The sequence below is a fragment of the Oncorhynchus masou genome, chromosome 24 (genome assembly GCF_036934945.1).
Source record: "Oncorhynchus masou masou isolate Uvic2021 chromosome 24, UVic_Omas_1.1, whole genome shotgun sequence".
Taxonomy (NCBI): domain Eukaryota; kingdom Metazoa; phylum Chordata; class Actinopteri; order Salmoniformes; family Salmonidae; genus Oncorhynchus; species Oncorhynchus masou.
Window position 1 is genome coordinate 1664642 of NC_088235.1, and position 144179 is coordinate 1808820.

Here is a 144179-nt window from a genome sequence, read left to right on the forward strand (position 1 = left end):
TTCATCCACCTCTGGCCTGCTCGCCTGCCTACCACTGAGGAAGTACAGTTCCCGCTCAGCCCAGTCAAAACTGTTCGCTGCTCTAGCCCCCCAATGGTGGAACAAACTCCCTCACGACGCCAGGACAGCGGAGTCAATCACCACCTTCCAGAGACACCTGAAACCCCACCTCTTTAAGGAATACCTAGGATAGGATAAAGTAATCCTTCTCACCCCCCCTTAAATGATTTAGATGCACTATTGTAAAGTGGCTGTTCCACTGGATGTCATAAGGTGAATTCACCAATTTGTAAGTCGCTCTGGATAAGAGCGTCTGCCAAATGACTTAAATGTAAATGTAAATGAGTCATCATGCCAGGTAGTCCTGTGGCATGGTCCTAGGGCTCAGGTCCTCCAAGAGAGAAAGAGAGAAAGAGAATTAGAGAGAGCATACTATAATTCACACAGGACACCGGATAAGACAGGAGAAATACTCCAGATATAACAAACTGACCCTAGCCCCCCGACACATGAAATACTACAGCATAAATACTGGAGGCTGAGACAGGAGGGGTCAGGCGACACTGTGGCCCCATCCGAGGACACCCCCGGACAGGGCCAAACAGGCAGGATATAACCCCACCCACTTTGCCAAAGCACAGCCCCCACACCACTAGAGGGATATCTTCAACCACCAACTTACCATCCTGAGACAAGGCCGAGTATAGCCCACAAAGATCTCCGCCACGGCACAACCCAAGGGGGGGGCGCCAACCCAGACAGGAAGATCACGTCAGTGACTCAACCCACTCAAGTGATGCACCCCTCCTAGGGATGGCATGGAAGAGCACCAGCAAGCCAGTGACTCAGCCCCTGTAATAGGATTAGAGGCAGACAATCCCAGTGGATGAAGTTCAGATGAGATTTGATGATCAATTTATGCAGAAATCCAGGTATTACCGAAAGGTTCACATACTTTTTCTTGCCACTGTGTGGATGGATTCCACAGTTCAATCCACAGATTCTATCAGATGCCAGATGCATTATACATGATATGACATGAGGATATAGTGAATATACTGTGATGAACACCATGCCACTGAGTTTAGTCTGTTTCGTCTCCTGTCCTGCTAATGTTGCTATATCATTGTGGGCCGTTAGACTGCCTACATTCTTGGACATTACCATTTACTAAATCAAAATACATCTATATTTTCCGACATCGGGCTATCACCATACAAGTTAGCAGGCCACTACTGTGTATTAGTAGTAGAGCATTGTGAGCTAATGTATAGCTCACTAAAGACCTTGGAAGAAAGCCATTTGGGTTAATACAATGGTCTCCTGTTACATTAGTCCTCTGCAGTGCATTTGGAGAACGTCTCCTGTAGCTGGGGTTGATTGGATTAGACCATGTGCAACGTGATGGTGTGCTGGGGTTTACTTCACTGTGGAGTGGAGTGGACATTTGCATGTTTAGTTGAAATACACTGTAGGGCTTTCCCCTGTTCACAGACTAAATCCACTGCATGGAACGGGAGGCTCCCAGTGCTTCTTCTCTGATCTCCCATCTGTAGGTTACTGACCAGAACACAATAGTACGATTCATCAGAAACCAGACACTTTGTTTTTGTGATTGTAGTAATCACCATGTTAACCAGTTATTCGTGATCTACTCTACTGCGTACAGTATATCATAATCATTTCTAAACCCTACGATACGGATCAATATCTCAGATGGTTTTGTTGTTGGACTTTGCACGGTGTGTATAAGAGATATTACTCTACAGCACAGGGCATGAAATGAATCAATATATAACTAGGCAAGTCAGTTAAGAACAAATTCTTATTTACAATGACAGCCTACCCCGGCCAAACCCTAACACGGAAGATGCTGGGCCAATTGTGCACCGCCCTATGAGATTCCCAATCACGTCCGGTTGTGATACAGCCTGGATTTGAACTGTGTGTGTAGTGAAGCCTGTAGCACTGAGATGCAGTGCCTTAGACCGCTGCGCCACTCTGGAGCAGATAATTATACACATATATTTATCCATGATAACAGATACAGGTTTCTCTCTGTGTTGTGACTCTTTATCTCTCTGAAAATGAAAACTATGTGATGTGCTCCAGAGTAATTAATCAGATTACCGACCATTTCGAATCCCACCGTACCTTCTCCGCTATGCAATCTGGTTTCAGAGCTGGTCACGGGTGTACCTCTGCCACGCTCAAGGACCTAAACGACATCATAACCGCCATCGATAAGACACATTACTGTGCAGCCGTATTCATCTTCCTGGCCAAGGCGTTCGACTCTGTCAATCAAACCACATTCTTATCAGCAGACTCGACAGCCTTGGTTTCTCAAATGACTGCCTCGCCTGGTTCACCAACTACTTCTCTGATAGAGTTCAGTGTGTCAAATCAGAGGGCCTGTTGTCCGGACCTCTGGCAGTGTCTATGGGGGTGCCACAGGATTCAATTCTCAGGCCGACTCTTCTCTGTATACATCAATGATGTCGCTCTTGCTGCTGGTGATTCTCTGATCCACCTCTACGCAAACGACACCATTCTGTATACTTCTGGCCCCTCTTTGGACACTGTGTTAACTAACCTCCAGACGAGCTTCAATGCCATACAACTCTCCTTCCGTGGCCTCCAACTGCTCTTAAATGCAAGTAAAACTAAATGCATGCTCTTCAATCGATCACTGCACGCACACGCCCGCCCGTCCAGCATCACTACTCTGGACGGCTCTGACTTAGAATACGTGGACAACTACAAATACCTAGGTGTCTGGTTAGACTGTAAACTCTCCTTCCAGACTCACATTAAGCCAATCCAAAATTAAATCTAGAATCGGCTTCCTATATCGCAACAAAGCATCCTTCACTCATGCTGCCAAACATACCCTCGTAAAACTGACCATCCTACCGATCCTCGACTTCGGCGATGTCATCTATAAAATAGCCTCCAACATTCTACTCAACAAATTGGATGCAGTTTATCACAGTGCCATCCGTTTTGTCACCAAAGCCCCATGCACTACCACCACTGCAACCTGTATGCTCTCATTGGCTGGCCCTCGCTTCATACTTGTCGCCAAACCCACTGGCTGCAGGTTATCTACAAGTCTAGCTAGGTAAAGCCCTGCCTTATCTCAGCTCACTGGTCACCATAGCAGCACCCACTCATAGCACGCGCTCCAGCAGGTATATCTCACTGGTCACCCCCAAAGCCAATTCCTCGTTTGGTCGCCTTTCCTTCCAGTTTGCACAGTTCTCTGCTGCCAATGACTGGAATGGAACGAACTGCAAAAATCACTGAAGCTGGAGACTCATATCTTCCTCACTCACCTCACTTGCTATCTGAGCAGCTAACCGATCGCTACAGCTGTACATAGTCTTATCTGTAAATAGCCCACCCAATTATACCTACCTCATCTCCATACTGTTTTTATTTATTTACTTTTCTGCTCTTTTGCACATCAATATCTCTACCTGTATATGACCATCTGATCATTTATCACTCCAGTGTTAATCTGCAAAATTGTAATTATTTGCCTACCTCCTCATGCCTTTTGCACACAATGTATATAGACCCTTTTTTTCTACTGTGTTATTGACTTGTTTATTGTTAACTCAATGTGTAACTCTGTGTTGTCTGTTCACACTGCTATGCTTTATCTTGGCCAGGTCGCAGTTGCAAATGAGAACTTGTTCTCAACTAGCCTACCTGGTTAAATAAAAGGTGAAATAAAAAAAATAAAAAAAATAAACTAGCTTTAAGCACCAGCTGTCAGATCACTGCACCTGTGCATAGCCCATCTGTAAACAGCCCATCTATCTACCTCATCCCCATACTGTATTTATTTATTTATCTTGCTCTTTTGCACCCCAGTATCTCACATTCATCTTCTGCACATCTACCATTCCAGTGTTTAATTGCTATATTGTAATTACTTTGTCACCATGGCCTATTTATTGCCTTACCTCCCTTATCTTACCTCATTTGCACTGTCCTGTATATAAACTTTTTGTTTTATTTTTTTTCTACTGTATTATTGACTGTATGTTTTGTTTATTCCATGTGTAACTCTGTGTTGTTCTATGTGTCGAATTGCTATGCTTTATCTTGGCCAGGTCGCAGTTGCAAATGAGAACTTGTTCTCAACTAGCCTACCTGGTTAAATAAAGGTGTTGTCTATTTTTAAATAAATCACTGCCAACCGTTGAGGTTATTATTTTACAGTGGCTCCTTGCAACAACAGCGTATTTGTAAAGCAACAATACTATTCTCAACGCTTTTTACCGTGATTGGTTCATACTCGCCACGCATCGAATCTACACCAATCAGAGTTGAGTATGATATTTCATCGTTATTTCACATGGACCATCTTCAATAGCCAATAGTTATGCGGCATTGGTGTAAACAGGCACTTCTGTCCAATGAGATAAAGCAGGAGGAAGGTCTATCTGATCTCAGGTCGCCTGGTGTGGAGCTCCTTCCTGCCTGCGGAGCACAGACAGAAGAGAGGTGAAGAGGTTGGACCCGAAGGAGAGTTGGACCCGAAGGAGAGTTGGACCCGAAGGGGAGTTGAACCCAAAGAGGAGTTGGACAAGCTTTAATAAAACATAATTTAAACATAGCTGGCTAAATCGTAACCTCTCGCTTTGAACTTAGATTTGTGAAACAACGCGTTTTTTTTCTCCAAAGTTCACGGACATGTTTGAGAAGATCGCTCGTAGTTATTAACTTGTTACCGGTGTTTACGGTGTCTACCACCACCACCCCGGTGTACCCGTTACCCCTCCAGCCCCTGGGCCCTGTCTCTCTCTCTTCTGCCTCTCAGCTAACCTCGATCTGGGAAAGATGGTGTCGTGGATGATCTCCAGAAGCGTTGTGTAAGTTACAGACGAGAATTGTATATTGTATTTTGCTGAAATGATTATTATCAGACGAGTTCTTTTAAAGCTGTTTTCTGTAGCTAGCTGGAGAGCTAACCAAGTAGCTAGCTAACGCTAATTTTAGCATGGCACTTCAACTAACTTTTAATTAAGCAAAGCAATTTCGCTTATTGTAATGGTATTAATTTCGAAGTTATATTTGTAAAAGTTATGTAGAAGTTATGTAAAAACTTCAAAAAAACAACCACAACATCATTGTCAACATTGAGAAGTATTACCTAATAGTTACCTTGCTAGCTAACGTTAGCTTGTTGTTGTTGTTTACGTTTTTGTCCCTGTAACTAAGGATGTTTAACCACGTCTTAACTAACTAGAGGCAGCTCAGTGAGCTATGCTCTCTGGAAACTAGTTAGTTAGTTAGTTAGTTTAAATTAGGTTAGTTAGTTAGTTAGCTTTGGAACCGCAATACTTCCCATCTGTGTGGACTGTGGTAGATACAGTGGGATGTTTAGGCCTGAAGTTTGTGGTTGAAAGGAAACACGGAATGTGGTGCGGTTCGGACTAAAGTTGGTTTCAGATGTTTATTTGATAGCGAAGGACACTTTTCACTTTACATCAAGTAGAGTTAATCGAGAGAATTCATATGCCTTTGCATTTTGGTAAAGCCGGCTTTAATGTGGTAGGGTTATTTTCCGTCGCCGTCCTCCAGAATAATGTACACCTCCAGTAGCCCAACTAATACAGACTCCCAATGTTGTGTCCCATGACTACTAGTTAGCTTGCTGACCACACAAGTATGTGCGATCAGATGATGGATGAGTTTGTACATTTTTAGAGAAAGAAAACACCCAGTTTTTACTCTGAGCTCCCCTCACAACTCATGGCCCAGTACAATTACATAACTGTACTGTAGGCTACAGTACATGGAAGGGGGAGACTGCTTCAGGTGTGATTGGGAGAAGAGACAGCACAGTATTTACAGTCTACTCTGTGTCCTGTTCTTCCACTGTAGCCTAGACTGGGCATGAGTCACTGGTCAAGGCATCCTGTCAATGCTTCAAAACAATCAGACAATTCATTTAAAAGTAATGCATAAGTGAAAGCATTAGACAACCTGTTCTGGTCTACAGGGCTCGTAGCCATATGCATTAGACAACCTGTTCTAGTCTACAGGGCTCGTAGCCATATGCATTAGACAACATGTTCTAGTCTACAGGGCTAGTAGCCATATGCATTAGACAACCTGTTCTGGTCTACAGGGCTAGTAGCCATATGCATTAGACAACATGTTCTAGTCTACAGGGCTCGTAGCCATATGCATTAGACAACCTGTTCTGGTCTACAGGGCTAGTAGCCATATGCATTAGACAACCTGTTCTGGTCTACAGGGCTCGTAGCCATATGCATTAGACAACCTGTTCTAGTCTACAAGGCTCGTAGCCATATGCATTAGACAACATGTTCTAGTCTACAGGGCTAGTAGCCATATGCATTAGACAACCTGTTCTAGTCTACAGGGCTCGTAGCCATATGCATTAGACAACATGTTCTAGTCTACAGGGCTAGTAGCCATATGCATTAGACAACCTGTTCTGGTCTACAGGGCTAGTAGCCATATGCATTAGACAACATGTTCTAGTCTACAGGGCTCGTAGCCATATGCATTAGACAACCTGTTCTGGTCTACAGGGCTAGTAGCCATATGCATTAGACAACACATGTTCTGGTCTACAGGGCTAGTAGCCATATGCATTAGACAACACATGTTCTGGTCTACAGGGCTAGTAGCCATATGCATTAGACAACATGTTCTGGTCTACAGGGCTAGTAGCCATATGCATTAGACAACATGTTCTAGTCTACAGGGCTAGTAGCCATATGCATTAGACAACATGTTCTAGTCTACAGGGCTAGTAGCCATATGCATTAGACAACATGTTCTCATCTACAGGGCTAGTAGCCATATGCATTAGACAACATGTTCTCGTCTACAGGGCTAGTAACCATATGCATTAGACAACATGTTCTAGTCTACAGGGCTAGTAGCCATATGCATTAGACAACATGTTCTCGTCTACAGGGCTAGTAGCCATATGCATTAGACAACATGTTCTCGTCTACAGGGCTAGTAGCCATATGCATTAGACAACACATGTTCTGGTCTACAGGGCTAGTAGCCATATGCATTAGACAACATGTTCTGGTCTACAGGGCTAGTAGCCATATGCATTAGACAACATGTTCTCGTCTACAGGGCTAGTAGCCATATGCATTAGACAACATGTTCTAGTCTACAGGGCTAGTAACCATATGCATTAGACAACATGTTCTGGTCTACAGGGCTAGTAGCCACGTTACGCTGCAGACAAGTTAACTTGGCAGTTATGGTCTGCCTGTATCCACGTTTAGCGTTTCAGGTTCTTAGTCTGAAGTCTTGAGGGCAGAACGAGGCTCCTGCACTGATTCTGACGTCGCTCTGGTTTCACCTAATCTAATTAACCTGATCGTCTGGCTGATCACATGATTTAATTCACCAATGACAAAAATCACTTTCCAATGTACTGGGGCATGTGTTGTACAGCCTTCTTTAGGTGGTTATTACAGTTATTTAAGCACGTTCTGGTTTAGTGGATTATCTTGTCTCCCGAGTCACGGTGAACCTTATAAGCATGTGTAAAACCAGTTTTTCCAGACTGCTGTGTTGGCTGGGTCCTTTCCATAGGTTCGTCATTATAAGGTGTGTTCATGATTGATTTGTTTTTGAGGCGTCGTGGAATAGGAATGTGAAATTAGTTGTGTAATATACAATGAACTCGCTGTTTATGTGATCACAAATATAAACGCAAAATGCAACAATTTCAAAGTGACAGTTTATATATGGAAATCAATTAATTGAAATGGATTTCACATAACTGGAAATACAGTCTGTTGGTCACAGATACACTACGTGACTGGGAATACGCTCTGTTGGTCACAGATACACTACGTGACTGGGAATACGCTCTGTTGGTCACAGATACACTACGTGACTGGGAATACGCTCTGTTGGTCACAGATACACTACGTGACTGGGAATACGCTCTGTTGGTCACAGATACACCACGTGACTGGGAATACGCTCTGTTGGTCACAGATACACCACGTGACTGGGAATACGCTCTGTTGGTCACAGATACACTACGTGACTGGGAATACGCTCTGTTGGTCACAGATACACTACGTGACTGGGAATACGCTCTGTTGGTCACAGATACACTACGTGACTGGGAATACGCTCTGTTGGTCACAGATACACTACGTGACTGGGAATACGCTCTGTTGGTCACAGATACACTACGTGACTGGGAATACGCTCTGTTGGTCACAGATACACCACGTGACTGGGAATACGCTCTGTTGGTCACAGATACACCACGTGACTGGGAATACGCTCTGTTGGTCACAGATGCACCACGTGACTGGGAATACGCGCTGTTGGTCACAGATACACTACGTGACTGGGAATACGCGCTGTTGGTCACAGATACACTACGTGACTGGGAATACGCTCTGTTGGTCACAGATGCACCACGTGACTGGGAATACGCTCTGTTGGTCACAGATACACCACGTGACTGGGAATACGCTCTGTTGGTCACAGATGCACTACGTGACTGGGAATACGCTCTGTTGGTCACAGATGCACTACGTGACTGGGAATACGCTCTGTTGGTCACAGATGCACTACGTGACTGGGAATACGCTCTGTTGGTCACAGATACACTACGTGACTGGGAATACGCTCTGTTGGTCACAGATACAGGGCCTTCGGAAAGTATTCAGACTCCTTGACTTTTCCCACATTTTTATGTCACAGCTTTAACCTGTTGAAACTCTAGGGGCGCAATTTCATTTTTGGATGAAAAACGTTCCCGTTTTAAACAAGATATTTTGTCACAAAAAGATGCTCGACTATGCATATAATTGATAGCTTTCGAAAGAAAACACTCTGACGTGTCCAGAACTGCAAAGATATTTTCTGTGCGTGCCCTAGAACGTGAGCTTCAGGCAAAACCAAGATGAGACGGCAAATGAGCAGGATTTTTGAGGCTCTGTTTTCCATTGTCTCCTTATATGGCTGTGAATGCGAGAGGAGTAAGTCTGCCCTTTCTGTCGTTTCCCCAAGGTGTCTGCAGCATTGTGACGTATTTGTAGGCATATCATTGGAAGATTGACCATAAGAGACCACATTTACCAGGTGTCCGCCTGGTGTCCTGCGCCGAAATTGGTGCGCAAAAGTCAGCTGCAAGTATTTTTCCATGGAATTCAGAGGAGAATGCAGGCTTCCACGAACGATATATCAATGAAGAGATATGTGAAAAAACACCTTGAGGATTGATTCCAAACAACGTTTGCCATGTTTCGGTCGATATTATGGAGTTAATTCGGAAAAAGTTTGACGTTGTAGGTGACTGAATTTTCGGTTCGTTTCGGTAGCCAAATGTGATGTACAAAACGGAACGATTTCTCCTACACACAGATGCTTTCAGGAAAAACTGCGCATTTGGTATGTAACTGAGAGTCTCCTCATTGAAAACATCCGAAGCTCTTCAAAGGTAAATGATTTTATTTATTTGGTTATCTGGTTTTTGTGAAAATGTTGCGTGCTAAATGCTACTCAAAATGCTAATCTAGCTTAGCATACTCTTACACAAATTAGTCAATTTCTATGGTTCAAAAGCATATTTTGAAAATCTGAGATGACAGTGTTGTTAAGAAAAGGCTAAGCTTGAGAGCAGGCGCATTATTTTCATTTTATTTGCGATTTTCAGAAATCGTTAACGTTGCGTTATGCTAATGAGCCTAAGGCTTTAGTCACAATCCCGGATCCGGGATGGGGAGTTTCAACAGGTTAATCTAAAATTACTTTTTTCCCCACCCTCATCAATCTACACACAATACCACATAATGACAAAGTAAAAATGGGTTTTAAGAAATGGTTGTTAATTTCTATTTAAACTTATTTACTCAGTACTTTGTTGAAGCACCTTTGGCAGTGATTACAGCCTTGAGTCTTCTTGGGTATGACGCTACAAGCTTGGCAAACCTGTATTTGGGGAGTTTCTCCCATTCCTCTCTGCAGATCCTCTCAAGCTCTGTCAGGTTGGCTGGGGAGCGTCGTTGCGTAGCTATTTTTCCCTCGATCCTGACTATTCTCTTTGTTCTCACCACTGAAAAACATCCCCACAGCATGATGCTTCCACCACCATGCTTCACCGTAGGGATGGTGCCAGGTTTCCTCCAGACCTGATGCTTGGCCTTAAGGACAAAGAGTTCAATCTTGGTTTAATCAGACCAGAGAATCTTGTTTCTCATGGTTTGAGAGTCAATAGGGACCTTTTTGGCAAACTCCAAGCGGGCTGTCATCTGCCTTTTTACTGAGGAGTGGCTTCCGCCTGGCCCACTCTACTAGACATGTGGCTGGTCTCAGACGATCCCGCAGGTGGCGAAGCCGATCTAGAGGTCCTGGGCTGGCGTGGTTACATGTGGTCTGTGGTTGAGGCCGGTTGGATGTAATGACAAATGATCTAAATGGACTTTGGAGGCGGCTTCTCTGGCAGAAGCTCTGGTGGACATTCCTGCAGTCAGCATGCCAACTGCACGCTCTGTCATCTTACCTTGGCAAAGGAGAAATGCTCCCTAACAGGAAAAACATTGTGCACAAAAATAAGCTTTTTGTTCATATGGGAAATGTCTGGGAGCTTTTATTTTGGCTCATGGGACCAACACTTTGTTTTTCTATTGTTTCTACTGGAACGTTGTAATTTTAGTTCGGATAATGACCAGGACAGATTAGAAATGCCTGTAATTTTTAACGCATCTTTCTTTCTCCCAACTTGGTTAAATCCAAAACCAAGCCCCGTTTATTCAGAGGGCCGTTCTACAACGCTTTGAGCGCTCTCCAAGTCTCCACGTTCACGTAGCGTGAAATTTCAGTCACCGATTAATAACGTTTGTCCTTGTATTTCAAGATTGAAAAATATAACAACATAAATTGGTGGACCGAACTAACCATTAACATCCCTTAATGCTCAGACAGTCAATGGCTGTAGTCATAGCGTATTCTTAAATAAATATATATAGAAAGCCATCAGCCCTTTACCCCTGTAGCTGAAACCAGATGCGTATTTTCACAGGGGGGAGCCATCAGCCCTTTACCCCTGTAGCTGAAACCAGATGTGTATTTCCACAGGGGGAAGCCCTCAGCCCTTTACCCCTGTAGCTGAAACCAGATGTGTATTTCCACAGGGGGAAGCCCTCAGCCCTTTACCCCTGTAGCTGAAACCAGATGTGTATTTCCACAGGGGGAAGCCCTTTACCCCTGTAGCTGAAACCAGATGTGTATTTCCACAGGGGGAAGCCCTCAGCCCTTTACCCCTGTAGCTGAAACCAGATGTGTATTTCCACAGGGGGAAGCCCTCAGCCCTTTACCCCTGTAGCTGAAACCAGATGTGTATTTCCACAGGGGGAGCCATCAGCCCTTTACCCCTGTAGCTGAAACCAGATGTGTATTTCCACAGGGGGAAGCCATCAGCCCTTTACCCCTGTAGCTGAAACCAGATGTGTATTTCCACAGGGGGAAGCCCTCAGCCCTTTACCCCTGTAGCTGAAACCAGATGTGTATTTCCACAGGGGAAGCCATCAGCCCTTTACCCCTGTAGCTGAAACCAGATGTGTATTTCCACAGGGGGAGCCCTCAGCCCTTTACCCCTGTAGCTGAAACCAGATGTGTATTTTCACAGGGGGAAGCCCTCAGCCCTTTACCCCTGTAGCTGAAACCAGATGTGTATTTTCACAGGGGGAAGCCCTCAGCCCTTTACCCCTGTAGCTGAAACCAGATGTGTATTTCCACAGGGGGGAGCCCTCAGCCCTTTACCCCTGTAGCTGAAACCAGATGTGTATTTCCACAGGGGGAAGCCATCAGCCCTTTACCCCTGTAGCTGAAACCAGATGTGTATTTCCACAGGGGGAAGCCATCAGCCCTTTACCCCTGTAGCTGAAACCAGATGTGTATTTCCACAGGGGGAAGCCATCAGCCCTTTACCCCTGTAGCTGAAACCAGATGTGTATTTCCACAGGGGGAAGCCATCAGCCCTTTACCCCTGTAGCTGAAACCAGATGTGTATTTCCACAAGGGGAAGCCCTCAGCCCTTTACCCCTGTAGCTGAAACCAGATGTGTATTTCCACAGGGGGGAGCCCTCAGCCCTTTACCCCTGTAGCTGAAACCAGATGTGTATTTCCACAGGGGGGAGCCATCAGCCCTTTACCCCTGTAGCTGAAACCAGATGTTGGAGTTGAGATCTCTGCCTGGATCTTAAAGTCCTTCCTCCGTCTTTATCCCAGTAACTCTACATCTGACTCTCTCCCAGGCTTCATGCTAGGAGCCGTAAGCGAGCAGTGGGTGTACTGTCAGACATTACATGTATTATTTTTTTTACCAGAACTGGGAAAGTTGATCAAAAACAGAATGTCAAGGCTTGTGTATCGTGTTTTCCTGCTGCATACTGCTAGAGAGGCCCCATTTCACACAATGGTTTCAAGAAGCCTCTCTGCAGGCTCTGTCTCCTTCATGGTCAAGGTTTCTGGAGAAATATTCCTCCTTCCTGTGTGAAAATACTCCAGCCTGCCCTGAGCGGGACAGGGTCTATTTCTGCAGGCCAACAATGAGTTATGTTTTATTTGGATTGTCCATCTGTAGACTAACTACTAACACTAGCGCGAACCTTATCCTTCTCCTAACCCTTAACATGAACCCTGACCTCTTAACCCTTAACATGAACCCTGACCTCTTAACCCTTAACATGAACCCTGACCTCTTAACCCTTAACATGACCCCTTAACATGAACCCTGAGCTCTTAACCCTTATCCTAAGCCTAAACTTAACCCTGACCTCTTAACCCTAACCTCTTAACCCTTATCCTAAGCCTACACTTAACCCTGACCTCTTAACCCTTATCTTAACCCTAACCTCTTAACCCTTATCCTAAGCCTACACTTAACCCTGACCTCTTAACCCTTATCCTAAGCCTGAACTTAACCCTAGCCTTAACGTTAACCCTAACCTCTTAACCCTTATCCTAAGCCTAGACTTAACCCTGACCTCTTAACCCTTATGCTAAGCCTAAACTTAACCCTAGCCTTAACGTTAACCCTGACCTCTTAACCCTTATGCTAAGCCTAAACTTAACCCTAGCCTTAACGTTAACCCTAACCTCTTAACCCTTATGCTAAGCCTGAACTTAACCCTAGCCTTAACGTTAACCCTAACCTCTTAACCCTTATCCTAAGCCTGAACTTAACCCTAGCCTTAACGTTAACCCTGACCTCTTAACCCTTATGCTAAGCCTAAACTTAACCCTAGCCTTAACGTTAACCCTGACCTCTTAACCCTTATGCTAAGCCTAAACTTAACCCTAGCCTTAACGTTAACCCTAACCTCTTAACCCTTATCCTAAGCCTGAACTTAACCCTAGCCTTAACGTTAACCCTGACCTCTTAACCCTTATGCTAAGCCTAAACTTAACCCTAGCCTTAACGTTAACCCTGACCTCTTAACCCTTATCCTAAGCCTAAACTTAACCCTAGCCTTAACGTTAACCCTGACCTCTTAACCCTTATCCTAAGCCTAAACTTAACCCTAGCCTTAACGTTAACCCTGACCTCTTAACCCTTATCCTAAGCCTAAACTTAACCCTAGCCTTAACGTTAACCCTAACCTCTTAACCCTTATCCTAAGCCTAAACTTAACCCTAGCCTTAACGTTAACCCTAACCTCTTAACCCTTATCCTAAGCCTAAACTTAACCCTAGCCTTAACGTTAACCTGACCTCTTAACCCTTATCCTAAGCCTAAACTTAACCCTAGCCTTAACGTTAACCCTGACCTCTTAACCCTTATCCTAAGCCTAAACTTAACCCTAGCCTTAACGTTAACCCTAACCTCTTAACCCTTATCCTAAGCCTAAACTTAACCCTAGCCTTAACGTTAACCCTAACCTCTTAACCCTTATCCTAAGCCTAAACTTAACCCTAGCCTTAACGTTAACCCTAACCTCTTAACCCTTATCCTAAGCCTAAACTTAACCCTAGCCTTAACGTTAACCCTGACCTCTTAACCCTTATCCTAAGCCTAAACTTAACCCTAGCCTTAACGTTAACCCTAACCTTAGCAAGTAATTGCTAATCAACAGGTAGTTTGTTGATAGTATGACCATCCTGTAAAGCATCTACCGATGGACAATCCGGATTGTCCAAATAATGCGTGACCCAATGGTTGTGTCCCAGAGACCCGACGGTGGGGTACCAGGACAACAACCTCTCCTTCAACGTCAACAAAGGAGCTGACGGTGGGGTACCAGGACAACAACCTCTCCTTCAACGTCAACAAAGGAGCTGACGGTGGGGTACCAGGACAACAACCTCTCCTTCAACGTCAACAAAGGAGCTGACGGTGGGGTACCAGGACAACAACCTCTCCTTCAACGTCAACAAAGGAGCTGACGGTGGGGTACCAGGACAACAACCTCTCCTTCAACGTCAACAAAGGAGCTGACGGTGGGGTACCAGGACAACAACCTCTCCTTCAACGTCAACAAAGGAGCTGACGGTGGGGTACCAGGACAACAACCTCTCCTTCAATGCCAACAAGACAAAGGAGCTGACGGTGGGGTACCAGGATAACAACCTCTCCTTCAACGCCAACAAAGGAGCTGACGGTGGGGTACCAGGACAACAACCTCTCCTTCAACGCCAACAAAGGAGCTGACGGTGGGGTACCAGGACAACAACCTCTCCTTCAACGTCAACAAAGGAGCTGACGGTGGGGTACCAGGACAACAACCTCTCCTTCAACGTCAACAAAGGAGCTGACGGTGGGGTACCAGGACAACAACCTCTCCTTCAACGCCAACAAAGGAGCTGACGGTGGGGTACCAGGACAACAACCTCTCCTTCAACGCCAACAAAGGAGCTGACGGTGGGGTACCAGGACAACAACCTCTCCTTCAACGTCAGCAAAGGAGCTGACGGTGGACTACAGGAAACACAGGGCCGAGCCACGCCCCCCCCGTTCACATCGATGGGGCTGTAGTGGAGCGGGTCGAAAGTGTCAAGTTCCTCTGTGTTCACATCAATAACGATCTATTGTGGTCCAAACACACCTACGCAGTCGTGAAGATGGTACCTTCAGATCCTCAAAGTTCTTCACCATTGAGAGTCTTGACTGACTGCTTGACATCCGACCACAAGGCACCACAGAGGGTAGTACAGCCCAGTACATCAATGGGGCCAAGCTTCCTGCCATCCAGGACCTCTATACCAGGGAGTGTCAGAGGAAGGCCCTAAAGATTGTCAAAGACTCCAGCCACGCTTGTCAAAGACTGTTCTCTGTTTCCGCACGGCAAGTGGTACTGATACACCGAGTCTGGAACCAATAGTACCCTGAACAGCTTCTACCCCTGAGGGTGGCAGGTAGCCTAGGGGTTAAGTGTTGGCACGGTAACCGAAAGATCGCTGGTTCAAATCCCCGAGCTGGCAGTTAACTCACAACAACCGCTCCCCGGGCGCCGACAGCGTGGGTTTTTAAGGCCTTAACTCTGACTCAGAGGGGTTAAATGCAGAAGACTCATTTCGGTTGAATGCGTTGTTGTACAACTGACAAGGTTTTACCTTCCCATTAGACTAGTTCGTGCAGGAAGTTATTTGAACTATTCAACTAAGTGAAAATGCACAAACTTGTATGACTCATCACATACGCTGCTACTCTGGTCAGTCACTATATTCCTAGTTATATGTACAGATCTACCTCAATTACTTGACACTCCCTGTATGTAGCCCTGTTATTACCTGGCACTTCCTGTATGTAGCCCTGTTATTACCTGGTACTTCCTGTATGTAGCCCTGTTATTACCTGGTACTTCCTGTATATAGCCATGTTATTACCTGGTACTCCCTGTATATAGCCATGTTATTACCTGGTACTTCCTGTATATAGCCATGTTATTACCTGGTACTTCCTGTATGTAGCCTTGTTATTACCTGGTACTCCCTGTATATAGCCATGTTATTACCTGGTACTCCCTGTATGTAGCCATGTTATTACCTGGTACTCCCTGTATATAGCCATTTTATTACCTGGTACTCCCTGTATATAGCCATGTTATTACCTGGTACTCCCTCTATATAGCCATGTTATTACCTGGTACTTCCTGTGTGTAGCCATGTTATCGTTACTCATTGTGTATATATTCTTATTTATTATTTCTGTCTTTCTCTCTGCATTGTTGGGAACGGCCAGTCAGTCAGCATTTCACTGTTAGTCTACACCTGTTGTTTTACCAAATCGATTTAATCATCTCCAAACATGAAATTGCTTCCCGAGTATCCTTGAGAGCTCATCTACTGCTACCTGGGGGTGTGATGGTCTGGGAGTGCTGACTGAACTCGATGCTCTCTCAACAGCCGTTTCCTTACACAACCTAATACAGTTGAATATACTGTAGGTAGCCTATTGATATCCTACAGGGCAGCTCCTGTTCAAACGGAAGAACTAGATGAGCTGTGATAATATGGATATGCTTTATCATTATGTTTACTTTAAATGGTGGATGAAGTCGTTGCTGTCCAGTGGGAAGGGATGTTGGCGTTTTCTTCCCAGTGTAAATCTACTTCTGTGGTGTGTCTACTGCCTGCTGTCTGTGTTGTGGGTGGCGCTAGATTAAGCTGATTTAAGAACAGCAGACAAATCTAAGGAAAAATGGCACCTATTAACTAAGCAGACCACCGTTTTTAATTCAACAAGTAGCTGTTACATGGAAGGACTTTTACAAATTACACCCTTCCTTCCTTCCCTGTTGGAGGCTTAGAGAAAGGACTGTCTGACTGCAGCCAACCACGGCTATTCTTGGAGACCCTGTATAGTCCTCTGCTGTTTCTATGGCAACAGCACAATCAACTCTGTCATGGAGGCGAGTGAGGTGGATCCCTGGACAGAGGCCATGAAACATAAAACGAACAGGAAGAGAATTTCACTCTTATACGCTCGTTGGCCAGTTTATTAGGTACACCCATCTAGTGCTGGGTTGGATCCACCTTTGCCTCCAGAACACTGTGAATTCTTCAGGGAATCAATTTGCTACATTTTTATAAAGGGACCTTGAATAAAGAACCCTGGAATGAGTAGATTGAAGTGAGGGGGGGACATATATATTTTTAATGCGGATGTAACGTAACAAAATGTGGAAAAAGTCAAGGGGTCTGAATATTTTACACCTGCATTGTATGTACATACATACATAGTGACTCCTCACTGCAGCCCGGTCTCAGATCAGAGAGAATCCTATAGGGCCTATATATAACACACAGAGTACATCCCAGATGGCAGCATTCCCTATATAGTGGACTGCTTTTTGACGAGGGCTCATGGGGCAGTGCACTACTTTTTGACGAGGGCTCAGGGGGCAGTGCACTACTTTTTGACGAGGGCTCAGGGGGCAGTGGAATGCTTTTTGACGAGGGCTCATGGGGCAGTGGACTGCTTTTTGACGAGGGCTCAGGGGGCAGTGCACTACTTTTTGACGAGGGCTCAGGGGGCAGTGGAATGCTTTTTGACGAGGGCTCATGGGGCAGTGGACTGCTTTTTGACGAGGGCTCATGGGGCAGTGCACTACTTTTTGACGAGGGCTCAGGGGCAGTGCACTACTTTTTGACGAGGGCTCAGGGGCAGTGCACTACTTTTTGACGAGGGCTCAGGGGGCAGTGCACTACTTTTTGACGAGGGCTCAGGGGGCAGTGCACTACTTTTTGACGAGTGCTCAGGGGGCAGTGCACTACTTTTTGACGAGGGCTCAGGGGGCAGTGCACTACTTTTTGACGAGGGCTCAGGGGGCAGTGCACTACTTTTTGACGAGTGTTCAGGGGGCAGTGGACTACTTTTTGACGAGGGCTCAGGGGGCAGTGCACTACTTTTTGACGAGTGTTCAGGGGGCAGTGGACTACTTTTTGACGAGGGCTTATGTGTAGTGCATAGGATGCCATTTGGTATACAACCATGTGTAGGCTCTACATCTGGTGTGGGTCATCCACTCACTGGGGCATGCTGGGTTGTGTGTCCCCCCCCCCCCCACCCCCCAGACAAGCTTGGACACCAGGATGTAAATTAAGAGCACGTTGGATCAAATCTCTTGTGAAAGTCACAGCTCTGTAGGGAGTGGTAGTGCATCATAACACCAGGCTACATAGAGGACTACAGGAAACCCAGGGGGCTGTTGTGAAAGACACAGCTCCCCCCATGTGTAGGGAGTGGTAGTGCATCATAACACCAGGCTACATAGAGGACTACAGGAAACCCAGGAGGCTGTTGTGAAAGACACAGCTCCCCCCATGTGTAGGGAGTGGTAGTGCATCCTAACACCAGGCTACATAGAGGACTACAGGAAACTCAGGAGGCTGTTGTGGAAGACACAGCTCCCCCCATGTGTAGGGAGTGGTAGTGCATCATAACACCAGGCTACATAGAGGACTACAGGAAACCCAGGAGGCTGTTGTGAAAGACACAGCTCCCCCCATGTGTAGGGAGTGGTAGTGCATCCTAACACCAGGCTACATAGAGGACGACAGGTAACTCAGGAGGCTGTTGTGAAAGACACAGCTCCCCCCATGTGTAGGGAGTGGTAGTGCATCCTAACACCAGGCTACATAGAGGACTACAGGAAACCCAGGAGGCTGTTGTGAAAGACACAGCTCCCCCCATGTGTAGGGAGTGGTAGTGCATCCTAACACCAGGCTACATAGAGGACGACAGGTAACTCAGGAGGCTGTTGTGAAAGACACAGCTCCCCCCATGTGTAGGGAGTGGTAGTGCATCCTAACACCAGGCTACATAGAGGACTACAGGAAACTCAGGAGGCTGTTGTGGAAGACACAGCTCCCCCCATGTGTAGGGAGTGGTAGTGCATCATAACACCAGGCTACATAGAGGACTACAGGAAACCCAGGAGGCTGTTGTGAAAGACACAGCTCCCCCCATGTGTAGGGAGTGGTAGTGCATCCTAACACCAGGCTACATAGAGGACGGCAGGAAACTCAGGAGTCTGGTTCAGGACAGCAGCTCCCCCCATGTGTAGGGAGTGGTAGTGCATCCTAACACCAGGCTACATAGAGGACTACAGGAAACCCAGGAGGCTGTTGTGAAAGACACAGCTCCCCCCATGTGTAGGGAGTGGTAGTGCATCCTAACACCAGGCTACATAGAGGACCACAGGAAACTCAGGAGTCTGGTTCAGGACAGCAGCTCCCCCCATGTGTAGGGAGTGGTAGTGCATCCTAACACCAGGCTACATAGAGGACGGCAGGAAACTCAGGAGTCTGTTGTGAAAGACACAGCTCCCCCCATGTGTAGGGAGTGGTAGTGCATCCTAACACCAGGCTACATAGAGGACGGCAGGAAACTCAGGAGTCTGGTTCAGTACAGCAGCTCCCCCCATGTGTAGGGAGTGGTAGTGCATCCTAACACCAGGCTACATAGAGGACGGCAGGAAACTCAGGAGTCTGGTTCAGGACAGCAGCTCCCCCCATGTGTAGGGAGTGGTAGTGCATCCTAACACCAGGCTACATAGAGGACTACAGGAAACTCAGGAGTCTGGTTCAGGACAGCAGCTCTTAGCAGCCTGTGATTATGATGCTTTCGGTGTGTCTGGCTTGTTGCTGCTTTAGTTTAACTGAATGTGTCCTTTTATATGTTCTCTCTTGGTGGTAAATGATTTGACGCTGATAGTTTCATTTTTCTCTGGTCTCTACACAGGCTCGTCTTCGGGACCCTGTATCCTGCATACTATTCCTACAAAGCAGTGAAAACCAAAAATGTCAAGGAATATGTAAGTACACAAACCCTTATTTCAACATCATTGATTTCATCATACGTGTGTGTGTGTGTGGGGGGGGGGGGGTTCCCCCGAGGGTGTGTCTTTTATGAGTTTGAAAAGCAGCCCATGTCTGGTCTGAAGGTATCGAGGACAAGTCCAGGCATGTGAATGAGAGTTAACTGCCTATGACTGGAACAAACACATTGACATGCCGATCTGTGGAGACGTGCAGCAGGGCACTGTGAAGGATGGGCTCCAAGCAGGTGCTTTACAGGAATGCTATATTGAGTGTGTGGCCAACAGGTTTAGGAGAGGTTCTTTATGAGAATATCATCGGTCTCCTCTCCTCAGCCCTTTCTCCTCTCCTCTGTCTCCTCTTCTCTGTCTCCTCTCCTCAGCCCTTTCTCCTCTCCTCTGTCTCCTCTCCTCAGCCCTTTCTCCTCTCCTCTGTCTCCTCTTCTCTCTCTCCTCTCCTCAGCCCTTTCTCCTCTCCTCCGTCTCTCCCTCCTCTCCTCCGTCTCTCCCTCCTCTCCTCCGTCTCTCCCTCCTCTCCTCCGTCTCTCCCTCCTCTCCTCCGTCTCTTTCTCCTCTCCTCCGTCTCTTTCTCCTCTCCTCTCTCTCCCTCCTCTCCTCTGTCTCTCCCTCCTCTCCTCTGTCTCTCTCTCCTCTCCTCTGTCTCTCTCTCCTCTCCTCTGTCTCTCCCTCCTCTCCTCTGTCTCTCCCTCCTCTCCTCTGTCTCTCCCTCCTCTCCTCTGTCTCTCCCTCCTCTCCTCTGTCTCTCCCTCCTCTCCTCCGTCTCTTTCTCCTCTCCTCCGTCTCTCCCTCCTCTCTACAGCCCTTTCTCCTCTCCTCTGTCTCTCCCTCCTCTCCTCCGTCTCTTTCTCCTCTCCTCCGTCTCTCCCTCCTCTCTACAGCCCCTTTCTCCTCTCCTCTGTCTCTCCCTCCTCTCCTCAGCCCTTTCTCCTCTCCTCCGTCTCTCCCTCCTCTCCTCAGCCCTTTCTCCTCTCCTCTGTCTCTCCCTCCTCTCCTCAGCCCTTTCTCCTCTCCTCAGCCCTTTCTCCTCTCCTCTGTCTCTCCCTCCTCTCCTCAGCCCTTTCTCCTCTCCTCTGTCTCTCCCTCCTCTCCTCAGCCCTTTCTCCTCTCCTCTGTCTCTCCCTCCCTCTCCTCAGCCCTTTCTCCTCTCCTCTGTCTCTCCCTCCTCTCCTCAGCCCTTTCTCTCCTCTCCTCTGTCTCTCCCTCCTCTCCTCAGCCCTTTCTCCTCTCCTCTGTCTCTCCCTCCTCTCCTCAGCCCTTTCTCCTCTCCTCTGTCTCTCCCTCCTCTCCTCAGCCCTTTCTCCTCTCCTCCGTCTCTCCCTCCTCTCCTCTGTCTCTCCCTCCTCTCCTCAGCCCTTTCTCCTCTCCTCTGTCTCTCCCTCCTCTCCTCCAGCCCTTTCTCCTCTCCTCTGTCTCTCCCTCTCCTCAGCCCTTTCTCCTCTCCTCTGTCTCTCCCTCCTCTCCTCAGCCCTTTCTCCTCTCCTCTGTCTCTCCCTCCTCTCCTCAGCCCTTTCTCCTCTCCTCTGTCTCTCCCTCCTCTCCTCAGCCCTTTCTCCTCTCCTCTGTCTCTCCCTCCTCTCCTCAGCCCTTTCTCCTCTCCTCTCTCTCCCTCCTCTCCTCAGCCCTTTCTCCTCTCCTCTGTCTCTCCCTCCTCTCCTCAGCCCTTTCTCCTCTCCTCTGTCTCTCCCTCCTCTCCTCAGCCCTTTCTCCTCTCCTCTGTCTCTCCCTCCTCTCCTCAGCCCTTTCTCCTCTCCTCTGTCTCCTCTCCTCAGCCCTTTCTCCTCTCCTCTGTCTCCTCTTCTCTCTCTCCTCTCCTCAGCCCTTTCTCCTCTCCTCCGTCTCTCCCTCCTCTCCTCCGTCTCTCCCTCCTCTCCTCCGTCTCTCCCACCTCTCCTCCGTCTCTCCCTCCTCTCCTCCGTCTCTTTCTCCTCTCCTCCGTCTCTTTCTCCTCTCCTCCGTCTCTCCCTCCTCTCCTCCGTCTCTCCCTCCTCTCCTCCGTCTCTTTCTCCTCTCCTCCGTCTCTTTCTCCTCTCCTCCGTCTCTTTCTCCTCTCCTCCGTCTCTCTCTCCCTCTCCTCTGTCTCTCCCTCCTCTCCTCTGTCTCTCCCTCCCTCTCCTCTGTCTCTCCCTCCTCTCCTCTGTCTCTCCCTCCTCTCCTGTCTCTCCCTCCTCTCCTCTGTCTCTCCCTCCTCTCCTCTGTCTCTCCCTCCTCTCCTCTGTCTCTCTCTCCTCTCCTCTGTCTCTCTCTCCTCTCCTCTGTCTCTCCCTCCTCTCCTCTGTCTCTCCCTCCTCTCCTCTGTCTCTCCCTCCTCTCCTCTGTCTCTCCCTCCTCTCCTCCGTCTCTTTCTCCTCTCCTCCGTCTCTCCCTCCTCTCTACAGCCCTTTCTCCTCTCCTCTGTCTCTCCCTCCTCTCCTCCGTCTCTTTCTCCTCTCCTCTGTCTCTCCCTCCTCTCCTCAGCCCTTTCTCCTCTCCTCTGTCTCTCCCTCCTCTCTACAGCCCTTTCTCCTCTCCTCTGTCTCTCCCTCCTCTCCTCAGCCCTTTCTCCTCTCCTCTGTCTCTCCCTCCTCTCCTCAGCCCTTTCTCCTCTCCTCTGTCTCTCCCCTCTCCTCAGCCCTTTCTCCTCTCCTCTGTCTCTCCCTCCTCTCCTCAGCCCTTTCTCCTCTCCTCTGTCTCTCCCTCCTCTCCTCAGCCCTTTCTCCTCTCCTCTGTCTCTCCCTCCTCTCCTCAGCCCTTTCTCCTCTCCTCTGTCTCTCCCTCCTCTCCTCAGCCCTTTCTCCTCTCCTCTGTCTCTCCCTCCTCTCCTCAGCCCTTTCTCCTCTCCTCTGTCTCTCCCTCCTCTCCTCAGCCCTTTCTCCTCTCCTCTGTCTCTCCCTCCTCTCCTCAGCCCTTTCTCCTCTCCTCTGTCTCTCCCTCCTCTCCTCAGCCCTTTCTCCTCTCCTCCGTCTCTCCCTCCTCTCCTCCGTCTCTCCCTCCTCTCCTCCGTCTCTCCCACCTCTCCTCCGTCTCTCCCTCCTCTCCTCCGTCTCTTTCTCCTCTCCTCCGTCTCTCCCTCCTCTCCTCCGTCTCTCCCTCCTCTCCTCCGTCTCTTTCTCCTCTCCTCCGTCTCTTTCTCCTCTCCTCCGTCTCTTTCTCCTCTCCTCCGTCTCTCTCTCCTCTCCTCTGTCTCTCCCTCCTCTCCTCTGTCTCTCCCTCCTCTCCTCTGTCTCTCCCTCCTCTCCTGTCTCTCCCTCCTCTCCTCTGTCTCTCCCTCCTCTCCTCTGTCTCTCTCTCCTCTCCTCTGTCTCTCCTCTCCTCTGTCTCTCCCTCCTCTCCTCTGTCTCTCCCTCCTCTCCTCTGTCTCTCCCTCCTCTCCTCTGTCTCTCCCTCCTCTCCTCTGTCTCTCTCTCCTCTCCTCTGTCTCTCTCTCCTCTCCTCTGTCTCTCCCTCCTCTCCTCTGTCTCTCCCTCCTCTCCTCCGTCTCTTTCTCCTCTCCTCCGTCTCTCCCTCCTCTCTACAGCCCTTTCTCCTCTCCTCTGTCTCTCCCTCCTCTCCTCCGTCTCTTTCTCCTCTCCTCCGTCTCTCCCTCCTCTCTACAGCCCTTTCTCCTCTCCTCTGTCTCTCCCTCCTCTCCTCAGCCCTTTCTCCTCTCCTCTGTCTCTCCCTCCTCTCCTCAGCCCTTTCTCCTCTCCTCTGTCTCTCCCTCCTCTCCTCAGCCCTTTCTCCTCTCCTCTGTCTCTCCCTCCTCTCCTCAGCCCTTTCTCCTCTCCTCTCTCTCCCTCCTCTCTACAGCCCTTTCTCCTCTCCTCTGTCTCTCCCTCCTCTCCTCAGCCCTTTCTCCTCTCCTCTCTCTCCCTCCTCTCTACAGCCCTTTCTCCTCTCCTCTGTCTCTCCCTCCTCTCCTCCGTCTCTCCCTCCTCTCCTCTGTCTCTCCCTCCTCTCTACAGCCCTTTCTCCTCTCCTCTGTCTCTCCCTCCTCTCCTCAGCCCTTTCTCCTCTCCTCTGTCTCTCCCTCCTCTCCTCAGCCCTTTCTCCTCTCCTCTGTCTCTCCCTCCTCTCTACAGCCCTTTCTCCTCTCCTCTGTCTCTCCCTCCTCTCCTCAGCCCTTTCTCCTCTCCTCTGTCTCTCCCTCCTCTCTACAACCCTTTCTCCTCTCCTCTGTCTCTCCCTCCTCTCTACAGCCCTGTCTCCTCTCCTCTGTCTCTCCCTCCTCTCTACAGCCCTTTCTCCTCTCCTCTGTCTCTCCCTCCTCTCTACAGCCCTTTCTCCTCTCCTCCGTCTCTCCCTCCTCTCCTCTGTCTCTCCCTCCTCTCCTCAGCCCTTTCTCCTCTCCTCTGTCTCTCCCTCCTCTCCTCAGCCCTTTCTCCTCTCCTCTGTCTCTCCCTCCTCTCTCAGCCCTTTCTCCTCTCCTCTGTCTCTCCCTCCTCTCTACAGCCCTTTCTCCTCTCCTCCGTCTCTCCCTCCTCTCCTCCGTCTCTCCCTCCTCTCCTCTGCCCTTTCTCCTCTCCTCTGTCTCTCCCTCCTCTCTACAGCCCTTTCTCCTCTCCTCCGTCTCTCCCTCCTCTCTACAGCCCTTTCTCCTCTCCTCTGTCTCTCCCTCCTCTCTACAGCCCTTTCTCCTCTCCTCCGTCTCTCCCTCCTCTCCTCAGCCCTTTCTCCTCTCCTCTGTCTCTCCCTCCTCTCCTCAGCCCTTTCTCCTCTCCTCTGTCTCTCCCTCCTCTCCTCAGCCCTTTCTCCTCTCCTCTGTCTCTCCCTCCTCTCTACAGCCCTTTCTCCTCTCCTGTCTCTCTCCCCTCTCCTCAGCCCTTTCTCCTCTCCTCTGTCTCTCTCCCCTGTCTCTCTCCCCTGTCTCCTCAGCCCTTTCTCTTCTCCTCCGTCTCTCCTCTCCTCCGTTTCTCCCTCCTCTCCTCTGTCTCTCTCTCCTCTCCTCTGTCTCTCTCTCCTCTCCTCTGTCTCTCCCTCCTCTCCTCTGTCTCTCCCTCCTCTCCTCCGTCTCTTTCTCCTCTCCTCCGTCTCTCCCTCCTCTCTACAGCCCTTTCTCCTCTCCTCTGTCTCTCCCTCCTCTCCTCCGTCTCTTTCTCCTCTCCTCCGTCTCTCCCTCCTCTCTACAGCCCTTTCTCCTCTCCTCTGTCTCTCCCTCCTCTCCTCAGCCCTTTCTCCTCTCCTCTGTCTCTCCCTCCTCTCCTCAGCCCTTTCTCCTCTCCTCTGTCTCTCCCTCCTCTCCTCAGCCCTTTCTCCTCTCCTCTGTCTCTCCCTCCTCTCCTCAGCCCTTTCTCCTCTCCTCTCTCTCTCCCTCCTCTCCACAGCCCTTTCTCCTCTCCTCTGTCTCTCCCTCCTCTCCTCAGCCCTTTCTCCTCTCCTCTCTCTCCCTCCTCTCTACAGCCCTTTCTCCTCTCCTCTGTCTCTCCCTCCTCTCCTCCGTCTCTCCCTCCTCTCCTCTGTCTCTCCCTCCTCTCTACAGCCCTTTCTCCTCTCCTCTGTCTCTCCCTCCTCTCCTCAGCCCTTTCTCCTCTCCTCTGTCTCTCCCTCCTCTCCTCAGCCCTTTCTCCTCTCCTCTGTCTCTCCCTCCTCTCTACAGCCCTTTCTCCTCTCCTCTGTCTCTCCCTCCTCTCCTCAGCCCTTTCTCCTCTCCTCTGTCTCTCCCTCCTCTCTACAGCCCTTTCTCCTCTCCTCTGTCTCTCCCTCCCTCTCTACAGCCCTGTCTCCTCTCCTCTGTCTCTCCCTCCTCTCTACAGCCCTTTCTCCTCTCCTCTGTCTCTCCCTCCTCTCTACAGCCCTTTCTCCTCTCCTCCGTCTCTCCCTCCTCTCCTCTGTCTCTCCCTCCTCTCCTCAGCCCTTTCTCCTCTCCTCTGTCTCTCCCTCCTCTCCTCAGCCCTTTCTCCTCTCCTCTGTCTCTCCCTCCTCTCTACAGCCCTTTCTCCTCTCCTCTGTCTCTCCCTCCTCTCTACAGCCCTTTCTCCTCTCCTCCGTCTCTCCCTCCTCTCCTCTGTCTCTCCCTCCTCTCCTCAGCCCTTTCTCCTCTCCTCTGTCTCTCCCTCCTCTCTACAGCCCTGTCTCCTCTCCTCTGTCTCTCCCTCCTCTCTACAGCCCTTTCTCCTCTCCTCTGTCTCTCCCTCCTCTCTACAGCCCTTTCTCCTCTCCTCCGTCTCTCCCTCCTCTCCTCTGCCCTTTCTCCTCTCCTCTGTCTCTCCCTCCTCTCTACAGCCCTTTCTCCTCTCCTCCGTCTCTCCCTCCTCTCTACAGCCCTTTCTCCTCTCCTCTGTCTCTCCCTCCTCTCTACAGCCCTTTCTCCTCTCCTCCGTCTCTCCCTCCTCTCCTCAGCCCTTTCTCCTCTCCTCTGTCTCTCCCTCCTCTCCTCAGCCCTTTCTCCTCTCCTCTGTCTCTCCCTCCTCTCCTCAGCCCTTTCTCCTCTCCTCTGTCTCTCCCTCCTCTCTACAGCCCTTTCTCCTCTCCTCTGTCTCTCTCCCCTCTCCTCAGCCCTTTCTCCTCTCCTCTGTCTCTCTCCCCTGTCTCTCTCCCCTGTCTCCTCAGCCCTTTCTCTTCTCCTCCGTCTCTCCTCTCCTCCGTTTCTCCCTCCTCTCCTCTGTCTCTCTCTCCTCTCCTCTGTCTCTCTCTCCTCTCCTCTGTCTCTCCCTCCTCTCCTCTGTCTCTCCCTCCTCTCCTCCGTCTCTTTCTCCTCTCCTCCGTCTCTCCCTCCCTCCTCTCTACAGCCCTTTCTCCTCTCCTCTGTCTCTCCCTCCTCTCCTCCGTCTCTTTCTCCTCTCCTCCGTCTCTCCCTCCTCTCTACAGCCCTTTCTCCTCTCCTCTGTCTCTCCCTCCTCTCCTCAGCCCTTTCTCCCTCTCCTCTGTCTCTCCCTCCTCTCCTCAGCCCTTTCTCCTCTCCTCTGTCTCTCCCTCCTCTCCTCAGCCCTTTCTCCTCTCCTCTGTCTCTCCCTCCTCTCCTCAGCCCTTTCTCCTCTCCTCTCTCTCCCTCCTCTCTACAGCCCTTTCTCCTCTCCTCTGTCTCTCCCTCCTCTCCTCCAGCCCTTTCTCCTCTCCTCCTCTCCTCTCTCCCTCCTCTCTACAGCCCTTTCTCCTCTCCTCTGTCTCTCCCTCCTCTCCTCCGTCTCTCCCTCCTCTCCTCTGTCTCTCCCTCCTCTCTACAGCCCTTTCTCCTCTCCTCTGTCTCTCCCTCCTCTCCCTCAGCCCTTTCTCCTCTCCTCTGTCTCTCCCTCCTCTCCTCAGCCCTTTCTCCTCTCCTCTGTCTCTCCCTCCTCTCTACAGCCCTTTCTCCTCTCCTCTGTCTCTCCCTCCTCTCCTCAGCCCTTTCTCCTCTCCTCTGTCTCTCCCTCCTCTCTACAACCCTTTCTCCTCTCCTCTGTCTCTCCCTCCTCTCTACAGCCCTGTCTCCTCTCCTCTGTCTCTCCCTCCTCTCTACAGCCCTTTCTCCTCTCCTCTGTCTCTCCCTCCTCTCTACAGCCCTTTCTCCTCTCCTCCGTCTCTCCCTCCTCTCCTCTGTCTCTCCCTCCTCTCCTCAGCCCTTTCTCCTCTCCTCTGTCTCTCCCTCCTCTCCTCAGCCCTTTCTCCTCTCCTCTGTCTCTCCCTCCTCTCTACAGCCCTTTCTCCTCTGTCTCTCCCTCCTCTCTACAGCCCTTTCTCCTCTCCTCCGTCTCTCCCTCCTTTCCTCTGTCTCTCCCTCCTCTCCTCAGCCCTTTCTCCTCTCCTCTGTCTCTCCCTCCTCTCTACAGCCCTGTCTCCTCTCCTCTGTCTCTCCCTCCTCTCTACAGCCCTTTCTCCTCTCCTCTGTCTCTCCCTCCTCTCTACAGCCCTTTCTCCTCTCCTCCGTCTCTCCCTCCTCTCCTCTGTCTCTCCCTCCTCTCCTCAGCCCTTTCTCCTCTCCTCTGTCTCTCCCTCCTCTCTACAGCCCTTTCTCCTCTCCTCTGTCTCTCTCCCCTCTCCTCAGCCCTTTCTCCTCTCCTCTGTCTCTCTCCCCTGTCTCTCTCCCCTGTCTCCTCAGCCCTTTCTCTTCTCCTCCGTCTCTCCTCTCCTCCGTCTCTCCCTCCTCTCCTCTGTCTCTTTTTAAACATGTTTTCCTTCATTCCACGTAGATAGGGCTGGGCGGTATATGACTATAGACAGGTATTGATGCACAGAGCACTGAGTTTTTACGTTACCTTCTATACCGGTATTTGAATGTTTGGTTTGTTAAATGTGATACACCTTGTGTAACATCCGTCTTTATAGTTTACTACACTACTTGAGTCTTCTCTCTCGCTCTCCTAGCCCCGCCCCCTGTCACTCAAGGAGCGCATTTGTTGTCTCTTGACCACGAGACGCATGCGTTCAGTCTGCATGGTCAATGGAGCACAAGCAACAATGATGCTTATCTTCTTTTGCTTTGTGTGTTATAATAAAAATAACATTTTCAACAGCTGTATTTGAGAGAGAGACTGCCTACCAAACTGGTTTTAGCCTTAAGGCCTGCTGTGTGAACAAGGCTTTAGTTAGACATGAGGAATAATTTAGCTAGAACAAGTTGACATGTCATTTCTCAGAGCCCATGGCTTGTTGGCTAGATATCTCCTCTCTGAGTCGGTCTAAGAGGGAGGAATGCTTGCTTTGGATGGTAGCCTGTTGTCCTGTAGGTCTGTAGCCTGTTGGTCTGTAGGCCTGTAGGTCTGTGGCCCTGTTGGCCTGTAGGCCTGTAGGTCTGTGGCCCTGTTGGCCTGTAGGCCTGTAGGTCTGTGGCCTGTAGGTCTGTAGCCTGTTTGCCTGTGGCCGGTTGGCCTGTAGGTCTGTGGCCTGTAGGTCTGTGGCCTGTAGCCTGTTGGCCGGTTGGCCTGTGGCCGGTTGGCCTGTAGGTCTGTAGCCTGTAGGTCTGTAGCCTGTAGGTCTGTAGCCTGTAGGTCTGTAGCCTGTTGGCCTGTAGCCTGTTGGCCTGTAGCCTGTTGGCCTGTAGCCTGGCAGCCTGTTAGCCTGGAGCCTGTTAGTCTGTAGTCCTGTACTGAGCTTCTCACACCTTATTGCAGAGTTCCCTGGTGCTTCTTTTTGGACATAACACTGTAAAACACCAACCAATCAGCTCCAAGTGATTTTTAATTTAAGAAATCTGTTCCAAAGTATATCTATTTGTTGTTCCAACAGGTGTATGTCTATAGCATACTGTAACATGTAGGAGGTGTTGATTATCTCTCTCTTGCTCTGTTCCAACAGGTCCGTTGGATGATGTACTGGATTGTGTTTGCTCTCTACACCGTAGTGGAGACAATCACAGACCTCACTGTAGCCTGGTAAGACTGAATACAGACCTCACTGTAGCCTGAGTACAGACCTCACTGTAGCCTGGTAAGACTGAATACAGACCTCCCTGTAGCCTGGGTACAGACCTCGCTGTAGCCTGGGTACAGACCTCGCTGTAGCCTGGGTACAGACCTCGCTGTAGCCTGAGTACAGACCTCGCTGTAGCCTGGGGAGACTGAATACAGACCTCGCTGTAGCCTGGGTACAGACCTCGCTGTAGCCTGGGTACAGACCTCGCTGTAGCCTGGGTACAGACCTCGCTGTAGCCTGGGTACAGACCTCGCTGTAGCCTGGGTACAGACCTCGCTGTAGCCTGGGTACAGACCTCGCTGTAGCCTGGGTACAGACCTCGCTGTAGCCTGGGTACAGACCCCGCTGTAGCCTGAGTACAGACCTCGCTGTAGCCTGAGTACAGACCTCGCTGTAGCCTGGGTACAGACCTCGCTGTAGCCTGGGTACAGACCTCGCTGTAGCCTGGGTACAGACCTCGCTGTAGCCTGGGTACAGACCTCGCTGTAGCCTGGGTACAGACCTCGCTGTAGCCTGGGTACAGACCTCCCTGTAGCCTGAATACAGACCTCCCTGTAGCCTGAATACAGACCTCCCTGTAGCCTGAGTACAGACCTCCCTGTAGCCTGAGTACAGACCTCCCTGTGGCCTGGGTACAGACCTCGCTGTGGCCTGGGTACAGACCTCGCTGTGGCCTGGGTACAGACCTCGCTGTGGCCTGGGTACAGACCTCGCTGTGGCCTGGGTACAGACCTCGCTGTGGCCTGAGTACAGACCTCGCTGTAGCCTGAGTACAGACCTCGCTGTAGCCTGAGTACAGACCTCGCTGTAGCCTGAGTACAGACCTCGCTGTAGCCTGAGTACAGACCTCGCTGTAGCCTGAGTACAGACCTCGCTGTAGCCTGAGTACAGACCTCGCTGTAGCCTGAGTACAGACCTCGCTGTAGCCTGAGTACAGACCTCGCTGTAGCCTGAGTACAGACCTCGCTGTAGCCTGAGTACAGACCTCGCTGTAGCCTGAGTACAGACCTCGCTGTAGCCTGGGGAGACTGAATACAGACCTCGCTGTAGCCTGAATACAGACCTCGCTGTAGCCTGGGTACAGACCTCGCTGTAGCCTGGGTACAGACCTCGCTGTAGCCTGGGTACAGACCTCGCTGTAGCCTGGGTACAGACCTCGCTGTAGCCTGGGTACAGACCTCGCTAGCCTGAGTACAGACCTCGCTGTAGCCTGAGTACAGACCTCGCTGTAGCCTGAGTACAGACCTCGCTGTAGCCTGGGTACAGACCTCGCTGTAGCCTGGGTACAGACCTCGCTGTAGCCTGGGTACAGACCTCGCTGTAGCCTGGGTACAGACCTCGCTGTAGCCTGGGTACAGACCTCGCTGTAGCCTGGGTACAGACCTCGCTGTAGCCTGAGTACAGACCTCGCTGTGGCCTGGGTACAGACCTCGCTGTGGCCTGGGTACAGACCTCGCTGTGGCCTGGGTACAGACCTCGCTGTGGCCTGGGTACAGACCTCGCTGTGGCCTGGGTACAGACCTCGCTGTGGCCTGGGTACAGACCTCGCTGTGGCCTGGGTACAGACCTCGCTGTGGCCTGGGTACAGACCTCGCTGTGGCCTGGGTACAGACCTCGCTGTGGCCTGGGTACAGACCTCGCTGTGGCCTGGGTACAGACCTCGCTGTGGCCTGGGTACAGACCTCGCTGTGGCCTGGGTACAGACCTCGCTGTGGCCTGGGTACAGACCTCGCTGTGGCCTGGGTACAGACCTCGCTGTGGCCTGGGTACAGACCTCGCTGTGGCCTGGGTACAGACCTCGCTGTGGCCTGGGTACAGACCTCGCTGTGGCCTGGGTACAGACCTCGCTGTGGCCTGGGTACAGACCTCGCTGTGGCCTGGGTACAGACCTCGCTGTGGCCTGGGTACAGACCTCGCTGTGGCCTGGGTACAGACCTCGCTGTGGCCTGGGTACAGACCTCGCTGTGGCCTGGGTACAGACCTCGCTGTGGCCTGGGTACAGACCTCGCTGTGGCCTGGGTACAGATCTCGCTGTGGCCTGGGTACAGACCTCGCTGTGGCCTGGGGAGACTGAATACAGACCTCGCTGTAGCCTGGGTACAGACCTCGCTGTAGCCTGGGTACAGACCTCGCTGTAGCCTGAGTACAGACCTCGCTGTAGCCTGGGTACAGACCTCGCTGTAGCCTGGGTACAGACCTCGCTGTAGCCTGAATACAGACCTCGCTGTAGCCTGAGTACAGACTGAATACAGACCTCGCTGTAGCCTGAATACAGACCTCGCTGTAGCCTGAGTACAGACTGAATACAGACCTCACTGTAGCCTGGGTACAGACCTCGCTGTAGCCTGAGTACAGACCTCGCTGTGGCCTGAGTACAGACCTCGCTGTAGCCTGAGTACAGACCTCGCTGTGGCCTGAGTACAGACCTCGCTGTGGCCTGAGTACAGACCTCGCTGTGGCCTGAGTACAGACCTCGCTGTGGCCTGAGTACAGACCTCGCTGTGGCCTGAGTACAGACCTCGCTGTAGCCTGAGTACAGACCTCGCTGTGGCCTGAGTACAGACCTCGCTGTAGCCTGGGTACAGACCTCGCTGTAGCCTGGGTACAGACCTCGCTGTAGCCTGGGTACAGACCTCGCTGTGGCCTGAGTACAGACCTCGCTGTGGCCTGGGTACAGACCTCGCTGTGGCCTGGGTACAGACCTCGCTGTGGCCTGGGTACAGACCTCGCTGTGGCCTGAGTACAGACCTCGCTGTGGCCTGAGTACAGACCTCGCTGTGGCCTGAGTACAGACCTCGCTGTGGCCTGAGTACAGACCTCGCTGTGGCCTGAGTACAGACCTCGCTGTGGCCTGAGTACAGACCTCGCTGTGGCCTGAGTACAGACCTCGCTGTAGCCTGAGTACAGACTGAATACAGACCTCGCTGTGGCCTGAGTACAGACCTCGCTGTGGCCTGAGTACAGACCTCGCTGTGGCCTGAGTACAGACCTCGCTGTGGCCTGAGTACAGACCTCGCTGTGGCCTGAGTACAGACCTCGCTGTGGCCTGAGTACAGACCTCGCTGTGGCCTGAGTACAGACCTCGCTGTGGCCTGAGTACAGACCTCGCTGTGGCCTGAGTACAGACCTCGCTGTAGCCTGAGTACAGACCTCGCTGTAGACTGAATACAGACCTCGCTGTAGACTGAATACAGACCTCACTGTAGTTTTCCGTGTTGTCTTTGATCAACACACTATGCCGAAAATAATCCAGGCTGAATCTCAATTAAATCTCATTAAGATTTATAATTTGTTGTTCAGATTTAATGAGGAGTGTCATGTTGGCTTGTTAATAGGATTGTATATTTGTGTATATTTGAATGGCAGAAAATGAATAGCAGTGGACGACGGTACGCTAACACAAAGCCTTTCCCTAACGCTAACCCTTTCCCTAACCGTAACCCAATGCCTTTCCCTAACGCTAAGCCTTTCCCTAACGCTAAGCCTTTCCCTAACGCTAAGCCTTTCCGTAACGCTAAGCCTTTCCCTAACGCTAAGCCTTTCCCTAACGCTAAGCCTTTCCCTAACGCTAAGCCTTTCCCTAACGCTAAGCCTTTCCCTAACGCTAAGCCTTTCCCTAACGCTAAGCCTTTCCCTAACGCTAAGCTTTTCCCTAACCGTAACCCAATGCCTTTCCCTAACGCTAACCCTTTCCCTAACCGTAACCCAATGCCTTTTCTTAACGCTAAGCCTTTTCTTAACGCTAAGCCTTTAACGCTAAGCCTTTAACCCAATGCCTTTTCTTAACGCTAAGCCTTTTCTTAACGCTAAGCCTTTAACGCTAAGCCTTTAACGCTAAGCCTTTAACGCTAAGCCTTTAACGCTAAGCCTTTAACGCTAAGCCTTTAACGCTAAGCCTTTTCTTAACGCTAAGCCTTTTCTTAACGCTAAGCCTTTTCTTAACGCTAAGCCTTTTCTTAACGCTAAGCCTTTTCTTAACGCTAAGCCTTTTCTTAACGCTAAGCCTTTTCTTAACGCTAAGCCTTTTCTTAACGCTAAGCCTTTTCTTAACGCTAAGCCTTTTCTTAACGCTAAGCCTTTTCTTAACGCTAAGCCTTTTCTTAACGCTAAGCCTTTTCTTAACGCTAAGCCTTTTCTTAACGCTAAGCCTTTTCTTAACGCTAAGCCTTTTCTTAACGCTAAGCCTTTTCTTAACGCTAAGCCTTTCCCTAACGCTAAGCCTTTCCCTAACGCTTACCTGAATCTATGCCTAACCTTAATCTGACCCTTGTTCCTAACGCTCACCTGTACTATGAGATATCTGGTCTCGCTCTAGGTTCCTTCCCCCTGTACTATGAGATATCTGGTCTCTCTCTAGGTTCCTTCCCCCTGTACTATGAGATATCTGGTTTCTCTCTCTAGGTTCCTTCCCCCTGTACTATGAGATATCTGGTCTCTCTCTCTAGGTTCCTTCCCCCTGTACTATGAGATATCTGGTCTCTCTCTCTAGGTTCCTTCCCCCTGTACTATGAGATATCTGGTCTCTAGGTTAATACTGTAATGTGGTGTCTCTCTCTAGGTTCCCCCTGTACTATGAGATTAAGATCGCATTTGTTATCTGGTTGCTGTCTCCCTACACCAGAGGAGCTAGTCTCATCTACAGGAAGTGTCTCCATCCTCTACTGTCCTCAAGAGAGAGGGTAAGACCGACTGACTGAGCACTGTAACTGTGTATTGAATGTGTTTTGAATATGAAGCCTCGTCAAGCAACAGAAGAATACGTTTGAGTCTATCCTTGTTTGTATTCCTTCTACTAAGAAAGCAGCTGACGCGTAAAATGACCAGTTTATGACAGGATATTTAGCTTCTGTGTTGTCATGGGTTTTGACACGTTGTTGCATACTATAGTTGTTGTTCTGTGCACTGACTCTCTGTTTGTCTCTGTGACGGTTGTTGTCACCAGGAGATAGATGAGTACATTGTCCAGGCCAAGGAGCGCAGCTACGAGACCATGGTGACCTTCGGCAAGCAGGGCCTAAGTATAGCTGCTACTGCAGCTGTCTCCGCAGCTGTCAAGGTAAGTACTGCACGAGCCCCCCCCCACCCCCACCACCACCCCTTGTTACTGGCGCTGACTTTGCTAATATGATACTTTGAGGGAAAATGTACTTACTGTGATATGTGGTTGTCTCACCTAGCTATCTGAATATACTAACTACTGTGATATGTGGTTGTCCCACCTAGCTATCTGAATATACTAACTACTGTGATATGTGGTTGTCCCACCTAGCTATCTGAATATACTAACTACTGTGATATGTGGTTGTCTCACCTAGCTATCTGAATATACTAACTACTGTGATATGTGGTTGTCCCACCTAGCTATCTGAATATACTAACTACTGTGATATGTGGTTGTCCCTCCTAGCTATCTGAATATACTAACTACTGTGATATGTGGTTGTCTCACCTAGCTATCTGAATATACTAACTACTGTGATATGTGGTTGTCCCACCTAGCTATCTGAATATACTAACTACTGTGATATGTGGTTGTCCCACCTAGCTATCTGAATATACTAACTACTGTGATATGTGGTTGTCCCACCTAGCTATCTGAATATACTAACTACTGTGATATGGGGTTGTCTCACCTAGCTATCTGAATATACTAACTACTGTGATATGTGGTTGTCTCACCTAGCTATCTGAATATACTAACTACTGTGATATGTGGTTGTCCCACCTAGCTATCTGAATATACTAACTACTGTGATATGTGGTTGTCCCACCTAGCTATCTGAATATACTAACTACTGTGATATGTGGTTGTCTCACCTAGCTATCTGAATATACTAACTACTGTGATATGTGGTTGTCTCACCTAGCTATCTGAATATACTAACTACTGTGATATGTGGTTGTCCCACCTAGCTATCTGAATATACTAACTACTGTGATATGTGGTTGTCCCTCCTAGCTATCTGAATATACTAACTACTGTGATATGTGGTTGTCCCACCTAGCTATCTGAATATTCTAACTACTGTGATATGTGGTTGTCTCACCTAGCTATCTGAATATACTAACTACTGTGATATGTGGTTGTCCCACCTAGCTATCTGAATATACTAACTACTGTGATATGTGGTTGTCTCACCTAGCTATCTGAATATACTAACTACTGTGATATGTGGTTGTCCCACCTAGCTATCTGAATATACTAACTACTGTGATATGTGGTTGTCCCTCCTCGCTATCTGAATATACTAACTACTGTAATATGTGGTTGTCTCACCTAGCTATCTGAATATACTAACTACTGTGATATGTGGTTGTCCCACCTAGCTATCTGAATATACTAACTACTGTGATATGTGGTTGTCCCACCTAGCTATCTGAATATACTAACTACTGTGATATGTGGTTGTCCCTCCTAGCTATCTGAATATACTAACTACTGTGATATGTGGTTGTCTCACCTAGCTATCTGAATATACTAACTACTGTGATATGTGGTTGTCCCTCCTCGCTATCTGAATATACTAACTACTGTAATATGTGGTTGTCTCACCTAGCTATCTGAATATACTAACTACTGTGATATGTGGTTGTCCCACCTAGCTATCTGAATATACTAACTACTGTGATATGTGGTTGTCCACCTAGCTATCTGAATATACTAACTACTGTGATATGTGGTTGTCTCACCTAGCTATATGAATATACTAACTACTGTGATATGTGGTTGTCCCACCTAGCTATCTGAATATACTAACTACTGTGATATGTGGTTGTCCCACCTAGCTATCTGAATATACTAACTACTGTGATATGTGGTTGTCCCTCCTAGCTATCTGAATATACTAACTACTGTGATATGTGGTTGTCCCTCCTAGCTATCTGAATATACTAACTACTGTGATATGTGGTTGTCCCACCTAGCTATCTGAATATACTAACTACTGTGATATGTGGTTGTCCCACCTAGCTATCTGAATATACTAACTACTGTAATATGTGGTTGTACCACCTAGCTATCTGAATATACTAACTACTGTGATATGGGGTTGTCCCACCTAGCTATCTGAATATACTAACTACTGTGATATGTGGTTGTCTCACCTAGCTATCTGAATATACTAACTACTGTGATATGTGGTTGTCCCACCTAGCTATCTGAATATACTAACTACTGTGATATGTGGTTGTCTCACCTAGCTATCTGAATATACTAACTACTGTGATATGTGGTTGTCCCTCCTAGCTATCTGAATATACTAACTACTGTGATATGTGGTTGTCCCACCTAGCTATCTGAATATACTAACTCCCTGGGCTCACAGCCATGCACAGAGCAGCACGTGCCAGTCCCTGGGCTCACAGCCATGCACAGAGCAGCACGTGCCAGTCCCTGGGCTCACAGCCATGCACAGAGCAGCACGTGTCAGTCCCTGGGCTCACAGCCATGCACAGAGCAGCACGTGCCAGTCCCTGGGCTCACAGCCATGCACAGAGCAGCACGTGCCAGTCCCTGGGCTAACAGCCATGCACAGAGCAGCACGTGCCAGTCCCTGGGCTCACAGCCATGCACAGAGCAGCACGTGCCAGTCCCTGGGCTCACAGCCATGCACAGAGCAGCACGTGCCAGTCCCTGGGCTCACAGCCATGCACAGAGCAGCACGTGTCAGTCACTGGGCTCACAGCCATGCACAGAGCAGCACGTGTCAGTCCCTGGGCTCACAGCCATGCACAGTGCAGCACGTGCCAGTCCCTGGGCTCACAGCCATGCACAGAGCGGCACCTGCCAGTCCCTGGGCTCACAGCCATGCACAGAGCAGCACGTGCCAGTCCCTGGGCTCACAGCCATGCACAGAGCAGCACGTGTCAGTCACTGGGCTCACAGCCATGCACAGAGCAGCACGTGCCAGTCCCTGGGCTCACAGCCATGCACAGAGCAGCACGTGCCAGTCCCTGGGCTCACAGCCATGCACAGAGCAGCGCGTGCCAGTCCCTGGGCTCACAGCCATGCACAGAGCAGCACGTGCCAGTCCCTGGGCTCACAGCCATGCACAGAGCAGCACGTGCCAGTCCCTGGGCTCACAGCCATGCACAGAGCAGCACGTGCCAGTCCCTGGGCTCACAGCCATGCACAGAGCAGCACGTGCCAGTCCCTGGGCTCACAGCCATGCACAGAGCAGCACGTGTCAGTCACTGGGCTCACAACCATGCACAGAGCAGCACGTGCCAGTCCCTGGGCTGTGTCATCAGGATTCAACACAGAGGGACTAGTGTTTGTTCTCCTCTACTCTTAATAGGACTGTTGTTGCTTCAGAGACAGAGTTCCATGGAGGCATCGGTCTTGTCTGTTGAAGCCAGACGCATCTGATTGATGTGCTGGTATTGTGTCCGGGTGCTGACTGTTTGTGACTAACAATAGGAACATGCTAGTGTGCAGCCCTATAAAGTCTGCCATGAGGACGGAATCCAGGCATTTTAAAACGGAATTCAACAATATTCTAAAATGTGTTGACCTTAGTAGGAAATCAACAAATGTATTGAATTTATTAGAAAGCATATATTAGTTTGAACCCAGTTAATCAAAACATATGAACAAAATGTATCAGGGATTTGGTATTTTCCCTACAACTTTCTGAAAGGACACAGGAATGCCTGTGTGTGTTGGTCTACCAGTTAGCGATGATGCAATTCATGATAACCGTCTTCTGGTGGAAAGGCTTTCCAAAAAAAACTGTTTCTATTAAATGTTAACTACAAAGTAGCCTCTGCCTACCTGCCAGAATGAGATGATTATTTGCGTCGATCAAGTGGCCATTTTTTTTTTTTTTTTGCAAACACGGCCATCACGTGCTACAGGAACACCGCTAACCATACAAGTTTCTTGCACTTGAATTAAAGCGTATCAACACCCCAAAATTGACATATATCTTAGATTTTTTCCAGACCTCCAAAGTGGTCTCCACATTATGGACTAAGAACATCCAAAAGTTTTTTTTTTATCAGTGTGATTTTTGCGAGAAGAAAATAGGCAGAAATCTGAAACCTGGGGTGGGGAAACAGATTTGGGACAGAGCCTCGGTCCAGGCCTGGATAAACAACCTGAGCATGCTAGCTGGGACAGGCCTGGATAAACAACCTGAGCATGCTAGCTGAGACAGAGCCTCGGTCCAGGCCTGGATAAACAACCTGAGCATGCTAGCTGGGACAGAGTCTCGGTCCAGGTCTGGATAAACAACCTGAGCATGCTAGCTGAGACAGAGCCTCGGTCCAGGCCTGGATAAACAACCTGAGCATGCTAGCTGAGACAGAGTCTCGGTCCAGGCCTGGATAAACAACCTGAGCATGCTAGCTGAGACAGAGCCTCGGTCCAGGCCTGGATAAACAACCTGAGCATGCTAGCTGAGACAGAGCCTCGGTCCAGGCCTGGATAAACAACCTGAGCATGCTAGCTGAGACAGAGCCTCGGTCCAGGCCTGGATAAACAACCTGAGCATGCTAGCTGAGACAGAGCCTCGGTCCAGGCCTGGATAAACAACCTGAGCATGCTAGCTGGGACAGAGCCTCGGTCCAGGCCTGGATAAACAACCTGAGCATGCTAGCTGGGACAGAGCCTCGGTCCAGGCCTGGATAAACAACCTGAGCATGCTAGCTGGGACAGAGCCTCGGTCCAGGCCTGGATAAACAACCTGAACATGCTAGCTGGGACAGAGCCTCGGTCCAGGCCTGGATAAACAACCTGAGCATGCTAGCTGGGACAGAGCCTCGGTCCAGGCCTGGATAAAGCAACAATAGACTGCCTTCTTTCTATGTCCTATCTCTCAACACAAAGTCAGAAACCGCATATAACCTTGACTCTGCATCCAGCAGCCTCTCTCACTGTCTCTTCCTGGAGCTTGTAAAGACATGTGTTTTATGTCTCTACTCTGCCTCTATCAAACCAGCCAATTGATCAGGTCTTCTATGGCTCTACTTTCCCCCTCCTCCTAGTCTCTTCTTGTTGTTCTGTCCTCCTGACTGTGTTCTAACGTTGGTGTTGATCTGTCTTTCTACCAATCTTGTCTGACATGCAGTCTGTCTCTAGAGGCACAGCACTACTAGTGGCAGCTCTCTGAGGTAATAATGATAGAGATATATTTTACTGGAGCATGAAGAAATGCCTCAGATCTCGGGCTGGGCGATTATGGCCAAAATCTCACATATCCCGATAATGACACATATCACGATTAATAGCAATTTTTTTTGTAAATTCAATTTCTGCATATTGAGAATTTCCACACTGTCCCGTAGGCCTGCATTATATGGGCTAGTCATCTGGGCCTTATTTTGAACCAAATGTTGCAATTTGACTTGAGATTTAGAGCGAAACACTTGGGTTAACTGTTGGAATCATGGGAATAGAATGTATATTATAATTATATAGTAAAAATATAATTGGGCACTTTTAATACAGTGTTTGACTGAGACAACGAATGAAATTGCCAGGGAGGAGGAGTTGTGACGGGGTAGGAACTATGATCTTTGGCTCGATTGAACGTGTTGTCATACTTCATGTAGCTAACATATTCTTGCTTTGCGTTTACCTCTTTAATTTATAAGACACTGTTGCACAAACAACATGCTGATTCAGGCCTACACAATCACTGATATTATCAGGCTGTATTAGCTAGCTAAGTTACGTTTGCTCTTACGCAGTACATTTATTAGCTAGCTAGCGATTAGCATTAGTGGCTAACAATTAGCGGCTAACAAGATTTAGGAACAACTTACTAAGATAAGACAAACAAGCTAATAGTGTAATTATAGAACGCTAGTAGATGTATATATTAAGAAGCAAAGGGAAAGCAACGTTGCTGTAGTCAACAGTGTTACTTGTGCTGCATTGACCAGGCGGACTGAACACATGGGTCACGTGGTTGAGGAACATCCAATGCGCTCCTTGAGTGACAGGGGGCGGGGCTAGGTGTGTGCGGAAGGCGTCATAAAGAGAGAGGAACACATGGGACGTTACACACTGCCGTCACATTTAACAAGTCAAACATTCAAATACCTGGGATAGAAGGTAAAGTTAAAACCCCAACCAGTCCGTGCACCAGTACCGGTATATCGCTGAACACAGTATACCGCCCAGCCCGACTCAGATCATTCATAGATTCACCTATTCATCGGTTTTTATGGCGTTTGCTAGTCTGTTATCTTTTTGGTATTTTCTGTGATGTTGTCAAGCTGTGCTGCACACACGACCACTAATGTTCCCTTTATGATAGTACACATCCGGTCTGTTCCCCAGTTCTGTTATGGAAAAGGTTCTGCGTTGTCATAAGCTGTTTGAAAACACGATGATAAACACTGAATAGATTCTAGGAATTTAACTTATGTAGTAGTTTGTATCAGAACACAAACACTCCCTCAGCCTGTTACTGTCTGTCAGAACACAACAACACAAACACTCCCTCAGCATGTTACTGTCTGTCAGAACACAACAACACAAACACTCCCTCAGCATGTTACTGTATCACAACACAACAACACAAACACTCCCTCAGCATGTTACTGTCTGTCAGAACACAACAACACAAACACTCCCTCAGCATGTTACTGTCTGTCAGAACACAACAACACAAACACTCCCTCGGCATGTTACTGTCTGTCAGAACACAACAACACAAACACTCCCTCAGCATGTTACTGTCTGTCAGAACACAACAACACAAACACTCCCTCAGCATGTTACTGTCTGTCAGAACACAACAACACAAACACTCCCTCGGCATGTTACTGTCTGTCAGAACACAACAACACAAACACTCCCTCAGCATGTTACTGTCTGTCAGAACACAACAACACAAACACTCCCTCGGCATGTTACTGTCTGTCAGAACACAACAACACAAACACTCCCTCAGCCTGTTACTGTCTGTCAGAACACAACAACACAAACACTCCCTCAGCATGTTACTGTATCACAACACAACAACACAAACACTCCCTCAGCATGTTACTGTCTGTCAGAACACAACAACACAAACACTCCCTCAGCATGTTACTGTATTTTGTCGGAGATACTGGAGCCATGATGTCATGAGGAGAGGGGAGGCGTTTAGAGGACAGTGTTATCCCTGTGGTGACACTAACTGTGTGTGTGTGTGTGTGTGTGTATAGGGCCAGGGGGCGATCACAGAGAAGCTGAGGAGCTTCAGTATGCACGACCTGACTCAGATACCCCTCGACGACGCAGCAGCCAATCAGATCTATACGGCCCATGCCGGCAACCCTGCCGTGAGCAGGAGGGCGCTCGCCGCAAACTCGACCGACAGAACAGGTAGGACATGTTTTACACACACACACACACACACACACACACACACACACACACACACACACACACAGGTCCATACATGAACCCATCACCTCGTACCTTCCACTGGTCTGTTAATCATTGATCTGAAGAGGGAGCCAATTATACCACAGTAAGACTCTGGTCTCCACCTTCCTCAAACATCCTCTATAGCTGGGTCTGTGTTGAGTAACACGGGTTAACCCTCCCTGTGAGTAACACGGGTTAACCCTCCCTGTGAGTAACACGGGTTAACCCTCCCTGTGAGTAACACGGGTTAACCCTCCCTGTGAGTAACACGGGTTAACCCTCCCTGTGAGTAACACGGGTTAACCCTCCCTGTGAGTAACACGGGTTAACCCTCCCTGTGAGTAACACGGGTTAACCCTCCCTGTGAGTAACACGGGTTAACCCTCCCTGTGAGTAACACGGGTTAACCCTCCCTGTGAGTAACACGGGTTAACCCTCCCTATGAGCCCTGGTCTAAAGCAGTGTCCTCTATAGGATGTAGGGTGCCTATGAGCCAGTGATTCCAGCTGTTCGTCTCTAAGAGCTTTGCACACCTGGATTGTACAACATTTCTATTATTTTCAAACTTCTTCATGCTCTTTCGAATTGGTTGTTGATCACTGCAAGACAATCGTTCTGCACCCTATTCCCTATGTAGTGCACCCTATTCCCTATGTAGTGTGATCAGCTGCAAGGTCAGATGTGGTGGTTCCATTCTGCACCCTATTCCCTATGTAGTGTCTCCTCAGGTTGACAGATGATCAGTACAGGGAGGGGTTGGTTGGTTCTGTTCTCCTCAGGTTGACAGAGGATCAGTACAGGGAGGGGTTGGTTCTGTTCTCAGGTTGACAGAGGATCAGTTCAGGGAGGGGTTGGTTCTGTTCTCAGGTTGACAGAGGATCAGTACAGGGAGGGGTTGGTTGGTTCTGTTCTCAGGTTGACAGATGATCAGTACAGGGAGGGGTTGGTTCTGTCCTCAGGTTGACAGAGGATCAGTTCAGGGAGGGGTTGGTTGGTTCTGTTCTCCTCAGGTTGACAGAGGATCAGTACAGGGAGGGGTTGGTTCTGTTCTCAGGTTGACAGAGGATCAGTTCAGGGAGGGGTTGGTTCTGTTCTCAGGTTGACAGAGGATCAGTACAGGGAGGGGTTGGTTGGTTCTGTTCTCAGGTTGACAGATGATCAGTACAGGGAGGGGTTGGTTGGTTCTGTTCTCAGGTTGACAGAGGATCAGTACAGGGAGGGGTTGGTTCTGTTCTCCTCAGGTTGACAGATGATCAGTACAGGGAGGGGTTGGTTGGTTCTGTTCTCAGGTTGACAGAGGATCAGTACAGGGAGGGGTTGGTTCTGTTCTCAGGTTGACAGGATCAGTACAGGGAGTGGTTGGTTCTGTTCTCAGGTTGACAGATGATCAGTACAGGGAGGGGTTGGTTCTGTTCTCCTCAGGTTGACAGAGGATCAGTACAGGGAGGGGTTGGTTGGTTCTGTTCTCCTCAGGTTGACAGAGGATCAGTACAGGGAGGGGTTGGTTGGTTCTGTTCTCCTCAGGTTGACAGAGGATCAGTACAGGGAGGGGTTGGTTCTGTTCTCAGGTTGACAGAGGATCAGTTCAGGGAGGGGTTGGTTGGTTCTGTTCTCAGGTTGACAGATGATCAGTACAGGGAGGGGTTGGTTCTGTTCTCAGGTTGACAGAGGATCAGTACAGGGAGGGGTTGGTTCTGTTCTCCTCAGGTTGACAGATGATCAGTACAGGGAGGGGTTGGTTGGTTCTGTTCTCAGGTTGACAGAGGATCAGTAAAGGGAGGGGTTGGTTCTGTTCTCAGGTTGACAGAGGATCAGTACAGGGAGGGGTTGGTTCTGTTCTCAGGTTGACAGAGGATCAGTACAGGGAGTGGTTGGTTCTGTTCTCAGGTTGACAGATGATCAGTACAGGGAGGGGTTGGTTCTGTTCTCCTCAGGTTGACAGAGGATCAGTACAGAGAGGGGTTGGTTGGTTCTGTTCTCCTCAGGTTGACAGAGGATCAGTACAGGGAGGGGTTGGTTGGTTCTGTTCTCCTCAGGTTGACAGAGGATCAGTACAGGGAGGGGTTGGTTGGTTCTGTTCTCAGGTTGACAGAGGATCAGTACAGGGAGGGTTGGTTCTGTTCTCCTCAGGTTGACAGAGGATCAGTACAGGGAGGGGTTGGTTCTGTTCTCAGGTTGACAGAGGATCAGTTCAGGGAGGGGTTGGTTCTGTTCTCAGGTTGACAGAGGATCAGTACAGGGAGGGGTTGGTTCTGTTCTCAGGTTGACAGAGGATCAGTACAGGGAGGGGTTGGTTGGTTCTGTTCTCCTCAGGTTGACAGAGGATCAGTACAGGGAGGGGTTGGTTCTGTTCTCAGGTTGACAGAGGATCAGTTCAGGGAGGGGTTGGTTCTGTTCTCCTCAGGTTGACAGAGGATCAGTACAGGGAGGGGTTGGTTCTGTTCTCCTCAGGTTGACAGAGGATCAGTACAGGGAGGGGTTGGTTCTGTTCTCCTCAGGTTGACAGAGGATCAGTACAGGGAGGGGTTGGTTGGTTCTGTTCTCAGGTTGACAGAGGATCAGTACAGGGAGGGGTTGGTTCTGTTCTCAGGTTGACAGAGGATCAGTACAGGGAGGGGTTGGTTCTGTTCTCAGGTTGACAGAGGATCAGTACAGGGAGGGGTTGGTTCTGTTCTCAGGTTGACAGAGGATCAGTACAGGGAGGGGTTGGTTCTGTTCTACTCAGGTTGACAGAGGATCAGTACAGGGAGGGGTTGGTTCTGTTCTCAGGTTGATCAGTACAGGGAGGGGTTGGTTCTGTTCTCAGGTTGACAGAGGATCAGTACAGGGAGGGGTTGGTTCTGTTCTACTCAGGTTGACAGAGGATCAGTACAGGGAGGGGTTGGTTCTGTTCTCAGGTTGACAGAGGATCAGTACAGGGAGGGGTTGGTTGGTTCTGTTCTCAGGTTGACAGAGGATCAGTACAGGGAGGGGTTGGTTCTGTTCTCAGGTTGACAGAGGATCAGTACAGGGATGGGTTGGTTCTGTTCTACTCAGGTTGACAGAGGATCAGTACAGGGAGGGGTTGGTTGGTTCTGTTCTCAGGTTGACAGAGGATCAGTACAGGGAGGGGTTGGTTCTGTTCTCCTCAGGTTGACAGAGGATCAGTACAGGGAGAGGTTGGTTCTGTTCTCAGGTTGACAGAGGATCAGTACAGGGAGGGGTTGGTTCTGTTCTCAGGTTGACAGAGGATCAGTACAGGGAGGGGTTGGTTGGTTCTGTTCTCCTCAGGTTGACAGAGGATCAGTACAGGGAGGGGTTGGTTGGTTCTGTTCTCAGGTTGACAGAGGATCAGTACAGGGAGGGGTTGGTTCTGTTCTCAGGTTGACAGAGGATCAGTTCAGGGAGGGGTTGGTTCTGTTCTCAGGTTGACAGAGGATCAGTACAGGGAGGGGTTGGTTCTGTTCTACTCAGGTTGACAGAGGATCAGTACAGGGAGGGGTTGGTTCTGTTCTCAGGTTGACAGAGGATCAGTACAGGGAGGGGTTGGTTCTGTTCTACTCAGGTTGACAGAGGATCAGTACAGGGAGGGGTTGGTTCTGTTCTCCTCAGGTTGACAGAGGATCAGTACAGGGAGGGGTTGGTTCTGTTCTCAGGTTGACAGAGGATCAGTACAGGGAGGGGTTGGTTGGTTCTGTTCTCCTCAGGTTGACAGAGGATCAGTACAGGGAGGGGTTGGTTCTGTTCTCAGGTTGACAGAGGATCAGTACAGGGAGGGGTTGGTTCTGTTCTACTCAGGTTGACAGAGGATCAGTACAGGGAGGGGTTGGTTCTGTTCTCCTCAGGTTGACAGATGATCAGTACAGGGAGGGGTTGGTTCTGTTCTCCTCAGGTTGACAGAGGATCAGTACAGGGAGGGGTTGGTTCTGTTCTCAGGTTGACAGAGGATCAGTTCAGGGAGGGGTTGGTTGGTTCTGTTCTCCTCAGGTTGACAGAGGATCAGTACAGGGAGGGGTTGGTTCTGTTCTCAGGTTGACAGAGGATCAGTACAGGAAGGGGTTGGTTCTGTTCTCAGGTTGACAGAGGATCAGTACAGGGAGGGGTTGGTTCTGTTCTCAGGTTGACAGAGGATCAGTACAGGGAGGGGTTGGTTCTGTTCTCAGGTTGACAGAGGATCAGTACAGGGAGGGGTTGGTTCTGTTCTCAGGTTGACAGAGGATCAGTACAGGGAGGGGTTGGTTCTGTTCTCCTCAGGTTGACAGAGGATCAGTACAGGGAGGGGTTGGTTCTGTTCTCCTCAGGTTGACAGAGGATCAGTACAGGGAGGGGTTGGTTCTGTTCTCAGGTTGACAGAGGATCAGTACAGGGAGGGGTTGGTTCTGTTCTCAGGTTGACAGAGGATCAGTACAGGGAGGGGTTGGTTCTGTTCTCCTCAGGTTGACAGAGGATCAGTACAGGGAGGGGTTGGTTCTGTTCTCCTCAGGTTGACAGAGGATCAGTACAGGAAGGGGTTGGTTCTGTTCTCAGGTTGACAGAGGATCAGTACAGGGAGGGGTTGGTTCTGTTCTCCTCAGGTTGACAGAGGATCAGTACAGGGAGGGGTTGGTTCTGTTCTCCTCAGGTTGACAGAGGATCAGTACAGGGAGGGGTTGGTTCTGTTCTCCTCAGGTTGACAGAAGATCAGTACAGGGAGGGGTTGGTTCTGTTCTCAGGTTGACAGAGGATCAGTACAGGGAGGGGTTGGTTCTGTTCTCCTCAGGTTGACAGAAGATCAGTACAGGGAGGGGTTGGTTCTGTTCTCCTCAGGTTGACAGAGGATCAGTACAGGGAGGGGTTGGTTCTGTTCTCCTCAGGTTGACAGAGGATCAGTACAGGGAGGGGTTGGTTCTGTTCTCAGGTTGACAGAGGATCAGTACAGGGAGGGGTTGGTTCTGTTCTCCTCAGGTTGACAGAGGATCAGTACAGGGAGGGGTTGGTTCTGTTCTCCTCAGGTTGACAGAGGATCAGTACAGGGAGGGGTGTGGTTCTGTTCTCAGGGAGGGATAGTCACATTACTCGTCATCACGCCAGTATGCTCTGGGCTGGGCTGGGCTGGACTGGACTGGACTAGCTCAGCCCATGACCAGTCAGAGGTATGCCAGAAGACAGATAAATAGATCATTAGTGGGATGAATGGAATGGGCTCCTCACCTTTGTCATACTAGGAAAATGATATCTGATGTGGAGAATTAGACGTTTCTCCTAAAACAGCTGTCAACCAATAGGGCTCAATAGCTTCATCTGATACCAGTTTGCCTTGGACTGTGTGAAGGCTAGCATAAAAAAAAAACATTTCTTAGGTTGCAGAAAGTTAATAGTGGCTCCAGATCCCAAGGATCTTTCTAGAATGGAGAGCAGATGTGACTACAGGAACAAAGGAAAGGAGGACTGGAGGCAGTTACTATGTTACTGCTGCCCCCTGGTGGAGGCTGGTAGAATGGCAGCTGTTGTGACTCAACACATAACAGTCCCAGTCAGTTAGTAGGGGTCGTAGCCCAGTGATGGTATTACAGAACAGCCCCAGTCAGTTAGTAGGGGTCATAGCCCAGTGATGATATTACAGAACAGCCCCAGTCAGTTAGTAGGGGTCGTAGCCCAGTGATGGTATTACAGAACAGCCCCAGTCAGTTAGTAGGGGTCATAGCCCAGTGATGGTATTACAGAACAGCCCCAGTCAGTTAGTAGGGGTCATAGCCCAGTGATGATATTACAGAACAGCCCCAGTCAGTTAGTAGGGGTGATGTAGCCCAGTGATGATATTACAGAACAGCCCCAGTCAGTTAGTAGGGGTCGTAGCCCAGTGATGATATTACAGAACAGCCCCAGTCAGTTAGTAGGGGTCGTAGCCCAGTGATGATATTACAGAACAGCCCCAGTCAGTTAGTAGGGGTCGTAGCCCAGTGATGATATTACAGAACAGCCCCAGTCAGTTAGTAGGGGTCGTAGCCCAGTGATGATATTACAGAACAGCCCCAGTCAGTTAGTAGGGGTCGTAGCCCAGTGATGATATTACAGAACAGCCCCAGTCAGTTAGTAGGGGTCGTAGCCCAGTGATGATATTACAGAACAGCCCCAGTCAGTTAGTAGGGGTCGTAGCCCAGTGATGATATTACAGAACAGCCCCAGTCAGTTAGTAGGGGTCGTAGCCCAGTGATGATATTACAGAACAGCCCCAGTCAGTTAGTAGGGGTCGTAGCCCAGTGATGATATTACAGAACAGCCCCAGTCAGTTAGTAGGGGTCATAGCCCAGTGATGATATTACAGAACAGCCCCAGTCAGTTAGTAGGGGTCGTAGCCCAGTGATGATATTACAGAACAGCCCCAGTCAGTTAGTAGGGGTAGTTCCAGTGATGATATTACAGAACAGCCCCAGTCAGTTAGTGATGATGATGATACAGAACAGCCCCAGTCAGTTAGTAGGGGTCGTAGCCCAGTGATGATATTACAGAACAGCCCCAGTCAGTTAGTAGGGGTCGTAGCCCAGTGATGATATTACAGAACAGCCCCAGTCAGTTAGTAGGGGTCGTAGCCCAGTGATGATATTACAGAACAGCCCCAGTCAGTTAGTAGGGGTCATAGCCCAGTGATGATATTACAGAACAGCCCCAGTCAGTTAGTAGGGGTCGTAGCCCAGTGATGATATTACAGAACAGCCCCAGTCAGTTAGTAGGGGTCGTAGCCCAGTGATGATATTACAGAACAGCCCCAGTCAGTTAGTAGGGGTCGTAGCCCAGTGATGATATTACAGAACAGCCCCAGTCAGTTAGTAGGGGTCGTAGCCCAGTGATGATATTACAGAACAGCCCCAGTCAGTTAGTAGGGGTCGTAGCCCAGTGATGTACAGAACATAGCCCAGTGATGAGTGATTACAGAACAGCCCCAGTCAGTTAGTAGGGGTGTAGCCCAGTGATGATATTACAGAACAGCCCCAGTCAGTTAGTAGGGGTCGTAGCCCAGTGATGATATTACAGAACAGCCCCAGTCAGTTAGTAGGGGTCGTAGCCCAGTGATGATATTACAGAACAGCCCCAGTCAGTTAGTAGGGTCGTAGCCCAGTGATGATATTACAGAACAGCCCCAGTCAGTTAGTAGGGGTCGTAGCCCAGTGATGATATTACAGAACAGCCCCAGTCAGTTAGTAGGGGTCGTAGCCCAGTGATGATATTACAGAACAGCCCCAGTCAGTTAGTAGGGGTCGTAGCCCAGTGATGATATTACAGAACAGAACAGCCCCAGTCAGTTAGTAGGGGTCGTAGCCCAGTGATGATATTACAGAACAGAACAGCCCCAGTCAGTTAGTAGGGGTCGTAGCCCAGTGATGATATTACAGAACAGAACAGCCCCAGTCAGTTAGTAGGGGTCGTAGCCCAGTGATGATATTACAGAACAGAACAGCCCCAGTCAGTTAGTAGGGGTACAGCCCAGTGATGATATTACAGAACAGAACAGCCCCAGTCAGTTAGTAGGGGTCGTAGCCCAGTGATGATATTACAGAACAGCCCCAGTCAGTTAGTAGGGGTCGTAGCCCAGTGATGATATTACAGAACAGAACAGCCCCAGTCAGTTAGTAGGGTCGTAGCCCAGTGATGATATTACAGAACAGCCCCAGTCAGTTAGTAGGGGTCGTAGCCCAGTGATGATATTACAGAACAGCCCCAGTCAGTTAGTACGTAGCCCAGTGATGATATTACAGAACAGCCCCAGTCAGTTAGTAGGGGTCGTAGCCCAGTGATGATATTACAGAACAGCCCCAGTCAGTTAGTAGGGGTGGTAGCCCAGTGATGATATTACAGAACATCCCCAGTCAGTTAGTAGGGGTCGTAGCCCAGTGATGATATTACAGAACATCCCCAGTCAGTTAGTAGGGGTCGTAGCCCAGTGATGATATTACAGAACAGCCCCAGTCAGTTAGTAGGGGTCAGTGATGATATTACAGAACAGCCCCAGTCAGTTAGTAGTGATGATATTACAGAACAGCCCCAGTCAGTTAGTAGGGGTCGTAGCCCAGTGATGATATTACAGAACAGCCCCAGTCAGTTAGTAGGGGTCGTAGCCCAGTGATGATATTACAGAACAGCCCCAGTCAGTTAGTAGGGTCGTAGCCCAGTGATGATATTACAGAACAGCCCCAGTCAGTTAGTAGGGGTCGTAGCCCAGTGATGATATTACAGAACATCCCCAGTCAGTTAGTAGGGGTCGTAGCCCAGTGATGATATTACAGAACATCCCCAGTCAGTTAGTAGGGGTCGTAGCCCAGTGATGATATTACAGAACAGCCCCAGTCAGTTAGTAGGGGTCGTAGCCCAGTGATGATATTACAGAACAGCCCCAGTCAGTTAGTAGGGGTCGTAGCCCAGTGATGATATTACAGAACAGAACAGCCCCAGTCAGTTAGTAGGGGTCGTAGCCCAGTGATGATATTACAGAACAGAACAGCCCCAGTCAGTTAGTAGGGGTCGTAGCCCAGTGATGATATTACAGAACAGAACAGCCCCAGTCAGTTAGTAGGGTCGTAGCCCAGTGATGATATTACAGAACAGAACAGCCCCAGTCAGTTAGTAGGGGTCGTAGCCCAGTGATGATATTACAGAACAGAACAGCCCCAGTCAGTTAGTAGGGGTCGTAGCCCAGTGATGATATTACAGAACAGAACAGCCCCAGTCAGTTAGTAGGGGTCGTAGCCCAGTGATGATATTACAGAACAGAACAGCCCCAGTCAGTTAGTAGGGGTCGTAGCCCAGTGATGATATTACAGAACAGCCCCAGTCAGTTAGTAGGGGTCGTAGCCCAGTGATGATATTACAGAACAGCCCCAGTCAGTTAGTAGGGGTCGTAGCCCAGTGATGATATTACAGAACAGAACAGCCCCAGTCAGTTAGTAGGGGTCGTAGCCCAGTGATGATATTACAGAACAGAACAGCCCCAGTCAGTTAGTAGGGGTCGTAGCCCAGTGATGATATTACAGAACAGCCCCAGTCAGTTAGTAGGGGTCGTAGCCCAGTGATGATATTACAGAACAGAACAGCCCCAGTCAGTTAGTAGGGGTCGTAGCCCAGTGATGATATTACAGAACAGAACAGCCCCAGTCAGTTAGTAGGGGTAGCCAGTGATGTACAGAACAGCCCAGTGATGATCGTAGCCCAGTGATGATATACATTACAGAACAGCCCCAGTCAGTTAGTAGGGGTCGTAGCCCAGTGATGTGAGTCAGATATTACAGATAACAGAACAGCCCCAGTCAGTTAGTAGGGGTCGTAGCCCAGTGATGATATTACAGAACAGAACAGCCCCAGTCAGTTAGTAGGGTCGTAGCCCAGTGATGATATTACAGAACAGCCCCAGTCAGTTAGTAGATCGTAGCCCAGTGATGATATTACAGAACAGCCCCAGTCAGTTAGTAGGGGTCGTAGCCCAGTGATGATATTACAGAACAGAACAGCCCCAGTCAGTTAGTAGGGGTCGTAGCCCAGTGATGATATTACAGAACAGAACAGCCCCAGTCAGTTAGTAGGGGTCGTAGCCCAGTGATGATAATACAGAACAGCCCCAGTCAGTTAGTAGGGGTCTTAGCCCAGTGATGATATTACAGAACAGCCCCAGTCAGTTAGTAGGGGTCGTAGCCCAGTGATGATATTACAGAACAGCCCCAGTCAGTTAGTAGGGGTCGTAGCCCAGTGATGATATTACAGAACAGCCCCAGTCAGTCAGTAGGGGTCTTAGCCCAGTGATGATATTACAGAACAGAACAGCCCCAGTCAGTTAGTAGGGGTCATAGCCCAGTGATATTACAGAACAGCCCCAGTCAGTTAGTAGGGGTCATAGCCCAGTGATGATATTACAGAACAGCCCCAGTCAGTTAGTAGGGGTCATAGCCCAGTGATGATATTACAGAACAGCCCCAGTCAGTTAGTAGGGGTCATAGCCCAGTGATGATATTACAGAACAGCCCCAGTCAGTTAGTAGGGGTCATAGCCCAGTGATGATATTACAGAACAGAACATTCCCAGTCAGTCAGTAGGGGTCATAGCCCAGTGATGATATTACAGAACAGAACAGCCCCAGTCAGTTAGTAGGGGTCATAGCCCAGTGATGGTATTACAGAACAGTCCCAGTCAGTTAGGAGGGGTCATAGCCCAGTGATGATATTACAGAACAGCCCCAGTCAGTTAGTAGGGGTCTTAGCCCAGTGATGATATTACAGAACAGAACAGTCCCAGTCAGTTAGTAGGGGTCGTAGCCCAGTGATGATATTACAGAACAGAACAGCCCCAGTCAGTTAGTAGGGGTCGTAGCCCAGTGATGATATTACAGAACAGCCCCAGTCAGTTAGTAGGGGTCATAGCCCAGTGATGATATTACAGAACAGAACAGCCCCAGTCAGTTAGTAGGGGTCATAGCCCAGTGATGATATTACAGAACAGCCCCAGTCAGTTAGTAGGGGTCATAGCCCAGTGATGATATTGCAGAACAGAACAGCCCCAGTCAGTTAGTAGGGGTCGTAGCCCAGTGATGATATTACAGAACAGCCCCAGTCAGTTAGTAGGGGTCGTAGCCCAGTGATGATATTACAGAACAGAACAGCCCCAGTCAGTTAGTAGGGGTCATAGCCCAGTGATGATATTACAGAACAGCCCCAGTCAGTTAGTAGGGGTCATAGCCCAGTGATGATATTGCAGAACAGAACAGCCCCAGTCAGTTAGTAGGGGTCGTAGCCCAGTGATGATATTACAGAACAGAACAGCCCCAGTCAGTTAGTAGGGGTCGTAGCCCAGTGATGATATTACAGAACATCCCCAGTCAGTTAGTAGGGGTCATAGCCCAGTGATGATATTACAGAACAGCCCCAGTCAGTTAGTAGGGGTCGTAGCCCAGTGATGATATTACAGAACAGAACAGCCCCAGTCAGTTAGTAGGGGTCGTAGCCCAGTGATGATATTACAGAACAGCCCCAGTCAGTCAGTAGGGGTCATAGCCCAGTGATGATAATGCAGAACAGAACAGCCCCAGTCAGTTAGTAGGGGTTGTAGCCCAGTGATGATATTACAGAACAGCCCCAGTCAGTTAGTAGGGGTCATAGCCCAGTGATGATATTACAGAACAGCCCCAGTCAGTTAGTAGGGGTCATAGCCCAGTGATATTACAGAACAGCCCCAGTCAGTTAGTAGGGGTCATAGCCCAGTGATATTACAGAACAGCCCCAGTCAGTTAGGAGGGGTCATAGCCCAGTCGTGATATTACAGAACAGAACAGTCCCAGTCAGTTAGTAGGGGTCGTAGCCCAGTGATGATATTACAGAACAGCCCCAGTCAGTTAGTAGGGGTCGTAGCCCAGTGATGATATTACAGAACAGCCCCAGTCAGTTAGTAGGGGTCATAGCCCAGTGATGATATTACAGAACAGCCCCAGTCAGTTAGTAGGGGTCATAGCCCAGTGATGATATTACAGAACAGCCCCAGTCAGTTAGTAGGGGTCATAGCCCAGTGATGATATTACAGAAAAGAACAGTCCCAGTCAGTTAGTAGGGGTCATAGCCCAATGATGATATTACAGAACAGCCCCAGTCAGTTAGTAGGGGTCGTAGCCCAGTGATGATATTACAGAACAGTCCCAGTCAGTTAGTAGGGGTCATAGCCCAGTGATGATATTACAGAACAGTCCCAGTCAGTTAGTAGGGGTCGTAGCCCAGTGATGATATTACAGAACAGTCCCAGTCAGTTAGTAGGGGTCATAGCCCAGTGATGATATTACAGAACAGTCCCAGTCAGTTAGTAGGGGTCGTAGCCCAGTGATGATATTACAGAACAGTCCCAGTCAGTTAGTAGGGGTCATAGCCCAATGATGATATTACAGAACAGCCCCAGTCAGTTAGTAGGGGTCATAGCCCAGTGATGATATTACAGAACAGCCCCAGTCAGTTAGTAGGGGTCATAGCCCAGTGATGATATTACAGAACAGCCCCAGTCAGTTAGTAGGGGTCGTAGCCCAGTGATGATATTACAGAACAGCCCCAGTCAGTTAGTAGGGGTGTAGCCCAGTGATGATATTACAGAACAGCCCCAGTCAGTTAGTAGGGGTCGTAGCCCAGTGATGATATTACAGAACAGCCCCAGTCAGTTAGTAGGGGTCTTAGCCCAGTGATGATATTACAGAACAGCCCCAGTCAGTTAGTAGGGGTCGTAGCCCAGTGATGGTATTACAGAACAGAACAGCCCCAGTCAGTTAGTAAGGGGTCGTAGCCCAGTGATATTACAGAACAGCCCCAGTCAGTTAGTAGGGGTCGTAGCCCAGTGATATTACAGAACAGCCCCAGTCAGTTAGTAGGGGTCGTAGCCCAGTGATATAACAGAACAGCCCCAGTCAGTTAGTAGGGGTCATAGCCCAGTGATGATATTACAGAACAGCCCCAGTCAGTTAGTAGGGGTCATAGCCCAGTGATGATATTACAGAACAGCCCCAGTCAGTTAGTAGGGGTCGTAGCCCAGTGATGATATTATAGAACAGCCCCAGTCAGTTAGTAGGGGTCATAGCCCAGTGATGATATTACAGAACAGTCCCAGTCAGTTAGGAGGGGTCATAGCCCAGTGATGATATTACAGAACAGCCCCAGTCAGTTAGTAGGGGTCGTAGCCCAGTGATGATATTATAGAACAGCCCCAGTCAGTTAGTAGGGGTCATAGCCCAGTGATGATATTACAGAACAGTCCCAGTCAGTTAGGAGGGGTCGTAGCCCAGTGATGATATTACAGAACAGCCCCAGTCAGTTAGTAGGGGTCTTAGCCCAGTGATGATATTACAGAACAGCCCCAGTCAGTTAGTAGGGGTCGTAGCCCAGTGATATTACAGAACAGCCCCAGTCAGTTAGTAGGGGTCGTAGCCCAGTGATATTACAGAACAGCCCCAGTCAGTTAGTAGGGGTCGTAGCCCAGTGATATAACAGAACAGCCCCAGTCAGTTAGTAGGGGTCATAGCCCAGTGATGATATTACAGAACAGCCCCAGTCAGTTAGTAGGGGTCATAGCCCAGTGATGATATTACAGAACAGCCCCAGTCAGTTAGTAGGGGTCATAGCCCAGTGATGATATTACAGAACAGCCCCAGTCAGTTAGTAGGGGTCGTAGCCCAGTGATGATATTACAGAACAGCCCCAGTCAGTTAGTAGGGGTCGTAGCCCAGTGATGATATTACAGAACAGCCCCAGTCAGTTAGTAGGGGTCGTAGCCCAGTGATGATATTATAGAACAGCCCCAGTCAGTTAGTAGGGGTCATAGCCCAGTGATGATATTACAGAACAGCCCCAGTCAGTTAGTAGGGGTCGTAGCCCAGTGATGATATTATAGAACAGCCCCAGTCAGTTAGTAGGGGTCATAGCCCAGTGATGATATTACAGAACAGTCCCAGTCAGTTAGGAGGGGTCGTAGCCCAGTGATGATATTACAGAACAGCCCCAGTCAGTTAGTAGGGGTCATAGCCCAGTGATGATATTACAGAACAGCCCCAGTCAGTTAGTAGGGGTCGTAGCCCAGTGATGATATTACAGAACAGTCCCAGTCAGTTAGTAGGGGTCTTAGCCCAGTGATGATATTACAGAACAGCCCCAGTCAGTTAGTAGGGGTCGTAGCCCAGTGATGATATTACAGAACAGCCCCAGTCAGTTAGTAGGGGTCGTAGCCCAGTGATGATATTACAGAACAGAACAGCCCCAGTCAGTTAGTAGGGGTCGTAGCCCAGTGATGATATTACAGAACAGAACAGCCCCAGTCAGTTAGTAGGGGTCGTAGCCCAGTGATGATATTACAGAACAGCCCCAGTCAGTTAGTAGGGGTCGTAGCCCAGTGATATTACAGAACAGCCCCAGTCAGTTAGTAGGGGTCGTAGCCCAGTGATGATATTACAGAACAGCCCCAGTCAGTTAGTAGGGGTCGTAGCCCAGTGATGATATTACAGAACAGAACAGCCCCAGTCAGTTAGTAGGGGTCGTAGCCCAGTGATGATATTACAGAACAGCCCCAGTCAGTTAGTAGGGGTCGTAGCCCAGTGATGATATTACAGAACAGAACAGCCCCAGTCAGTTAGTAGGGGTCGTAGCCCAGTGATGATATTACAGAACAGCCCCAGTCAGTTAGTAGGGGTCGTAGCCCAGTGATGATATTACAGAACAGCCCCAGTCAGTTAGTAGGGTCGTAGCCCAGTGATGATATTACAGAACAGCCCCAGTCAGTTAGTAGGGTCGTAGCCCAGTGATGATATTACAGAACAGCCCCAGTCAGTTAGTAGGGGTCGTAGCCCAGTGATGATATTACAGAACAGCCCCAGTCAGTTAGTAGGGGTCATAGCCCAGTGATGATATTACAGAACAGCCCCAGTCAGTTAGTAGGGGTCGTAGCCCAATGATGATATTACAGAACAGCCCCAGTCAGTTAGTAGGGGTCATAGCCCAGTGATGATATTACAGAACAGAACAGTCCCAGTCAGTTAGTAGGGGTCGTAGCCCAGTGATGGTATTACAGAACAGCCCCAGTCAGTTAGTAGGGTCATAGCCCAGTGATGATATTACAGAACAGCCCCAGTCAGTTAGTAGGGGTCATAGCCCAGTGATGATATTACAGAACAGCCCCAGTCAGTTAGTAGGGTCATAGCCCAGTGATGATATTACAGAACAGAACAGCCCCAGTCAGTTAGTAGGGGTCATAGCCCAGTGATATTACAGAACAGCCCCAGTCAGTTAGTAGGGGTCGTAGCCCAGTGATGATATTACAGAACAGCCCCAGTCAGTTAGTAGTGGTGTAAATCTCGCCACCATTGGACTGTGGATCAGTGGAAACTTGTTCTCTGGAGTGATGAATCATGTTTCACCATCTGGCTGTCTGATGGACGGATCTGAGTTTGGCGGATGCCAGGAGAACGTTACCTTCCCCAATGCACAGTGCCAACTGTAAAGGAGGAATAATTGTCTGGGGCTGTTTCTCATGGTTCAAGGCCCCTTAGTTCCAGTGAAGGGAAATATTAACACTACAGTATACAATGACATTCTAGATGATTCTGTGCTTCCAACTTTGTGGCAACCGTTTGGGGGGAAGGCCATTTCCTGTTTCACCATGACAATGCCCCCATGGACCCAAGTGAGGTCCAATCAGAAATGGTTTGTGGAGATCAGTGTGGAAGAACTTGACTGTCCTGCACAGTTTACACATAATTTAGGTCATGTAGTGGATGTTATAGCAATCTGTTGGTTGTTGTGGCCTCAGCTGTGGAATCCGTCCCCAGTGATTGGCTCCGTCCCCAGGCAGCCTGTCTCTCTCTCTCTCTCTCCAACACACCAGTCAGAATGTCAGTCAGCCCCCCTCGGACTCAGCACTTCTACCATGAGGACACGACCTAGGAGTCTGGTCAGAAGACCAAGTTAACCTTCTTCTGGTTTAGTTGTACTATGTCTAACTGATGTGGACACGTCTCCCCAGAGTACCCTGTCTAACTGATGTGGACATGTCTCCCCAGAGTACCCTGTCTAACTGATGTGGACATGTCTCCCCAGAGTACCCTGTCTAACTGATGTGGACATGTCTCCCCAGAGTACCCTGTCTAACTGATGTGGACATGTCTCCCCAGAGTACCCTGTCTAACTGATGTGGACATGTCTCCCCAGAGTACCCTGTCTAACTGATGTGGACATGTCTCCCCAGAGTACCCTGTCTAACTGATGTGGACATGTCTCCCCAGAGTACCCCGTCTAACTGATGTGGACATGTCTCCCCAGAGTACCCCGTCTAACTGATGTGGACATGTCTCCCCAGAGTACCCCGTCTAACTGATGTGGACATGTCTCCCCAGAGTACCCCGTCTAACTGATGTGGACATGTCTCCCCAGAGTACCCCGTCTAACTGATGTGGACATGTCTCCCCAGAGTACCCATGTCTAACTGATGTGGACATGTCTCCCAGAGTACCCGTCTAACTGATGTGGACATGTCTCCCCAGAGTACCCCGTCTAACTGATGTGGACATGTCTCCCCAGAGTACCCCGTCTAACTGATGTGGACATGTCTCCCCAGAGTACCCCGTCTAACTGATGTGGACATGTCTCCCCAGAGTACCCCGTCTAACTGATGTGGACATGTCTCCCCAGAGTACCCCGTCTAACTGATGTGGACATGTCTCCCCAGAGTACCCCGTCTAACTGATGTGGACATGTCTCCCCAGAGTACCCCGTCTAACTGATGTGGACATGTCTCCCCAGAGTACCCCGTCTAACTGATGTGGACATGTCTCCCCAGAGTACCCCGTCTAACTGATGTGGACATGTCTCCCCAGAGAACCCCGTCTAACTGATGTGGACATGTCTCCCCAGAGTACCCCGTCTAACTGATGTGGACATGTCTCCCCAGAGTACCCCGTCTAACTGATGTGGACATGTCTCCCCAGAGTACCCCGTCTAACTGATGTGGACATGTCTCCCCAGAGTACCCCGTCTAACTGATGTGGACATGTCTCCCCAGAGTACCCCGTCTAACTGATGTGGACATGTCTCCCCAGAGTACCCCGTCTAACTGATGTGGACATGTCTCCCCAGAGTACCCCGTCTAACTGATGTGGACATGTCTCCCCAGAGTACCCCGTCTAACTGATGTGGACATGTCTCCCCAGAGTACCCCGTCTAACTGATGTGGACATGTCTCCCCAGAGTACCCCGTCTAACTGATGTGGACATGTCTCCCCAGAGTACCCTGTCTAACTGATGTGGACATGTCTCCCCAGAGTACCCTGTCTAACTGATGTGGACATGTCTCCCCAGAGTACCCTGTCTATGATCAGGAGGACAGGACAGACGAGGAGGGGGAACAACTTTTCTCAGAGGACGAGGCCGTCACCCAGAGAGGTCTGAGGAGGTCCCAGAGTGTCAAGATCGTGCGCTCTAAAGCCCGCAAAGATGTAAGTCTGAATATAACACGCTGTAGAGATGTCTGTCTGAATATAACACGCTGTAGAGATGTCTGTCTGGCTATAACACACTGTAGAGATGTCTGTCTGAATAACTACATTGACAGGCCAGGCATACAGCCACTATGCTGTGATGATGTATTAGGCCAGGCATATAGCCACTATGCTGTGATGATGTATTAGGCCAGGCATATAGCCACTATGCTGTGATGATGTATTAGACCAGGCATATAGCCACTATGCTGTGATAATGTATTAGACCAGACACTATGCTGTGATAATGTATTAGACCAGGCATATAGCCACTATGCTGTGATCATGTATTAGACCAGGCATATAGCCACTATGCTGTGATCATGTATTAGACCAGGCATATAGCCACTATGCTGTGATAATGTATTAGACCAGGCATACAGCCACTATGCTGTGATAATGTATTAGACCAGGCATATAGCCACTATGCTGTGATGATGTATTAGGCCAGGCATATAGCCACTATGCTGTGATGATGTATTAGACCAGGCATATAGCCACTATGCTGTGATAATGTTTTAGGCCAGGCATATAGCCACTATGCTGTGATGATGTATTAGACCAGGCATATAGCCACTATGCTGTGATGATGTATTAGGCCAGGCATATAGCCACTATGCTGTGATAATGTATTAGACCAGGCATATAGCCACTATGCTGTGATAATGTATTAGACCAGGCATATAGCCACTATGCTGTGATAATGTATTCGACCAGGCATATAGCCACTATGCTGTGATGATGTATTAGACCAGACACTATGCTGTGATAATGTATTAGACCAGGCATACAGCCACTATGCTGTGATAATGTATTCGACCAGGCATATAGCCACTATGCTGTGATAATGTATTCGACCAGGCATATAGCCACTATGCTGTGATGATGTATTAGGCCAGGCATATAGCCACTATGCTGTGATAATGTATTAGACCAGGCATATAGCCACTATGCTGTGATAATGTATTAGACCAGGCATATAGCCACTATGCTGTGATAATGTATTAGACCAGGCATATAGCCACTATGCTGTGATAATGTATTAGACCAGGCATATAGCCACTATGCTGTGATAATGTATTAGACCAGGCATATAGCCACTATGCTGTGATCATGTATTAGACCAGGAATATAGCCACTATGCTGTGATCATGTATTAGACCAGGCATATAGCCACTATGCTGTGATAATGTTTTAGGCCAGGCATATAGCCACTATGCTGTGATGATGTATTAGACCAGGCATATAGCCACTATGCTGTGATGATGTATTAGACCAGGCATATAGCCACTATGCTGTGATAATGTATTAGACCAGGCATATAGCCACTATGCTGTGATAATGTATTAGACCAGGCATATAGCCACTATGCTGTGATAATGTATTCGACCAGGCATATAGCCACTATGCTGTGATGATGTATTAGACCAGACACTATGCTGTGATAATGTATTAGACCAGGCATACAGCCACTATGCTGTGATAATGTATTCGACCAGGCATATAGCCACTATGCTGTGATAATGTATTCGACCAGGCATATAGCCACTATGCTGTGATGATGTATTAGGCCAGGCATATAGCCACTATGCTGTGATAATGTATTAGACCAGGCATATAGCCACTATGCTGTGATAATGTATTAGACCAGGCATATAGCCACTATGCTGTGATAATGTATTAGACCAGGCATATAGCCACTATGCTGTGATAATGTATTAGACCAGGCATATAGCCACTATGCTGTGATGATGTATTAGACCAGGCATATAGCCACTATGATGTGATGATGTATTAGACCAGGCATATAGCCACTATGATGTGATAATGTATTAGGCCAGGCATATAGCCACTATGCTGTGATAATGTATTAGACCAGGCATATAGCCACTATGTGATAATGTATTAGGCCAGACATATAGCCACTATGCTGTGATAATGTATTCGACCAGGCATATAGCCACTAAATCAAATCAAATCAAATTTATTTATATAGCCCTTCGTACATCAGCTGATATCTCAAAGTGCTGTACAGAAACCCAGCCTAAAACCCCAAACAGCAAGCAATGCAGGTGTAGAAGCACTATGCTGTGATAATGTATTAGACCAGACACTATGCTGTGATAATGTATTAGACCAGGCATACAGCCACTGTGCTGTGATAATGTATTAGACCAGACAATATGCTGTGATGTTGTATTAGACCAGGCATATAGCCACCATGTTGTGATAATGTATGAGACCAGACAATATGCTGTGATAATGTATTAGACCAGGCATATAGCCACTATGCTGTGATGATGTATTAGACCAGGCATATAGCCACTATGCTGTGATAATGTATTAGATCAGACACTATGCTGTGATAATGTATTCAACCAGGCATATAGACACTATGCTGTGATAATGTATGAGACCAGACACTATGCTGTGATGATGTATGAGACCAGACACTATGCTGTGATAATATATTAGACCAGACACTATGCTGTGATAATGTATTAGACCAGGCATATAGCCACTATGCTGTGATGATGTATTAGACCAGGCATATAGACACTATAGTGTGATAATGTATTAGACCAGACAATATGCTGTGATAATGTATTAGACCAGACACTATGCTGCGATAATGTATTAGTGTCTATATGCCTGGTCTATGCTGTGATAATGTATTAGACCAGGCACTATGCTGTGATAATGTATTCGACCAGGCATATAGCCACTATGCTGTGATAATGTATTAGACCAGACACTATGCTGTGATAATGTATTAGACCAGGCACTATGCGGTGATCATGTATTCAACCAGGCATATAGCCACTATGCTGTGATAATGTATTAGATCAGACACTATGCTGTGATAATGTATTCGACCAGGCACTATGCTGTGATAATGTATTCGACCAGGCATATAGCCACTATGCTGTGATAATGTATTAGACCAGGCACTATGCTGTGATGATGTATTAGACCAGGCATATAGCCACTATGCTGTGATAATGTATTAGACCAGACACTATGCTGTGATAATGTATTAGACCAGACACTATGCTGTGATAATGTATTAGACCAGACAATATGCTGTGATAATGTATTAGACCAGGCATATAGCCACTATGCTGTGATAATGTATTCGACCAGGCATATAGCCACTATGCTGTGATGATGTATTAGACCAGACAATATGCTGTGATAATGTATTAGACCAGGCATATAGCCACTATGCTGTGATGATGTATTCGACCAGGCATACAGCCACTATGCTGTGATAATGTATTAGACCAGACACTATGCTGTGATGATGTATTCGACCAGGCATATAGCCACTATGCTGTGATAATGTATTAGACCAGGCATATAGCCACTATGCTGTGATAATGTATTCGACCAGGCATATAGCCACTATGCTGTGATGATGTATTAGACCAGACACTATGCTGTGATAATGTATTCGACCAGGCATATAGCCACTATACTGTGATAATGTATTCGACCAGGCATATAGCCACTATGCTGTGATAATGTATTAGACCAGGCATATAGCCACTATACTGTGATAATGTATTCGACCAGGCATATAGCCACTATGCTGTGATAATGTATTAGACCAGGCATATAGCCACTATGCTGTGATGATGTATTAGACCAGACACTATGCTGTGATGATGTATTAGACCAGGCATATAGCCACTATGCTGTGATGATGTATTAGACCAGACACTATTCTGTGATAATGTATTAGACCAGACACTATGCTGTGATAATGTATTAGGGCTACTGCCCAAACCACATTCCTCCAGAACTGTTTTTATTGGGTTAAAGTTACATTGAATGTTTAAATAAATCTGCGTTTTGCCACTGAAAGTGATCTGGACTGAGGAGAGACTGGTGACCACCTCTACAGTCTCTATACAAGGGTCTTATTCTTCAGCCTTTTCAAAGGGTCTGTTTCAGGGGGCTGTAATGCTTGTTATAGTATATTAACTAGGTCAGAGTTACACCAGTCTGTAATGCTTGTTATAGTATATTAACTAGGTCAGAGTTACACCAGTCTGGTCTGTTTCAGGAGGCTGTAATGCTTGTTATAGTATATTAACTAGGTCAGAGTTACACCAGTCTGGTCTGGTTCAGGAGGCTGTAATGCTTGTTATAGTATATTAACTAGGTCAGAGTTACACCAGTCTGTAATGCTTGTTATAGTATATTAACTAGGTCAGAGTTACACCAGTCTGGTCTGTTTCAGGAGGCTGTAATGCTTGTTATAGTATATTAACTAGGTCAGAGTTACACCAGTCTGTAATGCTTGTTATAGTATATTAACTAGGTCAGAGTTACACCAGTCTGGTCTGTTTCAGGAGGCTGTAATGCTTGTTATAGTATATTAACTAGGTCAGAGTTACACCAGTCTGATGGTCTGGTTCAGGGGGCTGTAATGCTTGTTATAGTATATTAACTAGGTCAGAGTTACACCAGTCTGATGGTCTGGTTCAGGGGGCTGTAATGCTTGTTATAGTATATTAACTAGGTCAGTTACACCAGTCTGTAATGCTTGTTATAGTATATTAACTAGGTCAGAGTTACACCAGTCTGGTCTGTTTCAGGGGGCTGTAATGCTTGTTATAGTATATTAACTAGGTCAGAGTTACACCAGTCTGTAATGCTTGTTATAGTATATTAACTAGGTCAGAGTTACACCAGTCTGATGGTCTGGTTCAGGGGGCTGTAATGCTTGTTATAGTATATTAACTAGGTCAGAGTTACACCAGTCTGATGGTCTGGTTCAGGGGGCTGTAATGCTTGTTATAGTATATTAACTAGGTCAGAGTTACACCAGTCTGTAATGCTTGTTATAGTATATTAACTAGGTCAGAGTTACACCAGTCTGTAATGCTTGTTATAGTATATTAACTAGGTCAGTTACACCAGTCTGATGGTCTGGTTCAGGGGGCTGTAATGCTTGTTATAATATATTAACTAGGTCAGAGTTACACCAGTCTGATGGTCTGGTTCAGGGGGCTGTAATGCTTGTTATAGTATATTAACTAGGTCAGAGTTACACCAGTCTGGTCTGTTTCAGGAGGCTGTAATGCTTGTTATAGTATATTAACTAGGTCAGAGTTACACCAGTCTGTAATGCTTGTTATAGTTTATTAACTAGGTCAGAGTTACACCAGTCTGATGGTCTGGTTCAGGAGGCTGTAATGCTTGTTATAGTATATTAACTAGGTCAGAGTTACACCAGTCTGTAATGCTTGTTATAGTATATTAACTAGGTCAGAGTTACACCAGTCTGGTCTGTTTCAGGGGGCTGTAATGCTTGTTATAGTATATTAACTAGGTCAGAGTTACACCAGTCTGGTCTGGTTCAGGAGGCTGTAATGCTTGTTATAGTATATTAACTAGGTCAGAGTTACACCAGTCTGATGGTCTGTTTCAGGGGGCTGTAATGCTTGTTATAGTATATTAACTAGGTCAGAGTTACACCAGTCTGGTCTGGTTCAGGAGGCTGTAATGCTTGTTATAGTATATTAACTAGGTCAGAGTTACACCAGTCTGTAATGCTTGTTATAGTATATTAACTAGGTCAGAGTTACACCAGTCTGTAATGCTTGTTATAGTATATTAACTAGGTCAGTTACACCAGTCTGTAATGCTTGTTATAGTATATTAACTAGGTCAGAGTTACACCAGTCTGTAATGCTTGTTATAGTATATTAACTAGGTCAGTTACACCAGTCTGTAATGCTTGTTATAGTATATTAACTAGGTCAGAGTTACACCAGTCTGATGGTCTGGTTCAGGGGGCTGTAATGCTTGTTATAGTATATTAACTAGGTCAGAGTTACACCAGTCTGGTCTGTTTCAGGGGGCTGTAATGCTTGTTATAGTATATTAACTAGGTCAGAGTTACACCAGTCTGGTCTGGTTCAGGAGGCTGTAATGCTTGTTATAGTATATTAACTAGGTCAGAGTTACACCAGTCTGGTCTGGTTCAGGAGGCTGTAATGCTTGTTATAGTATATTAACTAGGTCAGAGTTACACCAGTCTGTAATGCTTGTTATAGTATATTAACTAGGTCAGAGTTACACCAGTCTGGTCTGGTTCAGGAGGCTGTAATGCTTGTTATAGTATATTAACTAGGTCAGAGTTACACCAGTCTGTAATGCTTGTTATAGTATATTAACTAGGTCAGAGTTACACCAGTCTGGTCTGGTTCAGGAGGCTGTAATGCTTGTTATAGTATATTAACTAGGTCAGAGTTACACCAGTCTGTAATGCTTGTTATAGTATAGTAACTAGGTCAGAGTTACACCAGTCTGATGATGATGATAAATACATCGTTGTCTCATCCGTTCTGTCCAACAGGCCCGTTATGGATCTCTGAAGATCAAAGGGAAGCGGAGGCCGGTTCTGACTGCTGCGACCTACAGTGCCATGTAATGTCCAGGAGACGTGACTGCTGGCTGGTGCCATGGATGGGTTTCCTTCTGTAGTGCTCTACTGTTGACCAGAGCACGGTGGGTCCTGGCTAAAAGTAGCCAACAGTAGTGCATTATGGCCAACAGTAGTGCATTATGGGCCCTGGCCAACAGTAGTGCACTAGAATGGGAATAGGCTTTTTGGGACGGACCAGGAAATCAGTCAACAATTCAGGAAGGACGACTGACGGCTCCAACATCCATATCAGTGACTCGCTACGGACATGTTTGGCCGTCCATTCTGTGGAGAACGATGCTGTGGAACTGTTCTCCTGGGCCTTTAAAACTGTCCTGGGGTCTAATGCTATTCACGCTGGGAGCGTCTGTCTTTTTAAAACTGTCCTGGGGTCTAATGCTATTCACGCTGGGAGCGTCTGTCTTTTAAAACTGTCCTGGGGTCTAATTCTATTCACACTGGGAGCGTCTGTCTTTTTAAAACTGTCCTGGGGTCTAATTCTATTCACGCTGGGAGCGTCTGTCTTTTTAAACTGTCCTGGGGTCTAATTCTATTCACGCTGGGAGCGTCTGTCTTTTTAAACTGTCCTGGGGTCTAATTCTATTCACGCTGGGAGCATCTGTCTTTTTAAAACTGTCCTGGGGTCTAATGCTATTCACGCTGGGAGCGTCTGTCTTTTAAAACTGTCCTGGGGTCTAATTCTATTCACACTGGGAGCGTCTGTCTTTTTAAAACTGTCCTGGGGTCTAATTCTATTCACGCTGGGAGCGTCTGTCTTTTTAAACTGTCCTGGGGTCTAATTCTATTCACGCTGGGAGCGTCTGTCTTTTTAAACTGTCCTGGGGTCTAATGCTATTCACGCTGGGAGCGTCTGTCTTTTTAAACTGTCCTGGGGTCTAATGCTATTCACGCTGGGAGCGTCTGTCTTTTTAAAACTGTCCTGGGGTCTAATTCTATTCACACTGGGAGCGTCTGTCTTTTTAAACTGTCCTGGGGTCTAATTCTATTCACGCTGGGAGCGTCTGTCTTTTTAAACTGTCCTGGGGTCTAATTCTATTCACGCTGGGAGCGTCTGTCTTTTTAAAACTGTCCTGGGGTCTAATTCTATTCACGCTGGGAGCATCTGTCTTTTTTTTAAATGAACCATCAACTCACTATATTTATTCCGTTATTGTGACTGTGTGTGTCTGTAAAACATCGTACAGCGGTAGCTGTACAGAAAGAATCTTAAAGGTTTCCTGTCTTTTAGTCACAAGTCTTTTTGTTGCATGGGTCTTATTTTCTGGGGTGGTCGTTTTAATGTTCGGATGTGGACTTTTTAGGATCTTGGCTTTATTTTGTTGAGGGGTTATATAATTCATTTATCTTCAATTTGTCATATATGCTGCCCTGTATTTTGAGTTTAGCCTATTTAAATAGTAGAATACATTTATAATAGTGATCATTCTGGCACACTTAAAAAGATTGTTACCAAGTAACAGCTGACCAAAAGTGTCCCTTAATCCTTCCGGAGGAATAAACCAATGATGAGAGAAAGGGAACAGAGAAGCCTGTTAGATGTGTCCCAAATGGCATCATTCCCTATACAGGGCACTACCCAATGGGCCCTGCTCTAAAGTAGTGCACTACGTAGGGAATAGGGTGCCATTAGGGATGCAAACCCAATGTTGATGTATGTTTGAATGACTGTATTTCCTGTTTTAGATTTTGGAACAAAGCTTTTTTTTTTCTCATAACCAATGTTTTTTGCACCCTCTCTTCCAAAACGATGTCCTTTTGTAAGGCTTTGATGTCATCTGTTTCAGAATGTGTCCTGCTGCATTCTGGGATGCTTTTAACCATGTGATGAAATCTATTTAATACCAAAGCTTTATCTACTAAACCAGTGACCTCGGTCTGATTCGTGTGGGAATGTATCATAGAGGTGTTGTAAATAAATTTATACATTCAAAAATGTCTGCATGATCATGTGGTTTTCAACAAAATAATGGCAACAAGTGGAATATAATACATTACTACCAATCAACAGCTGATAGGGATTCCTCTGATGGTACTTCTAGTCGTCACATTTCATTTGTCACCTGCAGATTATAACCGATGTAGACCTTAGTGACATTCTGACTGACAAGCTCTTTCCCAACGACACAGAGTCATGACCCTGAATGATGACGGCCATTCTAAGGTCAGACCACAATCACAGAAAACCCTCCCGGCCTCATCTGTCGGGAGAGACGGTCGGTGTATCACCCAGCCTAGATGTGTGTCCCAAATGGAGCCCTATGGGATAAAAGTAGTGCGCTATATAGGTAATAAGGTTCCATTTGGGACTCAGGCTGGGGCCTGGCTGAGGACACAGGCTGGGGCCTGGCTGAGGACACAGGCTGGGGCCTGGCTGAGGACACAGGCTGGGGCCTGGCTGAGGCCTAGATGAGGATTCAGGCCTGCTCTGGCCACAAAAAGTCTGGAGGTGGGGGGATGTCTGTATTACAGACAACCTATCTGGGAATCATTATTTAAATTCATATTTTTTATTTTACCTTTATTTAACTAGGCAAGTCAGTTAAGAACAAATTCTTATTTTCAATGACGGCCTAGGAAGTGGGTTAACTGCCTGTTCAGGGGCAGAACGACAGATTTGTATCTTGTCAGCTCGGGGGTTTGAACTTGCAACCTTCCGGTTACTAGCCCAATGCTCTTAATTAACAAGCACATAGACCATCCAGCCTTAGGGTGTATCTGCTTACTATATTGAGCCCCCATACTCTGCTGGCAGACCGCGGTCCGGAACCAGAACGGAGCCAACTTGGTCGGGCTTCGACCCCTGGTATCATACAAACACAACACATAGTGGAATGTGGAGAATTACAGGAAATTTGTTTTAAAACGGCAAAATGTTCTCTCTGCAAACAGGAAGGGTGTAAATAGTTTGAACATGTTTGGGGTCGAATAGGTTGTGAGGTGTGGGTTTGTTACTACGCCGATAAATAACGATATCCATCCGAACCTTTGCCACCTAGGACATTTCCCCTCCTCACCTCAATGGCCCCCCCCCCATATAATATTTATATATTATTATTATTATACTTGTATTGTGTGTGAATATTCCTTTGTCATCCTGTTGTTGTTATTACCGGGAGGTAAGTACCCTTCTCTGGCCAGTTCTCTTCAAGGCATTCACAATGGATTTAATTTCCCCCAGTTCTAATCGCCTCCACCAGGGGTCGCTGTGGAACATTCAAATCAGAAAAAAGAGAGGACTTTGGTATTCAATGCAACGAATTTTGGGATTCCACATTTCCCATAGTACACCAACTTGACCAGAAACACATTTAACATGGTTTGAATAAAACAGAGTCAAATTGTTAAAACATGACATGGTGCAGCTAACTATATTTATATTGATTATAGCAACATCCTTCCATGAGTTAACCTTCACTAAATCAGTTCATTCAGAGGAACAGTCAATGATTTATTAAATATTGTTGATTACTAAAACACACCCACCACGTGTTTAGAGTGCTGAACTATGAGGGATGAATTTGTAAGTCGCTCTGGATAAGAGCGTCTGCTAAATTACTTAAATGTAATGTAAATGGATGATGTACGATCAACAACACAACAATTAGTAAAGAAGAGGTTCATTGACAGTGTTATTCACAGCAGTGTGATGAGTGTTGACATGATGAAGAGCAGTGTGATGAGATGATGAAGAGCAGTGTTTGGGGGAGGAAGGGATGGGGGATGGTGGATGAAGGATGGTGGGTGAAGGGATGGGGGGGTGGTGGATGAAGGGATGGGGGAAAGGAGTGATGGGATGAAGGGATGGGAGATGAAGGATGACGGGATGGTGGGTGAAGGATGAAGGGATGGTGGATGAAGGGATGAAGTGAAGGGATGGGGATGGAGGATGAAGTGAAGGGATGGGGGATGAAGGGATGGAGGGATGAAGTGAAGGGAGGATGAAGGGATGGTGGGATGAAGGTATGGGGATGAAGGATGAAGGGATGGGGGAAAGGAGGGATGGGAGATGAAGGATGAAGGGATGAAGTGGAGGGATGAAGTGAAGGGGGATGAAGGGATGAAGTGGAGGGATGGGGGGATGAAGTGAAGGGATGGGGGATGAAGGGATGTGGATGGGGGATGGTGGATGAAGGTATGGGGGATGAAGGGATAAAGTGAATGGATGGGGGATGGAAGATGAAGGGATGAAGAAATGGAGGATGAAGGGATGGGGTGAAGGGATGATGGATGAAGGTATGAAGGAATGAGGGATGAAGAGATGGGGGTGTAGGGATGGGGGATGAAAGAGGGGCTGAGCCAGAGAGACAGGGTAGAGAACCAGAGGGCTGAGGGGCTGAGACAGAGAGACAGGGTAGAGAACCAGAGGGCTGAGGGGCTGAGACAGAGAGACAGGGTAGAGAACCAGAGGGCTGAGGGGCTGAGACAGGGTAGAGAACCAGAGGGCTGAGGGGCTGAGACAGGGTAGAGAACCAGAGGGCTGAGGGGCTGAGACAGAGAGACAGGGTAGAGAACCAGAGGGCTGAGGGGCTGAGACAGGGTAGAGAACCAGAGGGCTGAGGGGCTGAGACAGAGAAACAGGATAGAGAACCAGAGGGCTGAGGGGCTGAGACAGGGTAGAGAACCAGAGGGCTGAGGGGCTGAGACAGGGTAGAGAACCAGAGGGCTGAGGGGCTGAGACAGGATAGAGAACCAGGATAGAGAACCAGAGGGCTGAGGGGCTGAGACAGGATAGAGAACCAGAGGGCTGAGGGCCTGAGCCAGGATAGAGAACCAGAGGGCTGAGGGGCTGAGACAGGGTAGAGAACCAGAGGGCTGAGGGGCTGAGACAGGGTAGAGAACCAGAGGGCTGAGGGCCTGAGCCAGATAGACAGGATAGAGAACCAGAGGGCTGAGGGGCTGAGACAGGGTAGAGAACCAGAGGGCTGAGGGGCTGAGACAGGGTAGAGAACCAGAGGGCTGTGGGGCTGAGACAGGGTAGAGAACCAGAGGGCTGAGGGCCTGAGCCAGATAGACAGGATAGAGAACCAGAGGGCTGAGACAGGGTAGAGAACCAGAGGGCTGAGGGGCTGAGACAGGGTAGAGAACCAGAGGGCTGAGGGGCTGAGACAGGGTAGAGAACCAGAGGGCTGTGGGGCTGAGACAGGGTAGAGAACCAGAGGGCTGAGGGCCTGAGCCAGATAGACAGGATAGAGAACCAGAGGGCTGAGGGGCTGAGACAGGGTAGAGAACCAGAGGGCTGAGGGGCTGAGACAGGGTAGAGAACCAGAGGGCTGAGGGGCTGAGACAGGATAGAGAACCAGAGGGCTGAGGGGCTGAGCCAGAGAGACAGGATAGAGAACCAGAGGGCTGAGGGCCTGAGACAGGGTATAGAACCAGAGGGCTGAGGGGCTGAGACAGGGTAGAGAACCAGAGGGCTGAGGGGCTGAGACAGAGAAACAGGATAGAGAACCAGAGGGCTGAGGGGCTGAGACAGGGTAGAAAACCAGAGGGCTGAGGGGCTGAGACAGAGAAACAGGATAGAGAACCAGAGGGCTGAGGGGCTGAGACAGGGTAGAGAACCAGAGGGCTGAGGGGCTGAGACAGGATAGAGAACCAGGATAGAGAACCAGAGGGCTGAGGGGCTGAGACAGGATAGAGAACCAGAGGGCTGAGGGCCTGAGCCAGAGAGACAGGATAGAGAACCAGAGGGCTGAGGGGCTGAGACAGGGTAGAGAACCAGAGGGCTGAGGGGCTGAGACAGGATAGAGAACCAGAGGGCTGAGGGGCTGAGCCAGAGAGACAGGATAGAGAACCAGAGGGCTGAGGGGCTGAGACAGGGTAGAGAACCAGAGGGCTGAGGGGCTGAGACAGGGTAGAGAACCAGAGGGCTGAGGGCCTGAGCCAGAGAGACAGGATAGAGAACCAGAGGGCTGAGGGGCTGAGACAGGGTAGAGAACCAGAGGGCTGAGGGGCTGAGACAGGGTAGAGAACCAGAGGGCTGAGGGGCTGAGACAGGGTAGAGAACCAGAGGGCTGAGGGGCTGAGACAGGGTAGAGAACCAGAGGGCTGAGGGGCTGAGACAGGGTAGAGAACCAGAGGGCTGAGGGGCTGAGACAGGGTAGAGAACCAGAGGGCTGAGGGGCTGAAACAGGGTAGAGAACCAGAGGGCTGAGGGGCTGAGACAGGGTAGAGAACCAGAGGGCTGAGGGGCTGAAACAGGATAGAAAACCAGAGGGCTGAGGGGCTGAGACAGAGAAACAGGATAGAGAACCAGAGGGCTGAGGGGCTGAGACAGGATAGAGAACCAGGATAGAGAACCAGAGGGCTGAGGGGCTGAGACAGGATAGAGAACCAGAGGGCTGAGGGCCTGAGCCAGAGAGACAGGATAGAGAACCAGAGGGCTGAGGGGCTGAGACAGGGTAGAGAACCAGAGGGCTGAGGGGCTGAGACAGGATAGAGAACCAGAGGGCTGAGGGGCTGAGCCAGAGAGACAGGATAGAGAACCAGAGGGCTGAGGGGCTGAGACAGGGTAGAGAACCAGAGGGCTGAGGGGCTGAGACAGGATAGAGAACCAGAGGGCTGAGGGGCTGAGACAGGATAGAGAACCAGAGGGCTGAGGGGCTGAGCCAGATAGACAGGATAGAGAACCAGAGGGCTGAGGGGCTGAGACAGGGTAGAGAACCAGAGGGCTGAGGGCCTGAGCCAGATAGACAGGATAGAGAACCAGAGGGCTGAGGGGCTGAGCCAGATAGACAGGATAGAGAACCAGAGGGCTGAGAGGGCTGAGGGGCTGAGACAGGATAGAGAACCAGAGGGCTGAGGGGCTGAGCCAGATAGACAGGATAGAGAACCAGAGGGCTGAGGGGCTGAGCCAGAGAGACAGGATAGAGAACCAGAGGGCTGAGGGGCTGAGACAGGGTAGAGAACCAGAGGGCTGAGGGGCTGAGACAGGGTAGAGAACCAGAGGGATGAGGGGCTGAGACAGGATAGAGAACCAGAGGGCTGAGGGGCTGAGACAGGATAGAGAACCAGAGGGCTGAGGGGCTGAGACAGGGTAGAGAACCAGAGGGATGAGGGGCTGAGACAGGATAGAGAACCAGAGGGCTGAGGGGCTGAGCCAGAGAGACAGGATAGAGAACCAGAGGGCTGAGGGCCTGAGACAGGGTATAGAACCAGAGGGCTGAGGGGCTGAGACAGGGTAGAGAACCAGAGGGCTGAGGGGCTGAGACAGGATAGAAAACCAGAGGGCTGAGGGGCTGAGACAGGATAGAGAACCAGAGGGCTGAGGGGCTGAGACAGAGAAACAGGATAGAGAACCAGAGGGCTGAGGGGCTGAGACAGGGAGACAGGGTAGAGAACCAGAGGGCTGAGGGGCTGAGACAGGATAGAGAACCAGAGGGCTGAGGGGCTGAGACAGGATAGAGAACCAGAGGGCTGAGGGCCTGAGCCAGAGAGACAGGATAGAGAACCAGAGGGCTGAGGGGCTGAGACAGGGTAGAGAACCAGAGGGCTGAGGGGCTGAGACAGGGTAGAGAACCAGAGGGCTGAGGGCCTGAGCCAGATAGACAGGATAGAGAACCAGAGGGCTGAGGGGCTGAGACAGGGTAGAGAACCAGAGGGCTGAGGGGCTGAGACAGGATAGAGAACCAGAGGGCTGAGGGGCTGAGCCAGAGAGACAGGATAGAGAACCAGAGGGCTGAGGGCCTGAGCCAGAGAGACAGGATAGAAAACCAGAGGGCTGAGGGGCTGAGACAGGATAGAAAACCAGAGGGCTGAGGGGCTGAGCCAGGGAGACAGGATAGAAAACCAGAGGGCTGAGGGGCTGAGACAGGATAGAGAACCAGAGGGCTGAGGGGCTGAGACAGGGTAGAGAACCAGAGGGCTGAGGGGCTGAGCCAGAGAGACTGGGTAGAGAACCAGAGGGCTGAGGGGCTGAGACAGGGTAGAGAACCAGAGGGCTGAGGGGTTGAGCCAGACCATGTAGAGTAGTTAGGGGTCTTTAATTAAGCAAACAGGAGCAGTGTTCAAAGTGACAGGAGGCGTCATAAATCTGTTCTGCTGACAGCAGACTGACTCTACTGCCCCCCTCGACTGCCTGGGCTCCTCCTTGCCTGTCACATGTTAGGCCTTCAGCGCAAACAGCCAACAGCAGGACAGTGGGACGATACACAGGTGTTCACCCAGGGCCGGTGTCTCAGGTGTTCACCCAGGGCCGGTGTCTCAGGTGTTCACCCAGGGCCGGTGTCTCAGGTGTTCACCCAGGGCCGGTGTCTCAGGTGTTCACCCAGGGCCGGTGTCTCAGGTGTTCACCCAGGGCCGGTGTCTCAGGTGTTCACCCAGGGCCGGTGTCGCAGGTATTCACCCAGGGCCGGTGTCGCAGGTATTCACCCAGGGCCGGTGTCGCAGGTATTCACCCAGGGCCGGTGTCGCAGGTATTCACCCAGGGCCGGTGTCTCAGGTATTCACCCAGGGCCGGTGTCTCAGGTATTCACCCAGGGCCGGTGACACAGGTATTCACCCAGGGCCGGTGACACAGGTGTTCACCCAGGGCCGGTGTCTCAGGTGTTCACCCAGGGCCGGTGTCTCAGGTGTTCACCCAGGGCCGGTGTCTCAGGTGTTCACCCAGGGCCGGTGTCTCAGGTGTTCACCCAGGGCCGGTGTCTCAGGTATTCACCCAGGGCCGGTGTCACAGGTATTCACCCAGGGCCGGTGTCACAGGTATTCACCCAGGGCCGGTGTCACAGGTATTCACCCAGGGCCGGTGTCACAGGTATTCACCCAGGGCCGGTGTCTCAGGTGTTCACCCAGGGCCGGTGTCTCAGGTGTTCACCCAGGGCCGGTGTCTCAGGTGTTCACCCAGGGCCGGTGTCTCAGGTATTCACCCAGGGCCGGTGTCACAGGTATTCACCCAGGGCCGGTGTCACAGGTATTCACCCAGGGCCGGTGTCTCAGGTATTCACCCAGGGCCGGTGTCTCAGGTATTCACCCAGGGCCGGTGTCTCAGGTATTCACCCAGGGCCGGTGTCTCAGGTATTCACCCAGGGCCGGTGTCTCAGGTATTCACCCAGGGCCGGTGTCTCAGGTATTCACCCAGGGCCGGTGTCTCAGGTATTCACCCAGGGCCGGTGTCTCAGGTATTCACCCAGGGCCGGTGTCTCAGGTATTCACCCAGGGCCGGTGTCTCAGGTATTCACCCAGGGCCGGTGTCAACCAACAGGTTTCCATCTCTTTCCTTTGGATGTTTGAGGTGGTAGTAAACACCTGTTACTGTGTGTTTATAAAGTGTGAAACTTGGACTGGCAGAGGGGGAAATGCAGAGACGGGGCTTGTGATTGGCTGAACAGGAGCTATCCACAGATGGAGTTCGTTTCTCTCTCACAAACACACACACAGCTGTTATCCACAAGCGTTGGCCTGACGAGCATCAACAAACAGGAAAAGTTCACATTCCCGAAGGCACAGGGGTCAGGACCTTAAAAAACGGACAAATCTGATTGAATCAGCTCGTGTCTTTGGGGCTGGGAGTGGGGGGAGGAAAGGGAAGGGATGAGGCGAGGAGGAGGTGGAGGTGAGGGGGTGAGAGTTTAAAGCAAGGGCAGAGGCTGCCTGTCTGTTCTGTCCTCCCTGCGACCTCCCTACCGCCTCCACAGATCAATGACAGGGGTGTGTGTTCGGACGCTTTACTTCCTGGTTCCTCTGTCTGTTCTGTCCGCTCCAGCCATGTCCCTGCGACAGCAGGTTTTACCTTCTAGGATCAAGGTCTGGGTTCTAGGAGGGTTCCTGTGTGAAGAGGCTTGAGGTCTGTGTCAGGGGCCCAGGACACTCTGTGGTGTGGCCAAGGCATGGGGCCTGTCGACTGGAGATGTGTGGGCTGACCGGGTCAAAGACAACATGTTTGGGGGTCTGAGGGTGATTTGGCCTGCTGCTGCTCTGGGTGATCTCCTGCTCAGTGGGTGACCTGATGTTATCTATTGTTTTCACACTCGGTACATAGTCAGTCCCTCCCTCCATCAGTCTCTCGCTCTGTCCCATCATCCCTCTTTCCCTCCATCAGTCTCTCCCTCTGTCCCATCATCCCTCCATCAGTCTCTCGCTCTGTCCGATCATCCCTCTTTCCCTCCATCAGTCTCTCCCTCTGTCCCATCATCCCTCTTTCCCTCCATCAGTCTCTCCCTCTGTCCCACCAATCTCTCCCTCAGTCTCTCCCTCAGTCCCTCCATCCCTGCCTCAGTCTCTCCCTCAGTCCCACCATCCCACCCTCCCTCCATCAGTTAGGGAAGCAGGCAGGATCCTCTAGGGTTAGGGGAGCAGGGAGGATCCTCCAGGGTTAGGGGAGCAGGGAGGATCCTCCAGGGTTAGGGGATCCTCCAGGATTAAGGGAGCAGTGAGGGGAGCCTGGAGGGTTAGGGGAGCAGGGAGGGGATCCTCCAGGGTTAGGGGGGCAGGGAGGGGAGCCTGGAGGGTTAGGGGAGCAGGGAGGGATCCTCCAGGGTTAGGGGATCCTCCAGGGTTAGGGGAGCAGGGAGGGGATCCTCCAGGGTTAGGGGAGCAGGGAGGGGATCCTCCAGGGTTAGGGGAGCAGGGAGGGGATCCTCCAGGGTTAGGGGAGCAGAGGGAGGATCCTCATGGGTTAGGGGAGCAGAGGGAGGATCCTCATGGGTTAGGGGAGCAGAGGGAGGATCCTCCGGGGTTAGGGGAGCAGAGGGAGGATCCTCCGGGGTTAGGGGAGCAGGGAGGATCCTCCGGGGTTAGGGGATCCTCCATGGTTAGGGGGGCAGGGAGGGGATCCTCCAGGGTTAGGGGATCCTCCAGGGTTAGGGGAGCAGGGAGGGGCTCCTCCAGGGTTAGGGGATCAGGGAGGGGATCCTCCAGGGTTAGAGGATCCTCCAGGGTTAGGGGAGCAGGGAGGGGCTCCTCCAGGGTTAGGGGATCCTCCAGGGTTAGGGGAGCAGGGAGGGGATCCTCCAGGGTTAGGGGATCCCCCAGGGTTAGGGGAGCAGGGAGGGGATCCTCCAGGGTTAGGGGAGCAGGGAGGGGATCCTCCAGGGTTAGAGGATCCTCCAGGGTTAGGGGAGCAGGGAGGGGCTCCTCCAGGGTTAGGGGATCCTCCAGGGTTAGGGGAGCAGGGAGGGGATCCTCCAGGGTTAGGGGAGCAGGGAGGGGATCCTCCAGGGTTAGGGGAGCAGGGAGGGGGATCCTCCAGGGTTAGGGGAGCAGGGAGGGGATCCTCCAGGGTTAGGGGATCCTCCAGGGTTAGGGGAGCAGGGAGGGGATCCTCCAGGGTTAGGGGAGCAGGGAGGGGGATCCTCCAGGGTTAGGGATCCTCCAGGGTTAGGGGAGCAGGGAGGGGATCCTCCAGGGTTAGGGGATCCTCCAGGGTTGGGGGAGCAGGGAGGGGATCCTCCAGGGTTAGGGGGATCCTCCAGGGTTGGGGATCCTCCAGGGTTAGGGGAGCAGGGAGGGGCTCCTCCAGGGCTAGGGGATCCTCCAGGGTTAGGGGAGCAGGGAGGGGATCCTCCAGGGTTAGGGGATCCTCCAGGGTTAGGGGAGCAGGGAGGGGATCCTCCAGGGTTAGGGGAGCAGGGAGGGGGATCCTCCAGGGTTAGGGGATCCTCCAGGGTTAGGGGATCCTCCAGGGTTAGGGGATCCTCCAGGGGGGAGCAGGGAGGGGATCCTCCAGGGTTAGGGGATCCTCCAGGGTTAGGGGAGCAGGGAGGGGATCCTCCAGGGTTAGGGGAGCAGGGAGGGGATCCTCCAGGGTTAGGGGAGCAGGGAGGGGGATCCTCCAGGGTTAGGGTTAGCTCTTCCAGCACCTCCAGCATATCCCCCCTTCCTTTCCAGTGATTCTGCCTCCCTCCCTCCCTGCTGCCCCCTTCTCTTCTCTCCTGCCCCTGCCAGAGTGTCTCCCCAGGCTCTGACTGTGCAGCTGACATCTCTACCCTGGTGGCCGTGTATTAACCCAGTGACCGTAAAACAGACTGCTCCCTCCGCAGCTCGCTGGCTGGATATTGGCTTCTTGGCTCCTGGCCCAGTAGTGCAGGTGCAGTCAGATCCTGTAACGGATCAGATGAGAGCATTGTTAGATTCCTGGAATAAGATACAAACAACCGATTGGTCAGCCAGGAGACAACAATAGCAGAAGGCAGCAAAAAAAACTTGTTTCAACTGATCTAAGTATTGCACTGTTTCACACACAGTTGAATCCACACCATAACAGATATTTTGAAGGAAACCAAAAATTAGCAATCTCCAGCTGTGTGTGTGTGTGTCTGTGTCTGTGAGTCTGTGTGTGTGTGCATGTTGAGAAGATAATATCTGGTGGGGGTGTGACTGGAGATATCTGGTGGGGGCGTGACTGGAGATATCTGGTGGTGTTATGACTGGAGATATCTGGTGGGGGTAGGACTGGAGATATCTGGTGGGGGTGTGACTGGAGATATCTGGTGGGGGTGTGACTGGAGATATCTGGTGGGGGTGTGACTGGAGATATCTGGTGGGGGTGTGACTGGAGATATCTGGTGGGGGTGTGACTGGAGATATCTGGTGGGGGTATGACTGGAGATATCTGGTGGGGGTATGACTGGAGATATCTGGTGGGGGTATGACTGAAGATATCTGGTGGGGGTATGACTGAAGATATCTGGTGGGGGTATGACTGAGGTTGAGCTGTGCTTCACAGAATTGATTAAAGGGGGGGGGGTGAATTGACACTGACAGTCATTTCCTGTGACATAACACAGCAGAATCCGGTCCTCCAAGCGTGAAGTGATCAGAGCGAGGTGATGCCAGTTCAGATGTTACATCATAGAGGAGAGAGAGAGAGAGGGCGAGCGGTTGTGCTGATGAATTGGGGCTGGAAATGAACCATGGATTCAGATGTATGAGCAGCTGCCTGGTTCAGAGAGAGCAGGGTTCATCTGTAGTTCACCCAGGGTAACGGGAGGGTAACCACAGGGTAATTGTGTGTGTGGAGACTCAGGAAGCAGGGCAACCCAGGGTTCAGTAAGAGGGTAGGGGCACATAGGTTGTCAAATCAAATGTTGATTATTCTTTACAATGAGGTTCCATTTGTAAAGGGTTTATAGAGGATTTGTTATTATGTTATTAATGGTTATTTAATCATTAGTAAATTATAAACCATTAATAAATGGGTTATAACAAATTGGTCAAAATAGTGAGATAGCCAGTCAGTGCTTGCCAAATAGTGAGATAGCCAGTCAGTGCTTGCCAAATAGTGAGACACTATTTACCTCCAGCTGTTAAACATTTATTAATGCACTTACAAATGCGTCTAATATTGAACCATTGTGTATCATTCAACCTCATTTTCAATGGTTGCACAGTTAAACTATAGTTATTTTCTCACGTTTGAGTGTAATGCATTGTTGCTCTGTCCCAGGAACTGTAATGGGGAGTTTTCAGAGCACCAGTCATCTCCCATGATGCCTCTTGCCCTACGTTTGAAACCCTAATGATGCATCGGTGGATTTATTTATTCCAGGAATGAAGGCCTCATCTGAAGATCCCAAGTCATATTACTGGGGTGGTTCGCTGGTTTCTGAGAATTTCCCCCAATTTTGTGAGATCAGCCCAACTGTGAAATAAAGACCACCTGGAACGTGCCCAGAATGTTGTGTTTAAACTGACATAACGTGACGTCGTGAAGAATCAGGAAGGACGTAGCTATGGCAAGTGTGCAAAGGCCAGACAGAAGAGATTGTGCAAAAGATACGTTGTTCACAAGTGAAATATGTTGACAGAGGAGAGAGAGGGTAAATTCTGTACACGATTATTTTCACTTTTGGACATGATGACTGGATGATTTCACACGCTCCTCTGTCCCTACCTACCTAGCTAGGAAACGTTAGCTAGTTAGGAAACGTTAGCTAGCTAGCATTAGGTGAAACCTAAAACCTAATTTTTTATATAGAAATTCTGCAAGATTTAGCATGAGGTGATACAGTAGTTATGATATAAATAGGAATAAAATGACTAGACAACAGGATAGATAATAAACAGTAGCAGTGTGATCAGTCTAAGACGTTAGTGCAAGAACTATTTAAGTAACTATAGACCCTGTCCCGACCCCAACTCAACTCCTGTGACCTTAAGTATTACCTATTAAGGCCTAATGCTTCACTCTGTTCAATGACCCACTGATTAATTACCAGATTCATCCCAAGACATACAATACAGATACATATTGTCAATAGCCCCGTTTATACCCTGGTGCAAATTGTGATTGTAGCCACATTATTAGACAGCTGTAGATGTGTAAAAGACACATTGTGATCTGATCTTCCTGCCCACGTCATAAGGTCATCAGGCACACATTGTGTCTGGATATCTTTACACATATAGACGGAGCTGGACAGTGAAACCATCTTACTCGTCATTATCCTGCCCTCTACATTTTTTAATACATATTTTTTTTACCTCTATTTAACCAGGTAGGCAAGTTGAGAACAAGTCCTCATTTACAACTGCGACTTGGCCAAGATAAAGCAAAGCAGTTCGACACAAACAGAGTTACAGTAAAACAAAACATACAACAGAGTTAGACATGGAGTAAACAAACATACAACAAGACAGAGTTAGACATGGAGTAAACACACAGAGTTAGACATGGAGTAAACAAACATACAACAGAGTTAGACATGGAGTAAACAAACAACAGAGTTAGACATGAAGTAAACACACATACAACAGAGTTAGACATGGAGTAAACACACATACAACAGAGTTAGACATGGAGTAAACAAACATACAACAGAGTTAGACATGGAGTAAACACACATACAACAGAGTTAGACATGGAGTAAACACAACAACACAGAGTTACACATGGAGTAAACATACAACAGAGTTACACATGGAGTAAACAAACAACAGAGTTACACATGGAGTAAACATACAACAGAGTTACACATGGAGTAAACATACAACAGAGTTACACATGGAGTAAACAAACAACAGAGTTAGACATGGAGTAAACATACAACAACACAGAGTTACACATGGAGTAAACACACAACACAACAGAGTTACACATGGAGTAAACAAACAACACAGAGTTACACATGGAGTAAACACAACAACACAGAGTTACACATGGAGTAAACACACAGATCATTGGCAGGTGACACCATTGACGTATGGCATCAGTATTTACCTTAAAATAAATAAATATTGTTTTGAAGGAATAGCTGTTAAATCATTTGTATACAAGGAGGGACCACCACAATGTGGTCACAATGCCGAACGGATAGGAGACACGTTATAACGCCATGTGCAGACACGTTTCTGAAAATGTGGGGACAAGCAGAATGTGGACAAGATTAGGACAAGGGTGGCATGTTAGTGCTATGCACCCGGACTGGGAACAGCGTGCGCTTCACATCATAACACGGTGCCTCTGCCCGGTCTCTCTACCCCCCCGGTCACCACAAGAAGTCGACGCAGTTCTCCTACCTGGCTTCGCCATACTTCCTGTGAGCCCCCCCCCCCTCCTCATACCAGAGCCTCTCTACCTTCGCTGCCTCCAGCTCCTCTTTGAGCTGCTACTGTTGCCTCTTCTCCTGCTGCACCTTGGGGCGGCTACACTCCCCTGGTTTAGCCCAGGGTCCTGTTGTGGTGGGTGATTCTGTAACGGCTTTCTTTAGGTGAAGGAGAGTCGGACCAAAATGCGGCGTGGCTATTGAGATTCATGTTTAATAAAAACAACTAAACACAAACACTACAAAACGTAACACGAAAACCGAAACAGCCTATACTGGTGCAAAGTAACACATAGACAGTAACAAGGACAATCACCCACGAAACACTCAAAGAATATGGCCGCCTAAATATGGTTCCCAATCAGAGACAACGATAAACACCTGCCTCTGATTGAGAACCTCTTCAGACAGCCATAGACTAAGCTAGAAAACCCCACTAAGCTACAATCCCAATACCTATGAAAAACCCCAAGACAAAACAAACCACATACCAAAACCCATGTCACACCCTGGCCTGACCAAATAAATAAAGAAAACACTAAATACTAAGACCAGGGCGTGACAACAAGATTAGGACAAGGGAGGCATGTTTGTGGCAGTTATAAACGGGGCTATGGGTCAAACTAGACGAGCAGCACAACATATCAGGTTAATGGGGAGAAAATATCCTAAAACATTTGAAGGTCGACAATAGCTGTCAATCTTTGACAATGGACATTTTGTGGGAGCATAATAGATTTCTGGTCAAAAGGTCTCACCTGGGTCTCAGATACATGTGACGTTTCGACATTATTTGGAAACTTTCTTTCAGTCTCAAACATTACCAGGTTGTCGGTGAGTTTATGCCGTAGAGAGCTGCCATGTTAGTCAGGTCTTCAGGGAGAACAGGCCTCTGTGGGACTGGATTCTGGTCAGGACAGACAGTGTTAGTCAGGTCTTCAGGGAGAACAGTCCTCTGTGGGACTGGATTCTGGTCGGGACAGACAGTGTTAGTCAGGTCTTCAGGGAGAACAGGCCTCTGTGGGATTCTGGTCGGGACAGACAGTGTTAGTCAGGTCTTCAGGGAGAACAGGCCTCTGTGGGACTGGATTCTGGTCGGGACAGACAGTGTTAGTCAGATCTTCAGGGAGAACAGGCCTCTGTGGGATTCTGGTCGGGACAGACAGTGTTAGTCAGGTCTTCAGGGAGAACAGTCCTCTGTGGGACTGGATTCTGGTCAGGACAGACAGTGTTAGTCAGGTCTTCAGGGAGAACAGTCCTCTGTGGGACTGGATTCTGGTCGGGACAGACAGTGTTAGTCAGGTCTTCAGGGAGAACAGGCCTCTGTGGGATTCTGGTCGGGACAGACAGTGTTAGTCAGGTCTTCAGGGAGAACAGGCCTCTGTGGGATTCTGGTCAGGACAGACAGTGTTAGTCAGGTCTTCAGGGAGAACAGGCCTCTGTGGGATTCTGGTCGGGACAGACAGTGTTAGTCAGGTCTTCAGGGAGAACAGGCCTCTGTGGGATTCTGGTCAGGACAGACAGTGTTAGTCAGGTCTTCAGGGAGAACAGGCCTCTGTGGGATTCTGGTCAGGACAGACAGTGTTAGTCAGGTCTTCAGGGAGAACAGGCCTCTGTGGGATTTTGGTCAGGACAGACAGTGTTAGTCAGGTCTTCAGGGAGAACAGTCCTCTGTGGGACTGGATTCTGGTCAGGACAGACAGTGTTAGTCAGGTCTTCAGGGAGAACAGTCCTCTGTAGGACTGGATTCTGGTCGGGACAGAAGGTGCAGGTTTTAAGCGTTATAAAGGCAGTGGGATCAAAGAGGCTCTCCTTCATAAACACACCTTGATAAACTCCTCTTTATGAGACAACGACTCGGTCAGAGGGAGCTGAAAGGAGAGCGATGCTACAGGCAGAGGGGGAGAGGGATAACAGAACACTACAGGCCCGGGGGGGCAACACCTCCCAGATACACTAGGACCAGTAGGATGTTGTTCTTCCTTTGTTAAGGACAAACAGTTTAGATGAGGGTGTTAGTGGTGTAAAGTGGCAGACGATGAAAGCTTTGCTGCACTTCAGGAATCCACCATTCCATGCTGATGGAGTCATTCCCCTCCATGAACCAGTAGAAACTGTAGTGATTCCATGCTGATGGAGTCATTCCCCTCCATGAACCAGTAGAAACTGTAGTGATTCCATGCTGATGGAGTCATTCCCCTCCATGAACCAGTAGAAACTGTAGTGATTCCATGCTGATGGAGTCATTCCCCTCCATGAACCAGTAGAAACTGTAGTGATTCCATGCTGATGGAGTCATTCCCCTCCATGAACCAGTAGAAACTGTAGTGATTCCATGCTGATGGAGTCATTCCCCTCCATGAACCAGTAGAAACTGTAGTGATTCCATGCTGATGGAGTCATTCCCCTCCATGAACCAGTAGAAACTGTAGTGATTCCATGCTGATGGAGTCATTCCCCTCCATGAACCAGTAGAAACTGTAGCGATTCCATGCTGATGGAGTCATTCCCCTCCATGAACCAGTAGAAACTGTAGTGATTCCATGCTGATGGAGTCATTCCCCTCCATGAACCAGTAGAAACTGTAGTGATTCCATGCTGATGGAGTCATTCCCCTCCATGAACCAGTAGAAACTGTAGTGATTCCATGCTGATGGAGTCATTCCCCTCCATGAACCAGTAGAAACTGTAGTGATTCCATGCTGATGGAGTCATTCCCCTCCATGAACCAGTAGAAACTGTAGTGATCTCCAGGCAACGTTGAGACACGGTGTGGCTTTGGAACTTCCATTAGCTGTTCTGGGTTGAAGAGGACCTCCCAGCCGTCCCTGCCTACCTACCTCCCTCCCTGCCTGCCTGCCTGCCTGCCTGCCTGCCTGCCTGCCTGCCTGCCTGCCTGCCTCCCTCCCTCCCTCCCTCCCTCCCTCCCTCCCTCCCTCCCTCCCTCCCTCCCTCCCTCCCTCCCTCCCTCCCTCCCTCCCTCACTCCCTCCCTACCTTCCTGCCTACCTCCCTCCCTCCCTACCTTCCTGCCTGCCTACCTACCTCCCTACCTTCCTGCCTCCCTACCTGCCTGCCTGCCTCCCTCCCTCCCTCCCTACCTTCCTGCCTGCCTGCCTGCCTGCCTGCCTGCCTGCCTCCCTACCTGCCTACCTGTCTCCCTCCCTCCCTCCCTCCCTCCCTGCCTGCCTGCCTGCCTGCCTGCCTCCCTCCCTCCCTCCCCTCCCTCCCTCCCTCCCTCCCTCCCTCCCTCCCTCCCTCCCTCCCTCCCCCCTCCCTCCCTCCCTCCCTCCCTCCCTCCCTACCTTCTTGCCTGCCTGCCTCCCTCCCTCCCTCCCTCCCTCCCTGCCTGCCTGCCTGCCTGCCTGCCTGCCTGCCTGCCTCCCTACCTGCCTCCCTCCCTGCCTGCCTGTCTCTCTACCTGCCTTCCTGCCTGCCTGCCTCCCTACCTGCCTACCTGCCTCCCTCCCTCCCTCCCTGCCTCCCTTCATCCCTTCCTGCCTGCCTCCCTCCCTCCCTGCCTGCCTTCCTTCCTTCCTTCCTCCCTCCCTGCCTGCATCCCTCCCTGCCTCCCTCCCTGTCTCCCTCCCTGTCTCCCTCACTCCCTCCCTGCCTCCCTCCCTCCCTCCCTGCCTGCCTGCCTCCCTCCCTGTCTCCCTGCCTCCCTCCCTGTCTCCCTCCCTCCCTGTCTCCCTCCCTGTCTCCCTCCCTGCCTGCCTCCCTCCCTGTCTCCCTCCCTCCCTGCCTCCCTCCCTCCCTGTCTCCCTCCCCGTCTCCCTCCCACCCTGCCTCCTCTCCCTGCTTGCCTTCCTGCCCATACATTCATCACTCATAGCCCGGTGTTAGTTGAACTGTCAGCCATCTTTCATTGTCACCTACCCCCTCTTTCTCTCTTTTCTCCCCTCTTTGATGGTGACAATGAAAGATGGCTGACAGTCCAACGAACACCGGGCTATGAGTGATCACATGACGTATGGCCTTAACAAAAGTGAAATTGCATGATGAATGTATGGGCAGGAAGGCAAGCAGGGAGAGATGGAGAGAGAGAGAGAGTGGAGGAGAGAGGGAGAGAGAAGAGTGAGGGAGAGGAAGAAAGAGAGAGGGGGAGAGAGAGGGTAGGTGGAGAGCGAGACAGAGACAGAGATGGAGAGGGGGACAGAGAGAGAAGGGGGAGAGAACATAGAGCGAGAGAAGGGGGAGGGAGAAAGAGAAAGAGAGAGAGAGGGAAGGTGGAGAGAGAGATATAGAGAGGGGGGAGAGAGAAGGGGAGGGAAAGCGAGAGGAGGGGGAGAAAGACAGAGAGAGAGAGAGGTACTGTGAAGAACCAGTAGCTAGCGGACGTGTCGTGGTCGGTGCATGCTCTGTTTTGAAAAGAGGCCCTTGGATTCTCACACGTCTGCCCTCTGATTCACCTTGAGTCATCCCATCCCTCTCAATCTGTCAACAGGAGACCTCCTCACCTCTCATAGTACCGGAACATTCTGTTTCAGTACCATCTGGGAAGCTATTGGTGCATGGAAGTGATGTATATCGGTGTAGAAGTGCACAAGTGTTGCCCCCCAATTAATCTGTGGTTGAAAATAAACATCTCAATTAGGACTAGTTTTCAATTCAGAAAGGGCAGTATTTCCTCACTGTACCTTTAGAAATGCCTGTGTCTTTTCCCCCTAAAGGAGTAGCTAAACGTTTCAGTTGTATCTCCTTCCTCCAGATGGAGCAGAGTCTTCTGTCCCTAGTGATGAATACTGACCATAAAGGGCCCAGTTTCTGTCCCTAGTGATGGACACCAACCATAAAGGGCCCAGTTTCTGTCCCTAGTGATGGACACCAACCATAAAGGGCCCAGTTTCTGTCCCTAGTGATGAATACTGACCATAAAGGGCCCAGTTTCTGTCCCTAGTGATGAATACTGACCATAAAGGGCCCAGTTTATGTCCCTATTGATGAATACTGATCATAAAGGGCCCAGTTTCTGTCCCTATTGATGAATTCTGACCATAAAGGGCCCAGTTTCTGTCCCTATTGATGAATACTGATCATAAAGGGCCCAGTTTCTGTCCCTAGTGATGAATACTGACCATAAAGGGCCCAGTTTCTGTCCCTAGTGATGGACACCAACCACAAAGGGCCCAGTTTCTGTCCCTAGTGATGGACACCAACCATAAAGGGCCCAATTTCTGTCCCTAGTGATGGACACCAACCATAAAGGGCCCAGTTTCTGTCCCTAGTGATGAATACTGACCATAAAGGGCCCAGTTTCTGTCCCTAGTGATGGACACCAACCATAAAGGGCCCAGTTTCTGTCCCTAGTGATGGACACCAACCATAAAGGGCCCAATTTCTGTCCCTAGTGATGGACACCAACCATAAAGGGCCCAGTTTCTGTCCCTAGTGATGAATACTGACCATAAAGGGCCCAGTTTCTGTCCCTAGTGATGAATACTGACCATAAAGGGCCCAGTTTCTGTCCCTAGTGATGAATACTGACCATAAAGGGCCCAGTTTCTGTCCCTAGTAATGAATACTGACCATAAAGGGCCCAGTTTCTGTCCCTAGTGATGAATACTGACAATAAAGGGCCCAGTTTCTGTCCCTAGTGATGAATACTGACCATAAAGGGCCCAAGTTTCTGTCCCTATTGATGAATACTGATCATAAAGGGCCCAGTTTCTGTCCCTAGTGATGAATACTGACCATAAAGGGCCCCGTTTCTGTCCCTAGTGATGAATACTGACCATAAAGGGCCCAGTTTCTGTCCCTATTGATGAATACTGACCATAAAGGGCCCAGTTTCTGTCCCTATTGATGAATACTGATCATAAAGGGCCCAGTTTCTGTCCCTAGTGATGAATACTGATCATAAAGGGCCCAGTTTCTGTCCCTATTGATGAATACTGACCATAAAGGGCCCAGTTTCTGTCCCTATTGATGAATACTGATCATAAAGGGCCCAGTTTCTGTCCCTAGTGATGAATACTGATCATAAAGGGCCCAGTTTCTGTCCCTATTGATGAATACTGATCATAAAGGGCCCAGTTTCTGTCCCTATTGATGAATACTGACCATAAAGGGCCCAGTTTCTGTCCCTATTGATGAATACTGATCATAAAGGGCCCAGTTTCTGTCCCTAGTGATGAATACTGACCATAAAGGGCCCAGTTTCTGTCCCTAGTGATGGACACCAACCATAAAGGGCCCAGTTTCTGTCCCTAGTGATGGATACCAACCATAAAGGGCCCAGTTTCTGTCCCTAGTGATGGACACCAACCATAAAGGGCCCAGTTTCTGTCCCTAGTGATGAATACTGACCATAAAGGGCCCAGTTTCTGTCCCTTGTGATGGACACCAACCATAAAGGGCCCAGTTTCTGTCCCTAGTGATGAATACTGACCATAAAGGGCCCAGTTTCTGTCCCTAGTGATGAATACTGACCATGAAGGGCCCAGTTTCTGTCCCTAGTGATGAATACTGACCATAAAGGGCCCAGTTTCTGTCCCTAGTGATGAATACTGACCATAAAGGGCCCAGTTTCTGTCCCTAGTGATGAATACTGACCATAAAGGGCCCAGTTTCTGTCCCTAGTAATGAATACTGACCATAAAGGGCCCAGTTTCTGTCCCTAGTGATGAATACTAACAATAAAGGGCCCAGTTTCTGTCCCTAGTGATGAATACTGACCATAAAGGGCCCAGTTTCTGTCCCTAGTGATGAATACTGACCATAAAGGGCCCAGTTTCTGTCCCTAGTGATGAATACTGACCATAAAGGGCCCAGTTTCTGTCCCTAGTAATGAATACTGACCATAAAGGGCCCAGTTTCTGTCCCTAGTGATGAATACTAACAATAAAGGGCCCAGTTTCTGTCCCTAGTGATGAATACTGACCATAAAGGGCCCCGTTTCTGTCCCTAGTGATGAATACTGACCATAAAGGGCCCAGTTTCTGTCCCTAGTAATGAATACTGACCATAAAGGGCCCAGTTTCTGTCCCTAGTGATGAATACTGACAATAAAGGGCCCAGTTTCCGTCCCTAGTGATGAATACTGACCATAAAGGGCCCAAGTTTCTGTCCCTATTGATGAATACTGACCATAAAGGGCCCCGTTTCTGTCCCTAGTGATGAATACTGACCATAAAGGGCCCAGTTTCTGTCCCTAGTGATGAATACTGACCATAAAGGGCCCAGTTTCTGTCCCTAGTGATGAATACTGACCATAAAGGGCCCAGTTTCTGTCCCTAGTAATGAATACTGACCATAAAGGGCCCAGTTTCTGTCCCTAGTGATGAATACTGACAATAAAGGGCCCAGTTTCTGTCCCTAGTGATGAATACTGACCATAAAGGGCCCAAGTTTCTGTCCCTATTGATGAATACTGATCATAAAGGGCCCAGTTTCTGTCCCTAGTGATGAATACTGACCATAAAGGGCCCCGTTTCTGTCCCTAGTGATGAATACTGACCATAAAGGGCCCAGTTTCTGTCCCTAGTGATGGACACCAACCATAAAGGGCCCAGTTTCTGTCCCTAGTGATGGATACCAACCATAAAGGGCCCAGTTTCTGTCCCTAGTGATGGACACCAACCATAAAGGGCCCAGTTTCTGTCCCTAGTGATGAATACTGACCATAAAGGGCCCAGTTTCTGTCCCTTGTGATGGACACCAACCATAAAGGGCCCAGTTTCTGTCCCTAGTGATGGACACCAACCATAAAGGGCCCAGTTTCTGTCCCTAGTGATGGACACCAACCATAAAGGGCCCAGTTTCTGTCCCTAGTGATGAATACTGACCAAAAAGGGCCCAGTTTCTGTCCCTAGTGATGAATACTGACCATGAAGGGCCCAGTTTCTGTCCCTAGTGATGAATACTGACCATAAAGGGCCCAGTTTCTGTCCCTAGTGATGAATACTGACCATAAAGGGCCCAGTTTCTGTCACTAGTGATGAATACTGACCATAAAGGGCCCCGTTTCTGTCCCTAGTGATGAATACTGACCATAAAGGGCCCAGTTTCTGTCCCTATTGATGAATACTGACCATAAAGGGCCCAGTTTCTGTCCCTATTGATGAATACTGATCATAAAGGGCCCAGTTTCTGTCCCTAGTGATGAATACTGATCATAAAGGGCCCAGTGTCTGTCCCTATTGATGAATACTGATCATAAAGGGCCCAGTGTCTGTCCCTATTGATGAATACTGACCATAAAGGGCCCAGTTTCTGTCCCTATTGATGAATACTGATCATAAAGGGCCCAGTTTCTGTCCCTAGTGATGAATACTGACCATAAAGGGCCCAGTTTCTGTCCCTAGTGATGGACACCAACCATAAAGGGCCCAGTTTCTGTCCCTAGTGATGGATACCAACCATAAAGGGCCCAGTTTCTGTCCCTAGTGATGGACACCAACCATAAAGGGCCCAGTTTCTGTCCCTAGTGATGAATACTGACCATAAAGGGCCCAGTTTCTGTCCCTTGTGATGGACACCAACCATAAAGGGCCCAGTTTCTGTCCCTAGTGATGGACACCAACCATAAAGGGCCCAGTTTCTGTCCCTAGTGATGGACACCAACCATAAAGGGCCCAGTTTCTGTCCCTAGTGATGAATACTGACCATAAAGGGCCCAGTTTCTGTCCCTAGTGATGAATACTGACCATGAAGGGCCCAGTTTCTGTCCCTAGTGATGAATACTGACCATAAAGGGCCCAGTTTCTGTCCCTAGTGATGAATACTGACCATAAAGGGCCCAGTTTCTGTCCCTAGTGATGAATACTGACCATAAAGGGCCCAGTTTCTGTCCCTAGTGATGAATACTAACAATAAAGGGCCCAGTTTCTGTCCCTAGTGATGAATACTGACCATAAAGTGCCCAGTTTCTGTCCCTAGTGATGAATACTGACCATAAAGGGCCCAGTTTCTGTCACTAGTGATGAATACTGACCATAAAGGGCCCCGTTTCTGTCCCTAGTGATGAATACTGACCATAAAGGGCCCAGTTTCTGTCCCTATTGATGAATACTGACCATAAAGGGCCCAGTTTCTGTCCCTATTGATGAATACTGATCATAAAGGGCCCAGTTTCTGTCCCTAGTGATGAATACTGATCATAAAGGGCCCAGTTTCTGTCCCTATTGATGAATACTGATCATAAAGGGCCCAGTGTCTGTCCCTATTGATGAATACTGACCATAAAGGGCCCAGTTTCTGTCCCTATTGATGAATACTGATCATAAAGGGCCCAGTTTCTGTCCCTAGTGATGAATACTGACCATAAAGGGCCCAGTTTCTGTCCCTAGTGATGGACACCAACCATAAAGGGCCCAGTTTCTGTCCCTAGTGATGGATACCAACCATAAAGGGCCCAGTTTCTGTCCCTAGTGATGGACACCAACCATAAAGGGCCCAGTTTCTGTCCCTAGTGATGAATACTGACCATAAAGGGCCCAGTTTCTGTCCCTTGTGATGGACACCAACCATAAAGGGCCCAGTTTCTGTCCCTAGTGATGGACACCAACCATAAAGGGCCCAGTTTCTGTCCCTAGTGATGGACACCAACCATAAAGGGCCCAGTTTCTGTCCCTAGTGATGAATACTGACCATAAAGGGCCCAGTTTCTGTCCCTAGTGATGGACACCAACCATAAAGGGCCCAGTTTCTGTCCCTAGTGATGGACACCAACCATAAAGGGCCCAGTTTCTGTCCCTAGTGATGAATACTGACCATAAAGGGCCCAGTTTCTGTCCCTATTGATGAATACTGACCATGAAGGGCCCAGTTTCTGTCCCTATTGATGAATACTGATCATAAAGGGCCCAGTTTCTGTCCCTAGTGATGAATACTGATCATAAAGGGCCCAGTTTCTGTCCCTATTGATGAATACTGATCATAAAGGGCCCAGTTTCTGTCCCTATTGATGAATACTGACCATAAAGGGCCCAGTTTCTGTCCCTATTGATGAATACTGATCATAAAGGGCCCAGTTTCTGTCCCCAGTGATGAATACTGACCATAAAGGGCCCAGTTTCTGTCCCTAGTGATGGACACCAACCATAAAGGGCCCAGTTTCTGTCCCTAGTGATGGATACCAACCATAAAGGGCCCAGTTTCTGTCCCTAGTGATGGACACCAACCATAAAGGGCCCAGTTTCTGTCCCTAGTGATGAATACTGACCATAAAGGGCCCAGTTTCTGTCCCTTGTGATGGACACCAACCATAAAGGGCCCAGTTTCTGTCCCTAGTGATGAATACTGACCATAAAGGGCCCAGTTTCTGTCCCTAGTGATGAATACTGACCATGAAGGGCCCAGTTTCTGTCCCTAGTGATGAATACTGACCATAAAGGGCCCAGTTTCTGTCCCTAGTGATGAATACTGACCATAAAGGGCCCAGTTTCTGTCCCTAGTGATGAATACTGACCATAAAGGGCCCAGTTTCTGTCCCTAGTAATGAATACTGACCATAAAGGGCCCAGTTTCTGTCCCTAGTGATGAATACTAACAATAAAGGGCCCAGTTTCTGTCCCTAGTGATGAATACTGACCATAAAGGGCCCCGTTTCTGTCCCTAGTGATGAATACTGACCATAAAGGGCCCAGTTTCTGTCCCTAGTGATGAATACTGATCATAAAGGGCCCAGTTTCTGTCCCTAGTGATGGACACCAACCATAAAGGGCCCAGTTTCTGTCCCTAGTGATGGACACCAACCATAAAGGGCCCAATTTCTGTCCCTAGTGATGGACACCAACCATAAAGGGCCCAGTTTCTGTCCCTAGTGATGAATACTGACCATAAAGGGCCCAGTTTCTGTCCCTAGTGATGAATACTGACCATAAAGGGCCCAGTTTCTGTCCCTAGTGATGAATACTGACCATAAAGGGCCCAGTTTCTGTCCCTAGTAATGAATACTGACCATAAAGGGCCCAGTTTCTGTCCCTAGTGATGAATACTGACAATAAAGGGCCCAGTTTCCGTCCCTAGTGATGAATACTGACCATAAAGGGCCCAAGTTTCTGTCCCTAGTGATGAATACTGACCATAAAGGGCCCAGTTTCTGTCCCTAGTAATGAATACTGACCATAAAGGGCCCAGTTTCTGTCCCTAGTGATGAATACTGACAATAAAGGGCCCAGTTTCCGTCCCTAGTGATGAATACTGACCATAAAGGGCCCAAGTTTCTGTCCCTATTGATGAATACTGACCATAAAGGGCCCCGTTTCTGTCCCTAGTGATGAATACTGACCATAAAGGGCCCAGTTTCTGTCCCTAGTGATGAATACTGACCATAAAGGGCCCAGTTTCTGTCCCTAGTGATGAATACTGACCATAAAGGGCCCAGTTTCTGTCCCTAGTAATGAATACTGACCATAAAGGGCCCAGTTTCTGTCCCTAGTGATGAATACTGACAATAAAGGGCCCAGTTTCTGTCCCTAGTGATGAATACTGACCATAAAGGGCCCAAGTTTCTGTCCCTATTGATGAATACTGATCATAAAGGGCCCAGTTTCTGTCCCTAGTGATGAATACTGACCATAAAGGGCCCCGTTTCTGTCCCTAGTGATGAATACTGACCATAAAGGGCCCAGTTTCTGTCCCTAGTGATGGACACCAACCATAAAGGGCCCAGTTTCTGTCCCTAGTGATGGATACCAACCATAAAGGGCCCAGTTTCTGTCCCTAGTGATGGACACCAACCATAAAGGGCCCAGTTTCTGTCCCTAGTGATGAATACTGACCATAAAGGGCCCAGTTTCTGTCCCTTGTGATGGACACCAACCATAAAGGGCCCAGTTTCTGTCCCTAGTGATGGACACCAACCATAAAGGGCCCAGTTTCTGTCCCTAGTGATGGACACCAACCATAAAGGGCCCAGTTTCTGTCCCTAGTGATGAATACTGACCAAAAAGGGCCCAGTTTCTGTCCCTAGTGATGAATACTGACCATGAAGGGCCCAGTTTCTGTCCCTAGTGATGAATACTGACCATAAAGGGCCCAGTTTCTGTCCCTAGTGATGAATACTGACCATAAAGGGCCCAGTTTCTGTCACTAGTGATGAATACTGACCATAAAGGGCCCCGTTTCTGTCCCTAGTGATGAATACTGACCATAAAGGGCCCAGTTTCTGTCCCTATTGATGAATACTGACCATAAAGGGCCCAGTTTCTGTCCCTATTGATGAATACTGATCATAAAGGGCCCAGTTTCTGTCCCTAGTGATGAATACTGATCATAAAGGGCCCAGTGTCTGTCCCTATTGATGAATACTGATCATAAAGGGCCCAGTGTCTGTCCCTATTGATGAATACTGACCATAAAGGGCCCAGTTTCTGTCCCTATTGATGAATACTGATCATAAAGGGCCCAGTTTCTGTCCCTAGTGATGAATACTGACCATAAAGGGCCCAGTTTCTGTCCCTAGTGATGGACACCAACCATAAAGGGCCCAGTTTCTGTCCCTAGTGATGAATACCAACCATAAAGGGCCCAGTTTCTGTCCCTAGTGATGGACACCAACCATAAAGGGCCCAGTTTCTGTCCCTAGTGATGAATACTGACCATAAAGGGCCCAGTTTCTGTCCCTTGTGATGGACACCAACCATAAAGGGCCCAGTTTCTGTCCCTAGTGATGGACACCAACCATAAAGGGCCCAGTTTCTGTCCCTAGTGATGGACACCAACCATAAAGGGCCCAGTTTCTGTCCCTAGTGATGAATACTGACCATAAAGGGCCCAGTTTCTGTCCCTAGTGATGAATACTGACCATGAAGGGCCCAGTTTCTGTCCCTAGTGATGAATACTGACCATAAAGGGCCCAGTTTCTGTCCCTAGTGATGAATACTGACCATAAAGGGCCCAGTTTCTGTCCCTAGTGATGAATACTGACCATAAAGGGCCCAGTTTCTGTCCCTAGTGATGAATACTAACAATAAAGGGCCCAGTTTCTGTCCCTAGTGATGAATACTGACCATAAAGTGCCCAGTTTCTGTCCCTAGTGATGAATACTGACCATAAAGGGCCCAGTTTCTGTCACTAGTGATGAATACTGACCATAAAGGGCCCGTTTCTGTCCCTAGTGATGAATACTGACCATAAAGGGCCCAGTTTCTGTCCCTATTGATGAATACTGACCATAAAGGGCCCAGTTTCTGTCCCTATTGATGAATACTGATCATAAAGGGCCCAGTTTCTGTCCCTAGTGATGAATACTGATCATAAAGGGCCCAGTTTCTGTCCCTATTGATGAATACTGATCATAAAGGGCCCAGTGTCTGTCCCTATTGATGAATACTGACCATAAAGGGCCCAGTTTCTGTCCCTAGTGATGAATACTGACCATAAAGGGCCCAGTTTCTGTCCCTAGTGATGGACACCAACCATAAAGGGCCCAGTTTCTGTCCCTAGTGATGGATACCAACCATAAAGGGCCCAGTTTCTGTCCCTAGTGATGGACACCAACCATAAAGGGCCCAGTTTCTGTCCCTAGTGATGAATACTGACCATAAAGGGCCCAGTTTCTGTCCCTTGTGATGGACACCAACCATAAAGGGCCCAGTTTCTGTCCCTAGTGATGGACACCAACCATAAAGGGCCCAGTTTCTGTCCCTAGTGATGGACACCAACCATAAAGGGCCCAGTTTCTGTCCCTAGTGATGAATACTGACCAAAAAGGGCCCAGTTTCTGTCCCTAGTGATGAATACTGACCATGAAGGGCCCAGTTTCTGTCCCTAGTGATGAATACTGACCATAAAGGGCCCAGTTTCTGTCCCTAGTGATGAATACTGACCATAAAGGGCCCAGTTTCTGTCACTAGTGATGAATACTGACCATAAAGGGCCCCGTTTCTGTCCCTAGTGATGAATACTGACCATAAAGGGCCCAGTTTCTGTCCCTATTGATGAATACTGACCATAAAGGGCCCAGTTTCTGTCCCTATTGATGAATACTGATCATAAAGGGCCCAGTTTCTGTCCCTAGTGATGAATACTGATCATAAAGGGCCCAGTGTCTGTCCCTATTGATGAATACTGATCATAAAGGGCCCAGTGTCTGTCCCTATTGATGAATACTGACCATAAAGGGCCCAGTTTCTGTCCCTATTGATGAATACTGATCATAAAGGGCCCAGTTTCTGTCCCTAGTGATGAATACTGACCATAAAGGGCCCAGTTTCTGTCCCTAGTGATGGACACCAACCATAAAGGGCCCAGTTTCTGTCCCTAGTGATGGATACCAACCATAAAGGGCCCAGTTTCTGTCCCTAGTGATGGACACCAACCATAAAGGGCCCAGTTTCTGTCCCTAGTGATGAATACTGACCATAAAGGGCCCAGTTTCTGTCCCTTGTGATGGACACCAACCATAAAGGGCCCAGTTTCTGTCCCTAGTGATGGACACCAACCATAAAGGGCCCAGTTTCTGTCCCTAGTGATGGACACCAACCATAAAGGGCCCAGTTTCTGTCCCTAGTGATGAATACTGACCATAAAGGGCCCAGTTTCTGTCCCTAGTGATGAATACTGACCATGAAGGGCCCAGTTTCTGTCCCTAGTGATGAATACTGACCATAAAGGGCCCAGTTTCTGTCCCTAGTGATGAATACTGACCATAAAGGGCCCAGTTTCTGTCCCTAGTGATGAATACTGACCATAAAGGGCCCAGTTTCTGTCCCTAGTGATGAATACTAACAATAAAGGGCCCAGTTTCTGTCCCTAGTGATGAATACTGACCATAAAGTGCCCAGTTTCTGTCCCTAGTGATGAATACTGACCATAAAGGGCCCAGTTTCTGTCACTAGTGATGAATACTGACCATAAAGGGCCCCGTTTCTGTCCCTAGTGATGAATACTGACCATAAAGGGCCCAGTTTCTGTCCCTATTGATGAATACTGACCATAAAGGGCCCAGTTTCTGTCCCTATTGATGAATACTGATCATAAAGGGCCCAGTTTCTGTCCCTAGTGATGAATACTGATCATAAAGGGCCCAGTTTCTGTCCCTATTGATGAATACTGATCATAAAGGGCCCAGTGTCTGTCCCTATTGATGAATACTGACCATAAAGGGCCCAGTTTCTGTCCCTATTGATGAATACTGATCATAAAGGGCCCAGTTTCTGTCCCTAGTGATGAATACTGACCATAAAGGGCCCAGTTTCTGTCCCTAGTGATGGACACCAACCATAAAGGGCCCAGTTTCTGTCCCTAGTGATGGATACCAACCATAAAGGGCCCAGTTTCTGTCCCTAGTGATGGACACCAACCATAAAGGGCCCAGTTTCTGTCCCTAGTGATGAATACTGACCATAAAGGGCCCAGTTTCTGTCCCTTGTGATGGACACCAACCATAAAGGGCCCAGTTTCTGTCCCTAGTGATGGACACCAACCATAAAGGGCCCAGTTTCTGTCCCTAGTGATGGACACCAACCATAAAGGGCCCAGTTTCTGTCCCTAGTGATGAATACTGACCATAAAGGGCCCAGTTTCTGTCCCTAGTGATGAATACTGACCATGAAGGGCCCAGTTTCTGTCCCTAGTGATGAATACTGACCATAAAGGGCCCAGTTTCTGTCCCTAGTGATGAATACTGACCATAAAGGGCCCAGTTTCTGTCCCTAGTGATGAATACTGACCATAAAGGGCCCAGTTTCTGTCCCTAGTGATGAATACTGACCATAAAGGGCCCAGTTTCTGTCCCTAGTGATGAATACTAACAATAAAGGGCCCAGTTTCTGTCCCTAGTGATGAATACTGACCATAAAGGGCCCGTTTCTGTCCCTAGTGATGAATACTGACCATAAAGGGCCCAGTTTCTGTCCCTAGTGATGAATACTGATCATAAAGGGCCCAGTTTCTGTCCCTAGTGATGGACACCAACCATAAAGGGCCCAGTTTCTGTCCCTAGTGACGGACACCAACCATAAAGGGCCCAATTTCTGTCCCTAGTGATGGACACCAACCATAAAGGGCCCAGTTTCTGTCCCTAGTGATGAATACTGACCATAAAGGGCCCAGTTTCTGTCCCTAGTGATGAATACTGACCATAAAGGGCCCAGTTTCTGTCCCTAGTGATGAATACTGACCATAAAGGGCCCAGTTTCTGTCCCTAGTAATGAATACTGACCATAAAGGGCCCAGTTTCTGTCCCTAGTGATGAATACTGACAATAAAGGGCCCAGTTTCTGTCCCTAGTGATGAATACTGACCATAAAGGGCCCAAGTTTCTGTCCCTATTGATGAATACTGATCATAAAGGGCCCAGTTTCTGTCCCTAGTGATGAATACTGACCATAAAGGGCCCCGTTTCTGTCCCTAGTGATGAATACTGACCATAAAGGGCCCAGTTTCTGTCCCTAGTGATGAATACTGATCGTAAAGGGCCCAGTTTCTGTCCCTAGTGATGAATACTGACCATAAAGGGCCCAGTTTCTGTCCCTAGTGATGGACACCAACCATAAAGGGCCCAGTTTCTGTCCCTAGTGATGGATACCAACCATAAAGGGCCCAGTTTCTGTCCCTAGTGATGGACACCAACCATAAAGGGCCCAGTTTCTGTCCCTAGTGATGAATACTGACCATAAAGGGCCCAGTTTCTGTCCCTTGTGATGGACACCAACCATAAAGGGCCCAGTTTCTGTCCCTAGTGATGGACACCAACCATAAAGGGCCCAGTTTCTGTCCCTAGTGATGAATACTGACCATAAAGGGCCCAGTTTCTGTCCCTAGTGATGAATACTGACCATGAAGGGCCCAGTTTCTGTCCCTAGTGATGAATACTGACCATAAAGGGCCCAGTTTCTGTCCCTAGTGATGAATACTGACCATAAAGGGCCCAGTTTCTGTCCCTAGTGATGAATACTGACCATAAAGGGCCCAGTTTCTGTCCCTAGTGATGGACACCAACCATAAAGGGCCCAGTTTCTGTCCCTAGTGATGAATACTAACAATAAAGGGCCCAGTTTCTGTCCCTAGTGATGAATACTGACCATAAAGGGCCCAGTTTCTGTCCCTAGTGATGAATACTGACCATAAAGGGCCCAGTTTCTGTCCCTAGTGATGAATACTGATCATAAAGGGCCCAGTTTCTGTCCCTAGTGATGGACACCAACCATAAAGGGCCCAATTTCTGTCCCTAGTGATGGACACCAACCATAAAGGGCCCAGTTTCTGTCCCTAGTGATGAATACTGACCATAAAGGGCCCAGTTTCTGTCCCTAGTGATGAATACTGACCATAAAGGGCCCAGTTTCTGTCCCTAGTGATGAATACTGACCATAAAGGGCCCAGTTTCTGTCCCTAGTAATGAATACTGACCATAAAGGGCCCAGTTTCTGTCCCTAGTGATGAATACTGACAATAAAGGGCCCAGTTTCTGTCCCTAGTGATGAATACTGACCATAAAGGGCCCAAGTTTCTGTCCCTATTGATGAATACTGATCATAAAGGGCCCAGTTTCTGTCCCTAGTGATGAATACTGACCATAAAGGGCCCCGTTTCTGTCCCTAGTGATGAATACTGACCATAAAGGGCCCAGTTTCTGTCCCTAGTGATGAATACTGATCGTAAAGGGCCCAGTTTCTGTCCCTAGTGATGAATACTGACCATAAAGGGCCCAGTTTCTGTCCCTAGTGATGGACACCAACCATAAAGGGCCCAGTTTCTGTCCCTAGTGATGGATACCAACCATAAAGGGCCCAGTTTCTGTCCCTAGTGATGGACACCAACCATAAAGGGCCCAGTTTCTGTCCCTAGTGATGAATACTGACCATAAAGGGCCCAGTTTCTGTCCCTAGTGATGAATACTGACCATAAAGGGCCCAGTTTCTGTCCCTAGTGATGAATACTGACCATAAAGGGCCCAGTTTCTGTCCCTAGTGATGGACACCAACCATAAAGGGCCCAGTTTCTGTCCCTATTGATGAATACTGATCATAAAGGGCCCAGTTTCTGTCCCTATTGATGAATACTGACCATAAAGGGCCCAGTTTCTGTCCCTATTGATGAATACTGATCATAAAGGGCCCAGTTTCTGTCCCTAGTGATGAATACTGACCATAAAGGGCCCAGTTTCTGTCCCTAGTGATGGACACCAACCATAAAGGGCCCAGTTTCTGTCCCTAGTGATGGACACCAACCATAAAGGGCCCAGTTTCTGTCCCTAGTGATGGACACCAACCATAAAGGGCCCAGTTTCTGTCCCTAGTGATGAATACTGACCATAAAGGGCCCAGTTTCTGTCCCTTGTGATGGACACCAACCATAAAGGGCCCAGTTTCTGTCCCTAGTGATGGACACCAACCATAAAGGGCCCAGTTTCTGTCCCTAGTGATGGACACCAACCATAAAGGGCCCAGTTTCTGTCCCTATTGATGAATACTGATCATAAAGGGCCCAGTGTCTGTCCCTAGTGATGAATACTGACCATAAAGGGCCCAGTTTCTGTCCCTAGTGATGAATACTGACCATAAAGGGCCCAGTTTCTGTCCCTAGTGATGAATACTGACCATAAAGGGCCCAGTTTCTGTCCCTAGTGATGGACACCAACCATAAAGGGCCCAGTTTCTGTCCCTAGTGATGAATACTGACCATAAAGGGCCCAGTTTCTGTCCCTAGTGATGAATACTGACCATAAAGGGCCCAGTTTCTGTCCCTAGTGATGAATACTGACCATAAAGGGCCCAGTTTCTGTCCCTAGTGATGAATACTGACCATAAAGGGCCCAGTTTCTGTCCCTAGTGATGGACACCAACCATAAAGGGCCCAGTTTACCAGTCTGACACCGAGATCAAATCAAATTTACTGTATTATTGACTGTATGTTTGTTTTGCTCCATGTGTAACTCTGTCGTTGTATGTGTCGAACTGCTTTGCTTTATCTCGGCCAGGTCGCAATTGTAAATGAGAACTTGTTCTCAACTTGCCTACCTGGTTAAATAAAGGTTAAATAAAATAAATAAATCAATTTTTATTTGTCACATGCTTGGTAAACAACGGGTGTGAATGCTGACTTATGTGTCCTTCCCAACAACGCAGATGCAGGGTCAGTTGTAAGTCCAGGTAGCTATTTGGTTAACTATTTAACTAACTATTGTTATGTCTTGGGGATAGAAGCTGTTCAGGGTCCTGTTGGTTCCAGACTTGGTGCTAGGTACTGCTTGCCTTGGTGCATCGGTACTGCTTGCCTTGGTGCATCGGTACTGCTTGCCTTGGTGCTAGGTACTGCTTGCCTTGGTGCATCGGTACTGCTTGCCTTGGCGCTAGGTACTGCTTGCCATGGTGCTAGGTACTGCTTGCCTTGGTGCATCGGTACTGCTTGCCTTGGTGATAGCTCCTGCTTGCCTTGGTGCTAGGTACTGCTTGCCTTGGTGCATCGGTACTGCTTGCCTTGGGGCTAGGTACTGCTTGCCTTGGTGCATCGGTACTGCTTGCCTTGGTGCTAGGTACTGCTTGCCTTGGTGCATCGGTACTGCGTTCCTTGGTGCTAGGTACTGCTTGCCTTGGTGCTAGGTACTGCTTGCCTTGGTGCTAGGTACTGCTTGCCTTGGTGCTAGGTCCTGCTTGCCTTGGGGCTAGGTACTGCTTGCCTTGGTGCATCGGTACTGCTTGCCTTGGTGCTAGGTACTGCTTGCCTTGGTGCATCGGTACTGCTTGCCTTGGTGCGTCGGTACTGCTTGCCTTGATGCTTGGTACTGCTTGCCTTGGTGCTAGGTACTGCTTGCCTTGGTGCTAGGTACTGCTTGCCTTGGTGCTAGGTACTGCTTGCCTTGGTGCATCGGTACTGCTTGCCTTGGTGTATCGGTACTGCTTGCCTTGGTGCTAGTTTGCTTGTGCATCGGTACTGCTTGCCTTGGTGCATCGGTACTGCTTGCCGGTACTGCTTGCCTTGGTGCAGGTACTGCTTGCCTTGGTGCTAGGTACTGCTTGCCTTGGTGCTAGGTACTGCTTGCCTTGGTGCATCGGTACTGCTTGCCTTGGTGCTAGGTCCTGCTTGCCTTGGGGCTAGGTACTGCTTGCCTTGGTGCATCGGTACTGCTTGCCTTGGTGCTAGGTACTGCTTGCCTTGGTGCATCGGTACTGCTTGCCTTGGTGCATCGGTACTGCTTGCCTTGGTGCATCGGTACTGCTTGCCTTGGTGCATCGGTACTGCTTGCCTTGGTGCTAGGTACTGCTTGCCTTGGTGCTAGGTCCTGCTTGCCTTGGTGCTAGGTACTGCTTGCCTTGGTGCATCGGTACTGCTTGCCTTGGTGCTAGTTACTGCTTGCCTTGGCGCATAGGTACTGCTTGCCTTGGCGCATCGGTACTGCTTGCCTTGGTGCATCGGTACTGCTTGCCTTGGTGCATCGGTACTGCTTGCCTTGGTGCTAGGTACTGCTTGCCTTGGTGCTAGGTACTGCTTGCCTTGGTGCTAGGTATGCTTGCCTTGGTGCTAGGTACTGCTTGCCTTGGTGCTAGGTACTGCTTGCCTTGGTGCATCGGTACTGCTTGCCTTGGTGCATCGGTACTGCTTGCCTTGGTGCTAGGTACTGCTTGCCTTGGTGCATCGGTACTGCTTGCCTTGGTGCATCGGTACTGCTTGCCTTGGTGCTAGGTACTGCTTGCCTTGGTGCTAGGTACTGCTTGTCTTGGTGCATCGGTACTGCTTGCCTTGGTGCATCGGTACTGCTTGCCTTGGTGCTAGGTACTGCTTGCCTTGGTGCAACGGTACTGCTTGCCTTGGTGCTAGGTACTGCTTGCCTTGGTGCTAGGTACTGCTTGCCTTGGTGCATCGGTACTGCTTGCCTTGGTGCATCGGTACTGCTTGCCTTGGTGCATCGGTACTGCTTGCCTTGGTGCTAGGTACTGCTTGCCTTGGTGCTAGGTACTGCTTGCCTTGGTGCTAGGTACTGCTTGCCTTGGTGCTAGGTACTGCTTGCCTTGGTGCTAGGTACTGCTTGCCTTGGTTCGGTACTGCTTGCCTTGGTGCATCGGTACTGCTTGCCTTGGTGCTAGGTACTGCTTGCCTTGGTGCATCGGTACTGCTTGCCTTGGTGCATCGGGTACTGCTTGCCTTGGTGCTAGGTACTGCTTGCCTTGGTGCTAGGTACTGCTTGCCTTGGTGCTAGGTACTGCTTGCCTTGGTGCTAGGTACTGCTTGCCTTGGTGCTAGGTACTGCTTGCCTTGGTGCATCGGTACTGCTTGCCTTGGTGCATCGGTACTGCTTGCCTTGGCGCATAGGTACTGCTTGCCTTGGTGCATCGGTACTGCTTGCCTTGGTGCTAGGTACTGCTTGCCTTGGTGTATCGGTACTGCTTGCCTTGGTGCTAGGTACTGCTTGCCTTGGTGCTCGGTACTGCTTGCCTTGGTGCTAGGTACTGCTTGCCTTGGTGCATCGGTACTGCTTGCCTTGGTGCATCGGTACTGCTTGCCTTGGTGCTAGGTACTGCTTGCCTTGGTGCATCGGTACTGCTTGCCTTGGTGCATCGGTACTGCTTGCCTTGGTTCATCGGTACTGCTTGCCTTGGTGCATCGGTACTGCTTGCCTTGGTGCTAGGTACTGCTTGCCTTGGCGCTAGGTACTGCTTGCCTTGGTGCATTGGTACTGCTTGCCTTGGTGCTAGGTACTGCTTGCCTTGGTGCTAGGTACTGCTTGCCTTGGTACATTGGTACTGCTTGCCTTGGTGCTAGGTACTGCTTGCCTTGGTGCATCGGTACTGCTTGCCTTGGTGCATCGGTACTGCTTGCCTTGGTGTATAGGTACTGCTTGCCTTGGTGCATAGGTACTGCTTGCCTTGGTGCTAGGTACTGCTTGCCTTGGTTCATCGGTACTGCTTGCCTTGGTGCATCGGTACTGCTTGCCTTGGTGCTAGGTACTGCTTGCCTTGGCGCTAGGTACTGCTTGCCTTGGTGCATTGGTACTGCTTGCCTTGGTGCTAGGTACTGCTTGCCTTGGTGCTAGGTACTGCTTGCCTTGGTACATTGGTACTGCTTGCCTTGGTGCTAGGTACTGCTTGCCTTGGTGCATCGATACTGCTTGCCTTGGTGCATCGGTACTGCTTGCCTTGGTGTATAGGTACTGCTTGCCTTGGTGCATAGGTACTGCTTGCCTTGGTGCTAGGTACTGCTTGCCTTGGTGCATCGGTACTGCTTGCCTTGGTGCATCGGTACTGCTTGCCTTAGTGCTAGGTACTGCTTGCCTTGGTGCTAGGTACTGCTTGCCTTGGTGCTTGTTACTGCTTGCCTTGGTGCATCGGTACTGCTTGCCTTGGCGCATCGGTACTGCTTGCCTTGGCGCATAGGTAATGCTTGCCTTGGTGCATCGGTACTGCTTGCCTTGGTGCTAGGTACTGCTTGCCTTGGTGTATCGGTACTGCTTGCCTTGGTGCTAGGTACTGCTTGCCTTGGTGCTCGGTACTGCTTGCCTTGGTGCTAGGTACTGCTTGCCTTGGTGCATCGGTACTGCTTGCCTTGGTGCATCGGTACTGCTTGCCTTGGTGCTAGGTACTGCTTGCCTTGGTGCATCGGTACTGCTTGCCTTGGTGCATCGGTACTGCTTGCCTTGGTTCATCGGTACTGCTTGCCTTGGTGCATCGGTACTGCTTGCCTTGGTGCTAGGTACTGCTTGCCTTGGCGCTAGGTACTGCTTGCCTTGGTGCATTGGTACTGCTTGCCTTGGTGCTAGGTACTGCTTGCCTTGGTGCTAGGTACTGCTTGCCTTGGTACATTGGTACTGCTTGCCTTGGTGCTAGGTACTGCTTGCCTTGGTGCATCGGTACTGCTTGCCTTGGTGCATCGGTACTGCTTGCCTTGGTGTATAGGTACTGCTTGCCTTGGTGCATAGGTACTGCTTGCCTTGGTGCTAGGTACTGCTTGCCTTGGTGCATCGGTACTGCTTGCCTTGGTGCATCGGTACTGCTTGCCTTAGTGCTAGGTACTGCTTGCCTTGGTGCTAGGTACTGCTTGCCTTGGTGCTAGGTACTGCTTGCCTTGGTGCTAGGTACTGCTTGTTCTCTGTGGTGCCTACGTTGGATCTATCTATCTCCTTCCCCTTTCTGACACCCAGGTGGCGACACGCATCTCTGCATGCCTGGCAGATATCTCAGCTTGGATGTCAGTCCATCACTTCAAGCTCAACCTCGGCCTGCCCGCTCCAAGCCCTCTCCATCACGGGTTGACAACTCCACGGTGTCCCCCTCCCAGAGTGCAAAGAACTTTGGCGTGACCCTGGACAACACCCTGACGTTCTCTGCAAACATCAAAGCAGTGACTCACTCCTGCAGGTTCATGCTCTACAACCGTAGTGTACGACCTTACATCACACAGGAAGTGGTGCAGGTCCTAATCCAGGCACTTGTCATCTCCCGTCTGGACTACTGCAAACAGCTGTTGGCTGAGCTCACTACTTGTGCTATCAAACCCCTGCAACTTATCTAGCATGCTTGCAGCCCACCTGGTGTTCAACCTTCCCAAGTCCTCCCATATCACTCCGCTCCTCCACACACTCCACTACAAGACCATGGTACTTGAATACAGAGCAGTAGGAGGAACTGCCCCTCCCTGTTACCTTCTGTCACCTCTGGTCTCCTGGCCCTCCCACCCCTACAGGAGGCAGCTCCCACTAGCACTAACTTTGCTGATAAATACTTTATTGAGGAGGGGTAGAGGGCTTCAGGGGTAGAGGGCTGTAGGGCTGGAGGGGTGGAACAAAGTTTAACAGAGTTCAAGTGCAGGCCAGATGACTGAGAGAGAGGTGAAGAGGACAGCAGGCCCTAGGCTACTTCAGGGGCATTTAAGCCCTCTGCTCTGGGGGACTTGAGCCCCCTGCTCTGGGGGACTGGAGCCCTCTGCTCTTGGGGGACTGGAGTCCTCTGCTCTTGGGGACTGGAGCCCTCTGCTCTTGGGGACTGGAGCCCTCTGCTCTTGGGGACTGGAGTCCTCTGCTCTTGGGGACTGGAGCCCTCTGCTCTTGGGGACTGGAGTCCTCTGCTCTTGGGGAATGGAGCCCTCTGCTCTTGGGGACTGGAGCCCTCTGCTCTTGGGGACTGGAGCCCTCTGCTCTGGGGATTGGAGCCTAGGCTACTTCAGGGGGATTGGAGCCTAGGCTACTTCAGGGGGATTGGAGCCTAGGCTACTTCAGAGGGATTGGAGCCTAGGCTACTTCGGGGGGATTGGAGCCTAGGCTACTCGGGGGATTGGAGCCTAGGCCACTTCGGGGGGATTGGAGCCTAGGCTACTTCAGGGGATTGGAGCCTAGGCTACTTCGGGGGGATTGGAGCCTAGGCTACTTCTGGGGGATTGGAGCCTAGGCTACTTCAGGGGGATTGGAGCCTAGGCTACTTCAGGGGGATTGGAGCCCAGGCTACTTGGGGGATTGGAGCCTAGGCTACTCGGGGATTGGAGCCTAGGCTACTTGGGGGATTGGAGCCTAGGCTACTTCAGGGGGATTGAAGCATAGGCTACCAGGGGATTGGAGCCTAGGCTACTTCAGGGGATTGGAGCCCAGGCCACTTCAGGGGATTGGAGCCTAGGCTACTTCAGGGGATTGGAGCCTAGGCTAATTCAGGGGATTGGAGCCTAGGCTACTTCAGGGGGATTGGAGCCTAGGCTACTTCAGGGGATTGGAGTCTAGGCTACTTCAGGGGGATTGGAGCCTAGGCTACTTCAGGGGGATTGGAGCCTAGGCTACTTCAGGGGGATTGGAGCCAGGCTACTTCAGGGGATTGGAGCCTAGGCTACTTCAGGGGGATTGGAGCCTAGGCTACTTCAGGGGGATTGGAGCCTAGGCTACTTCAGGGGGATTGGAGCCTAGGCTACTTCAGGGGGATTGGAGCCTAGGCTACTTCAGGGGGATTGGAGCCTAGGCTAATTCAGGGGGATTGGAGCCTAGGCTAGCCAGGCAGTTTCAGCCAGAGATGGTCTTATAATATTGATACAGGCTTTGGATCAGCATCCCCTGAAGGTGAAAACTACTGCATGTTTAGTTGCAGTGTTATGAGTTTATTATTTTTCCTATGTTCTTCTGAGTTGATGGGTGGGGGGTGCTGAATATTCAATATATAAACTAGCTTTATTAATAGTACAATACATGTAGTAGCTTAACATGGCATTTCATAACTCCTGATGATTAATGTAGAGGTAGCAACTACGAACTGTTTAATAACTTGGCTTGACTGACCAAACGCCTCCCTGCCATCCCAGATCTCCTATGGTTTACTCTGTTGGTGTGTTTTACTAGTCTGTTAACAGCTCCTGATGGAGGTTTTAAACAACACTGGTCCCTTTCATGGTTAGGGTAATGCTAGCTAGCTCCTTCCTGTCTTGGCAAGACAATGAAATTGTTATTGGGCCAGTCGGTCAGGAGCCGGTCAGAACAATTAAACTGTTATTGGGTCGGTCAAGAGCCGGTCAGAACAATATGCTTCAAAAGACGTCTTCTCTTTCACCAAGGTGTCAGGGACGTGTTATATCCTCTCACCTCAGCCACCCAGCCACCCAGCCCCCCAGCTCCCTAGCCACCCAGCCCCTCAGCCCCCTAGCCACCCAGCCCCCCAGCCCCCTAGCCACCCAGCCACCCAGCCCCCTAGCCACCCAGCCCCCCAGCCACCCAGCCACCCAGCCCCCCAGCCCCCTAGCCCCCAGCCCCCTAGCCCCCTAGCCACCCAGCCCCTCAGCCCCCCAGCTCCCTAGCCACCCAGCCCCTCAGCCCCCTAGCCACCCAGCCCCCAGCCCCCTAGCCACCCAGCCACCCAGCCCCCTAGCCACCCAGCCCCCAGCCACCCAGCCCCCAGCCCCCTAGCCCCCAGCCCCCTAGCCCCCTAGCCACCCAGCCCCTCAGCCCCCTAGCCCCCTAGCCCCCCAGCCACCCAGCCCCCAGCCACCCAGCCCCCAGCCCCCTAGCCACCCAGCCCCCCAGCCACCCAGCCCCCTAGCCACCCAGCCCCACAGCCCCTCAGCCACCCAGCCCCCTAGCCACCCAGCCCCCTAGCCACCCAGCCCCCTAGCCCCTCAGCCACCCAGCCCCCTAGCCCCCAGCCACCCAGCCCCTAGCCACCCAGCCCCTAGCCCCCAGCCCCCAGCCCCCTAGCCACCCAGCCACCCAGCCACCCAGCCCCCTAGCCACCCAGCCCCCAGCCCCCTAGCCACCCAGCCCCACAGCCCCTCAGCCACCCAGCCCCCCAGCCCCTAGCCACCCAGCCCCACAGCCCCTCAGCCCCCAGCCACCCAGCCCCCTAGCCACCCAGCCCCCCCAGCCCCCCAGCCCCCTAGCCACCCAGCCCCCTAGCCACCCAGCCCCCCAGCCCCTCAGCCCCCAAGCCACCCAGCCCCCTAGCCCCCAGCCACCCAGCCCCCTAGCCACCCAGCCCCCCCAGCCCCCCAGCCCCTAGCCCCCAGCCACCCAGCCCCCAGCCACCCAGCCCCCTAGCCACCAAGCCCCTCAGCCACCCAGCCACCCAGCCACCCAGCCCCCAGCCACCCAGCCCCATAGCCACCCAGCCCCCTAGCCACCCAGCCCCCTAGCCCCCAGCCACATAGCCCCCCAGCCCCCTAGCCACCCAGCCCCCCCAGCCCCCTAGCCACCCAGCCCCCTAGCCACCCAGCCCCCCAGCCACCCAGCCCCCTAGCCCCCCAGCCCCTCAGCCCCCCAACAACCCAGCCACCCAGCCCCCCAGCCCCCTAGCCACCCAGCCACCCAGCCCCTAGCCACCCAGCCCCCTAGCCACCCAGCCCCCAGCCACCCGGCAACCCTGGCTGCTCCCAGGCACCCAGCCCCTGAGCCACCGAGTCCCCCAAGTCACCCGGCCACCCCGGCTGCTCCCAGCCCCCCCAACCATCCAGCCACCCCGGCTGCTCCCAGCCCCTCCAACCATCCAGCCACCCCGGCTGCTCCCAGCCACCCCACCCACCCAGCCCCTTCCGCTCTGCAACCCCCAGCCACTCGGCCACCCCACCCACTCAGCCCCTTCCACTCTGCAACCCCCAGCCACCCCACCCACTCAGCCCCTTCCGCTCTGCAACCCCCAGCCACTCGGCCACCCCACCCACTCAGCCCCTTCCGCTCTGCAACCCCCAGCCACTCGGCCACCCCACCCACTCAGCCCCTTCCTCTCTGCAACCCCCAGCCACTCGGCCACCCCACCCACCCACTCAGCCCCTTCCGCTCTGCAACCCCCAGCCACTCGGCCACCCCACCCACCCACTCAGCCCCTTCCGCTCTGCAACCCCCAGCCACCCCACCCACCCACTCAGCCCCTTCCGCTCTGCAACCCCCAGCCACTCGGCCACCCACTCAGCCCCTTCCGCTCTGCAACCCCCAGCCACTCGGCCACCCCACCCACCCAGCCCCTTCCGCTCTGCAACCCCCAGCCACTCGGCCACCCCGGCTCCGGAACCTAGTCAGGGAAGTGCAATCTAAGGCCCCGCTCGTCAACATTTATGACGGTGAGGTACAGTATATAGATGTAAATGATGGTTAAAGGACTGACTGTTAGAATCAGTGTGCCATTTTCCCACGACATTCAACATCTATTCAACTTCTAAGAGAGTTCCAGCATTCCTCTCACTGCTGACGGACTGGCTGTTAACCTCTTCGGTGTCCCTTCCACGGGACGGTTGAGCTAACGTAGGCTAATGCGATTAGCATTAAGTAACAAGAACATTTCCCAGGACATAGACATATCTGATATTGGCAGAAAGCTTGAATTCTTGTTAATCTAACTACACTGTCCAATTTTCAGTAGCTATTACAGTGAAATAATACCATGCTATTGTTTGAGGAGAGTTGCACAGTTATGAACTTGAAAATGTATTAGTAAACCATTTAGGCACATTTGGGCAGTCTTGATACAACATTTTAATCAGCAATGCAATGGTTCATTGGATCAGTCTACAACTTTGCACATACATTTCTGCCATCTATTGGCCAAAATTGAAATCGCACATGGGCTGGAAAAATACATTATGGCCTTTCTCTTGCTTTTCAAAGATGACGGTACAAAAACAATAGAACGGTTGTTTTTTTCTTTGTATTATGTTTTACCAGATCTAATGTGTTATGTTCTAATGCATTCCTTTCACATTAACACAAACTTCAAAGTATTTCCTTTCAAATGGTACCAAGAATATGCATATCCTTGCTTCAAGTCCTGCAGGGTGTGAAGAGAGACAGGAGTTGAACTGTTTCGGAGTAGGGCCTTCCCATCAGGGTGACTGTGAAGAGACAGGAGTGGAACTGTTTTGGGGTGGGGCCTTCCCATCAGGGTGACTGTGAAGAGACAGGTGTTGAACTGTCTCGGGGTGGGGCCTTCCCATCAGGGTGACTGTGAAGAGACAGGAGTGGAACTGTGTCGGGGTGGGTCCTTCGCATCAGGGTGACTGTGAAGAGAGACAGGAGTTGAACTGTGTCTGGGTGGGGCCTTCCCATCAGGGTGACTGTGAAGAGAGACAGGAGTTGAACTGTCTCGGAGTGGGGCCTTCCCATCAGGGTGACTGTGAAGAGACAGGAGTTGAACTGTGTCGGGGTGGGGCCTTCCCATCAGGGTGACTGTGAAGAGACAGGAGTTGAACTGTGTCGGGGTGGGGCCTTCCCATCAGGGTGACTGTGAAGAGACAGGAGTTGAACTGTGTCGGGGTGGGGCCTTCCCATCAGGGTGACTGTGAAGAGAGACAGGAGTTGAACTGTGTCTGGGTGGGGCCTTCCCATCAGGGTGACTGTGAAGAGAGACAGGAGTGGAACTGTCTCGGAGTGGGGCCTTCCCATCAGGGTGACTGTGAAGAGACAGGAGTTGAACTGTGTCGGGGTGGGGCCTTCCCATCAGGGTGACTGTGAAGAGACAGGAGTTGAACTGTGTCGGGGTGGGGCCTTCCCGTCAGGGTGACTGTGAAGAGAGACAGGAGTTGAACTGTGTCGGGGTGGGGCCTTCCCATCAGGGTGACTGTGAAGAGACAGGAGTTGAACTGTGTCGGGGTGGGGCCTTCCCATCAGGGTGACTGTGAAGAGACAGGAGTTGAACTGTGTCGGGGTGGGGCCTTCCCATCAGGGTGACTGTGAAGAGAGACAGGAGTTGAACTGTGTCTGGGTGGGGCCTTCCCATCAGGGTGACTGTGAAGAGAGACAGGAGTGGAACTGTCTCGGAGTGGGGCCTTCCCATCAGGGTGACTGTGAAGAGACAGGAGTTGAACTGTGTCGGGGTGGGGCCTTCCCGTCAGGGTGACTGTGAAGAGAGACAGGAGTTGAACTGTGTCGGGGTGGAGCCTTCCCATCAAGGGTGACTGTGAAGAGAGACAGGAGTTGAACTGTATCGGGGTGGGGCCTTCCCATCAGGGTGACTGTGAAGAGACAGGGCCTTCCCATCAGGGTGACTGTGAAGAGAGACAGGAGTTGAACTGTGTCTGGGTGGGGCCTTCCCATCAGGGTGACTGTGAAGAGAGACAGGAGTTGAACTGTGTCGGGGTGGAGCCTTCCCATCAAGGGTGACTGTGAAGAGAGACAGGAGTTGAACTGTATCGGGGTGGGGCCTTCCCATCAGGGTGACTGTGAAGAGACAGGGCCTTCCCATCAGGGTGACTGTGAAGAGAGACAGGAGTTGAACTGTGTCGGGGTGGGGCCTTCCCGTCAGGGTGACTGTGAAGAGAGACAGGAGTTGAACTGTGTCTGGGTGGGGCCTTCCCATCAGGGTGACTGTGAAGAGACAGGGCCTTCCCATCAGGGTGACTGTGAAGAGAGACAGGAGTTGAACTGTGTCGGGGTGGGTCCTTCGCATCAGGGTGACTGTGAAGAGAGACAGGAGTTGAACTGTCTCGGAGTGGGGCATTCCCATCAGGGTGACTGTGAAGAGAGACAGGAGTTGAACTGTGTCTGGGTGGGGCCTTCCCATCAGGGTGACTGTGAAGAGAGACAGGAGTTGAACTGTGTCGGGGTGGAGCCTTCCCATCAAGGGTGACTGTGAAGAGAGACAGGAGTTGAACTGTGTCGGGGTGGGGCCTTCCCATCAGGGTGACTGTGAAGAGACAGGAGTTGAACTGTGTCGGGGTGGGGCCTTCCCATCAGGGTGACTGTGAAGAGAGACAGGAGTTGAACTGTATCGGGGTGGGGCCTTCCCATCAGGGTGACTGTGAAGAGAGACAGGAGTTGAACTGTGTCGGGGTGGGGCCTTCCCATCAGGGTGACTGTGAAGAGACAGGAGTTGAACTGTTTCGGAGTGGGGCATTCCCATCAGGACGACTGTGAAGAGAGACAGGAGTTGAACTGTGTCTGGGTGGGGCCTTCCCATCAAGGGTGACTGTGAAGAGAGACAGGAGTTGAACTGTGTCGGGGTGGAGCCTTCCCATCAAGGGTGACTGTGAAGAGAGACAGGAGTTGAACTGTATCGGGGTGGGGCCTTCCCATCAGGGTGACTGTGAAGAGACAGGGCCTTCCCATCAGGGTGACTGTGAAGAGAGACAGGAGTTGAACTGTGTCGGGGTGGGGCCTTCCCGTCAGGGTGACTGTGAAGAGAGACAGGAGTTGAACTGTGTCTGGGTGGGGCCTTCCCATCAGGGTGACTGTGAAGAGAGACAGGAGTTGAACTGTGTCGGGGTGGAGCCTTCCCATCAAGGGTGACTGTGAAGAGAGACAGGAGTTGAACTGTATTGGGGTGGGGCCTTCCCATCAGGGTGACTGTGAAGAGACAGGGCCTTCCCATCAGGGTGACTGTGAAGAGAGACAGGAGTTGAACTGTATCGGGGTGGGGCCTTCCCATCAGGGTGACTGTGAAGAGACAGGGCCTTCCCATCAGGGTGACTGTGAAGAGAGACAGGAGTTGAACTGTGTCGGGGTGGGGCCTTCCCATCAGGGTGACTGTGAAGAGACAGGAGTTGAACTGTGTCTGGGTGGGTCCTTCGCATCAGGGTGACTGTGAAGAGAGACAGGAGTTGAACTGTTTCGGAGTAGGGCATTCCCATCAGGGTGACTGTGAAGAGAGACAGGAGTTGAACTGTTTCGGAGTGGGGCATTCCCATCAGGGTGACTGTGAAGAGAGACAGGAGTTGAACTGTGTCGGGGTGGGGCCTTCCCATCAGGGTGACTGTGAAGAGAGACAGGAGTTGAACTGTTTCGGAGTGGGGCATTCCCATCAGGGTGACTGTGAAGAGAGACAGGAGTTGAACTGTTTCGGAGTGGGGCATTCCCATCAGGGTGACTGTGAAGAGAGACAGGAGTTGAACTGTTTCGGAGTGGGGCATTCCCATCAGGGTGACTGTGAAGAGAGACAGGAGTTGAACTGTGTCGGGGTGGGGCCTTCCCATCAGGGTGACTGTGAAGAGAGACAGGAGTTGAACTGTGTCGGGGTGGGTCCTTCCCATCAGGGTGACTGTGAAGAGACAGGGCCTTCCCATCAGGGTGACTGTGAAGAGAGACAGGAGTTGAATTGTGTCTGGGTGGGTCCTTCCAATCAGGGTGACTGTGAAGAGAGACAGGAGTGGAACTGTCTCGGAGTGAGGCCTTCCCATCAGGGTGACTGTGAAGAGAGACAGGAGTTGAACTGTGTCGGGGTGAGGCCTTCCCATCAGGGCGACTGTGAAGAGACAGGGCCTTCCCATCAGGGTGACTGTGAAGAGAGACAGGAGTTGAACTGTTTCTGGGTGGGGCCTTCCCATCAGGGTGACTGTGAAGAGAGACAGGAGTTGAACTGTGTCGGGGTGGGGCCTTCCCATCAGGGCGACTCCTCAAGCTTATTTCTTGTCAAATACTGCAGAATACATAGAGGACAATGACTATATTCAATATGATGAACAAAGACACTATCAATTTCATCTGCTCCAGTATCTACTTCAATACATTTCCTTTTTCAAGGTATTTCACACTTTACCAGAGTATGTTGTGATGAACTCAGACATTCTGGAATATACCAGTCATCTCTCTCATTCAGAACCATTATCAGCTGTATATAGAGTCTTTGTCATATCAACTGTGTGGAGTTTGGAAGCTGATATGATGTTTAGTGAAGTAGACATCTCGGGCTCCAGCGTCACTCTCTACTTCCATCCCTAAGCCTGACCAGCTAGCTGCTACTGTAAATCCTTTTCCTGCTCAACAAAATGCCTTCTTTCTGTTTTGCATTCGGTCTTTTTATACAGTATCATATGGTTCAAATACAGCGTCATTCAGTATGATGTCACAAAGTGATGCTCGTTCAAACAGCAACAGAATATGTTCAATTCTAGCTGCTTCCTGTCTCTTTAAGGCGGCCTGCTTCCTGTCTCTTTAAGGCGGCCTGCTTCCTGTCTCATTAAGGAGGCCTGCTTCCTGTCTCTTTAAGGTGGCCTGCTTCCTGTCTCTTTAAGGCGGCCTGCTTCCTGTCTCATTAAGTAGGCCTGCTTCCTGTCTCTTTAAGGCGGCCTGCTTCCTGTCTCATTAAGGCGGCCTGCTTCCTGTCTCTTTAAGGCGGCCTGCTTCCTGTCTCTTTAAGGCGGCCTGCTTCCTGTCTCTTTAAGGCGGCCTGCTTCCTGTCTCTTTAAGGCGGCCTGCTTCCTGTCTCATTAAGGCGGCCTGCTTCCTGTCTCTTTAAGGCGGCCTGCTTCCTGTCTCATTAAGGCGGCCTGCTTCCTGTCTCTTTAAGGCGGCCTGCTTCCTGTCTCTTTAAGGCGGCCTGCTTCCTGTCTCATTAAGGCGGCCTGCTTCCTGTCTCTTTAAGGCGGCCTGCTTCCTGTCTCTTTAAGGCGGCCTGCTTCCTGTCTCTTTAAGGCGGCCTGCTTCCTGTCTCTTTAAGGCAGTCAAGCCTGCTTCCTGTCTCTTTAAAGCAGTCAAGCCTGCTTCCTGTCTCTTTAAAGCAGTCAAGCCTGCTTCCTGTCTCTTTAAAGCAGTCAAGCCTGCTTCCTGTCTCTTTAAAGCAGTCAAGCCTGCTTCCTGTCTCTTTAAAGCAGTCAAGCCTGCTTCCTGTCTCTTTAAAGCAGTCAAGCCTGCTTCCTGTCTCTTTAAGGCAGTCAAGCCTGCTTCCTGTCTCTTTAAGGCAGTCAAGCCTGCTTCCTGTCTCTTTAAGGCAGTCAAGCCTGCTTCCTGTCTCTTTAAAGCAGTCAAGCCTGCTTCCTGTCTCTTTAAAGCAGTCAAGCCTGCTTCCTGTCTCTTTAAGGCAGTCAAACCTGCTTCCTGTCTCTTTAAAGCAGTCAAGCCTGCTTCCTGTCTCTTTAAAGCAGTCAAGCCTGCTTCCTGTCTCTTTAAAGCAGTCAAGCCTGCTTCCTGTCTCTTTAAAGCAGTCAAGCCTGCTTCCTGTCTCTTTAAGGCAGTCAAACCTGCTTCCTGTCTCTTTAAAGCAGTCAAGCCTGCTTTCTGTCTCTTTAAAGCAGTCAAGCCTGCTTCCTGTCTCTTTAAAGCAGTCAAGCCTGCTTCCTGTCTCTTTAAAGCAGTCAAGCCTGCTTCCTGTCTCTTTAAAGCAGTCAAGCCTGCTTCCTGAGTCTGATGTCAAATCTAATCTAGTCGCTGAATACCTTACTGTGAAATGCTTACAACCCTTAACCAACAATGACAATGTTTTTTTTTAAGTAAGTAAAGAAAATCAATGCTAAATGAATAAATTAAAGTAAGAAAGATATTAACACAATAAAATAACAATAACGAGGCTCAACATTGAGGTACTGGTACAGAGTCAATGTGGAGGCTATATACAGGGTATTACGGTACAGAGCCAATGTGTAGGCTATATACAGGGTATTACGGTACAGAGTCAATGTGGAGGCTATATACAGGGGGAACCGGTACAGAGTCAACGTGGAGGCTATATACAGGGGGTACAGGTACAGAGTCAATGTGGAGGCTATATACAGGGGGTACCGGAACAGAGTCAATGTGGAGGCTATATACAGGGTGTTATGGTACAGAGTCAATGTGGAGGCTATATACAGGGGGTACCGGTACAGAGTCAATGTGGAGGCTATATACAGGGGGTACCGGTACAGAGTCAATGTGGAGGCTATATACAGGGTGTTATGGTACAGAGTCAATGTGGAGGCTATATACAGGGGGTACCGGTACAGAGTCAATGTGGAGGCTATATACAGGGGGTACCGGTACAGAGTCAATGTGAAGGCTATATACAGGGGGTACCGGTACAGAGTCAATTTGGAGGCTATATACAGGGGGTACCGGTACAGAGTCAATGTGGAGGCTATATACAGGGGGTACCGGTACAGAGTCAATGTGGAGGCTATATACAGGGTGTTATGGTACAGAGTCAATGTGGAGGCTATATACAGGGGGTACCGGTACAGAGTCAATGTGGAGGCTATATACAGGGGGTACCGGAACAGAGTCAATGTGGAGGCTATATACAGGGGGTACCGGTACAGAGTCAATGTGGAGGCTATATACAGGGGGTACCGGAACAGAGTCAATGTGGAGGCTATATACAGGGGGTACCAGTACAGAGTCAATGTGGAGGCTATATACAGGGTGTTATGGTACAGAGTCAATGTGGAGGCTATATACAGGGGGTACCGGTACAGAGTCAATGTGGAGTCTATATACAGGGGGTACAGGTACAGAGTCAATGTGGAGGCTATATACAGGGTGTTACGGTACAGAGTCAATGTGGAGGCTATATACAGGGGGTACCGGTACAGAGTCAATGTGGAGGCTATATACAGGGGGTACCGGTACAGAGTCAATGTGGAGGCTATATACAGGGGGTACTGGTACAGAGTCAATGTGGAGGCTATATACAGGGGGTACTGGTACAGAGTCAATGTGGAGGCTATATACAGGGGGTACCGGTACAGAGTCAATGTGGAGGCTATATACAGGGGGTACTGGTACAGAGTCAATGTGGAGGCTATATACAGGGTGTTATGGTACAGAGTCAATGTGGAGGCTATATACAGGGGGTACCGGTACAGAGTCAATGTGGAGGCTATATACAGGGGGTACTGGTACAGAGTCAATGTGGAGGCTATATACAGGGTGTTACGGTACAGAGTCAATGTGGAGGCTATATACAGGGGGGTACCGGTACAGAGTCAATGTGGAGGCTATATACAGGGGGTACCGGTACAGAGTCAATGTGGAGGCTATATACAGGGGGTACCGGTACAGAGTCAATGTGGAGGCTATATACAGGGGGTACCGGTACAGAGTCAATGTGGAGGCTATATACAGGGTGTTACGGTACAGAGTCAATGTGGAGGCTATATACAGGGGGTACCGGTACAGAGTCAATGTGGAGGCTATATACAGGGGGTACCGGTACAGAGTCAATGTGGAGGCTATATACAGGGGGTACCGGTACCGAGTCAATGTGGAGGCTATATACAGGGTGTTATGGTACAGAGTCAATGTGGAGGCTATATACAGGGGGTACCGGTACAGAGTCAATGTGGAGGCTATATACAGGGGGTACTGGTACAGAGTCAATGTGGAGGCTATATACAGGGTGTTACGGTACAGAGTCAATGTGGAGGCTATATACAGGGGATACCGGTACAGAGTCAATGTGGAGGCTATATACAGGGGATAATGGTACAGAGTCAATGTGGAGGCTATATACAGGGGGTACCGGTACAGAGTCAATGTGGAGGCTATATACAGGGTGTTATGGTACAGAGTCAATGTGGAGGCTATATACAGGGTGTTATGGTACAGAGTCAATGTGGAGGCTATATACAGGGGGTACCGGTACAGAGTCAATGTGGAGGCTATATACAGGGGTACTGGTACAGAGTCAATGTGGAGGCTATATACAGGGTGTTACGGTACAGAGTCAATGTGGAGGCTATATACAGGGGATACCGGTACAGAGTCAATGTGGAGGCTATATACAGGGGTACTGGTACAGAGTCAATGTGGAGGCTATATACAGGGGGTACCGGTACAGAGTCAATGTGGAGTCTATATACAGGGGGTACAGGTACAGAGTCAATGTGGAGGCTATATACAGGGTGTTACGGTACAGAGTCAATGTGGAGGCTATATACAGGGGGTACCGGTACAGAGTCAATGTGGAGGCTATATACAGGGGGTACCGGTACAGAGTCAATGTGGAGGCTATATACAGGGGGTACTGGTACAGAGTCAATGTGGAGGCTATATACAGGGGTACTGGTACAGAGTCAATGTGGAGGCTATATACAGGGTGTACCGGTACAGAGTCAATGTGGAGGCTATATACAGGGGGTACTGGTACAGAGTCAATGTGGAGGCTATATACAGGGTGTTATGGTACAGAGTCAATGTGGAGGCTATATACAGGGGGTACCGGTACAGAGTCAATGTGGAGGCTATATACAGGGGGTACCGGTACAGAGTCAATGTGGAGGCTATATACAGGGGGTACCGGTACCGAGTCAATGTGGAGGCTATATACAGGGTGTTATGGTACAGAGTCAATGTGGAGGCTATATACAGGGGGTACCGGTACAGAGTCAATGTGGAGGCTATATACAGGGGGTACTGGTGCAGAGTCAATGTGGAGGCTATATACAGGGTGTTATGGTACAGAGTCAATGTGGAGGCTATATACAGGGGGTACCGGTACAGAGTCAATGTGGAGGCTATATACAGGGGGTACTGGTACAGAGTCAATGTGGAGGCTATATACAGGGTGTTACGGTACAGAGTCAATGTGGAGGCTATATACAGGGGATACCGGTACAGAGTCAATGTGGAGGCTATATACAGGGGGTACCGGTACAGAGTCAATGTGGAGGCTATATACAGGGGGTACCGGTACAGAGTCAATGTGGAGGCTATATACAGGGGGTACCGGTACAGAGTCAATGTGGAGGCTATATACAGGGTGTTACGGTACAGAGTCAATGTGGAGGCTATATACAGGGGTTACCGGTACAGAGTCAATGTGGAGGCTATATACAGGGGGTACCGGTACAGAGTCAATGTGGAGGCTATATACAGGGGGTACCGGTACCGAGTCAATGTGGAGGCTATATACAGGGTGTTATGGTACAGAGTCAATGTGGAGGCTATATACAGGGGGTACCGGTACAGAGTCAATGTGGAGGCTATATACAGGGGGTACTGGTACAGAGTCAATGTGGAGGCTATATACAGGGTGTTACGGTACAGAGTCAATGTGGAGGCTATATACAGGGGATACCGGTACAGAGTCAATGTGGAGGCTATATACAGGGGATAATGGTACAGAGTCAATGTGGAGGCTATATACAGGGGGTACCGGTACAGAGTCAATGTGGAGGCTATATACAGGGTGTTATGGTACAGAGTCAATGTGGAGGCTATATACAGGGTGTTATGGTACAGAGTCAATGTGGAGGCTATATACAGGGGGTACCGGTACAGAGTCAATGTGGAGGCTATATACAGGGGGTACTGGTACAGAGTCAATGTGGAGGCTATATACAGGGTGTTACGGTACAGAGTCAATGTGGAGGCTATATACAGGGGATACCGGTACAGAGTCAATGTGGAGGCTATATACAGGGGGTACTGGTACAGAGTCAATGTGGAGGCTATATACAGGGGGTACCGGTACAGAGTCAATGTGGAGTCTATATACAGGGGGTACAGGTACAGAGTCAATGTGGAGGCTATATACAGGGTGTTACGGTACAGAGTCAATGTGGAGGCTATATACAGGGGGTACCGGTACAGAGTCAATGTGGAGGCTATATACAGGGGGTACCGGTACAGAGTCAATGTGGAGGCTATATACAGGGGGTACTGGTACAGAGTCAATGTGGAGGCTATATACAGGGGTACTGGTACAGAGTCAATGTGGAGGCTATATACAGGGTGTACCTGTACAGAGTCAATGTGGAGGCTATATACAGGGGGTACTGGTACAGAGTCAATGTGGAGGCTATATACAGGGTGTTATGGTACAGAGTCAATGTGGAGGCTATATACAGGGGGTACCGGTACAGAGTCAATGTGGAGGCTATATACAGGGGGTACTGGTACAGAGTCAATGTGGAGGCTATATACAGGGTGTTACGGTACAGAGTCAATGTGGAGGCTATATACAGGGGATACCGGTACAGAGTCAATGTGGAGGCTATATACAGGGGGTACCGGCACAGAGTCAATGTGGAGGCTATATACAGGGGGTACCGGTACAGAGTCAATGTGGAGGCTATATACAGGGGGTACCGGTACAGAGTCAATGTGGAGGCTATATACAGGGTGTTACGGTACAGAGTCAATGTGGAGGCTATCTATATACAGGGGGTACCGGTACAGAGTCAATGTGGAGGCTATATACAGGGGTACCGGTACAGAGTCAATGTGGAGGCTATATACAGGGGGTACCGGTACCGAGTCAATGTGGAGGCTATATACAGGGTGTTATGGTACAGAGTCAATGTGGAGGCTATATACAGGGGGTACCGGTACAGAGTCAATGTGGAGGCTATATACAGGGGGTACTGGTACAGAGTCAATGTGGAGGCTATATACAGGGTGTTACGGTACAGAGTCAATGTGGAGGCTATATACAGGGGATACCGGTACAGAGTCAATGTGGAGGCTATATACAGGGGATAATGGTACAGAGTCAATGTGGAGGCTATATACAGGGGGTACCGGTACAGAGTCAATGTGGAGGCTATATACAGGGTGTTATGGTACAGAGTCAATGTGGAGGCTATATACAGGGTGTTATGGTACAGAGTCAATGTGGAGGCTATATACAGGGGGTACCGGTACAGAGTCAATGTGGAGGCTATATACAGGGGGTACTGGTACAGAGTCAATGTGGAGGCTATATACAGGGTGTTACGGTACAGAGTCAATGTGGAGGCTATATACAGGGGATACCGGTACAGAGTCAATGTGGAGGCTATATACAGGGGGTACTGGTACAGAGTCAATGTGGAGGCTATATACAGGGGGTACCGGTACCGAGTCAATGTGCGAGGATACAGGTTCGTCCAGGTAATTTGTACATGTAGGTAGGGGTGAAGTGACGATGCATAGATAGTAAACAGAGAGTGGCAGCAATGTAAAAAAGGAGGTCAATGTAAATAGTCCAGGAAGCCATTTGTTTATCAGTCTGATGGCTTGGGGGTAGAAGCTGTTCAGCAGTCTGATGGCTTGGGGGTAGAAGCTGTTCAGCAGTCTGATGGCTTGGGGATAGAAGCTGTTCAGCAGTCTGATGGCTTGGGGGTAGAAGCTGTTCAGCAGACTAATGGCTTGGGGGTAGAAGCTGTTCAGCAGTCTGATGGCTTGGGGTAGAAGCTGTTCAGCAGTCTGATGGCTTGGGGGTAGAAGCTGTTCATCAGTCTAATGGCTTGGGGTAGAAGCTGTTCAGCAGTCTGATGGCTTGGGGGTAGAAGCTGTTCAGCAGTCTGATGGCTTGGGGGTAGAAGCTGTTCAGCAGTCTGATGGCTTGGGGGTAGAAGCTGTTCAGCAGTCTGATGGCTTGGGGGTAGAAGCTGTTCAGCAGTCTGATGGCTTGGGGTAGAAGCTGTTCAGCAGACTAATGGCTTGGGGTAGAAGCTGTTCAGCAGTCTAATGGCTTGGGGGTAGAAGCTGTTCAGCAGACTAATGGCTTGGGGGTAGAAGCTGTTCAGCAGTCTAATGGCTTGGGGGTAGAAGCTGTTCAGCAGACTAATGGCTTGGGGGTAGAAGCTGTTCAGCAGTCTAATGGCTTGGGGGTAGAAGCTGTTCAGCAGACTAATGGCTTGGGGGTAGAAGCTGTTCAGCAGTCTAATGGCTTGGGGGTAGAAGCTGTTCAGCAGTCTGATGGCTTGGGGTAGAAGCTGTTCAGCAGTCTGATGGCTTGGGGGTAGAAGCTGTTCAGCAGTCTGATGGCTTGGGGTAGAAGCTGTTCAGCAGTCTGATGGCTTGGGGGTAGAAGCTGTTCAGCAGTCTGATGCAGTCTGATGGCTTGGGGTAGAAGCTGTTCAGCAGTCTGATGGCTTGGGGGTAGAAGCTGTTCAGCAGTCTGATGGCTTGGGGTAGAAGCTGTTCAGCAGTCTGATGGCTTGGGGTAGAAGCTGTTCAGCAGTCTGATGGCTTGGGGTAGAAGCTGTTCAGCAGTCTGGGGGATGGTCTTGGGGGTAGAAGCTGTTCAGCAGTCTGATGGCTTGGGGTAGAAGCTGTTCAGCAGTCTGATGGCTTGGGGGTAGAAGCTGTTCAGCAGTCTGATGGCTTGGGGTAGAAGCTGTTCAGCAGTCTGATGGCTTGGGGGTAGAAGCTGTTCAGCAGTCTGATGGCTTGGGGTAGAAGCTGTTCAGCAGTCTGGTGGCTTGGGGGTAGAAGCTGTTCAGCAGTCTGATGGCTTGGGGTAGAAGCTGTTCAGCAGTCTAATGGCTTGGGGGTAGAAGCTGTTCAGCAGTCTGATGGCTTGGGGTAGAAGCTGTTCAGCAGTCTGGTGGCTTGGGGGTAGAAGCTGTTCATCAGTCTAATGGCTTGGGGGTAGAAGCTGTTCAGCAGTCTGATGGCTTGGGGGTAGAAGCTGTTCAGCAGTCTGGTGGCTTGGGGGTAGAAGCTGTTCATCAGTCTAATGGCTTGGGGGTAGAAGCTGTTCAGCAGTCTGATGGCTTGGGGGTAGAAGCTGTTCAGCAGTCTAATGCAGTCTGATGTACTGGGCCGTACCCTCTGTAGTGCCTTGTGGTCGGATGCCGAGCAGTTGCCATACCAAGCGGTGATGCAACCTGTCAGGGTGGTGCAGCTGTAGAACTTTTTGAGGATCTGAGGACCCATGACAAATGGCCAGGGGATTAAAAGTCTGATGTGATTGGCCAGGGGGTTAATACACGACCGGTGGGTCCCCAGCAGGACGTTTGAGCTAACGTAGGCTAATGTGATTAGCATGAGGTTGTAAGTAACAATAACATTTCCCAGGACATAGACATATCTGATATTGGCAGAGAGCTTAAAATCTTGTTAATCTAACTGTACTGTCCAATTTACAGTAGCTATTACAGTGAAATAATACCATGCTATTGTTTGAGGAGAGTTGAACAGTTATGAACTTGAAAATGTATTAGTAAACCAATTAGGCACATTTGGGCAGTCTTGATACAACATTTTAATCAGCAATGCAATGGTTCATTGGATCAGTCTAAAAAACTTTGCACATCAAATCAAATGTATTTATATAGCCCTTCTTACATCAGCTGATATATCAAAGTGCTGTACAGAAACCCAGCCTAAAACCCCAAACAGCAAGCAATGCAGGTGTAGAAGCACGGTGGCTAAGAAAAACTCCTTAGAAATGCCAAAACCTAGGAAGAAACCTAGAGAGGAACCAGGCTATAGGTGGTGGCCAGTCCTCTTCTGGCTGTGCCGGGTGGAGATTATAACAGAGCATGGCCAAGATGTTCAAATGTTCATAAATGACCAGCAGGGTCAAATAATAATAATCACAGTAGTTGTCGAGGGTGCAACAAGTCAGCACCTCAAGAGTAGATGTCAGTTGGCTTTTCATAGCCGATCATTGAGAGTATCTCTACCGCTCCTGCTGTCTCTAGAGAGTTGAAAACAGCAGGTCTAGGACAGGTAGCACGTCCTGTGAACAGGTCAGAGTTCCATAGCCGCAGGCAGAACAGTTGAAACTGGAGCAGCAGCACGGCCAGGTGGACTGGGGACAGCCAGGAGTCATCACGTCAGGTAGTCCTGAGATATGGTCCTAGGTCTCAGGTCCTCCGAGAGAGAGAAAGAAAGAAAGAGAGAATTAGAGAGAGCATACTTAAATTCACACAAATTCACATACTCCAGATATAACAGACTGACCCTAGCCCCCCGACACATAAAATACTACAGCATAAATACTGGAGGCTGAGACAGGAGGGATCAGGAGACACTGTTGCCCCATCCCATGATACCCCCGGACAGGGCCAAACAGGCAGGATATAACCCCACCCACTTTCCCAAAGCACAGCCCCCACACAACTAGAGGGATATCTTCAACCACCAACTTACCTTCCTGCGACAAGCCCGAGTATAGCCCACAAAGTTCTCCACCACGGCACAACCCAAGGGGGGGCGCCAACCCAGATAGGAAGATCGCATCAGCAACTCAACCAACTCAAGTGACGCACCCCTCCTAGGGACGACATGAAAGAGCACCAGTAAGCCAGTGACTCAGCCCCTGTAATAGGGTTAGAGGCAGAGAATCCCAGTGGAAAGAGGGGAACCGGCCAGACATAGACAGCAAGGGCGGTTCGTTGCTCCAGAGCCTTTCCGTTCACCTTCCCACTCCTGGGCCAGACTACACTCAATCATATGACCCACTGAAGAGATGAGTCTTCAGTAAAGACTTAAAGGTTGAGACCAAGTCACACTGCTACCATCTAGTGGCCAAAATCTATATTGCACCTTGGCTGGAATAATACATTATGGCCTTTCACTTGCATTTCAAAGATGGTGCAAGAAATGCCGTTTTTTCTTTGTATTATCTTTTAACAGATCTAATGTGTTATATTATCCTACATTCATTTCACATTTCCACAATCTTTAAAGTGTTTCCTTTCAATTGGTACCAAGAATATGCATATACATGCTTCAGGTCCTGAGCTACAGGCAGTTAGATTTGGGTGTGTCATTTTAGGTCCTGAGCTACAGGCAGTTAGATTTGGGTGTGTCATTTTAGGTCCTGAGCTACAGGCAGTTAGATTTGGGTATGTCATTTTAGGTGAAAATTGAAAAAAGGGGTCCGGTTTAAAGAAGGCACCAGACAGGTACATACAGATAGGAACATTCTCATTGACTCCAGGTCATTAAATATCAAGTCCTCGCCAGTAACAGGGCACTATATCTCTGGCTGTGTCCCAAATGGCCCCCTACATAGTGGTCAAATGGCCCCCTACATAGGCCCCCTGTTATTATACAGGTCTATTGGTCTTACTGACCGTGAGCCTGTCGGTCTCCTGACCCGGACTAGACAGTCTCCTGACCCCGACTAGACAGTCTACTGACCCGGACTAGACAGTCTACTGACCCCGACTAGACAGTCTCCTGACCCCGACTAGACAGTCTCCTGACCCCGACTAGACAGTCTCCTGACCCCGACTAGACAGTCTCCTGACCCCGACTAGACAGTCTACTGACCCCGACTAGACAGTCTACTGACCCCGACTAGACAGTCTACTGACCCCGACTAGACAGTCTCCTGACCCCGACTAGACAGTCTACTGACCCCGACTAGACAGTCTCCTGACCCCGACTAGACAGTCTCCTGACCCGGACTAGACAGTCTACTGACCCCGACTAGACAGTCTCCTGACCCCGACTAGACAGTCTACTGACCCCGACTAGACAGTCTCCTGACCCCGACTAGACAGTCTCCTGACCCGGACTAGACAGTCTCCTGACCCCGACTAGACAGTCTACTGACCCCGACTAGACAGTCTCCTGACCCCGACTAGACAGTCTCCTGACCCCGACTAGACAGTCTACTGACCCCGACTAGACAGTCTCCTGACCCCGACTAGACAGTCTCCTGACCCGGACTAGACAGTCTCCTGACCCCGACTAGACAGTCTACTGACCCCGACTAGACAGTCTCCTGACCCCGACTAGACAGTCTCCTGACCCCGACTAGACAGTCTCCTGACCCCGACTAGACAGTCTACTGACCCCGACTAGACAGTCTCCTGACCCCGACTAGACAGTCTACTGACCCGGACTAGACAGTCTACTGACCCGGACTAGACAGTCTCCTGACCCGGACTAGACAGTCTCCTGACCCCGACTAGACAGTCTACTGACCCCGACTAGACAGTCTCCTGACCCCGACTAGACAGTCTCCTGACCCCGACTAGACAGTCTCCTGACCCCGACTAGACAGTCTCCTGACCCCGACTAGACAGTCTCCTGACCCCGACTAGACAGTCTCCTGACCCCGACTAGACAAGTCTCCTGACCCCGACTAGACAGTCTCCTGACCCCGACTAGACAGTCTCCTGACCCGGACTAGACAGTCTCCTGACCCCGACTAGACAGTCTACTGACCCCGACTAGACAGTCTACTGACCCCGACTAGACAGTCTCCTGACCCGGACTAGACAGTCTCCTGACCCCGACTACAGTCTCCTGACCCCGACTAGACAGTCTACTGACCCCGACTAGACAGTCTCCTGACCCCGACTAGACAGTCTCCTGACCCCGACTAGACAGTCTCCTGACCCCGACTAGACAGTCTACTGACCCCGACTAGACAGTCTCCTGACCCCGACTAGACAGTCTCCTGACCCCGACTAGACAGTCTCCTGACCCCGACTAGACAGTCTCCTGACCCCGACTAGACAGTCTACTGACCCCGACTAGACAGTCTCCTGACCCCGACTAGACAGTCTCCTGACCCCGACTAGACAGTCTACTGACCCCCGACTAGACAGTCTCCTGACCCCGACTAGACAGTCTCCTGACCCCGACTAGACAGTCTACTGACCCCGACTAGACAGTCTCCTGACCCCGACTAGACAGTCTCCTGACCCCGACTACAGTCTCCTGACCCCGACTAGACAGTCTACTGACCCCGACTAGACAGTCTACTGACCCCGACTAGACAGTCTCCTGACCCGGACTAGACAGTCTCCTGACCCCGACTACAGTCTCCTGACCCCGACTAGACAGTCTCCTGACCCCGACTAGACAGTCTCCTGACCCCGACTAGACAGTCTCCTGACCCCGACTAGACAGTCTCCTGACCCCGACTAGACAGTCTACTGACCCCGACTAGACAGTCTCCTGACCCCGACTAGACAGTCTCCTGACCCCGACTAGACAGTCTCCTGACCCCGACTAGACAGTCTCCTGACCCCGACTAGACAGTCTACTGACCCCGACTAGACAGTCTCCTGACCCCGACTAGACAGTCTACTGACCCCGACTAGACAGTCTCCTGACCCCGACTAGACAGTCTACTGACCCCGACTAGACAGTCTCCTGACCCCGACTAGACAGTCTCCTGACCCCGACTAGACAGTCTCCTGACCCCGACTAGACAGTCTCCTGACCCCGACTAGACAGTCTCCTGACCCCGACTAGACAGTCTCCTGACCCCGACTAGACAGTCTCCTGACCCCGACTAGACAGTCTCCTGACCCCGACTAGACAGTCTCCTGACCCCGACTAGACAAGTCTCCTGACCCCGACTAGACAGTCTCCTGACCCGGACTAGACAGTCTCCTGACCCCGACTAGACAGTCTCCTGACCCCGACTAGACAGTCTCCTGACCCCGACTAGACAGTCTACTGACCCCGACTAGACAGTCTCCTGACCCCGACTAGACAGTCTCCTGACCCCGACTAGACAGTCTCCTGACCCCGACTAGACAGTCTCCTGACCCCGACTAGACAGTCTCCTGACCCCGACTAGACAGTCTCCTGACCCCGACTAGACAGTCTCCTGACCCCGACTAGACAGTCTCCTGACCCCGACTAGACAGTCTCCTGACCCGGGACTAGACAGTCTCCTGACCCCGACTAGACAGTCTCCTGACCCCGACTAGACAGTCTCCTGACCCGACTAGACAGTCTCCTGACCCCGACTAGACAGTCTCCTGACCCGGACTAGACAGTCTCCTGACCCCGACTAGACAGTCTCCTGACCCCGACTAGACAGTCTACTGACCCCGACTAGACAGTCTCCCTGACCGACTAGACAGTCTACTGACCCCGACTAGACAGTCTACTGACCCCGACTAGACAGTCTCCTGACCCGGACTAGACAGTCTCCTGACCCGGACTAGACAGTCTACTGACCCGACCAGACAGTCTCCTGACCCCGACTAGACAGTCTACTGACCCCGACTAGACAGTCTACTGACCCCGACTAGACAGTCTACTGACCCCGACTAGACAGTCTACTGACCCCGACTAGACAGTCTCCTGACCCCGACTAGACAGTCTCCTGACCCCGACTAGACAGTCTCCTGACCCCGACTAGACAGTCTACTGACCCCGACTAGACAGTCTCCTGACCCCGACTAGACAGTCTACTGACCGTGAGGGAAAGTGGAAACGTCGAGGATATGTTGGTTTAGATTTAGTCTGAAATTGTGACGCAACGTGTTCTCAATACCAGGTCTAAATGTCATGGAAGTAAAAAACAACATTTATTGACAAAACATGTTTTTATTAAATAAAACCCATATGTGTAATATAAATAATGAAAAGCTATATAACAAATGTACAGACACCTCAATGGAATGAGAGTCGTTTGTTTCTATAAAACATAAGATATACACAACTCTATGTATTTTCACATATCAAGTACGAATCATTTAATCTAAAACTCATTACAATATTTTATATTTACAATTTCATAGCTTTAATATGGAGGCGTGTTTTATTGTCACTAGGTACGGCTGTAACTGCTGAACACAGTGGGCAGGTTGTCAGTGGGGTAGACCGTAGGGCCGGTCTTCATGGTCGGGGGCCGTTCGATAGAGTCCAGTCACATTGCAGTGTCAGCTCCACCAGGAATATCTTCAGGAGAACCTTGGCAAACTCTTTCCCGACACACATCCTGGAGCCGCTCCGAACGGGATGTAGTTGAAGCGCGAGGAGTCCTCAGAGGACTTGTCCGTGAACCGCTCCGGGTTGAACTCCTCTTTGTTGGGGAACACGTCGGCCACGTCGTGGGTGTCACAGATACTGTAGATCATGGTCCAGCCTTTGGGGATCTGGTAACCCTGGAAACAGAACAGCCCTGTTAGACAACTGGTCTGGAGTTTCACAGTCACTACCCAGTCAAATTGACAGATTAGTATTGCATTCAAATCTGTAAGAAAAGGAGAATTTACATTGAGCTGGAATGTCTTCAGTACCACTCGGAAGCCTCCAGGTACAGGGGGGTTTATCCTCAAGGTCTCTTTGATGACACAGCCTGTATACTTTAACTGTTCCAACACCTCAATGTTCACATTCTGCCCCAGCAGATCCACACCTAGTTCCTCCTGACAGAGAGAGCGGAGAGAGACACAGAGAGAGAGACACAGAGAGAGAGACACAGAGAGAGAGACACAGAGAGCGGAGAGAGACGGAAAGACAGAGAGACAGAATGTATTATTTCACAATCATTCCATAAGCCAATGAGATCTAAAGGACGTCATCAATGTCCTAGTAAATGACTGGATGAATATTGATTGAGTGAATTGATGATTTCTGGCTATAAATAACCGGCTGTTACCTGCTGGTGCAGTTCTTGTCTGAGTTTGTTGAGCGTGTCAGGGTTGAGTCCCAGGAACATGACCAGTGAGGTTGCTGTACTAGCAGTGGTCTCATGGCCTCCAAATAAAAGCTCTGTGGCGGACTCCTTAATCGCCTTCAGATAGAGAGAATTATTTTGTTTTAATCACTGAGCTCTAACCACTAGGCCGCCCCCCCCCTACGCTCTAGGCCGCCCCCCTACGCTAGGCCGCCCCCCTACCACTAGGCCGCCCCCCTACGCTCTAACCACTAGGCCGCCCCCCCTACGCTCTAACCACTAGGCCGCCCCCCCTACGCTCTAACCACACCCTGTCGTTCTCAACTAACATCAAGGCGGTGGCCAGTTCCTGTAGGTTCATGCTCTACAACATCCGCAGAGTACGACCCTGCCTCACACAGGAAGCGGCGCAGGTCCTAATCCAGGCACTTGTCATCTCCCGTCTGGATTACTGCAACTCGCTGTTGGCTGGGCTCCCTGCCTGTGCCATTAAACCCCTACAACTCATCCAGAACGCCGCAGCCCGTCTGGTGTTCAACCTTCCCAAGTTCTCTCACGTCACCCCGCTCCTCCGCTCTCTCCACTGGCTTCCAGTTGAAGCTCGCATCCGCTACAAGACCATGGTGCTTGCCTACGGAGCTGTGAGGGGAACGGCACCCCAGTACCTCCAGGCTCTGATCAGGCCCTACACCCAAACAAGGGCACTGCGTTCATCCACCTCTGGCCTGCTCGCCTCCCTACCACTGAGGAAGTACAGTTCCCGCTCAGCCCAGTCAAAACTGTTCGCTGCTCTGGCCCCCCAATGGTGGAACAAACTCCCTCACGACGCCAGGACAGCGGAGTCAATCACCACCTTCCGGAGACACCTGAAACCCCACCTCTTTAAGGAATACCTAGGATAGGATAAAGTAATCCTTCTCACCCCCCTTAAATGATTTAGATGCACTATTGTAAAGTGGCTGTTCCACTGGATGTCATAAGGTGAATTCACCAATTTGTAAGTCGCTCTGGATAAGAGCGTCTGCCAAATGACTTAAATGTAATGTAAATGTAACCACTAGGCTGCCCCGCCGCCCCCTACGCTCTAACCACTAGGCTGCCCCGCCGCCCCCCCTACGCTCTAACCACTAGGCTACCCGCCGCCCCTACGCTCTAACCACTAGGCTACCCGCCGCCCCTACGCTCTAACCACTAGGATACCCGCCGCCCCCCCTACGCTCTAACCACTAGGATACCTGCCGCACCTACACTCTAACCACTAGGATACCTGCCGCACCTACTCTAACCACTAGGATACCTGCCGCCCCTACACTCTAACCACTAGGATACCTGCCGCCCCTACACTCTCACCACTAGACTACCCGCCGCCCCTACACTCTAACCACTAGGATACCTGCCGCCCCTACACTCTAACCACTAGGCTACCTGCCGCCCCCAACGTCTCTGTGGTTGAAGATGGGGATACATGTATAGAATAGAGTATTACCTGCATGCTGAACGGCTCGTCACTGTTCCTACTGATGTCTATCAGCTGTTGTAGCGCGTCTCTGTGTTTCACCTCTTTCCCACTGTCTATTTTTTTCTGGATATTCTCCTCGATTTTGGAGTGGATTAAATTTCGGGCTTTCAATCCCTGTAGATAAAAGATGTGTATTTTTTTACATTAATTTAGGCCCTGCCAATATTCTGAATACATTGTTTAAAAATGTCATCGAATGAGAATTGAGTGCACCGCTACTTACCCGGTACAAGCCGCTGAAGGGGACATCGACCGGAAGGGAGAAAAGGTTCTTAATCATCTCTTCGAAAGCCTCCACCAGCTCCTGCTCGTCGGTCTTGATCTGGTCCGGGTCGAAGCCCAGGAGGATCCTCATGGCGATGCGGAACATGAGGCGCTTCATCTCGGGGTAGACTAGAACGTAGGAGTCCTTCTCGAGCCATTCCCTCACGGCGCTCCTCACCTCCTCCTGGATCACCGGGATGTAGTGTTCCAAGGCATCCCGGGAAAACGCTCTCATTATAGCCTAAAATACAGGAGCAACTTTCCGTTAAGACGGGAGGGACATTAAAAGAAAACTTTAAATAAATGCAGATTATAGTCAAATATCTATGCGTAAAATCCTACATTTAATTTGCTATTTTAAAAATGTTAATGAGAAAAAAAAATGAAACCATCTACGCACCTTCTTCTTGTTTTTATGCTGGGTTCCGTGCATATTGGAGAGCGTGTCCGATCCCAAAATAGTTCTGACGGAAGCGGGCCACTGCACCGCGACAAGTTTATGTTCACCCAGCAGAATCTGCCTGACGTTGTTCGCTCCCATGACGCGCACCGTGGGGTTGCCAAAGAGATGCGTTCTGTAAATGCAGCCATACTTCTGTCGTTTCATCCGCAGGAACTTTCTCCTCTGCAATAAAATGAACCAATAAAAATGCTTTGTTTATTATCAACGGAAACCATATACACCAACAGGTTAATATTATACAATATGACTATTATTAAGTTTGAAAAAAGTGTTGTAATTACCTGGAGAAGGAGTTGGAGCGTCTCGCCAATGAAAGGTAAGCCCATGGACCCAGGAGGGAGAGGGGCTCGACAGCTGGGATCCCGACCACGGATCAAATAAACCTCCCATAACTTCACCGCGACCAAAAAGAGAAAGATTGGAAGCACAATCGTGCACAAAAGGGTCGCCACCAACGTGTTCAAAGCCATTGTACTAGTGCGCGTAACGAGTCGCGTAACCAAACCAACTATAAAGGTGTGAGGACTTTTAGGTGGAGCAAGAGTTAGTTTGATACTGAAAGTCTGGGTGTTTTCTATGGCCTTTTTATACTCTTTCCCCCAGGTCTCGGCCTCCTGTTAACTTGGCTTGGCGACAGAAATTAGTTCACACAAAGTTCATCTTTAATTGTTGTGTCATCTCGCTCCGCCCACGGAGTAGCAGCTTCTCCAAAACCCCATTTGTTACAGGCGCATTTTAATACCACCTCCTGTTGGAGACGCACAATCAGGATTTAACTCTGAAAAGGTGTTAAGTCCTTCTAACAATAGGAACCATCCAAGGTTCTTTGTTGCAAATATTCCGCAGTTCAGCCTCATTACATGTGATGGTTCTGCATGTAATGCCCGGGGCGGGTCTTAATTGAACAGCTTTCAACACATTTCAATTAGCGCTGTTGGTTCCGAATTTAAATAATTTCCTTAATCCCCTTTAAATTCCAACACACGTCTTTGCTTTGTTCGACTCATGCATTAAAGCTGAATGTGGTCAAATTAAATCATTAAACAATCGCCTGAAAGATTTAATCCAGCATTTAGTTGGAATAACCAAGTTGTTTATATTGTATTTTATTAGGCTATACGAATTAATGACAGTTGTTTGGAGGCTAAACTGACAAGTTTTTCTTTTGAGAGTTGGAGATGTTCAGTGACGTAGTGCGCACCCTGGTTAAACTTGTCTAATCTAGAATGAGACTTTAACCTGTTGTCTGTCTTGACTACCGTTTCCCTCTGCATTCGGTGACGCTGCTCTGTCTGTATCTGTGGAAGGGCCTCCGTTATAAAAAATGATATCTTGCTTGCTGTGGGTTCAAACTTGGGTCAGTTGGTGGGAAATAAAACAAAATGTGTCTGTGTGTTAACAGGGTTACTGGGAGGCTAAACATGTAAACACCGCTGGACCAACCCAGTGTATTTGGAACCACTTTGTTTATGACAGCTATAACCTGGAGCGGACAGGGACTCAGCCAGTCAAGCAGGAGACGGCGTGGCTCCACATTTTACAGCGACACGTTCTAGATTTCCGTCCCCCCATTCTCTCTCTCTGTCGGGTCGCACCGACGTGCTGAAGCGTTGCCCTGCAGTTCACCTCCTCACTATGTATGGAGTAATCCATGCTAATAGCTTGAGGAGAAATAGCCCATAAATATCCGGATACTCTCAGGCGTTTAAATGCACATTTATTGATTAAGAATTCAACCACAGAGCCTATCCAAGACTCCGAAGGACGTGTATTATGACATTACCTTACTGCACGTTTGAGGGCATATAGGTTATTCCCCCCCCGTGAATAAGAACATTGTGTGAAATAGTTCAGTGATATGATGTCCTTACTCTAGTCCTCACTGGTGTCAGCTGAAGTTCAAGAGTACATCACTCACTGTATATTCAGTCCATACGGACACATCAGTGAACTCTTATATCCAGGTGGTCTTTAATACATGCCTTTTTAATAGCCTATAAAACCCCCATCTGACCCGTGACGAATCATATGTTTCCTTTAGATAGACCAGGACATTGACTTAAATGGCCACCGCTGATGTTTTTCGAGCTTCCCCGTCCCACAAAATGCATAGCTATTACGCGCGCGCCTCTCTGTCTGCGTGTGAGAGAGAAACAGAGAAAGAGATTGAGAGAGATGAGGTCTGTGTCGGGGGGCGCATCGTCAGCGATTAGCTGGAGGCCGGAGAGGCTCTGCAACGCCGGGAGGGGGATCTCTCCTCATTCCCAAGCGCTGACGCTGACCTGCCAGTGCCCTACACCACCGACCCTGACATCTCGGTGAACTCCCGCGCACCAACCTCGCCAAGTTCACTGTCCATCAAATAACGAGATAGGGGACCGGGACCGGGACCGGGGATGAACGAACACCAAGCAGCAATTACAGAGGAACAGTTATTATCTCCCGCTGTCGGTCAATCACACAAATCAAATAAAGCGGTAACAGTCTAATTGGGTCAAGAGATAAAATGGCTTCCCACGTGTTGGAATAAAAACATTTTAATTGGATCCTTCTGCTTAATATTATCACCAGTAGCCTGTAACCTACTAGGATAATGTAATATATTATCACCAGTAGCCTATGTGACCTACTAGGATAATGTAATGTATTATCACTAGTAGCCTGTAACCTACTAGGATAATGTAATATATTATCACTAGTAGCCTATGTAACCTACTAGGATAATGTAATATATTATCACTAGTAGCCTGTAACCTACTAGGATAATGTAATATTTTATCACTAGTAGCCTGTAACCTACTAGGATAATGTAATATATTATCACTAGTAGCCTATGTAACCCACTAGGATAATGTAATATATTATCACTAGTAGCCTGTAACCTACTAGGATAATGTAATATGTTACCACTAGTAGCCTGTAACCCACTAGGATAATGTAATATATATCACTAATAGCCTATGTAACCTACTAGGATAATGTAATATATTATCACTAGTAGCCTATGTAACCTACTAGGATAATGTAAGATATTATCACTAGTATCCTGTAACCTACTAGGATAATGTAATATATTATCACTAGTAGCCTGTGTAACCCACTAGGATAATGTAATATATTATCACTAGTAGCCTGTGTAACCCACTAGGATAATGTAATATATTATCACTAGTAGCCTGTGTAACCCACTAGGATAATGTAATATATTATCACTAGTAGCCTGTAACCTACTAGGATAATGTAATATGTTATCACTAGTAGCCTGTAACCTACTAGGATAATGTAATATATTTTCACTAGTAGCCTATGTAACCAACTAGGATAATGTAATATATTATCACTAGTAGCCTATGTAACCTACTAGGATAATGTAATATATTATCACTAGTAGCCTATGTAACCTACTAGCATAATGTAATATATTATCACTAGTAGCCTATGTAACCTACTAGGATAATGTAATATATTATCACTAGTAGCCTATGTAACCCACTAGGATAATGTAATATATTATCACTAGTAGCCTGTAACCTACTAGGATAATGTAATATATTATCACTAGTAGCCTATGTAACCTACTAGGATAATGTAATATATTATCACTAGTAGCCTGTAACCTACTAGGATAATGTAATATATTATCACTAGTAGCCTATGTAACCTACTAGGATAATGTAATATATTATCACTAGTAGCCTATGTAACCTACTAGGATAATGTAATATATTATCACTAGTAGCCTATGTAACCTACTAGGATAATGTAATATATTATCACTAGTAGCCTGTGTAACCTACTAGGATAATGTAATATATTATCACTAGTAGCCTGTGTAACCTACTAGGATAATGTAATATATTATCACTAGTAGCCTGTGTAACCTACTAGGATAATGTAATATATTATCACTAGTAGCCTGTGTAACCTACTAGGATAATGTAATATATTATCACTAGCAGCCTGTAACCTACTAGGATAATGTAATATATTATCACTAGTAGCCTATGTAACCTACTAGGATAATGTAATATATGTAATATATTATCACCAGTAGCCTATGTAACCCACTAGGATAATGTAATATATGTAATATATTATCACCAGTAGCCTATGTAACCCACTAGGATAATGTAATATATGTAATATATTATCACTAGTAGCCTATGTAACCTACTAGGATAATGTAATATATGTAATATATTATCACTAGTAGCCTATGTAACCTACTAGGATAATGTAATATATGTAATATATTATCACTAGTAGCCTATGTAACCCACTAGGATAATGTAATATATGTAATATATTATCACTAGTAGCCTATGTAACCTACTAGGATAATGTAATATATGTAATATATTATCACTAGTAGCCTATGTAACCTACTAGGATAATGTAATATATGTAATATATTATAACTAGTAGCCTATGTAACCCACTAGGATAATGTAATATATGTAATATATTATAACTAGTAGCCTATGTAACCTACTAGGATAATTTAAGACAGATCAAACTTTTTTTAGCATCGTTCATTCACAGTTTCTTTTTTAATGACCACACATCTTCCATTAAAACCTCGATGTGTCTCTCTCATGTGCTGCGTAAAGGGGTCCTCTGTCCAATTATAGAGGGAGGAGATTTGATTTGTAGGTTTGCATGAGGTATGTGCAGTTGGAGGTGCTGTCACAACAGGAGAGGGTGGGGGTGTGGGGAGTCAGGAGAGGCACCGCTCAGCGGTTCACCCAGAGGTCAGTCCCTCCACCGACCCAGCGGCTGGAGGTACAGCCATTCCCCCTGTCAGGTCTAATGTCTCTGGGCTTGTTTAAGGGAGGGAGGCTCGGTAGGTGGAGTTATACCCATCCTGTGTTGTTTTTTTAGTTGAATGGGAAACAATGGGCCATTTATTAAACTAAACAGGGCCAACCACTGATTTAGAATGGGTTTAATGTGTAAACAGGTTGGGCCAACCACTGATTTAGAATGGGTTTAATGTGTAAACAGGTTGGGCCAACCACTGATTTAGAATGGGTTTAATGTGTAAACAGGTTGGGCCAACCACTGATTTAGAATGGGTTTAATGTAAACAGGTTGGGCCAACCACTGATTTAGAATGGGTTTAATGTGTAAACAGGTTGGACCAACCACTGCCAACCATGTGTAAACAGGGGACCAACCACTGATTTAGAATGGGTTTAATGTGTAAACAGGTTGGGCCAACCACTGATTTAGAATGGGTTTAATGTGTAAACAGGTTGGGCCAACCACTGATTTAGAATGGGTTTAATGTGTAAACAGGTTGGGCCAACCACTGATTTAGAATGGGTTTAATGTGTAAACAGGTTGGGCCAACCACTGATTTAGAATGGGTTTAATGTGTAAACAGGTTGGGCCAACCACTGATTTAGAATGGGTTTAATGTAAACAGGTTGGGCCAACCACTGATTTAGAATGGGTTTAATGTGTAAACAGGTTGGGCCAACCACTGATTTAGAATGGGTTTAATGTGTAAACAGGTTGGGCCAACCGCTGATTTAGAATGGGTTTAATGTGTAAACAGGTTGGGCCAACCGCTGATTTAGAATGGGTTTAATGTGTAAACAGGTTGGGCCAACTGATTTAGAATGGGTTTAATGTGTAAACGCTGATTTAGAATGGGTTTAATGTGTAAACAGGTTGGGCCAACCACTGATTTAGAATGGGTTTAATGTGTAAACAGGTTGGGCCAACCACTGATTTAGAATGGGTTTAATGTGTAAACAGGTTGGGCCAACCACTGATTTAGAATGGGTTTAATGTGTAAACAGGTTGGGCCAACCACTGATTTAGAATGGGTTTAATGTGTAAACAGGTTGGGCCAACCACTGATTTAGAATGGGTTTAATGTGTAAACAGGTTGGGCCAACCACTGATTTAGAATGGGTTTAATGTGTAAACAGGTTGGGCCAACCGCTGATTTAGAATGGGTTTAATGTGTAAACAGGTTGGGCCAACCGCTGATTTAGAATGGGTTTAATGTGTAAACAGGTTGGGCCAACCGCTGATTTAGAATGGGTTTAATGTGTAAACAGGTTGGGCCAACCACTGATTTAGAATGGGTTTAATGTGTAAACAGGTTGGGCCAACCACTGATTTAGAATGGGTTTAATGTGTAAACAGGTTGGGCCAACCACTGATTTAGAATGGGTTTAATGTGTAAACAGGTTGGGCCAAACTGATTTAGAATGGGTTTAATGTGTAAACGCTGATTTAGAATGGGTTTAATGTGTAAACAGGTTGGGCCAACCGCTGATTTAGAATGGGTTTAATGTGTAAACAGGTTGGGCCAACCGCTGATTTAGAATGGGTTTAATGTGTAAACAGGTTGGGCCAACCACTGATTTAGAATGGGTTTAATGTGTAAACAGGTTGGGCCAACCACTGATTTAGAATGGGTTTAATGTGTAAACAGGTTGGGCCAACCACTGATTTAGAATGGGTTTAATGTGTAAACAGGTTGGGCCAACCACTGATTTAGAATGGGTTTAATGTGAAAACAGGTTGGGCCAACCACTGATTTAGAATGGGTTTAATGTGTAAACAGGTTGGGCCAACCACTGATTTAGAATGGGTTTAATGTGTAAACAGGTTGGGCCAACCACTGATTTAGAATGGGTTTAATGTGTAAACAGGTTGGGCCAACCGCTGATTTAGAATGGGTTTAATGTGTAAACAGGTTGGGCCAACCGCTGATTTAGAATGGGTTTAATGTGTAAACAGGTTGGGCCAACCGCTGATTTAGAATGGGTTTAATGTGTAAACAGGTTGGGCCAACCACTGATTTAGAATGGGTTTAATGTGTAAACAGGTTGGGCCAACCACTGATCTTTGATGCCAGCTCGTTATTAACACATAACATATCGCAGGGGGCATGGAAAGGAAGCCAGACACGTCCCAAATAGCACTCTATTCCCTATATAGTGCACTACTTTAGACCAGCCCTCCCATAGTGCCCTACCTGGCCAAATGTAGTGCACTATAAAGGGGATAGCATGTCATTTGGAACTGAGACAAAGGTTCTTGGTCTGTTTCTGTCTTCTTCACCGACAGGGAAAGATCCTCTTATTTAAAGTATAGGTACAATGGGATAGTATTCAATTTGATTCACTTGGTCAAATTTCCCAACTTCAAAAAACCAACTAGGACAAAAGGAATGTTTCAGGTTGGTGAACTCTATTACATAATTCCCTCATCACCTGGTCATTATATAAACATCATGCATATAAATAACAATTTACATCCTCTATAGAAATGCTCTATAAATAACAATTTACATCCTCTATATAAATGCTCTATAAATAACATTAGAATTGACATCCTCTATATAAATGCTCTATAAATAACAATTTACATCCTCTATAGAAATGCTCTATAAATAACATTAGAATTTACATCCTGTATATAAATGCTCTATAAATAACATTAGAATTTACATCCTGTATATAAATGCTCTATAAATAACATTAGAATTTACATCCTCTATATAAATGCTCTATAAATAACATTAGAATTTACATCCTCTATATAAATGCTCTATAAATAACGCTTTACATCCTGTATATACAGTACTAGTCAAAAGTTTGGACACACCTACTTATTCAAGGGTTTTTCTTTATTTTTTACTATTTTCTACATTGTATAATAATAGTGAAGACATCAAAACTATGAAATAACCAAAAAAGTGTGAAACAAATCAACATATATTTGAGATTAGTAAATCTTCAAAGTATCGACCCTTTGCCTTGATGACAGCTTTGCACACTCTTGGCATTATCTCAACCAGCTTCATGAGGTAGTCACCTGGAATGCATTTCAAATAACAGGTGTGCCTTGTTAAAAGTCCATTTGTGGAATTTCTTTCCTTTTTATTTCTTATATATATATTTTTAATTATTCAACAACAGTACAGTACAATACAGCTAAAGTAAGTACTACAACAAAAAGGTTTCTCCACCCTCCCCTGCCGCCAGAATAAAAAATAAATTAAAACAATGACTTATGACAAAATAAATAAATACAATTAGAATACTAATAATACTAATAATGACTAAATAAGACAAATGACAAGAGAGACCAACAGAGACACAAAGCAATACAAACAGTATATTAGAGAGACAATACCTACATCAATCTACAAGCAGACATCCAACAACCTCAATGGAAATGCTACCTTATAGTCCAGGAAGAGGTGACATATTTATTAACAAAGTAGTTTAATTTATTTCTTAAATCATAGGTCATCTTCTCCATAGGAATACACTTATTCATCTCAGAGAGACGTCTTGGTAATTGGTTGAAGGGGAATCTGATTTCTATGTCAATGCAACACGTTTTCTTGCAGTGGGAAATGGGGCGATATTCTGTACGTTTGATGTTGAAGTAATTCCTCAAATTCACATTTTGTGAAGTTATCCAGAATGCATATTTCAGGGACAAGTGGGAACGGGACCTCCGTAATGAAGGCCAGGGAGTTACAAACATCACGCCAGAAGGCTTGTCATTTGGTACACTGCCAAGTAGAACTCAAAAATACTACCTTCTGTTGTTCCACATGAAAAACCCATTTGGGATATCCCTCCCTGGAGCTCGAGGGCGCCGGGCTGCCCTGCATTACGCACACCTGCTTCCCTCGTTACGCACATCAGCGATTCATTACACTCACCTGGACTCAATCACTCGTGTTATTACCTCCCCTATATCTGTCTGTTCCTCAGTTCTATTCCGCGCTTCTGCATTAATGTTCGTTTGTCGTTGTTTCCCGGTTCTGTTCCTGTCCTGTTCCATGTCTGTGTAAATTAAATGTTCAACTCTCCGTACCTGCTTCTCATCTCCAACGTCGGTTCTTATAAAGTCTGTATCTAGAGTGGATGGTCGCTGACACACTATCTTGTCATAGGTCCGACCACAGCCCCTCATCAATTATACTATTCAAATCAGAAGCTCTCTTGACTTATGTACATCTGGTTTTTGGCCATTGATGCATTTAAAAAAAAATCTTAATTAGGAACAGTGGATTAACTGCCTGTTCAGGGGCAGAACGACAGATTTGTACCTTGTCAGCTCGGGGATTCGAACTTGCAACCTTTCGGTTACTAGTCCAACGCTCTAACCACGAGGCTACCCTGCCGCGACTCTGGATATAAATCTACATCAAAACTATGAAATAACACTTATGGAATCACGTAGTAACCAAAAAAGTGTTAAACAAATCAAAATATCAGGAATTGATTTCTTTCTTAATGCATTTGAGCCAATCACTTGTGTTGTGACAAAGTGGGGGTGTTATACAGAAGACAGCCCTATTTGGTAAAAGACCAAGTCCATATTATGGCAAGAACAGCTCAAGTAAGCAAAGAGAAACGACAGTCCATCATTACTTTAAGACATGAAGGTTAGTCAATACGGAAAATTTCAAGAACTTTGAAAGCTTCTTCTAGAGCAGTCGCAAAAACCATCAAGCACTATGATGAAACTGGCTCTCTTGAGGACCGCCACAGGAAAGGAAGACCCAGAGTTACCTCTGCTGCAGAGGATAAGTTCATTATAGAGTTACCAGCCTCAGAAATTGCAGCCCAAATGAATGCTTCACAGAGTTCAAGTAACAGACACATCTCAACATCAACTGTTCAGAGGAGACTGCGTGAATCAGGCCTTCATGGTTGAATTGCTGCAATTGCTGCAAAGAAACCACTACTAAAGGGCACCAATAATTTCACTGAGGAAGAGGTCACTTCACTGAGGAAGAGGTCACTTCACTGAGCAAGAGATCACTTCACTGAGGAAGAGGTCACTTCACTGAGCAAGAGATTACTTCACTGAGGGAGAGATCACTTCACTGAGGGAGAGGTCACTTCACTGAGGAAGAGGTCACTTCACTGAGGAAGAGGTCACTTCACTGAGGAAGAGATTACTTCACTGAGGGAGAGATTACTTCACTGAGGGAGAGATTACTTCACTGAGGGAGAGATTACTTCACTGAGGGAGAGATCACTTCACTGAGGAAGAGGTCACTTCACTGAGGAAGAGATCACTTCACTGAGGAAGAGGTCACTTCACGGAGGGAGAGGTCACTTCACAGAGGGAGAGGTCACTTCACGGAGGGAGAGGTCACTTCACAGAGGGAGAGGTCACTTCACGGAGGGAGAGGTCACTTCACAGAGGGAGAGGTCACTTCACGGAGGGAGAGGTCACTTCACGGAGGGAGAGGTCACTTCACAGAGGAAGAGGTCACTTCACAGAGGAAGAGGTCACTTCACAGAGGGAGAGGTCACTTCACGGAGGGAGAGGTCACTTCACTGAGGGAGAGGTCACTTCACAGAGGAAGAGGTCACTTCACAGAGGAAGAGGTCACTTCACAGAGGGAGAGGTCACTTCACTGAGGGAGAGGTCACTTCACTGAGGGAGAGGTCACTTCACTGAGGGAGAGGTCACTTCACAGAGGAAGAGGTCACTTCACTGAGGAAGAGATCACTTCACTGAGGAAGAGGTCACTTCACGGAGGGAGAGGTCACTTCACTGAGGAAGAGATCACTTCACTGAGGAAGAGGTCACTTCACGGAGGGAGAGGTCACTTCACTGAGGGAGAGGTCACTTCACTGAGGGAGAGGTCACTTCACTGAGGGAGAGGTCACTTCACAGAGGAAGAGGTCACTTCACAGAGGAAGAGGTCACTTCACAGAGGAAGAGGTCACTTCACTGAGGGAGAGGAAGAGGTCAGTATACCCTGCTATTCCCCGAGCAAGAGGAAGAGGTCACTTCACTGAGCAAGAGATTACTTCACTGAGGGAGAGATCACTTCACTGAGGAAGAGGTCACTTCACGGAGGGAGAGGTCACTTCACAGAGGGAGAGGTCACTTCACTGAGGGAGAGATCACTTCACTGAGGGAGAGGTCACTTCACGGAGGGAGAGGTCACTTCACTGAGGAAGAGGTCACTTCACGGAGGGAGAGGTCACTTCACAGAGGGAGAGGTCACTTCACTGAGGGAGAGGTCACTTCACTGAGGAAGAGGTCACTTCACTGAGGGAGAGGTCACTTCACAGAGGAAGAGGTCACTTCATAGAGGAAGAGGTCACTTCACTGAGGGAGAGGAAGAGGTCACTTCACTGAGGGAGAGGTCACTTCACGGAGGGAGAGGTCACTTCACGGAGGGAGAGGTCACTTCACTGAGGGAGAGGAAGAGGTCACTTCACTGAGGGAGTGGAAGAGGTCACTTCACAGAGGAAGAGGTCACTTCACTGAGGAAGAGGTCACCCTGGCCCAGATGTTTTTCCGCCACTGTCGCCGTACCTGGAAGAGAGCTGCTCTTCTCAAGACGACAGGTAGACCACCTCCAGGTGTCAACGACAGGTAGACCACCTCCAGGTGTCAACGACAGGTAGACCACCTCCAGGTGTCAACGACAGGTAGACCACCTCCAGGTGTCAACGACAGGTAGACCACCTCCAGGTATCAACGACAGGTAGACCACCTCCAGGTATCAACGACAGGTAGACCACCTCCAGGTATCAACGACAGGTAGACCACCTCCAGGTATCAACGATAGGTAGACTGCCCCCGGACCCCGGCTTCCCGCTAAAGCGTCCTGTGGTTGATGCTCCTAGCTAGCCCTGATGGCCAGTTGGGTCCGTTGTTCTCTAAAGCGCCCTGTGGTTGATGCTCCTAGCTAGCCCTGATGGCCAGTTGGGTCCGTTGTTCTCTCAAGCGCCCTGTGGTTGATGCTCCTAGCTAGCCCTGATGGCCAGTTGGGTCCGTTGTTCTCTAAAGCGTCCTGTGGTTGAAGCTCCTAGCTAGCCCCGATGGCCAGTTGGGTCCATTGTTCTCTCAAGCGTCCTGTGGTTGATGCTCCTAGCTAGCCCCGATGGCCAGTTGGGTCCGTTGTTCTCTCAAGCGTCCTGTGGTTGATGCTCCTAGCTAGCCCCGATGGCCAGTTGGGTCCGTTGTTCTCTCAAGCGTCCTGTGGTTGATGCTCCTAGCTAGCCCTGATGGCCAGTTGGGTCCGTTGTTCTTTCAAGCGTCCTGTGGTTGATGCTCCTAGCTAGCCCTGATGGCCAGTTGGGTCCGTTGCTCTCTAAAGCGCCCTGTGGTTGATGCTCCTAGCTAGCCCTGATGGCCAGTTGGGTCCGTTGTTCTCTAAAGCGTCCTGTGGTTGATGCTCCTAGCTAGCCCTGATGGCCAGTTGGGTCCGTTGTTCTCTAAAGCGCCCTGTGGTTGATGCTCCTAGCTAGCCCTGATGGCCAGTTGGGTCCGTTGTTCTCTAAAGCGTCCTGTGGTTGAAGCTCCTAGCTATCCCCGATGGCCAGTTGGGTCCGTTGTTCTCTCAAGCGTCCTGTGGTTGATGCTCCTAGCTAGCCCCGATGGCCAGTTGGGTCCGTTGTTCTCTCAAGCGTCCTGTGGTTGATGCTCCTAGCTAGCCCTGATGGCCAGTTGGGTCCGTTGTTCTTTCAAGCGTCCTGTGGTTGATGCTCCTAGCTAGCCCTGATGGCCAGTTGGGTCCGTTGTTCTTTCAAGCGTCCTGTGGTTGATGCTCCTAGCTAGCCCTGATGGCCAGTTGGGTCCGTTGTTCTTTCAAGCGTCCTGTGGTTGATGCTCCTAGCTAGCCCTGATGGCCAGTTGGGTCCGTTGTTCTCTAACGCGTCCTGTGGTTGATGCTCCTAGCTAGCCCCGATGGCCAGTTGGGTCCGTTGCTTTCTAAAGCGTCCTGTGGTTGATGCTCCTAGCTAGCCCTGATGGCCAGTTGGGTCCGTTGCTCTCTAAAGCGCCCTGTGGTTGATGCTCCTAGCTAGCCCTGATGGCCAGTTGGGTCCGTTGCTCTCTAAAGCGTCCTGTGGTTGATGCTCCTAGCTAGCCCTGATGGCCAGTTGGGTCCGTTGTTCTCTAACGCGTCCTGTGGTTGATGCTCCTAGCTAGCCCTGATGGCCAGTTGGGTCCGTTATTCTCTCAAGCGTAGACGTATCTGCTGGCCTGAACAGTGTTTTTTTCCAGTCTGAGTGGGTGGACATGTGTTGATGGGGTGCGTTAACAGAAACCATCCCCGTGTTCATCTTCCTCAGTGTGTTTAAATCAGTGTGTTAACTCTTGGGCTGCTTTATTCAGTCTAACCGGGGGCGGAGTCAGTGGGTCAGAAACCAATCAAATACGTAGAGCTGGGCAGCTCTCATTCAAGTGTTCGCTATTCAACGGAGTCTAAATATTCCACATTACATAGCAAGTGTATTACATGTAGAATGTGCCATTGAAGCTAGAAAATAAACTTTTTGTAAAGTAACAGAATATGCTTCTCTGCACCTCTGCTAAAATCTGGGTAAAAGGGAATGTGCCTGCCCCGAGTCTTATTCAATACATTTAGTAACTACCAACTTGCCAGATTGATTTGACCAATCAAAATGTATTTATAAAGCCCTTTCTTTACATCAGCAGATATATATATATATACATGTATACATAAACCCAGCCATCTGATGACCCAAGCATGTATGAGAAAGGTGGCCTAAATGGACTAGGCCATTATAACAGGCCTAAATGGACTAGGCCATTATAACAGGCCTAAATGGACTAGGCCATTATAACAGGCCTAAATGGACTAGGCCATTAGGCCTAAATGGACTAGGCCTAAATGGACTAGGCCATTATAACAGGCCTAAATGGACTAGGCCATTATAACAGGCCTAAATGGACTAGGCCATTATAACAGGCCTAAATGGACTAGGCCATTATAACAGGCCTAAATGGACTAGGCCATTATAACAGGCCTAAATGGACTAGGCCATTATAACAGGCCTAAATGGACTAGGCCATTATAACAGGCCTAAATGGACTAGGCCATTATAACAGGCCTAAATGGACTAGGCCATTATAACAGGCCTAAATGGACTAGGCCATTATAACAGGCCTAAATGGACTAGGCCATTATAACAGGCCTAAATGGACTAGGCCATTATAACAGGCCTAAATGGACTAGGCCATTATAACAGGCCTAAATGGACTAGGCCATTATAACAGGCCTAAATGGACTAGGCCATTATAACAGGCCTAAATGGACTAGGCCATTATAACAGGCCTAAATGGACTAGGCCATTATAACAGGCCTAAATGGACTAGGCCATTATAACAGGCCTAAATGGACTAGGCCATTATAACAGGCCATTATAACAGGCCTAAATGGACTAGGCCATTATAACAGGCCTAAATGGACTAGGCCATTATAACAGGCCTAAATGGACTAGGCCATTATAACAGGCCTAAATGGACTAGGCCATTATAACAGGCCTAAATGGACTAGGCCATTATAACAGGCCTAAATGGACTAGGCCATTATAACAGGCCTAAATGGACTAGGCCATTATAACAGGCCTAAATGGACTAGGCCATTATAACAGGCCTAAATGGACTAGGCCATTATAACAGGCCTAAATGGACTAGGCCATTATAACAGGCC

General features: G+C 49.2%; 2 protein-coding genes and 1 pseudogene across 2 annotated transcripts in view; 2 read left to right on the forward strand and 1 right to left on the reverse strand.

Annotated features, from left to right (window-relative positions):
- Window positions 1-4496: 4496 nt before the first annotated feature.
- Window positions 4497-66852, forward strand: LOC135511793 (receptor expression-enhancing protein 3-like). The gene is made up of 8 exons (XM_064933257.1): window positions 4497-4886; window positions 19730-19802; window positions 28992-29068; window positions 33667-33787; window positions 34051-34164; window positions 41268-41427; window positions 58281-58417; window positions 64830-66852. Exons 1-8 carry the CDS (start codon window positions 4855-4857, stop codon window positions 64902-64904), a joined length of 789 nt encoding a protein of 262 aa, XP_064789329.1. The 5' UTR covers window positions 4497-4854; the 3' UTR covers window positions 64905-66852.
- Window positions 66853-126371: 59519 nt separating this feature from the next.
- On the reverse strand, window positions 126372-130272 carry LOC135511532 (cytochrome P450 26A1-like; annotated as a pseudogene).
- Window positions 130273-134362: 4090 nt separating this feature from the next.
- LOC135513359 (ryanodine receptor 2-like) overlaps window positions 134363-144179 on the forward strand; it is a 382179-nt gene continuing 372362 nt past the window's right edge. Inside the window, 1 exon segment of the mRNA XM_064936287.1 lies at window positions 134363-134485. Within this exon segment, the coding sequence (XP_064792359.1) occupies window positions 134363-134485 (123 nt within the window).

What these genes read in the sequence shown, in the direction of transcription:
- LOC135511793 (XM_064933257.1), top strand. Translation starts at nt 4,855, where the DNA reads ATGGTGTCGTGGATGATCTCCAGAAGCGTTGT. An exon ending in CCAAAAATGTCAAGGAATAT is followed by an intron (nt 19,803 to 28,991) that starts GTAAGTACACAA and finishes CTGTTCCAACAG; the next exon opens with GTCCGTTGGATGATGTACTG. An exon ending in AAACTCGACCGACAGAACAG is followed by an intron (nt 41,428 to 58,280) that starts GTAGGACATGTT and finishes ATGTCTCCCCAG; the next exon opens with AGTACCCTGTCTATGATCAG.